The sequence below is a fragment of the Haliotis rufescens genome, unplaced genomic scaffold (genome assembly GCF_023055435.1).
Source record: "Haliotis rufescens isolate VD_foot unplaced genomic scaffold, xgHalRufe1.0.p SCAF_17, whole genome shotgun sequence".
In the NCBI taxonomy this organism is placed as follows: Eukaryota; Metazoa; Mollusca; class Gastropoda; order Lepetellida; family Haliotidae; genus Haliotis; species Haliotis rufescens.
Window position 1 is genome coordinate 9051440 of NW_025963857.1, and position 125321 is coordinate 9176760.

At 40.3% G+C, this 125321-nt stretch overlaps 3 protein-coding genes and 2 long non-coding RNA genes across 5 annotated transcripts in view; 2 read left to right on the forward strand and 3 right to left on the reverse strand.

The window, feature by feature from the left end:
• The window catches only part of LOC124132605 (GLIPR1-like protein 1), a 44454-nt gene extending 41022 nt beyond the window's left edge, over positions 1-3432 (reverse strand). The window contains exon 1 of the mRNA XM_046496640.2: positions 3155-3432. Coding sequence (XP_046352596.2) covers positions 3155-3334 — 180 coding nt within the window. The 5' untranslated portion in view covers positions 3335-3432. The remainder of the gene's footprint in view (positions 1-3154) is intronic.
• A 36639-nt stretch (positions 3433-40071) lies between these two features.
• On the forward strand, positions 40072-65617 carry LOC124132448 (glycine cleavage system H protein-like). The gene is made up of 6 exons (XM_046496395.2): positions 40072-40206; positions 51120-51199; positions 54329-54392; positions 56897-57028; positions 57693-57787; positions 60424-65617. Exons 1-5 carry the CDS (start codon positions 40080-40082, stop codon positions 57785-57787), a joined length of 498 nt encoding a protein of 165 aa, XP_046352351.1. The 5' UTR covers positions 40072-40079; the 3' UTR covers positions 60424-65617.
• A 6093-nt stretch (positions 65618-71710) lies between these two features.
• LOC124116924 (sodium- and chloride-dependent glycine transporter 2-like) lies at positions 71711-92230 on the forward strand. The gene is made up of 14 exons (XM_048397327.1): positions 71711-71753; positions 79908-80130; positions 80927-81058; positions 82112-82391; positions 82839-82971; positions 83715-83849; positions 84606-84709; positions 85482-85606; positions 86274-86386; positions 88304-88435; positions 89409-89508; positions 89990-90090; positions 90792-90959; positions 91067-92230. Exons 1-14 carry the CDS (start codon positions 71748-71750, stop codon positions 91127-91129), a joined length of 1815 nt encoding a protein of 604 aa, XP_048253284.1. The 5' UTR covers positions 71711-71747; the 3' UTR covers positions 91130-92230.
• Positions 92231-98397: 6167 nt separating this feature from the next.
• On the reverse strand, positions 98398-101219 carry LOC124122778. Its single transcript, XR_006859221.2, has 3 exons — positions 101133-101219; positions 100524-100624; positions 98398-98460 (listed from the first exon to the last, which is right to left on the reverse strand). It is a non-coding gene; the product is annotated as an uncharacterized LOC124122778 (long non-coding RNA).
• Positions 101220-106360: 5141 nt separating this feature from the next.
• LOC125381093 lies at positions 106361-108687 on the reverse strand. Its single transcript, XR_007221694.1, has 3 exons — positions 108585-108687; positions 107574-107708; positions 106361-106531 (listed from the first exon to the last, which is right to left on the reverse strand). It is a non-coding gene; the product is annotated as an uncharacterized LOC125381093 (long non-coding RNA).
• Positions 108688-125321: the final 16634 nt, after the last annotated feature.

Sequence of the window (125321 nt, forward strand, 5' to 3'; positions counted from 1 at the left end):
TACACACGACGACAGAAGACAATTATCACGCTAAGTAACATTTTTCAATAACTAATCACTTCGTTTTCTCCTCTGTTACTAATCTATGATAAAAAATGCTGATTGCGTTTTCATTGCCTCTCAGTATAGTTTCGTTATCTGTAGGGCACTGACAAAAATATATTCATGTGGAATATATCATGTTATGCACTTAACGTCACTACCGACATGTGCTGTTTGATCAATGACCAAGTGACACTGGCATTATTGATACATCTGTCCCTTCCAGCGAACTTTAAGTTGATCTAGACAACTACCATACCTATCAGTAGAAACACATCGGCTTTAATATGAAAGAATATAACCTTGCTTTTGTTCTTGCAGCGTTTCTTTAAATTCACCGTGTCTAGTACTCCCTGTGCCACATACGTTTTTTTATTTGTTGTTTAACGCCGCGCTCAGAAATATTCCAGATATATGACGGCGGTCTGTAAATAATCGAGTTTGAACCAGACAATCCATTGATTGACATCATGAGCATCGATCCACGCAAATGGTATACGATGACATGCTTGTCGTAAGAGTCGACTAACGGGATTGCGTAGTCAGGCTCGCTGTCTTGGTTGATGCATGTCATCGTACCCCAACTGTGTGGATCGATGCTCATGATGTCAGTCACTGGATTGTCTGGTCCAAACTCGATTATTTACAGACCGCCGTCATAATTATAGCTGGAATATTGCTGAGTGCGACGTTAAAAGCAAACAAACAAAAGACGTCCATTACGACAATCAAAGGTTCATTGGTACCAATTCTACCCCGGAATCCCACGGGCCACCATGAACAGATGTAGCTCTTTGTAAAGACATCATTACGGAAGTTATCTTCGTCTTGCGAGGTCAGAGTTACTAACATACCTATGTGTGAACTTGAAATTAGTTTTGGTACTTCAAAATGGTTGTACCGCATGCCGCATAAAGTGTTTTACGCTTGCCAGAAGAGTGTGTGCTCAAGGCATGTTAATGCTTCCAAATCTGTTCAATGTTTTGTGTTAAGCCTCTCTGATGATGACGTGAGTGAGTGTGTGAGTTGGGTTTAACGCCGCTTTTAACAGTTTTCCAGTTATATCCCAGCGTGTCAGCTTAATGTGGGAGGAAAGCCCGAAGTGATGCAGGTCTCAAACGTTTACCACTTCGGTGAAACCCACGAGCACGGGTACGGTGCTGACAAACTTAGAAACATAATCGGGGCGAACCGGGATTCAAACCCACAATCATAGATTTCTGGCGTGCCCAAGGGACGCAACTCTGCACAGCGAATCGCGGCGCCTAAGACGACTGGGCCACCCGTGCCCCCTCTGATGATGACGACACGCGTATTTGAGATATCGTAATTGACTTGCAAAAGTGTTCTGATGTCTAAACTTGCTTTTGCGTTATTCACTCTTTTTGAGTCAATGTTGGTAAAAACAAAACATTTTTTATTATGGGTATACACTTAAATTCTTAAATTTAATATTTAAGGTTACACACCTAAAGATTTATGTATCACCTCTTTTCAAAATGTACTCCAGATAATGTTTTTGTATTTACATATTGCAATAATATCTTTGCAATCAAAGTTATGGTGCTTGAACACATGCAACATAACACATTCAAGAATATTAATCTCAGGCTATTCTTTTAAGACTTTAAACAGTATTAATGCCTCCCCGATTCAGTTAAAAAAATTTGTTGTCATTCATTAGGACATAATTATATGATATGATCAGAATCGTGCAGTTGACTCTGCTGTTGGCACAGATTTCTTGTGATTGTATAAATGGCGTGTCTGAAAATTGTAGCCTTCAAAAAACCTCCCTATGATGTTAAACTGGAGACACGCCAAAGAAACCTGAAAACATTCTTGAAACATATTAGTACTAAATGTCTCTCAATAAAACAAAGAAAACAAAAACATAACGTTTCTTTTCACGTGAAAAAAAATGTTCGCAGGATTTCCTCAAAGGCACACGTGAGTCGAAATGATGACCTGAGATGGTTTTTCGTTACTAGAAATACCCTTCTGGAAGATTGACGTTTCGTAAGCAGACAAGCTAAGTGTTGTTTTAATGAAGTGATCCAGTCTTTTCAGGACAGACATTTTGGCTCACAATTATCGTTTACTTAAGGCAATGCGACCAGAGTATGCATTCATTGATATGTTACATCGGCATGTATATTGATGAGAGACATACTATTTCTTCCGTCACTGCGCCTCGACATACAGTTGCTACTTTATGAAAGGAGGGGCAAGACATTTGTTCTACCCAGAACTCATCAATTTTGAGCATACAGTGTACAATTATATTTGTTATAAAACCTACGGCAGGAATAACTGTTTTGTTTCAATATCGCCCTCGTTGTCTTTTCTGACATGTTGTAAATACTATTCAAAATAACATCTATTCCGTAACGAATATAGATATGAATATTTATAGGAATCGATACTTAACACGTGTTGCAAGAAAACCTTTTGATGGTGACCAACGACATCTTTCCTTTAAAGCGAAACTAATAAGAACATGTATGTCCGAGTTAGAATAGGTCTTCAGCAACCCATGTTTGCAATAAAAGGCGACTATGCTTGTCTTAAGAGTCGACTAACGGGATCACGTGGGCAGGTTCGCTGACTAGGTTGATGTGTGTCATCGTATCCCCATTGCGTGGATCGATGGTCATTATGTAATCACTGGATTGTCTTGTCAGACTCGATTAACTACAGACCGCAGTAATATGGCTGGAATATTGCTGAGTGCGGCGTTAAACAACAAACAAACAAATCATTCAGACGTAATGGTGATATCTGAGATTTAATGCAGTTGAGAACAGAAATAATGTGTTTCGGTGGCAGAATTTTATAATTAACATGTGGTTCCCGTGTACAATGTTATTTATGATGGACTATAACTACAAATTCACTAATAATACTGACTTAGCCATAACTATTCTAAGGATCGTAGAGTTAGTTTTGTGTTTATGTATTAATGCATGTGGCGATCTGTAGCGGACGAGATATACCATGAAAGAAGAAAGCAAATATGAAACTTTTGGTTCTTTTGATAAAACGCAAAGTAAACAGGTCTAGAATATGTACGGCTTAATATGAAATATGCGTAGTCGTGTCATGTACTTACCAGCTGGTTCATATTGGAAGCGCCCGCTTCCCGCCTATATTTATTGTGAGTCCTTAACAGATCAACTTTCTCCTCGAATGTGAAGCCAGCCCTGTCCTTGGCTATCACATCCCACCGCCAAGCATCCAGTTCATGTAGACAACACCCAAGGAACACAACCAGAAGAGTTAACGTAACCATCGTGCTTGCTGGACAACTCTACCTCTTCTGATCAATCTACAAACCTGGATTACACACTTTATATAGGACTCCATATGAGTCAAGGCGGCACCTCACCTATTGTGTCTACCTGATGATTGTGTCTACAGGCACATTGATTGGTTGAGATAGATGGCTTACAGCGGCAGTCATTTACATATGTTCGTATGTCGATAGCCCAGATTGTTTATTCTGTTTATGAACAGCTGGTGGAAGTGTGAGGACATGATTATTGTATTGTCGATGTGACATTCATGAAGCAGTCATACTCATGGCTCATGAACCAAACAACAGTTACCATGTGTGCTTTGAATAAGGCAGAAAGGTTTTCACATGTAACATGAATAAGCGCATTTTCAACATTTGTCATATTATTTCATAGCAGCAGCAGCTTCACAGGTCAATACTTATGTTATGCAGGAGTATGTTACTTTCTAAGGTATCACTTTAACTGACAAGAGTTATCACACGGTTGTTATTTACAATATGTCTACAGCTTGAAACTCTTCTTCAATTCAAAGGTTGGGGTGTCATAAAGTCGCGTTGTGCCCATGAACATTGTATGATAACATCAACAATTACTTTGGTGGGATAACATGATCACTACATAGGTGTCATGACATGGGAACAATGTTACTAAAACACATAAATGTGTTGATCTCATCTATCAATCTCATTCTTAACAGGTACCATATTTAATACTGCCTCTATTTATCCCCAAGTTCAGTCCTTGTAGTCGCTACCAAATAAAGTTGTTTTTTGTCTTTGAAAATGCTCATTTTGTTCTATTATTCATTAAATGAACATCATATTTGACTTTTGATTGCTTTTATTTCACTTTCCAGCTTTCCCTTACTCATCTCTTTTCTGATTACATAAAAATATTTGGTGGTTGATGCTTTTGACGAGGTGTATATCTGCAATATTGCTGAGTGCGGCGTGAAAACAACAAACAAAAACGAAAAGTAGAGTCAATTGAACAATTCGGACTATATCATACGCATGTGTTTATGAATCACTATTAAATAGTGATGATACCGGGTGTTCGCGAAAAGAGCGTATCCTGCCCCACCGTTGGCACCAGTCACAAACACATGCTAAGACAAGGCAGATTTTTGGGGTAGAGTCATGTATTTATTTTTCATTTTTTCGAAGCTGAGATTTTTCTTTGCTTCTTAAAACAGAGCTGAGTATTTTCTACATCACATTTCAAATTCAACATAAATAAAAAATGTTACAATTTTCTCAATCCACTTAAACAGTACATATGTAGGTGATTTGAAAACAGGACAATCACAATATCAGTATAAATAAGCATTTTTGTATATTAAAACATCATTTTTTACACCATTTGTAGCAAAAGGACAAATATTTCTTCGAATTTCTTCTCACAGCTGGGGGAATGTAGTTTTCAATTCCTGAGATTGTGGATGATGGACATAATGTAATGTAAACTGACCAAGCAACGTTAAATTTGGACACGTTGGGTCAAAACCACAAATAGTGTTACAAAATGATAGAAAACATTTAGCTGAGTAATTCACGTTCTAAAGTTCCCAGATCAGTTGAGCTTGAGTTTGAAGTGAAACTTAGACTGCACTTACAACATGACGATCTACGAAGATACAGGTATAATCGAATCGATGTTCTGGCCATTCACATCCAAACCTTTGGACAGTGGAAAATATCATGCTAAAATTAATGCTAAAACAGAACAAGCTGTTGGTATGATACACCAGGGAGCAACGCATGACCAGGTCACACGAAGTTTTGGCTGTCGATGAATAACAGGCGCAGGCGGCATAACAGGCGTTTTGGACCGACTGGGCGAAAGAGTGACAGGCCTTGGAGTAGCAGACCTCCTGTCACCACTACACAGGAAAAATCCCTACATACGTATCGTCCATCTGAGGAATCGTTTTAAGATGGTGACGTTATCAGCTGAGACAGTCATCCTGTCAGTCGCTGGACAGAATCCAGAAGACTGTGTGGGTACAATATCGGAGCTTGCAGACCACTACGAAACGTAACGCTGACACCGGAACACAGACATCGACGGGCTCGAACACTGTGACGCTGGTATAACAGAAACTGGCAAAGTGTCACGTTCACAGAAGAGAGCAGATTCCAGTTTTCGCGAGCCGACGAGGACGAACGTTACGTTGTTGTGTTGAAGACGTCGCTCCGTTTGATGGAGGCAGTATAGTCGTTCAATCAGCACTTTCAATCAGTCAACATACAGATGATCATGGGAGCATGCTCGGAATAACTATACATGGTTATTGAACGTACAGCAAACATGCACTATATTTAGAATAACTAAATATACATAGTTATTCAACATACATTCTGCACTCAATCACTTCAGCATAATCATCAAGGTGCCTTCAAACCTTTCGACCATTGCACACTGGATTTTATGGGGTTGTAGTAAGCTGTTACAGTAGAACATGGATATAACGAACTACAAGGGACCAGAGAAATCCGTTCTTTATATCCGTTGTTCGTTATATACGTTTTCGCTCGGAAACGTCCGCCATCTTGGATAAAACAAAATACAAGACACGTACTTGCAGCATTGATTTGTATTAACAGTGATCACTTCATAGCATTCAATTGATAACATTTTATAACATTCATTTAATAACATTAAATTCATAACATTTTTCGAACATTGTTATGAAATTCCTCTCACTTTTGCCCGCCATGCTAGCATATGCAAGTGAACTAACACTTGGACACAATCTCGTAAAATGTATATGTTAATGTTTGTTTTACAGACAAGATTACATGTACAGGTAAGATTAACACAATGCAAGTTGAGCAAGGCTGATCCGTCACCGCAGATTGTGTTGATTCGTGGCGATTGTGTTGATTCACCGCTGATTGCATACAGCCAATTGTCAGTGACACTTGACACTGAGTGAGATTTCTCAGTTCGCTATACACGTCACTAATTAGCGGTAAATGGGCTTGTCGGTGATCAGATATCAGTTCGCTGAAGAGAGTTCGTTATATACGTAAATTTTATATGATGTTATATTGGGGGTAAATCGGGTACTTCTTTCATAAAAGCAAACGTGAACTGTGCACCCATATCTGACAACGTCTCCTTTGTAACACCGACCCTGTTAAAAATCTCCAACAATGCCCCAGCAGCATACTCTGTTTCTTTCCTTGGAACTCTTCTGCCTCCAGGTCCCTTGTAGCAGAATCTATTACTACGAGGATGTATCTGTTACCCCTATCAGTTACCGGATATTAAAGACAAATCTATTTTACAGCTATTCTTTCAAATGGTGTAGCGATCAAGGGCATCTGACCTAACGGGACTCTTCCAACCTTGTCCTTCGGAATCGCCTGCTGCCACACGTCACATGATAAACAGTGACGCCTCACATCGCCCTGACCAACAGAACTGAGAAGTAACTCCAATGTTCTCTTCACGCCTATATGTGCAGCATCAATAATTCGTAACACACTCATAACTCAAAAAGGTACTACAGCCTGAATAATTGCAACACTAGTATGTCATTCCTTGCAAACTTGCGATAAAGCATACCATCATCTGCAAAATACTTTGACACACCTTCAGCTGTTTGTCTTTCTGCCCCTTCCTCAATCAACTTCCTGACTTTATCTAAACTACTGTCATTCCACTGCTTCTCCATAAACTCTAAGCTGCTAGAGCAATGTTTTCATAGGCCTCATTCCTTCTACTCTTTTCCTTCTAGTCTCAACAGGTGCTACAAACTCTCCTCCTTTTTAGAGGCCCCCCAGTTGGAGCCGGTTAGACACGTTAAGTTGCCTTACCGGCTCCAACTGGGGGGCCTCTAAAAACACCCTCCTCTCACTCTATATATCACTAATTAGATCCAACCTAGACTATATGGCAGTGCCATTTACGACACCCTAAACAACTCTCTCATTAAAAAACTAGACTCAATCCAGTATCAGGCCCTAAAACTAATCACACGAACTCAACATGGCACCTCCTCCACCTCACTCCAGGCCTTAACAGGAGAAATGTCAACCATCAGGTCCTGCCATGGCCCTTCAGGTCTCCAGATTTAAACCCAATCGAGGATTTATAGGATCAACTACTGCGAGCACATGTTCGAACCTCCGACAGCTGGCACAGGCACTGCAGGTGGAGGGGGTGAACATTCCCAAGGACGCAATTCGGGATCTGACTATTTCCATGGGATAACGGTACCAGTCAATACAATATTAAGAACAGATGTCCTTTATCTTAAAAATCTACTGGTTCATGTGTACCATTTGAACCTAGGTGAATGACAATGGTGTCTGCCAATGTTGAACAATCGCTTACCATCAGCTGATTATTTACATGATATGTAAACCATACATCTAAAATCAGTTTTGCATTTCTGTTTTTGCTACATCCATATATATATTTCTACATCCATACGGTATTCAAATGCCACGCATATATACATGTAACTATACAAAAAGTACATAAATGATCTAATGTTTAATCTACAAGAATATGAGCATAAACAATATTCAAATAAAATGTAACTTACGCAACGAGATTGGACAATAACACCAAAAACAAAACTGTCTAACCAAGGTTAGAATTCTCAGTGATTGTCCTTAATTGAGGGTGACAGTCACTTAAATACCCATTCACTCACACAGCTCAAACAAGAAAATACGTTAACTCATGACCCCAGGGAAGTAACATTACATCGTCAGAACTTACATACAGTCCAACCACACTATAATACATACAGTCAAACCCACTTATAAGAAATATATACGATGTGATCCTGACACTGGTGATTTTGGAAGGACAGCGTTACATTGACCAATCTATCTACCCTCTTGTACAGGACCCTGTTTTAAGTTATTAGTGTCCCTACTCACATCGCTATTCAATCTTGTATTCACCACGGGTATTATTCCCAATACACTGGTATTATTAAGCCTATATACAAGAGAAAGAGTGACCCGCTAGACCCTGCTTCTTATCGACCTGTAACAATACTGATTTGTCTTGGTAAGCTATTTACTGGTATTTTAAACACTAGATTAACTATATAAATGTGAATAACATATTATCGCCACCTCAAGCAGATTTCGTGAAGGATTTTCTACAATTGATAATATTTTTGTTTTGAATATGCTAAAAATAATAAGGAAAAATTATATTGCGCATTCATTGACTTTAAAAAGCTTTTGATAATGTTTGGAGGGTGGGTCTCTATGTCAAAATTGATAAATTCTGGAAATACCGGTAAATTTTTAACATTAGTTAAAAACATGTACAGTGACATTAAATCATGTGTTCAAATAGGCAAACACACTTCTAGTTTCTTCTCAAGTTACACTGTAGTTGGCCAAGGAGAAAATTCATCTCCCCTACTATTTTCGATATTCCATAACGACCTCGAGCGGTGAGTGATAGAAAACTGTTGTCAAGGTGTCAAATTAACGCTGTCAGAGGAAACATTTACTCTCTGTGTACAGTTCCTGTTACTGCTGTACGCGGATGACATAGTTCTAAGTGGTACCGATCATGGATCTCTGCAAACTTCTTTAAACTCTATCTTAATATACTGTCGAAAATGGAAACTAACGGTTAACATATCTAAAACTAAAGTTGTTGTTTTGGGCAGTGGTACTACCAAGAGAAAACTCGCCTCCTTCATTTTCGACAATGAAGAATTAGAAATGATAGACTTCTATGATTATTTAGGCATGGAATGTAATACAAATAGGAAATTTGAGCTACCACTCGATTGTATTATAAAAGCATTTGATGTTATGGTGTTTCCAATCTTACTGTATGGTCTGTGGCGAATCAGGCAGGACCCCCCTTAATATTAGAGTAGCTAAGAGAATTATAGGATTTTGTCATAGGCATAACGTACGATCTCCACAAGACAAGTTTTTGGCTCTAATATCTCAATTCTTTAAGATGGATGCTAACGTAAACTCCAATATTCACCCTTGGTTATATAATTTTGAATGTTTATTAAGCTCCTGTGGCCTGACCCAAGTTTATAATATGCCATGTAACTTCAACACCAAGTGGCTAGTCTCGTCTGTGCACTTGGAAATAATATTGACCGATCATTTTCTATAATCCTGCAGAAGTTCAATATTGTCGAGTTCAAAAGGTTTCTATCGTAAACATCTTTATTAAGAAATGCCATTATTTGAAAAATATCTCTATCTACCTTAACCTGTTTATTACCCGCTCTTAAGAGTTCACACTTATAATCACAATTTACCAGTTGAGACTGGCCGCTGGAATAATGTACCAAGAGAACAACGTCTATGGTCTATGTAAGATCCAGTTTTGGATGATAAAGAATATTACACCAGCTACAATATCCCATGATTACATCACTATTGATTTCCTTTCTTTGTTATGGACACCAGGTCCATTCTTGGCACTCTGGTTCCTTCTGCACTTCGATAAATTGACTAATGCTTTCTGTAAGTTGAATATTATTCAAAGCGGCGTTATACCGACTATCTCACTCACTACATAATTTGAGTGCGTACGGCATTGATCTAGGCTACATTCAGACTCACCAACTGAACGTCGACACAGACGTGCATAAAGCAGATTGAATATCTTCAGGAGGCGCAAAGTTGTTTCGCACAGTAGATCTTAATTAATGCTAGAAAAAAAACAAGTAAAGTGTAAAACTCGATTCAGTCAGGTTTCGTAATAGACAATTATTTGAAAAAATGAATTTTTAGCAAACGTAACTTTGCTGGCCCGTTGGCGAAATGTTTTAAAAGTGATTGAATTATGTTACAAATTAGTTCCACATTTGTGATTTTGCAAAACTGAAAAAAATGAGTTTTGAGCAAAGGAATCTATGTTGGCCCATAGGCAAAATGTTTTAATAACGCTAAAAAGTTACAGATTTGTTAAAATATGTGTCATGATAGTTGTAGACATACCTTTGTGTTTTTACATGCAAAAATATCAGTTTTGAGCAAAAACAAATTTGCTGGCCCATGGACCACATGGTTGAAATTCTTTTCTTTTTTTCTCGATTTTTTTGAAGTCACCTGACCGAGACCGGCCACACTGCGGAGAGGTTCTGGACAAATGGATTTCCAGAACTACAGCTGGATGTATACACCATATTCTAACTGGATGGACAGTAAATAAGAAATAAAGTAGAAATCAGGTTATATTTATCATCAAAACTGAGAGGTAGTACGTACCTAACGTAGTCCACAGACATTTATTGAATGTAATTCAATGATAAGCTCAATATGTCAAGCCTCTAACCGGTATTGGATAATTGAGTAAATATCATATGAGAATATCGGATAAGGTTTGTTCAGCTATCGACAGTTTAGTGGTATACGTTGTGACAAGTCAAGGTAAAACGTAAATATAGACAACAAGGTCAATATGATGGTCAGAATAAAAGTGGAAACCAAATGAGGAATTATTTTGTTCAATATAAAGTGGTAGTATGGGTTTAAACGCGTGGTTTTATTACCTTATCCTTGTATGTGATATTTAACCCCAATATTTATGAAAAACCATTAACCAAGAATCCGTATCAAGTAATATAATGATCCAAACATTTGTGAATGAGTATTGTTTAACACCGCAGTCGGCAATAATCAAGCATTATCTACGTGTTATGTAAGTCCACTGTACCATTCCCTATATATAATATACATTTGTTTAATATATAATATGCATATGTTTATAAATCAGTATCAATGTCTGATTATACTTGGCGAAAAGCGAAAAGGTGACCGTGTCCTGCCCCACAAGCGGCGCCAGTCACAGAGACAGTTTGGTTTCAAAGCTTCTGATATCTGATAAAACACGCATCAGACACAATATATTTCGTGATAATCTATATCTGTTTGAAGCTGACCCAGAAAGGGTTCTTGCAACGATTTGTGACTACGGCTGAGTCCACCACTTGCAGCCCAAACAACTATCAAAACAGAGGAAGCATTTGACATCACCACCACAAAAGAAGGCTAAGATTCTCCCATCAGCTGGAAAGGTTATGGCCTCTGTGTTCTTGGATGCCGAGGTGCCGTTTTGGTGGACTATCTTCTATGTGATAATCTACCTCTGTTTGGAGGTATACTTGGCTGCACCTGTGAGGCAATTACAGGAATAACTTAAGAAGATATTAATAAAAGTGGAAAGCAGACAAAAGGAGTTCTCTTCGACAGGTCAATGCGCCAGTGCACAAATTAGCCATTGTCAAGGCAACAATTCATGAGTATATCTATGACCTCCTTCATCACCCACTTTATTCTCCTGATCTGGCTTCGTCAAACTTCCATATTTTCCCCAACACGAAGAAAGCTCTAGCCGGAACCCATTTGAATTAAACGATGACGACATGGCAACTGCGGAGAACTTTTGGGAACAGCTAATGGAGAGACCTCTACGAAAATGGGATCAAATCCCATAAACATATTTGGCACATGTGTATTAATGTGGAGGGATAATGTTGAACAATGAATCATTTTAATGTATTTGGTCAAGTCTTTCTGTGGGAACCTCAGGAATATTAATCAGCCCTAGAAACGTACATCGCGTCCTCAACAAGAAGTTGCAACTTGACTCAAACAAGGAATACCTTGATAATGTCTTCGATGGTCCCAATGGTCAACCACAGTTCTTCTTGAAACATGTGATTTGGTTTTCGTGTACAAAATTGCAAACTCAAACCTTATCAATTAACTCAGAACACAAACTATTAAAATCCCTAAATGTGTTTTTCTTTATTATATACTGGTCAAAGTTTGTCGTTAGTTCGCTGTAGAGAGTTCGTTATATACGTAAATTTTATATGATATTATATTGGAGATAAATCGGGTGCTTCTGAACTGTGCAGAACTGTGACAACGTCTGACAACGTCTACTTTGTAACACCGACCCTGTTAAAAATCTCCAACAATGCCTCAGCAGCATACTCTGTCTCTTTCCTTGGAACTCTTCTGCCTCCGGGTAGCTTGTAGCATAATCTATTACTACGAGGATGTATCTGTTACCCCTATCAGTTACCGGATATCAAAGACAAATCAATTCTACAGCTATTCTTTCAAATGGTGTAGCGATCAAGGGCATCTGACCTAACGGGACTCTTCCAACCTTGCCCTTCGGAATCGCCTGCTGCCACACATAAACAACAACTTCCTCCACCACTGGCAATGGTCATCAGAAGTTCTAGCTCATTGGATGTTCCCTAAGATTTAATAGAGGGGTCTCCAAACACACCGCCCTGACAGTATCTCTATAGAGGGGAGAATCAGTCGTAACCCAAGCTCAACTCACAGTCTGCTCCTCCGTCACTAATGTCTTTGTCTACTGCCCTAGCAATAGAACTGACTAAATCTTCAATCATTACACTAGCTGCGCCTGCCTTGCTTTTGGCCTTCGACGTAACTGTACTGCATGACGTAGTTATGTAACCTATTTCCGCCACAGCTATAGCAATGACATTCCTCCATAGGTGAGGTGAAATTGGGTTTAACGTCGCGTCCAAGATTATTGCACTTATATAGCGACGTGCATGCATTTGTGTGGCTGCTTGTTCTAGTCAGGACTGATGCCGATTTATAGTGCTAGCCAACTGAGATACCATGCCGCAGTTTCACATAAATACCCCACTCAGACACAGTATACTGACTCCGAGCCGACCAGTTCTTGTGTTAGCAACTTAATGCCGAGCACCAGACAGGGTAACAACAAGTACCATCTAACGTCTTTTGGTATGACGTGGCCGGGGAACGAACCCCGGACCTTCCGCTCTCCGGACGGAGGCGGTCGCCATTCCTCCATAGGAATGAATCCCTTCAACTCCTTTTGTTCTACTATTTGTGATCTGTTTTGGGTACATGAGCCCTTATCCCTAAACTGGGGGCACGGGTGGCTCAGTTGTCTAAGGCGTCGCGATTCGCTGTGCAGAGTTGCGTCCCTTGGGCACGCCAGAAACCTATGAATGTGGGATCGAATCCCGGTTCGCCCTGACCCGTGAAGATTCCTGGGTAGAATAGGTCTTCAGAAACCCATGCTTGCCGTAAAGGCGACTATGCTTGTCGTAAAAGGCGACTAACGGGGTCGGGTGGTCAGGCTCGCTGACTTGGTTGATGCATGTCATCAGTCCCAATTGCGTGGATCGATGCTCATGATATTAATCACTGGATTGTCTGGTCCAGACTCGATTATTTATAGACCGCCGTCATATAGCTGGAATATTGCTGAGTGCGGCGTTAAACAACAAACCAACCAACCAACCAACCCGGTTCGCCCTGATTATGTTTTTAGGTTTGTCAGCACCAAACCCGTGATCGTGGGTTTCACCAGAGTGGTAACCGTCTGAGACCTGCATCACTTCGGGCTTTCCTCCCACATTAAGCTGACACGTCGTGATATAACTGGAATATTGTTAAAAACGGCGTTATATCCAACTCACTCACCCACTCACTTATCCCTAAACTTATCATTACCTGATGGGAAAAACTAATTCGATTTTTCTGAATAGGTACCACGAAATGCTCTGCCAACATAGCCATCTCTTCTGCAGTTTTTGGCTTCCTCTCCTTTAAGAAAATGCAAAGATTTGCTCCAAGAATATTTAAAATCTGTTCCCTCAACAATTATGAGTTCAATTTAAAGACTCGTCGGCAATATTTCAGCCATAATGTGACTTGAGCAAGTTATACAATACCCTCAACAATAAATCCCTAACCAGAGGCACAAGTCTTTTCTGTAACAGTTAAAGCAATCCAACTGGTAAAGTAATTTCCAATCTTAACTCTAAACTGAGTGAAAGTCTTACCAGTCTCTGTTTTTGAAGTTCTGAATTTCTGGTGAAATCCTTCCTCTGTCATTTCGCACCGTTTGAACATTTACCTTATTTGGGTCCAAATCCATGTTAAGCAGACTGCACCAGAAGCTAGCAATAACCACCCCAAATAGTGAATAATAGTAGCAATATTCCAGCAATATCATGGCGGGGCACACCAGAAATGGGCTTCACATATTGTACCCATGTGGGGAAACGAACCTGGCCATGGGTCATCGGCGTGGCGAGCGAACGCTTTAACCACTGGGCAAACCCACCGTCCCCACACCAAATAAACCACGGAAACCCCACATCAAAGGTATTTGGATCAAAGGGACTCATTACACCCCAGCAAATCAACAGATTAAATACAGTCACTTGAAGACACTATGTAACAGCTGGGAAACATCCTACAAGGTCACATACCATATCTATGCAATTCGAGACAATTTTGGATAATTAAACCAAAAGCAAATATATTACTCCTTAAACAAGAATTTATCTCACCGCTGCCACTTAACTGTCGCAACATGCAGAAAGCATAAACACGAGTATGGATTAAGAATAAATTTGTTAGATAAAGTTAAGATATACACTTATACATAACTTAGTTTTTATTCTCACAACCGTTCAACTAGGATCCACTGACTGCCATCACAACGGATGAGCTTCTTCGACCACACGTCCTTCTCATTACAACAAGCAGACGTCATTTTGCAACAAGACAACGCCCGACCTCACACGGCAACAGTCTTTTTCAGGAATCACAACCATCAGGTCCTGCCATGGCCCTTCAGGTCTCCAGATTTAAACCCAATCGAGGATTTATAGGATCAACTACTGCGAGCACATGTCCGAACCTCCGACAGTTGGCACAGGCACTGCAGGTGGAGGGGATGAACATTCCCAAGGACGCAATTCGGGATCTGACTATTTCCATGGGATAACGGTACCAGTCAATACAATATTAAAAAAACAGATGTCCTTTATCTTGAAAATCTACTGGTTCATGTGTACCATTTGAACCTAGGTGAATGACAATGGTGTCTGCCAATGTTGAACAATCGCTTACCATCAGCTGATTATTTACATGATATGTAAACCATACATCTAAAATCAGTTTTGCATTTCTGTTTTTGCTACATCCATATATATATTTCTACATCCATACGGTATTCAAATGCCACGCATATATACATGTAACTATACCAAAAGTACATAAATGATCTAATGTTTAATCTACAAGAATGTGAGCATAAACAATATTCAAATAAAATGTAACTTACGCAACGAGATTGGACAATAACACCAAATACAAAACTGTTTAACCAAGATTAGAGTTATTATTGATTGTCCTTAGTTTAAAGTGACAGTCACTTAAATACCCATTCACTCACGCAGCTCAAACAAGACGTTCACTCACGACCCCAGGGAAGTAACATAACATCGTCAGATAATACATACAGTCCAACCCACTTATAAGAAATATATACGATGTGACCCTGACACTGGTGATTTTGGAAGGACAGCGTTACATTGACCAATCTATCTACCCTCTTGTACAAGACCCTGTTTTAAGTTAGTAAGTGTCCCTACTCACGTCGCTATTCAATCTTGTATTCACCACGGGTATTATTCCCAATACACTGGTATTATTAAGCCTATATACAAGAGAAAGAGTGACCCGCTAGACCCTGCTTCTTATTGACCTGTCACAATACTGATTTGTCTTGGTAAGCTATTTACTGGTATTTTAAACACTAGATTAACTTACTATTTGAAAGTAAATAACATATCATCGCCAGCCCAAGCAGATTTCGTAAAGGATTTTCTACAATTGATAATATTTTTGTTTTGAATATGCTAAAAAATAATAAAGAATTTTTTTATTGCGCATTCATTGACTTTTCAAAAGCTTTTGATAATGTTTGGAGGGTGGGGCTCTATGTCAAAATTGATAAATTCTGGAAATACCGGTAAATTTTTAACATTAGTTAAAAACATGTACAGTGACATTAAATCATGTGTTCAAATAGGCAAACACACTTCTAGTTTCTTCTCAAGTTACACTGGAGTTGGCCAAGGAGAAAATGTATCTCCCCTACTATTTTCGATATTCCATAACGACCTCGAGCGGTGAGTGATAGAAAACTGTTGTCAAGGTGTCAAATTAACGCTGTCAGAGGAAACATTTACTCTCTGTGTACAGTTCCTGTTACTGCTGTACGCGGATGACATAGTTCTAAGTGGTACCGATCCTGGATCTCTACAAACTTCTTTGAACTAACTCTTAATATACTGTCGAAAATGGAAACTAACGGTTAACATATCTAAAACTAAAGTTGTTGTTTTGGGCAGTGGTACTACCAAGAGAAAACTCGCCCCCTTCATTTTCGACAATAAAGAATTAGAAATGTTTGACTTCTATGATTATTTAGGCATGGCATTTAATACAAATAGGAAATTTGGGCTACCACTCGATTGTATTATAAAAGCATTTGATGTTATGGTGTTTCCAAACTTACTGTATGATCTGTGGCGAATCAGGCAGGCCCCCCCTTAATATTAGAGTAGCTAAGAGAATTATAGGATTTTGTCATAGGCATAACGTACGATCTCCACAAAACAAGTTTTTGGCTCTAATATCTCAAATCTTTAAGATGGATGCTAACGTAAACTCCAATAAAAGCATTTGATGTTATGGTGTTTCCAATCTTACTGTGTGGTCTGTGGCGAATCAGGCAGGACCCCCCTTAATATTAGAGTAGCTAAGAGAATTATAGGATTTTGTCATAGGCATAACGTACGATCTCCACAAGACAAGTTTTCGGCTCTAATATCTCAATTCTTTAAGATGGATGCTAACGTATACTCCAATATTCACCCTTGGTTATATAATTTTGAATGTTTATTAAGCTCCTGTGGCCTGACCCAAGTTTATGATATGCCATGTAACTTCAACACCAAGTGGCTAGTCTCGTCTGTGCACGTGGAAATAATATTGACCGATCATTTTCTATAATCCTGGAGAAGTTCAATATTGTCGAGTTCAAAAGGTTTCTATCGTAAACATCTTTATTAAGAAATGCCATTATTTGAAAAATATCTCTATCTACCTTAATCTGTTTATTACCCGCTCTTAAGATTTCACACTTATAATCACAATTTACCAGTCGAGACTGGCCGCTGGAATAATGTACCCAGAGAACAACGTCTATGGTCTATGTAAGATCCAGTTTTGGATGATAAAGAATATTACACCAGCTACAATATCCCATGATTACATCACTATTGATTTCCTTTCTTTGTTATGGGCACCAGGTCCATTCTTGGCTCTCTGGTTCCTTCTGCACTTCGATAAATTGACTAATGTTGTTTGAATATTGTTCAAAGCGGCGTTATACCGACTATCTCACTCACTACATAACTTGAGTGCGTACGGCATTGTTGTAGGCTACATTCAAACTCACCAACTGAACGTCGACACAGACGTTAATAAAGCAGATTGAATATCTTCAGGCGCGCAAAGTTGTTTCGCACAGTCGCACACTCGTTGATAAAAGTGGCAAAAATCGTCGGCAAGCCTCGAACTTTTTCCACTTTTATCAACTCGTGTTGATATATTTGATATCAAAAGACACGTGGGTGAGATTCTCTATTTACACATTTGTGATTTTGCAAAACTTAAAAAATGAGTTTTGAGCAAAGGAATCTGTGTTTGCCCATAGGCAAAATGTTTTAATAACGCTAAAAGTTACAGATTTGTTAAAATATGTGTCATGATAGTTGCAGACATACCTTTGTGTTTCTACATGCAAAAAAATCAGTTTTGAGCAAAAACAAATTTGCTTGGCCAAGGACCACATGGTTGAAATTCTTTTCGTTTTTCCTCGATTTTTGTAAATTCCCCTGACCCAGACCGGCAACAGTGCGGAGAGGTGCTGAACAAATGGATTTCCAGAACTACAATTGGATGTATACTCCTTATTTTAACTGGATGGACAGTAAATTAGAAATAAAGTAGAAATCAGGTTATATTTATCATAAAAAATGAGAGGTAGTACGTACCTAACGTAGTCCACAGTGAGTGAGTTTAGATTTAAAGTCACATCGGCAATATTTCAGCCATATAGTGACTAAATCAAGTTATACAGTAATAATACATTCACATAGATATTAAAATCTGTCGACAAAGGACAGTAAAAGCACTAGTCTATCACAGATATAGATTTAAAACTAGCATGTTATCATAAAAATGTGACTACTCTGAACAATACATTATAAAAATGGGCTAGAGATCACCAGCAACCAAAGTTAGGACACCATACTAGGGACCATGGGGACTTACGGTACATCTAACGTAGTCCACAGACATTTATTCAATGTAATTCAATGATAAGCTCAATATGACAAGTCTCTAACCGGTATTGGATAATTGAGTTAATATCATATGAGAATATCGGATAAGGTTCAACTATCGTCAGTTTAGTGGTATACGTTGTGACAAGTCAAGGTAAAACGTAACTATAGACAACAAGGTCAATATGAGGGTCAGAATAAATGTGGAAACCAAATGAGGAATTATTTTGTTCAATATAAAGTGGTAGTTTGGGTTTAAACGCGTGGTTTTATTACCTTATCCTTGTATGTGATATTTGGCCCCAATATTTATGATAAACCATTAACCAAGAAGGAGAGTCCGTATCAAGTAATATTATAATCCAAACATTTGTGAATGAGTATTGTTTAACACCGCAGTCGGCAATAATCAAGCATTATCTACGTGTTATGTAAGTCCACTGTACCATTCCCTATATATAATATGCATATATTTAATATATAATATGCATATGTTTATAAATCAGTATCAATGTCTGATTATACTTGGCGAAAAGTGAAAAAGTGACCGTGTCCTGCCCCACAAGCGGCTCCAGTCACAGAGACAGTTTGGTTTCAAAGCTTCTGATATCTGATAAAACACGCATCAGACACAACATATCTCGTGATAATCTACCTCTGTTTGAAGCTGACCCAGAAAGGGTTCTTGCAACGATTTGTGACTATTGCTGAAACCTGAGTCCACCACTTGCAGCCCAAACAACTATCAAAACAGAGGAAGCATTTGACATCACCACCACAAAAGAAGGCTAAGATTCTCCCATCAGCTGGAAAGGTTATGGCCTTTGTGTTCTGGGATGCCGAGGTGCCATTATGGTGGACTTTCTTCTAAAAGGCTAGACAATATACACATCATATTTGGCTGCACTTTTGAGGGAATGACGGGATTAACGTAAGAAGAAATTAATATACGTGGAAAGCAGACAAAAGGTGTTCTCTTCGACAGGTCAATGCGCCAGTGTATAAATTAGCGATTGTCAAGGCAACAATTCATGAGTATATCTTTGACCTTCTTCATCACCAACTTTATTCTCCTGATCTGGCTCCGTGAAACTTCGATATGTTCCCCAACACGAAGAAAGCTCTAGTCGGAACCCATCTCGACTTAAACGATGACGACATGGCAACTGCGGAGAACTTTTGGGAACAGCTAATGGAGAGACCTCTACGAAAATGGGATCAAATCCCATCAACATATTTGGCACATGTGTATCAATGTGGAAGGGATTATGTTGAACAATGAATCATTTTAATGTATTTTGGTCAAGTCTTTCTGTGGGAACCTCAGGAAAATTAATCAGCCCTAGAAACTTAAATCGCGTCCTCAACAAGAAGTTGCAACTTGACTCAAACAAAGAATAACTTGATAATGTCTTCGATGGTCCAAATGGTCAATCACAGTTCTTCTTGAAACATTGTGTAGTAATTTGGTTTTCGTACACACAAATAACAATCTCAAAATGGATCAATTAACTCACAACACAAACTATTAAAATCCCTACATGTGTTTTTCTTTATTATATGCTACTCAAAGTTTGCCAAGGATCAAGTTTTGATTTTTCTATAAAAAATCCTCCAATATATATAAAGATTGAAATATCCCGGTACATAATGATTGGGCAACCCCTATAAGACCTCAATTTCATGATGAACGGACAAGGGCATGCAGTCATTGGCACGATGTGCACGAGGTGCTTGAAAACCTGTGTTTGGATTGTATCGTCGCACATCATTATCAGAGAGCACAAAAACATTTTCTACTAAGGATTGCAACAACTGAATGCACGTATGCCCTCTCAGCGTCAAAGACGTCGTTCGACGATGGAAGATTTAGGCAGATACATATGCATGCTTGAAATTAGGTCAACACAACGTCACGTTGCTAAGGTCTTTGCTGTGAGCCAAAGTGTGATCGGCAGGGCATGGAATCGATACCAGACGTTTGGATCAACTACCAAGCGACAAGCAGGTGATCGTCAGCATTCCACCACACAGCGGGATAACATGTCTGCCACCACACTCAGAAATGACCTGCTGAACGAAAGTGGCGTTAACGTTTCTCAGACTCAGACAGTACGTATTCGTCTCTGTGAGGCTGGTCTCCGATTACGGAGGGCATGCATTCGAATTCAACTCACCCACATCACAGGCAAGCACGTATCGATTTAGCTGAAGATCACGTCAATTTGACAGACCAGGACTGGGTTCCAGTTCTTTTGACTGATGACTCTAGATACTGTCTAGATTACAGGATTCCAACGTAGCCGAGCATGACCACTACAAATGGGAATCTATCGTAAATTGAAGTGGGATCAGTAGAGCTGGAAGATCCGATCCAATGCCTGAAGCGGGGCACGATGACAGTTGTACGATACTGAGATGACATTCTGGAGGTGTATGTGAAATCGTATGCTGGTTCATTTGGACCGGACTTCATCCTCATGAAGGAGGACGTACGATCTCATTGTGCCTTGATCGTTGATGCCCACTAAGAGCAGGAGACCATTGCCCGCATTGAATGACCAGCCCGGTCACCAGACCCAAACCCTATCGAACATATGTGGAACGAGCTTCAGACCGCCCTCGCACGACATCATGTCCTTCCGGCAACTCTACATTAACTCGGAAATGCTCTTACTGAAGCGTGGAACAATCTTCCCTTGGCAACACGTAACTGCCCGACGAAGGAGTGCAGTTGAAAAGACCGAGGGCTTCTGCAAATGATAAGGCCCTGAAAATAGCGTTACCGTTATTATCGAATAAAAAGAAACAACAATATCGGTTTTGAAACATTTACTGCAGCCAACACGAATGTCACTGACCCAGGTTTACAAATATGGAAACGTCATAGAACAAACCAGATGAACGTGACGTCACCTATCCCGTCACCTTACAACGGGCGTGATATTGGCCCGTCGTCAAGCAATATGAAGGCGTTATCAAGTTACAGTGGCCCGCACATTTCTGATAACATGCGGGCGTTTTAATGATAATTCTACCCATTTTAGCTATAATAGCTTTTAAAGTGGTGATCCTTAGCCAGCATTGAGTAGTAAATGTCATGCACAATGTTTCATTGATTGCAACATTAACATTACAAATAGCCGATTTAATAATGATGCTTCTGATTACTGTTTGGTGTCGTTCATTAAACATAAGAATAAGTTTATACACACAAGACAGAACCAGAAATAGAGATATAATACTAGAGGGATAATATCATATACGTGTCCTGTGGGTAGTGATAATTATGTGAGCAAATATATGAGCAATTATGTATAGTATGTGTGTATAGATCATATATACTGACTGACAATTGCTGGCCATACTGTCGAAATATTTACTGTGAATGGCCTTTGTGGTTACAGTGACCATACATTTTGAGACTCCAGTCTCTAAATGTCCGCCATCACAATATTGATGTTTTCAGGAAGGTTGTAGGAATATGGGAGAGCAACAATAAGCTGGCATGTTGTAGTACAAACGGATATATTGCTCAAAGGTGACCAATACCGCATACTCTAAATGCTCAGTTATATCGAATGCATGGAGATAGCAATCACGTTGGTTGAAAAAGGCATGCTACTGTGCAATAACCGGTTGACAGCAGGTTCTACCAAGCATCCCATGCAACCCCATCCGATTCACGGGACACAGATAACATTTCGGGCTGAAAGAGACATGCTATTGTACAATAACCGGTTGACTGCAGGTTCTACCAAGCATCCCATGCAACCTCATCCGATTCAGGGCACTCAGATAATATTTATTCACCGCTTCTTCGGGTGGGTGGTCACGCTTTGTCCATTAGTTGGTTTAATTAGAAACATCAATATTTTGACCTGTCGAATCCTGTTGATGATCATGTTTTCAATACCATATTGAAATATCTTTTGGAAAATCCAGCATTATCAAATCGATTGTTTAAGTGAATTATACAGTTCAAGGATATTGTAGGTGGATGTGTCCTTGATAATGAAATATTGAACAGGAATTCAGAGGACTGCACATGGCGGTTATGCATGGCAAGCCCCTTTAATGCAGGCGAGGGAATTTAGCCATGTGTCGTCCTCAAATAGACAACATGTTTGTATCTGTCTGGGTCTGATGATTCTGATCTTGTTGGTAACGTGTTTTGAACAATACAATCGTTACTGAATAGCTTTTAATGAACAGTTCAGTATGTTTATTCGTGTGGTTATATAAACATCCACTTTATGGTGTCCTTTATCAATAACTACATTTCGGCGTTATTAAAATGCAAGTTTCATGGGTATATACAACTTTGAAGATTGGATAGTTCGTTACATCGTTAATGCAAATATCGTATTCAAAATATCGAAAGCGGTGCTTAAATAGAGTTTATTTGCACATTTGTCCCGTCTATCAACTTCAAAGGCTGAAATGAAAATCCAGCGGAGGCGGAGCTTCCAAATACAGAGGCTCCATATATGGTTTTCTTGGGGGAAATTACCTCCACACTTACCCGCTTGATCGCACATGCTACCTCCAAAATTACACGCTTGATCGCACATGCTACCTCCAAAATTACACGCTTGATCGCACAACAAGCCCTCCCCTCTATTCGCACTCGAGCGTGCAAGACTCCGTTCACAGTCATAGTCGGCTGCACACGTTTTCGGCAAAGCAACCTTTTTCTTTACCCTTTTTAACTCTTAGACATTCTCCTATCCACAACAACAACAACAACAATAATAATAATAATAATAATAATAATAATCATCATCATCATCATCCATGTGTATGGCGCATATATCCCTGCGTAGTGCATGCTCAAAGCGCATAACAATAAGACGTCATTTATAGACAGAAAGTCGAAAGTGAAAGGTTTGAGTTGAGTATAAAATGATGAAGCATCGATCGTACTGACTTCGTTCCTTTCCATGGTATCCTCATCACAACTTGCGCTATGTCCGACTCTGACAGTGACAATAGTTTTTAAGTTATCACGGAATATGAATTTTTCTCGGAAGATGAATTGGTGATTTCGGAATAAGTACGAGTGAACTCCTACCTGTGACCAACACTAGTGACGACAATAATCAGGTTGGTCTCGAACTTGGACCAATGGATTACTGCAAAAACTAGTGAAACACTCGCGTATATTCTGTACCCGACTGGTGGTAATACCCAATCAGCTTGGAGGCATAGCCGGTCGTGCTAATTAAGCCACGCCTCTTCGTTTGCGCTTTTAAGATTCGTTTACAGGCCTCAAAATACGTATTAGTAATTAAACTTTGTCTTCACACTTTCTTTTTCCGCCATCGTATTGTGAGGTGAGGTGAGGTGAGGTGAGGTGAGGTGAGGTGAGGTGAGGTGAGGTGAGGTGAGGTGAGGTGAGGTGAAATGGAGTTTAGCGTCGCGTCCAAGATTATTGCACTTATATGACGACGTGCATGCACGTGTGTGTGGCTGCTTGTACTAGTCCGGACTAATTCACTAGCCAACTGAGATACCATGCCGCAGTTTGACATGGATACCCCAGTCAAACACAGCAAACAGACCCCGAGCCGACCAGTCTTTGTTTTAGCCCTTCATGCCGAGCATCAGGCGGGGTAACAACAAGTACCATCTTTTAACATCTTTTGGTATGACGTGGCCTGAAATCGGACCCCGGACCTTCTCCGGGCGAACGCTCTACCACTATTCAAGGGGGCCTGTCGCCATCGTATTGCACACGCCGGCTACATAATAATGTTAGGAAAATCTGTTACTATTTTTCATGATACTCACACTGTAAGGGAGGGGTGAGTTTTTTTACAGTATTTTCGTTGATTTTTTGGCTGGATATTTACGTTTCATTGTAAAATAAAATATCATGTTGCTTATTGATTGAAGTGTAAATATCATTGTTAATTTAGGAATATGAGACTCTATCAATAGACAAACGGATGTCTGCATAGTTAATGACATCGACAGCAGTTTGTAACGTTTAGTATATGTTGTTTTTTGCTTTAGAGTTGCAACAAATATACGGCTTTTGTTCAAGGAACAAATTTGCAATCATAGCAAACAATGAATTTGCAATATGTTCTTGTATGATTGTGTAACAGCTGCAACTGTAGAATCCTTATTTAATAATATACGATGACTGGGAGATGTTTATCGTACAATAAAACACTACAGGGAGAATAAATCATGAGGGGTGTTTTATTCTTATAAGAGTTTTATAGTACGATAAATAACGATGACGAGTCGTCTATTTATTTTGTGAGATATGAACATTGTGTATAGCCTCTTTAAAGATGATGATAAAATGTACAAGCTTTATAAATATTTATCCGTATTTAAATAATGATGACTCCCTCAATAGAATCCGACCTCAGCAATGTCGGGCAAGTCCATTTTTTGCACAGGTGGGCATTCCCGCACATTCCCAAAATCCTCACGTCGATTATCTGTATCTGCGTTGCCCAGCTACATATATTGGCAACAACTTAATACACACTCCCCTCTCTAAAAATAACGTCGCCCAATATACGCCGTCATCAAGTTGCGGGCGCATGTTCGAATCTCCTTGACGTCATGATAGAACATTGTTTTATCGTGAAATAAACCACACTTTGTTCTTCATTGTTCTTTGCGATTTATCGCGTAGCTATCTTAATGGTGTGTGAGGGGAATCCCTCAAACAGACCAATACCAGTTTAGAACGTGTACAATAATAATAACGCCATTCTCCATACTGTTACATGTAAGTTAGTTCAGAGGCGGTAGAAACTATTTTAAATAGGTGAGGTGAGGTGAAATTGGGTTTAACGTCGCGTCCAAGATTATTGCACTTATATAGCGACGTGCATGTACGTGTGTGTGTTTGTGTGGCTGCTTGTACTAGTCCGGACTGATGCCGATTTATAGTGCTAGCCCACTGAGATACCATGCCGCAGTTTAACATGAATACCCCACTCAGACACAGTATACTGACTCTGAGCCGACCAGTCCTTATTTTAGCCCCTTAATGCCGAGCGCCAGACAGGGTAACAACAAGTACCATCTTTTAACGTATTTTGGTATGACGCGGCCGGGGATCGAACCCCGGACCTTCCGCTCTCCGGGCGGACGCTCTACCACTAGACCACGGAGGCGGTCTATTGTAAATAGGTTTGTGGTAATGGTCAGTAGCAGGGAAGCAGCAAAGGGTTGCCTTGTTGGTTACAGAGATATCGAGTGTTGGAATTTATCCCATGTATATGCACCCCGGGTCAGTAATACAACTAAATGTTCATGTTAATTACACATGCCTACTTACAAGAAGACAATGAATATACTGTGTTTCTATAACGAATTTTCACTTTCAACTTTGGTTCTTTACGTATCATTATTGCAAATTTATCTATTGCAAATGTATCTCAGAGGGCCACGATCAGCTTTCTCCTGTCAGTGTTCTTTTCTGTCCAGGTCTAGACGTTGTGGAAGCTCTTGAAGCTCTTGAAGTTGGTTGGTTGTTTTTTTGCACTCAGCAATAGTCCAGCTATATGACAGCGATCTGTAAATGAGACAATCTAGTGATCAATATCATGAGCAATTGGGGTCGATGACATGCATCAACCAAGTCAGCGAGTTTGACCACCCGATTCCGTTAGTCGCCTCTTACGACAAGCATAGTCGCCTTTTACGCCAAGCATGGGTTGCTGACGACCTATTCTACCCTGGATCTTTACGGGTGACTCTTGAAGCACCTGTATCCAATTAGCTATTACCTGATAATAAGTGTATCTCCAACTCGATACACGAGGGGTAGATAAATTGCAGATCATTAACAGTTTTCAAGTATTAAGTACACTACTTCCCATACTTACAGGCAGCGTCTTCAGTATTTACCACAGAAGTATTTTGTACATCCTACTCTTGCTAAATTCAATATGCATATGGCGGTAAACAATGAAACTGTTATTAGAAATGTTGCAACTTTTATATACCATGCTATGAATGTTAGACTCCGAACACTAAGCCTATAAATGTTAATGATGGACCAAATATTGTACCATGGGCCGCTGGCCTACACGTGTACATGAATAAAGAATTGAATACAGGCAGCAATTGAAATATATACACAGACAGGCAACATGTTTCGCAGACATCAAAGTGACTATGTATTCTCTGTTGATTCAAAATGGACTATCGCGCTGTTATTAAATATCTGCATCTGAAAGGGCTAAGTCTGTCATCCATCCATGCGGACATGGTGTCAACTTAAGGGGATGATGATCCTTTGCCACTGTTGGTCAGCGGGGTTAAAGAGTGAGTGAGTGAGTGAGTGAGTTGGGTGTAACGCCGCTTTTAACAGTATTCCAGTTATATCGCTGCGTGTCAGCTTAATGTGGGAGGAAAGCCCCAAGTGATGCAGGTCTCGGACGTTTACCAATTCGGTGAAACCCACGAGCACGAGTATGGTGCTGACAAACCTAGAAACATAATCTGGGCGAACCGGGATTCGAACCCACAATCATAGGTTTCTGGCGTGCCCAAGGGACGCAACTCTGCACAGCGAATAGCGGCGCCTTAGACGACTGGGCCACTAGAAAGATCTGAGATCAGGAGACGCCATCCAGCCATGAACCGTGACAGGGAACGTATCTGCCTTATACAAGTATCCAAGTCCTTTGATTATTGTCTATGCTAATTATCCAGCTAGCTTCCATTATCCCCTTGTCTATTGCTATTACCTATCAGTGTTAATTACACCCTGCCACCTGTTTGTCCATTGTCCATTGCCTATTCCCAATCAGTGATATTCCAAGTCATAGATTCTTGTTGTCAATCAATATCACCTGTCAGCGCCAATTAACTCTTGGCTTCCCTTGTCATGTTTCCGCCTTAAATTATTTTACTACTTTTGTTGCTCACAGCATTTCACCTGACGAAGAAGTATACTACGAAACGTCCTGTGTCACATCTGTGTCATGCACAGTGAATACCTGTGTCATGAAGTGTGAAAATCTGTCTTATACAGTGTGAATATCTGTGTTATACACCCCATGTATATGTCTCATGCAGAGTGAATATCTGTCTCGTGCAGAGTGAATATCTGTCTCATTCAGAGTGAATATCTGTTTCATTCAGAATGAATATCTGTCTCGTGCAGAGTGAATATTTGTCTCAATCAAAGTGAATATGTGTTAATTCAGAGTGAATGTCTGTCTCATGCAAAGTGAATATCTGTCTCAATCAAAGTGAATATGTGTTAATTCAGAGTGAATATCTGTCTCATGCAAAGTGACTGTCTGTCTCATGCAGAGTGAATATCTGTCTCATGCAAAGTGAATATCTGTCTCATGCAGAGTGAATATCTGTCTCCTGCAGAGTGAATATCTGTCTCAATCAAAGTGAATATGTGTTAATTCAGAGTGAATATCTGTCTCATGCAAAGTGAATGTCTGTCTCATTCAGAGCAAATACCTGTCCCATGCAGAGCGAATACCTGTCTCACGCAGAGTGAATATCTGTCTCAAGTTTTGATTTAGCTTGACACATTATTAACACTCTTCCAAAAACAGGTAGATTTTTAGTAAATGTATTGTACTTAATAAAGTCGATATATTTAATTTAATATCATCGATACAAATATGAAATTGTTTAGCTCGATGGTCACATGTTGTCGTTGTACAAAGGCACTGACAACTGTTCATTGTCTTGTCACATAAAGCCACAAGGTTGCGCTGAACTCAGTATCTGCCCACACACCCACACACACCCACACACACCCACACACACCATGACACCACCGCCGCCGAATTTGTCGAATTCACGTACACAATGTGGGGCAAAACGCTCATTTCGACGACGATAAACACGTTGTCTTCCATCTCGCCGGTGAAGAAGAAATCGTGATTCATGCTAAACCACGCTCGTCTCCAGTTTCTCCAATTCTAAGGCTGTAAGGTTTGGCACCATCGCAAGCGTCGCTGTCGATGGTCCTGTTGCAAAACAGGGACGATAACTGGTCTTCTAGGTCGGATTCCAGCCTCACGAAGAAGGTTCCTGACAGTCTGGTCCGATATCCCCCTCAAACCAGGGATGCGTCTCCGTAGCTGTGGCATTGCTATGATGTAGGTGGAACAGCCGAATGTACTGTATCGGTCACAAAGGCGGCAAATGGTGCTGTGATGGACGTTGAAGTGGCGTGCAACAGAAGACTGCGATTCCCTTCTTTGAATACGTCAAATGGCGATGTTCCGATCGGCAGCGCTGAATCTCGGCATTTTCGAACTTAAAAAATGTTGACAATTGAAAGACAAATTATGGCTCATACTTGCCCTTTTTATAGCCACTACCACGAGTTACGAATGCCATAACTTGCACGTGCATTTTGCTTAACTGTTTCCCTCCATAACATTTTTTAACAAGTGGGATTGCACATCAACAATGGCTGCGTTTTGACGCATCGTTTGTCGAATAGCAGGCCACCGACATTTTTCAATAACATATATCCAATTTATATGCCGGATTTTTTGTGAAGTCAGGTTCAATTAACTACATTCTACCTGTGCGTTTCTTTTTTTTGAATGGACCGCCTCCGTGGTCTAGTGGTAGAGCGTCCGCCCGGAGAGCGGAAGGTCCGGGGTTCGATCCCCGGCCGCGTCATACAAAAAGACGTTAAAAGATTGTACTTGTTGTTACCCTGTCTGGCGCTCGGCATTAAGGGGCTAAAACAAGGACTGGTCGGCTCAGAGTCAGTATACTGTGTCTGAGTGGGGTATTCATGTTAAACTGCAGCATGGTATCTCAGTGAGCTAGCACTATAAATCGGCATCAGTCCGGACTAGTACAAGCAGCCACACACACATACACGTGCATGCACGTCGCTATATAAGTGCAATAATCTTGGACGCGACGTTAAACCCAATTTTACCTCACCTCACCTTTTTTTTTAAAACTCAATAGTGTATGTGTAACGAACCCCCCAGTGACGCTTACTTACAGTTAGTAATTATGCTGAGGTCGTTTTTCATCTGGACACTGAACATGTATTACATCTCCGAAGATTACAATTAGCTTTATATAGTCGAATAATCGCTATACCCGACTATTTAAAAGGGTTGAATATCTTAAATTATTTGAAAACATTGTTACAGAATTCAAACGTGAACATCGGTTGTTACCTGCTACATATAACTTACCCATCGGGTTGCCATGACACATGGACACATCAAATAGTGAGTGTGAGTGAGTGAGTTGGGTTTAACGCCGCTTTTAACATTATTCCAGTTATATCGCGGCGTGTCAGCTTAATGTGGGAGGAAAGCCCGAAGTGATGCAGGTCTCAGACGTTTACCACTAAGGTGAAACCCACGAGCACGGGTATGGTGCTGACAAACCTAGGAACAAAATCGGGGCGAACCGGGATTCGAACCCACAATCATAGGTTTCTTGCGTGCCCAAGGGACGCAACTCGGCACAGCGAATCGCGGCGCCTTAGACGACTGGGCCACCCGTGCCCCCCACATCAACTAGTGCATACGAACCTGGTATTTAGCCGAGGTGAGTTTGTCCGGCACTTCGTATTTCAACTATATCATTTATGTGAAATCAATACTCATGCAACACATGTTAGATGTAATGACTATTTTTCATCTCAAAACAGGTTCTTGTTTCAAGGATTAGTATCAAGTTAGAGAAAGGATCGATTTAGATGAATAAATAGAATAGCAATATAGTCGTATCCCTATAATGAACATTCACATCAAGCTCAAGTGGGTGTTACCACTTCACCAAAGCTCTAAACTATGGATGGAATACTACAAAATCAAAGGAATTCGACAGGTTTCCTTCCATCATTCCATAATAGGTATTCGTTTGTCAAATGTGATACGACTAAGGGGGTGTGATACGACTGAGGGTATGTGATACGACAGAGGGTATGTGATACCACGGAGTGTTTTTGATACGACTGAGGGTGTGTGGTACGACTGAGGGTGTGTGGTACGACTGAGGGTGCGTGATACGACTGAGGGTGTGTGGTACGACTGAGGGTGAGTGGTACGACTGAGGGTGTGTGGTACGACTGAGGGTGTGTGATACGACTGAGGGTGTGTGGTACGACTGAGGGTGAGTGGTACGACTGAGGGTGTGTGATACGACTGAGGGTGCGTGATACGACTGAGGGTGTGTGGTACGACTGAGGGTGCGTGATACGACTGAGGGTGTGTGGTACGACTGAGGGTGAGTGGTACGACTGAGGGTGTGTGATACGACTGAGGGTGTGTGGTACGACTGAGGGTGAGTGGTACGACTGAGGGTGTGTGGTACGACTGAGGGTGTGTGATACGACTGAGGGTGTGTGGTACGACTGAGGTTGTGTGATACGACTGAGGGTGTGTGGTACGGCTGCGGGTGTGTGATACGAGTGAGGGTATGTGATACCTGTGTGTGTGTGTGATACGACTGAGGGTGAGTGGTACGACTGAGGGTGTGTGATACGACTGAGGGTGTGTGGTACGACTGAGGGTGAGTGGTACGACTGATGGTGTGTGATACGACTGAGGGTGTGTGGTACGACTGAGGGTGAGTGGTACGACTGAGGGTGTGTGGTACGACTGAGGGTGTGTGATACGACTGAGGGTGTGTGGTACGACTGAGGTTGTGTGATACGACTGAGGGTGTGTGGTACGACTGAAGGTGTGTGATACGACTGAGGGTGTGTGATACGACTGAGGGTGTGTGGTACGACTGAGGGTGAGTGGTACGACTGAGGGTGTGTGGTACGACTGAGGGTGTGTGGTACGACTGAGGGTGTGTGGTACGACTGAGGGTGTGTGGTACGACTGAGGGTGAGTGGTACGACTGAGGGTGTGTGATACGACTGAGGGTGTGTGGTACGACTGCGGGTGTGTGATACGACTGAGGGTATGTGATACCTGTGAGTGTGTGTGATACGACTGAGGGTGTGTGGTACGACTGAGGGTGTGTGGTACGACTGAGGGTGTGTGGTACGACTGAGGGTGTGTGGTACGACTGAGGGTGTGTGGTACGACTGAGGGTGAGTGGTACGACTGAGGGTGTGTGATACGACTGAGGGTGTGTGGTACGACTGAGGGTGAGTGGTACGACTGAGGGTGTGTGATACGACTGAGGGTGTGTGGTACGACTGAGGGTGTGTGGTACGACTGAGGGTGTGTGGTACGACTGAGGGTGTGTGATACGACTGAGGGTATGTGATACCTGTGAGTGTGTGTGATACGACTGAGGGTGTGTGGTACGACTGAGGGTGTGTGGTACGACTGAGGGTGTGTGATACGACTGAGGGTGTGTGGTACGACTGAGGGTGTGTGGTACGACTGAGGGTGTGTGGATACGACTGAGGGGGTTTGATACGGCTGAGGGTGTGTGGTACGACTGAGGGTGTGTGGTACGACTGAGGGTGTGTGGTACGACTGAGGGTGTGTGAAACGACTGAGGGTGTGTGGTACGACTGAGGGTGTGTGGATACGACTGAGGGGGTTTGATACGACTGAGGGTGTGTGGTACGACTGAGGGTGTGTGATTCGACTGAGGGTGTGTGGTACGACTGAGGGTGTGTGGTACGACTGAGGGTATGTGATACGACTGAGGGTGTGTGGATACGACTGAGGGTGTGTGATACGACTGAGGGTATGTGGTACCACTGAGTGTTTGTGATACGACTGAGGGTGTGTGGTACGACTGCGGGTGTATGATACGACTGAGGGTATGTGATACCTGTGTGTGTGTGTGATACGACTGAGGGTGTGTGGTACGACTGCGGGTGTGTGGTACGACTGAGGGTGTGTGAAACGACTGAGGGTGTGTGATACCACTGAGGGTGTGTGTGATACGACTGAGGGGTGTGTGATACGACTGAGGGTGTGTGATACGACTGATGGAGTGTGATACGAGTGATGGAGCGTGATACGACTGATAGAGTGTGATACGAGTGAGGGTGTGTGATACCAGTGGGGCGTGTGATACGACTGATGGAGAGTGATACGACTGATGGAGTGTGATACGACTGATGGAGTGTGATACGAGTGAGGGTGTGTGATACCAGTGGGGTGTGTGATACGATTGATGGAGAGTGATACGACTGATTGAGTGTGATACGACTGATGGAGTGTGATACGAGTGAGGGTGTGTGATACCAGGGGGGCGTGTGATACGACTGATGGAGTGTGATACCAGTGGGGTGTGTGATACGACTGAGGATGAGTGATAGGACTGAGGGTGTGTGATACGACTGAGGGTGTGTGGTACGACTGCGGGTGTATGATACGACTGAGGGTATGTGATACCTGTGTGTGTGTGTGATACGACTGAGGGTGTGTGGCACGACTGAGGGTGTGTGGTACAACTGAGGGTGTGTGGTACGACTGCGGGTGTGTGGTACGACTGAGGGTGTGTGAAACGACTGAGGGTGTGTGGTACGACTGCGGGTGTGTGGTACGACTGCGGGTGTGTGAAACGACTGAGGGTGTGTGATACCACTGAGGGTGTGTGTGATACGACTGAGGGGTGTGTGATACGACTGAGGGTGTGTGATACGACTGATGGAGTGTGATACGAGTGATGGAGCGTGATACGACTGATAGAGTGTGATACGAGTGAGGGTGTGTGATACCAGTGGGGCGTGTGATACGACTGATGGAGAGTGATACGACTGATGGAGTGTGATACGACTGATGGAGTGTGATACGAGTGAGGGTGTGTGATACCAGTGGGGTGTGTGATACGACTGATTGAGAGTGATACGACTGATTGAGTGTGATACGACTGATGGAGTGTGATACGAGTGAGGGTGTGTGATACCAGGGGGGGCGTGTGATACGACTGATGGAGTGTGATACTAGTGGGGTGTGTGATACGACTGAGGATGAGTGATAGGACTGAGGGTGTGTGATACGAGTGAGGGTGTGTGATACGAGAGAGTGTGGCATATGACGGTTGGTGTGTGATGCGACCTTGATTGTGTATTATGAAAGCATGAAACCATATATGACGTCATCTGCTTCCATGAGAGTCTCAATGAATGAGTGAGTTTGAAGCCGCTTTTAGCAGCATTTACCTTATACGAGGGTTGGTAAAAACATTCCAAGCCTGACTAACTTTCACATATGGGCCATAACAAAGTAAACTAATAAATGAAGTATATTGCTTGTGCAGTTCATTGTAATTGTATTTGGTCCAAAATAATACAGAAATGGAAATGAACGAGTACCGTGCAGTCATAAAATGTTTGACTTGAGAGAAAATTACTCCCCAAGAAATGCAAGACCGAATGTCACAAGTGTATGGGGATAAGTACCCCACCTGTCCACTGTAAAAAGTTTGGCAGATGTGTTTAAGACTTGGAGAACAATCCTTGATTTTGTCTGGACGTGCCTCAACTTCCACCAATGAAAATTCAATCAAAGAGATATAAATACTTATCCTGTCAGATAGACGTCTTATCATTGCTGAACTTGTGAAGACACAGGTCAGCTTCCTCACCCTCCATACTCGCCAGACCTGGCACCAAGTGATTTCCACCTGTTTCCTAAACTGAAAGAACACATTCGTGGAAAGCGCTATGACGACAACGAGGGCCTCAAACAGCCCTGAATGTTTTTTTAATGGTGGCTCCAGAAAACCTCCTACTGGCTGGAACTTAAAAGGTTCACTATTAATATGAGAAGTGTCTTGAAATTCTGGGAGAATATGTTAAAAAAGTAAAATAAACAACACTTTCACAATTGTTGGCTTTGTTTGTTAGGCTTAAAACTTTTTGACAAGCCCTCGAATCATGACGTGACAGTTTTATGCGGGATGACGCCCATGAGATTTAAAGTTTTGGTTGAAACCAATTAAGAATCATGATCAGTGCGAATATCGGTTTCGAATCCACAATCACTGGCTTCTGTCTCGGATACTTGTTTGTCTGGTCGAGATTCGATTATATTATATCTAGGCCGCCATGGTATGATCTATCTATACGCACACACACCTCCCTCCGGAAAATCAGTAATGACACCAGGTGTTCGCGAAAAGGGTAAACATGTCCTGCCACCGCCAACACACTAATTGCACAAAAAAGTTGTTTGTTCCCTGACGCCGCCTAAGTTGAACATGTGTCGCTGTAAGGTCAGACCCTGCTTAGCCATGGGGTGTTATTCATGTCTTTTGTCAATCTCACTCACTGAAATAACGTGTGACTACCACACTAGAAAGAAGGATGAAATGTAATTAAAAAGGGATCGCCTGGATCATAACTATAACAGTAGTTGGGTGAGTGCCCGCTGAATTCGAAATTCTGGTCCGTGACCTTGCTGATGTTGCTCTGATCACGTGCTGAAGTCTGATGACAACCTCTATATGCTAGGCTCGAACGGGTGGGGGTGGTGATTGGCGGTGGATTTTTTTTTTTTTGGGGGGGGGGGGGGGGGGGGGGGGGGGAGCGAATCTGTGGAAGAATAAAACAACAATACAAATAAAAACTTAATTTGGCTTTATAGTTATTTATAGCTTTACAGCTTCTCTCCTCTGAAAGTGTCGCAATGTCTTTTTATATTTTTTCTGAAGCAAAGCCAGCAGAACAGGAGCCAGCAGAACGAGATTTTACGGCTCTTCGTGTGGTCTCGAGATCGCTGAACTTGAAATCTTCAATTTTCCTCAGCGTAGTCTTGAAAGGTCGGCGTAAAAACACCGGATCATGATATAAGTCATGTTATCTACAGCGTGAAGAACAAGATGATATTTGTATTTTCTGGACTATATGTTGTTTGTTTGTTTGTTTGTTCAAGTTTAAAAGGAAAACCTTCTTTAATGATCTGCTTATATATTACGTAATTGATTTCATCTATATTTAATATCTTGGTATATAAGTACAAGTTATTTATAGCTTTATAGCATCTCTCCTCTGAAAGTATCGCAATGTCTTTTTCATTTTTCTAAAGCAAAGCCAGCAGAACAGGAGCCAGCAGAACGAGATTTTACGGCTCTTCGTGTGGTCTCGAGATCGCTGAACTTGAAATCTTCAATTTTCCTCAGCGTAGTCTTGAAAGGTCGGCGTAAAAACACCTGATCATGATATAAGTCATGTTATCTACAGCGAGAAGAACAAGATGATATTTGTATTTTCTGGACTATATGTTGTTTATTTGTTTGTTGTTTAACGCCGCACTCAGCAATGTTCAAGCTATAATGACGGCGATCTGTAAATAATCGAGTCTGGACCAGACAATCTTGTGAGTTATGATCACATCATGAGCATCGATCCACTTAATGTGGGTTCGATGACATGCATCAACTAAGTCAGCGAGTCTGACCACCCGACCCCGTTAGTTGCCTCTTACGACAAGCATAGTCGCCTTTTACGGCAAGCATGGGTTGCTGAAGACCTATTCTAACCGGCATCTTCACGGGTATTGTACTACATGGTTTGTGTCACATACTAGTGGAGTTTCCAATAAGTTCTTATCTCCCCCTGATTGTTTATCCCCCTTGACGTTCACTTCCGGAGAATGGAAACAGTGAAATAATATATAGTTTCGGTGTGGTTTTACTTGTATAGAGACAATTAAGGATTGTAATTAACATGAGTAATCTGAAATGAGATCTATTACAATGTTCTTGTTAATCCTGAGGATGGACATCAATCCCCAGGAACTGATAGCAATTTTGTAATCATCAGATATCATTTTTTTAATCTAATAACATTTCATTTCGATTGCAACTCTGATGAGAGTACTATAAAAATGGAGGCCTAAACACCAGTAGCTGAGCAATCCAGGGATAAGGGAGTGAGTATTCTGTGTATGACTATCAGCAGATTAGTATGAAGTATGAAGTGACAAACAAATGACCAAATAATGTTGTTATCTCTGTGAGCCTGGGGATTCAATAATGTCCTATAAAGGATTTCCTATTTCTGATCTAACAACACAATCAGGAACGATGTTACAAATCCCACTATTTGAGAAAAAGGGGTTTTTAAGAAGAGAAGTTGAAGAAACAAGACGCATAGCAAATTTAAGAATTGAGGTTAAAATGACAATTAAGCGTGTGAAGAACTTCCGGATTGTACAAAGGGCCATTCCAAATACTTGGGCCAAGAAGGTCACACAAATTCAGCCTCCACTTGTTACCAAGGGTTAAAGATATACATGTATAAGGCATTCAGTATATTGATGCAACCCTCCCAGTGTATCCTTTCCACGTCACAGTCCTTGAGAGTCCATAGGAAACAATCACACCACTACATCTGGGAAAGAGCCATGTGCCTTTGTATTTGGTAGTAATATGTATGGTTTAGTGAATTTCTCCTGCCTGACGTGAAGAACAGAACTGAGGATCTTCTGTCGCCTCGTGTATAGTGGAAAGTCGCCACTTGTAAGGACGCTTAATTTCAAAAAGACAATCATTTCCAATCTGAACAACGCCATCAGGACTGGATCCGAGATTAGGATGACACTTCCGCACATAGAGACACATGTAAAAACATTTGCATGCGGTATTTGTGTTTACAGTAGATATGCATATTTTCGCCTTGCAACAGGCTCCTGATTACGTCCCCATTGTTGGCGATCATTATCAAAAGTTGAATGACCCAAAATGGCCTTAACTGCATTACCAGAGGCAGTTTTGTTTTACAAACAAGTCCAAAATTGGAAGAGGTTAATCGTCCTCCCCTCGCTGAGCTCAACAATTCATTGTTTGCTTGTCCACGTGTGTTCTTCTCGATAGTTACATAATCTTCTTCTGAGAGGCACAAATCACGGATATGCTGTGAAAAATGAATGGTATACTCCTCGCTGTTCAGAGAACGGGTGTTTGCATAGTTGAAAACGACTAAATTGAGGGAACGTACTGACAGCATACTATCGAGTCAGTAACCACCCTGAATGTGGAGTACTTTCACGACGTTTTGGAGCAAATCTATCCTCGTTAATTGGTTTAACAGTTGATTTAACACTTGCATCAGTAGCATCTTGCTTTGAAATTGTTGATATCTTTTTCTTTTCTATCCACTTGTGATTTGTGAATGACATCTTGTGATCAAGGTTATTACATTCCAACGGCCTACCGTGAGCTCACCACTAAACAATCTTAATTTAATGGTCATTGTCAATGTTGTTGGTTTGTTTTTCCAACACCCACAAAAGCAGTTCACCATGTAGACGAAACAAACAACCAGCTCCTTTCCTTGATGTTAGAGTCCAGAAGGTTGACAACAAACTAAAAGACCAGCGTGTATCGCAAACCCACCCCTACTGACCAGTACCTTCACCACTCCCCAAACCACCCCCTACAAGTCAACTTATTGGAGAGGACTACATTTAGGGACTGGATATTTATAATATTTTCATATTTTGCCGACCCCTCCATTTTATGTAACATTTTATCACCCCTTCACCATTAGCTGTGATAAATGTGGCGACCGCCTTTTTTTCTCCTCCCTTAATCTCTCCCCGACCTCTCCACGGTGCAGCCGACATCGCAAGCGCTGGGCAGCGTAATAAACTGTCTTCAGTCTTGCTTTTTATCAAAGGCAAATTAAAGAGAAGGCTAATTTTTTCTTACGGCTCAGTTACAAAATACTTATTTGCAGCTTGATTAGATTAGAAGCCACAGTTTATCAAATCCCTGATTACAATGTAATTATGCCTCGGTCGTATGAAGCCAATCACTCTCCAACCCAGAGTTCATTGTTGACGACCGAGTAACTCTTTCACATCGTCACAATTTACGCAGTCCATTCGTGTCTTTTTCATCTGTTTCATTTTGGACGACTCTACACATGTAGATAAACATATGTCATGAAATGTTTAACCTTCATTGAGAAACTATCCTATAACGTGGAAAAAAAACTATTTCCATTTGACAATATATCCTACAAGTCCTGTCACCGAAGCCCTACGGAGAGTTAGTGATACGGTCACTTTGATGTCCAGAGGTATATTGTCATGCACCTCACTGTCACAGTATATACAGTATATCTATATAATTATGGAAAACAATATAAAGAGCACAACGAAAAGATTACATAAGGCCCGCCTGATCTTATTTCAGAAAAAGTGTGTTTGTTTACAAATGAGACAAAAGTCCGGTCACGTGATACCCTATACCCGCGGTGCTGTCACTGGTGCGGAACGAATAAGCCGAGAAGAACTGAGTAAGCTCGGGGTATCGGCTATTGAACTTCAGAACGGTCGACGTCCTGTCCCTTTAACTCTGTCTTCTCATTTTTTTAAAATTTTGTGATGAACCAAATTGTCACAATGTGGACAAAAATCTGGACAAATATACTTTCATCAAAAAAAGAATTTATTTTTTAACAGTATTTTCAAGTTTCAGTGTAACGTGGAATACTTCCAGTTCACATAATTTACTTTTGAAAATATTGTTACCACACAATGCATTTCCTTTTTGGAGGGTCTATATCCGTGTTGTTCTTATAAGACACCATGACATTTTCACATATTTCTTGCCTTCCATTATTAACGCCATGTGCTAAATTGTTTTTATGAACTTTGATTATTGATAATAAAATTGTTAATTAACACCTAATTCAATTACCTGAATACTATCAACCAAAGAAATATTAGTCCAGGAGAGGGTATAAATCAACCCATTTATGAGTACCATAAGCCAAATTTTGAAAATGCATTTGTGTATGTACTGTAGTAAATGAACTTTGTTTTATAAATTCCACAAATTCAAAATCAAAACATGATGGGATAATCTAATCTGCTACATCTTCCTTGCACAGCAAACAAGCATACCGTGATCACTACCTGGAGCCTAGCCTACTGCCCTCGTCTGCATGGGTCGCTAAATAATTCTGCATAAATTGTAAGTTCTCATGCTTATGGGTACCATAACCCAAATTTTGGAAATGTTGTTGTGTAAGTAAATGCACTTTTTCGTAAAATCTGTGTATTTATGTTTTTTTATAATGGATGACCAGTCCCTTAACATATAGAAAGGAGTATTGCCCGTGTCGGCTTATGTGGGAGGAAAGCAGGTCTCATACTTCTACCGCTTTGGTGAAAGCTACGAGTAATATGAGATACAAAATGATACTGTCTGTTTGGACCTTACAAAACTTTCTACACCTTGAACTATATTATTAGTACTAAATATGATAAAGATAACAAATATTTATTGCTTTTTAACTTTCTATAATAGTATCTATAGATGATGTGTTAAAATGGGTTCATGCCATTGGGGTCATGTCATTATTTACTGTAATGTGATATTTGGGAAGCACATAGCTTAAAATACATGGCTTGTCGTGTTTCATATGGCGTAAGATTGGACATCATGCAGTGACTGTAAATTATCGAATATATTTTCCAAATTCGACCTACAATTGCGGTCCATGTTTATCGTTTTCCAATTAGGGAATGATTGATAGACACAGTACCTATATCCATGATGGGCATTCAATATAAAACTTATCGAAACGTGTTTGGGCAAACCGTTGGGACAAACCCAACGAGGGCCCCTTCACCGAATTTCATGCGCCTCGTGTCACGTGTTATTGAGATATCAAAATGGCCGCCTGTGTGTTGAAGAGACTGACCTCGCTGGGTTCTCGGGGAGTTTTGGTTGCCTTCCGAGGGGTATCTCCAATCAACATTCATGTCAGGTGTTTTTCTGCATCGGCGAAGTTACTGGCTGGTAATTTTCTTCACTGTCATTGTACTGATTTGACAATTCGTCTGTAAATGTGCGATCCGAACAAGCGCTACCATGTTCCCTTCCAAATAAGGCACTTTGTATGTCTACGTCCACGAAAGTAATGTTCCTTATTTGGAGACAACAGTTTGATAGATACAAAGCATACGCTAGCAGTTGCTTTCTTCTATCTGACCATATGGTAGTCGAGTTGAAACATTTTTGCAGCTTGTTTAATGAAATATTTGGAAAATGTCGAGCCTGGATTTTGACCTCGTTATAACGCAATAATGGGACGCATCTGTCAAAATATATAGGCATGGCTTTGAGCTTCTGAATAGGACAGGATGTTTTGACCCATTAACCCAGTAGTCATCACCGAAACGTTGAGCATGAGAACTTAAACCTTCTTTCAATTTATGCAGCATTATTTGGCGACCCATAAAGACGAGTGCAGTAGGCTAGGCTATATGTAGTGATCATGGTATGCTTGTTTGCTTGCTGTGCAAGGAAGATGTAGCAGGGAATTAGATTATCCCACCATCTTTTGACTTTGATTATGTGAAATTTATGAAAAGAAGTACACTACTAGATCTACATTTTCAAAATTTGGCTTATGGTACCCATAAATGGGTTGATTCATACCATTTCCTGGACTAATATTTTTTTGTTTGATAGAATTCAGGTAGATCTAATTGAATTTTTGGCTAAGAATTTTATTATCAGTAATCAATAATCAAAGTGTATAAAGACAATTTAGCACATGGAGTTAATAATGAGGCCTGTGATAAGTGAAAATGTCATGGTGTCTTATAAAAAAGAACATGGGTATAGACCCTCCAAAAAAGAATTGCAATATGTGGTTACAATATTTTCAAAAGTAAATAATGTAAATTAAAAAATATTCCATATTACACAGAAACATGAAAATACTGTCAAAATATAAATTCTTCTTGATGGAAGTATATTTGTCCAGATTTTTGTCCAAATTTTTTTTGTCACATAATGAAAAAATGAGTAGGCAGTGTTAAAGGGACAGGACGTCAACCATTCTGAAGTTCAATAGCCGATACCCCGAGCTTTCTTGGCTCTGCTTGCCTTCCGCTTCGGCACCAGTGACCACATTGAGAGTGTATGGTATCACGTGACCAGACTTTTTCCATGTTAGTAAGACCAATGAAGATTCCGGGGAAGAATAGGTCTTCAGCAACCCATGCTTGCTGTAAAAGGTGACTATGCTTGTCGTAAAAGGCGACTAACGGGATCGGGTGGTCAGGCTCGCTGACTTGGTTGATGCATGTCATTGATCCCAATTGCGTGGATCGATGCTCATGATATTAATCACTGGATTGTCTGGTCCAGACTCGATTATTTACAGACCGCCGTGATATAGCTGGAATATTGCTGAGTGCGGCGTTAAACAACAAACCAACCAACCAACCATGTTCGTAAACAAACACTCTTATTCTGAAATTAGAACAGACAGGCCTTATGCAAGCCATTCGGTGCGCTTTATATATTGTTTAGCAGATATACTATTGCAACGGCGACAGTGAGGTGTATGACAATAGAGCTTTAGACATCAAAGTGACTGTATTGCTAGCTCTCCATAGGGTTCCGATGAAAGGACTTGGAGGATAAATAGGCTAATGGAAATATTTTTTTACATTTTTGGATATTTTCTCATTGAAAGTTAAACATTTCATTTCATGTTTATCAAAATGTGTAGAGTCGTCCAAAACAGATGAAAGGACTCTGTAAGATGTGACGATGTGTCAGAGGCACTCAGCTGGCAACAAGGGGATCTGGGTAGGAGAGAGATTGGCTTTATACAACTGAGGCATACTTATATTGTAATCTTGGCTTTGATAAACACTTGCTTCTGATCTTATCAAGCTGGAAATTAGTATTTTGTAACTGAGCCGTAAGCAAAATATGAGCTTTGTTTTCTATTTGCCTCTGATAAAAAAACAAGACTGAAGCCAGTTTACTCTGCACAGTGCATACATTTGCTGACATCACTGTGTAGAGCTCTGTTGTTTTCAGAGTTCCAGATAAGTTTTGGAGCAATTGAGTTTTTACTGTAGGGTTCTATATTAATTGGGTTATTACATTTTTCATTGAGTAACCAATATGTTTTCACTCATCTATTCATCACTCTATTAGGTTTTTCCCAAAATTAGTGAACATTTTAAGATTTTAAAAAATGAAATAATGTTTTAGATGTATATAACTGTCCTAAATATATAGGCTTGACTCGGAAAGTAAATTAGCTCAGAAATTAGCTCCTTTGTACACCTTCTGTAAAAGCTTCGTTGTGTATAAATACCCACTAAATATGTGCGAGCTGTTTTAATACATTTCATATAGTTTTTCATAAAAATGCATGAGTTTCTGTATGCAAGTTAATTGAAAGTAATTGGGTTTTGAATATTTATTTTAATAAGATCGGGCATGTGATGTCATACTCGGAAAATATTTCATGCTTGATTTCAAAACACACCTAACCATTGACCGACTGTCCCTCTCATGTTGTTGCCACAGTTGTCAGAAATCTTGAAGCCAGTTTTTGAAATTCATGTTATTTTCATACTTATAGACTTTTACTCCCCACAATATTTGTTTTGATATTGATTAATTTATTGTATGCCTCTGTTTTTTCCCACCAAGACTTTGTCAATTGTTTGAGCTTGATGTTTTGAGCAGCTAGTATGACCTGCCATTACTTCTACAATATGTTGGGGGCACGGGTGGCCCAGTTGTCTAAGGCGCAGTGATTCGCTGTGCAGAGTTGCGTCCCTTGGGCAGGCCAGAAACCTATGATTGTGGGTTCGGATCCCAGTTCGCCCCGATTATGTTTCTAGGTTTGTCAGCACCATACCCGTGCTCGTGGGTTTCACCGAAGTGTTAAACGTCTGAGACCTGCATCACTTTGGGCTTTCCTCCCACATTAAGCTGACACGCCGTGATATAACTGGAATACTGTTAAAAGCGGCGTTAAACCGAACTCACTCACCCACTCTACAATAGAGTGCAATTGGCTACAAGGCACACTGATCAACCAATAAGATACCATGTCCACAGAATCTGGAGCATGTACACTTCTTCAGGACGAATAGGCTCCCATTCTGCAAGGTGTCACCCGAAACCTTCGTGGTTCCATGGGTAGGTGTTGTTTACCAGTCATGCAGACCAATGGTGACACAAACATTACTATAGGCTTTACCACTGTCATGCTAAAGATAGTGTCATAAATCAGCGTATGCAAAGTCTTCTATAACCAGGGTATTTTGGAAAAAGGGTTTTTAATATTAGCTTAAAATCAGAGCTCCAGATAAGCTGCGTATCTGCGTAAAATACGCATCAGAAATGCAGAAATACGCAGTAAAATAAAATCCAAACTACCAAGATTGCTGGAATTGGAAATGATTGTTTGGGGGATTCATTGTCGAATCCCGATCTCACAGGGAAATGGGTTTTCATCTTAGGGTTGTTTGAGTTATGAGTATGTTCGGTTGACCAATGATTTAGGAAATTAACTGAGGGTTTGGTCAAGAGGAGCTTGACAGTAAAACTGATTGGAATGGAAATTTGTGTTCATAAGGAGGTGAGCGATGGGACTCATTTCACATGATGTCAAGCATAATTTTGGTGGGAGGAGCTAAAATTATCATGGATAGTATTTTGTTAGTTGTCCGGGAGTGGTGCGGGGATTCGGAAGCTCATGGCTGAACAGAGAGGTTCTCTCTGTAGATTGGAATTCCGGGTCAGAAGAGTAGGAAAGTTAACAGTGGATCAGAAAAGCTATCAGGCTCTTCAATGCAACATTTAGGTATGTGTTGTATTTAAGTAATACAGGCACCAAGAAAATAACTGAGGACCTTGTGTACATTTACCATAACTTCTATCATCAATAAATGGACACAAGCACCCAAGCTGACTTGGGATTTGAGAGCTACATCATCCCCAGAACCAAGGAGTGGTTAACCAGAGTAAGTGACCAAAGGTAGAAGGGTAAAGTACCCGACACCTAAGGTTATATATGGTGGGGATGCTCTAAGATCACCGCACCATGCTCATCACAAGTTTGAACGGGGAGTTCTAGTTGCATCTGCAGCGGAGTTGATGGACACTTGATTGTTGTTAGCCTGACACGAGCCGAAGCTATTTGCCATTCACGGTAGGTGATGTCCTGTAAAGCGTGAATTGATTGTGAGGGATGTGTTTTGCCCTTGTATTTGTGAACTACGCTCACCAGCAGGACTATGGTTGACTGTTTGAAAGCCGTGGGGTGAGCAGTTTCCCATGAAGGGACTGTGTTATTTATTTCTTCGTTAGTACGGCTACTACCGTAACAGTGATATTGATTTTCTAGAGTGGGACAGTTACACTGAAGGAGGACCCTTGCTGCACGCTTGAGTGCACATTCTGCAGTATTATAAGACTGTTTGACTGGTGTTACTTTTGTGTGTATTATGAGAGTTTTGATTATATTACTCATATTTATTGCTTGTATCAATTATGTGGTCTGCAGCATGTCATCTGATGATGAGGGTACAGTAGTAAGGTATTCTACCCCTCTTAATCACACCTCTATTGATTTGAATGAATTGCCTCCAAATTTTGCGACCTTGGTAGATCCAGTGGTTAGATCTCCAATTAGAGAGAGAGGGTCGTCCTTTATTTCACCTACCTACGAGAGGGGGTTTGATTCTTTTAATGAGTCTATTGCTGATACAACTGTTAACTTCAAAATGCCGTTTGAGAATGAGGAAAGCGGGGCATCTAACATAAAGAAAGAGGGAAGGTCTAGTTTCTTTTCTACTGATCAGGATGACTCCATGTACAGTAAGCAGTACATTAAAACTGCGACTGAGTGTACTGATGACCAACACCCAGTGAAGAATGGGACACAAACATTCCATCTAACATCACAGAAGTGGTTGTGCATCAACACATGTTGATATGAGGGACATAAGTGACAATGATGTGGCCTATGGACAAAACTGGAGCCCTGCTCCAAGGAATATGAACATGGAGGAGCATAGGGTGTCACAACCACAATTATGGAACATTTGTGGACAATGAGGTAGGACACATTTTAGTATGTCTGAGAGTTTTGCTAGATCTATGCAATGTTTTCAATGCTATAGGATGGGCCACCTCAGCAGATTCTGCTTTTCTAATTAAGCCAAACGTGTGCAAGGGGTTAACAGGGGCAGTGCTACATGAGGATTTGAGCCTATGTTGAGCCTAAGTCTAGAGATGCCTGACAGTCTCTAGTGGTGAGGTAGATATGTCTCTACCTGAGTATATTGAGGACAGTTGAAAAACTAACAATGAATTCACTCAGGACGAAGGACAGAGGGTTGATTTGTCCTGGTAGCCTGGGTGAAGACCTATAAATCGGTCATGGGATGTAGATGGCCAATCATATTTGCACAGAAGAGTTTTGCCTGGTCAGAAGGCTGTTGTATACCTCCTGTTGAGGAGCGGGAATGTTTGAAGAGAGTACAGATGGAATATTAAAGAGTTTTTTGTGTGTTTTTCATGAGTTAAGATGGTGACACAGACACAACAATAGGAGTGAAAAGAGACATACGGTTATAAATTACTCGGATTGAAGTTGTAAGAAATCAGAAGCTGTTTAACAACAAGGCCTTTTAACTTAAAAATATTCAACTGACCCACAAGTACAGCATATTATTGACCCATCACTAGATCTGTATGAACATAAGCGCCGTGTTCTGGGGTTTACTTAATGTTGGTAGACATTATTTATGGGAAGTTAATATGTCGTATGGTACATTGATGACGATCAATTGGGATTGTTGGATATTGCTTTACAAATAGGAACAGTATGGTTTCATAGGGATAGAAAAAAACAAGATCAGATCAGAGTTTACTTGGATATTTGTGTTCTACAGGGCCCCGTTCCACAAAGCCATCTTACCGCTAAGGTGATCGTAACTCCCATACTTTAACACTCACTTACGATAGTCATAGCGCTAAGATCACTTCGTGGAACGGTGCCCAGGACCCTTAGGCTTTACACTTAAGGTGATGATGACACTACTGATGATGTAGAACTCGGTACCATTGACGACATGCTTTCTGGATATCTATCTCCGGGGTAATACCTTCAGATATATGGGACGACTTAACATACGAACAGACATGGTATCATACATTCACTACTGAATTGCCCAAGATCTTTAACTATCCGATTCTGCTTAGAGATACTTGTAAGAATTAGTCTTCAGGCGAATCATACGTCCTGTGATGAGATTATGAGGGTTATATTGAATTTTACTTATCGCATACATGACGACACTTTCAAAGACATGTTCGAAGGGTTTACTTTGATCAGAAACATTATTCTTCAAGGTCAAATTGTTGGTTCTCAGACTCGCTCCAAGAGAGCATTGCTACCTTTTATTGGAGAATTCTCACACAATAAATTTGGTACTGCCCATGACAGTGACATGAACATAATAAGACAATATATCAATATCTTATAAAAAAGAATGAGAGCTGGAGAAGCAGCTTTTAATGTGTCACAAGATTACATAGGTTTGTACATTCATATCTAAGGCTAAAGACAAAAGTGGAAGGTGTCCTAATGGATGAACCTGCTAGTTATGATATTCCAGCTTTTAAAGTGGCTAATCATACTTTTTCAAAAATAATGGGTGATGATAAAAAGATAAGCATTAGTCTTCGTAGAGCTGTAAAACTCGCAAAATAAAACAAGATAATCTACATTGACCCAACCGATCCTTTTTTTATGAATGATTGGACTCCAGTAGGAGAGACTCAATGGCTATCAATAACCTCATATGTGATTTAGGGATACTTCTTTGGACTTCTACTTTCAACTACATGGGTATTCTGTCAAGAAGGTTAAGTGTGCTAATTTTTACCATTAAAAACCTGGCAGATATCAAAGCAATGTTTGATATTAATATTCTATATCATGCAGGACTGAGGAGTGTTGGTTATCTTTGCCATGGCAGTGTACATTATTATGAAGAAAATGAGGAATTCTAAGACCTATTTGGAAATAGAACTGGCATCTTGAACTAAATTTACTCGCTTTACTTTGGCTACGATTCCAGTTAGTCCATTATATCTTAGAAGTTTAGGAACAAACATGATTCCACAACAATCTCTATTACAAGATGATTAGTGAGATTTGACATTATTCTGTCATGGGGCTCTTATAAACAAGCCGAGTTTGATAAATACAATCACTAATGAACATATAGAGTTACCCATGAAGGTATCTCTACCATGGGTTAAGGCAGGTAGACTGACCAGAATGATGGATTAGGACTACATAGCAAGTGTTTCTCTGATACATGGGAACGTACAATATCCCATAGTTGTTAACGAATCGGGTAGACCCTCTGCTCCACTACCTTGTACCACCGCTACTCAAACAACTGCTGTTAGGGATGTAAAGTTAATCTATCCATCGGTTCCGCAAAGACCAGAGAACACTGAAATGTCACAATTTTAGGAATTCAAGTGACCTCAGACATACTAGTGTCCTCTTGTATAAATGTTGATGTTATACTGTATTCAAGATGTTACCTTTACTACATGTTTTATGCTTTTGTGCTTACCTGTATACATTTTATACATAATATATATGAATGGGTATACCTACCATATGAGAAAAACATGTTGAATTTCATGAGAGAAAATCTATCTGTTATATGTTACCAGTATGTTGCATATGGTGCATTGCATTGCATTGCATCACAAGAGTTCATTGATGTTTGAAAACGTATACTGTATCAGAGCTCCAGATAAGCTTTTGGTGTTGTGGGTATTTTATCCATGCATTTTAAAATCATTGGGTATTAGTAATTCTATCTGGGTGTTTAAATTTCTGTTACCCACTAGTTTTTACACATGTGGGTATTTAAGTTAAATATTTAAAAACACTATTCATCTAGTCCCTGCAAACTGGTGTCGTGTGGGTTCGAGAGCTTTATAGGACTCAAAAATACCACGATACTTCCACAAGAAAGTGTGATGGCAAATGATCATGATGTAACTGTCATCGTGGAGTTTGGCAAGGTTGACGGAATGCCCCTTTATAATTTCAAAATAAGTTGCTGATTTGCTAATCGAATACGCAGGGTTACTTCACAATATTTTGATGACACGCACAAGTTTTATTTTTGTAGCGTATCTGTAATGTTCGTTGCGTATTTGATACGCTTGGATTTTATTTTACTGCGTATTTCTGCATTTCTGATACGTATTTTACGCAGATACGCAGCTTATCTGGAGCTCTGGTATGTCCAGTGACTTTACAATAATATGATGTTGTTTTGATGTAAAAAAACCCCAAACTATTGTGATTGTTGAGTCAGGTGAGATGTTGTTTGTTTACTGTGTATAGATGCTGAAGCTAAATTTCAACATTTACTTGAGAAATTATAAGAACAAGCTGTTGTAATCTTCAGTTAAAGAGGACTTCATGAAGTGTAATGCATGAATTTTGGACAATTAACCCTTTTGGACATCAGAGATCGGGCAGTCAAAGATTTCCTGTTTTGTTTTTTTTTAATTTTTAAGTTACATGTATTTGCATTTGTACGCAAGGTAATGGTGATTCATTTTTGTATTTATGCAAATACACAGCTTGGCTGGAGTTCTGTGCAGCAAGGCAGACATGTCAGTTTGATATAATTTTATGAGGAGGTTAGTTTTTATATGTACAACAGTGGGGAGTATATTATATAGTGACCCTGGAGTGCCAAAATATGAAATTAGTACTACGTTTATGTTACATGAACTAGGCCATGCATTGCACTAGAAGCTGCATATCAGCCCATCAGTCGGGGCATGCATGGCTACAGTATCATCATGTGTCGTTCATCATGTCACATGCACAAAAATTAGAACCAGTGTGAATTTTTTGGCAAGAAATATGTAATCATGGAAAACTGCAAATATCAATTTGTCACATCAGATTCACATTCAGAATCAGAAAATCAGTAAAATTTATGAGAATGTTCATGTTTTCAACAGAAATTACCTATATGCTTAAAAATGACAGGGATATGAATCATGATTTCCCGTGTGCAACAGGGCTCTTGCAAGGCAACTCAGGGGAGGCCTTTGGAATTTAACCGTGCCTACAGCATGTACAAGAAGAAATACTTTTAATCTTTCATTAAGCTCTTAGAATGTCATTTCACCATGAGCTAGGTAATTTACAAAGTTTTCTACCTTCCTTTTCATCAAGATTGATATTGCCCTTTTCAATCTGTGAATCCCAAACTTGTTTGTGTCCCATGTCCTTGTCTTGTTTAATGATACTACAGTAAATTTAGTACTGACTTCAAATTATCTGATAATAAACATCATCACATGCTACTTTGAAAACAATCGTTTCTTTGTGTGCTCTTCAGGTGCACAGAACCTTATTTTAACCTATCATTGAAACTACCTTTTGGGTCGGGGGCACGGGTGGCCCAGTCATCTGAGATGCCGAGATTCACTGTGCAGAGTTGTGTCCCTTGGGCAGGCAAGAAACCTGTGATTATGGGTTTGAATCCGTTAGCCCCGATTATGTTTCTAGGTTTGTCAGCACCATACCTGTGCCCATAGGTTTCATCCCACGTCATGATATAACTGGAATACTGTTAAAAGCAGTGTTAAACCACTCACTCACTCACTCACTCACTCACTCACTCACTCACTCACTCACTCACACTCACTCACTCACTCACTCACTCACCCCAGTGTTGATTGAGCAAGCTGCACAGTTTCTACTTAATGGGGCCGTCACACCATGACGTTCTGGTCAGCGTTCTATGACGTTTGAGGAAACGTTGGTAGTCGCCCATGGTCGATGGGATAGCGCCAGAAGAGCGTTGTGTGAACGCTAATGAACGTCGGTGATCGCCGGGAATCGGCGGAGAACGCTGGTCCGGAAAAAAAGTTTTGAACATGCACAAAAGTTCTCACTGAGACCAGCGTTCTTCAACGTTTAATTTTAAACGCTGAAGAACGTTTAAGAACGTTGCACGCGTTCGGCTATCGTTAGTCAGTCGTTACTCTAGCGTTACTTGGTTGTTACTAATCGTTTGCTTTGCATTGAACGACTCACTGGCGACCTGTCAACGACGGCTGAACGGTCCCCTAGCGCACGCAGCGTGTGACTAAAGTCAAACACGCCAGCAAGACGCTATTCTGTCGTTATTCACACGTTAGTCACACGCTCAACACGCGCGTCTAACGTTGACAAATCGTTCGTCGCGCGCCAGTGGCACGTTAGCACACGCTAATGGTTTTCAGGGGTATCTCACTTGGTCGCTGTTACACGCTTCTCGTGCGTTAGACACACGCTAGTCATGCGTTAGGCACACGTTAATCACAAGCCAGATGTGTCATCCTCATTCTAGAACGCTCAAAAATTGAACGATTGAAATGTTCAGAGAACGTTGACCAGAACGTCATGGTGTGACGGCCCCTTAAGGTATGCTCCATGTGCTACAGTGCTGCATTGTGATACACTGGTAACCAGTTGCTCCATGTGCTACAGTGCTGCATTGTGATACACTGGTAACCAGTTGCTCCATGTGCTACAGTGCTGCATTGTGATACACTGGTAACCAGTTGCTCCATGTGCTACAGTGCTGCATTGTGATACACTGGTAACCAGTTGCTCCATGTGCTACAGTGCTGCATTGTGATACACTGGTAACAAGTGGCTGTCTGGTGTCTCTTGATTATTCATTGGCTGTCATGATGCATGGAGAAGATTAGCGTAAAACAACATTCACTCAGAATAACTTCAAATTGTTTGTGTTCGTCTAGCTTTCTGGTTTAAATTATTGACAATATGTTGTATGATGTTAATTTGCTACAAATATATAATTGTTTGACTTCAGATCGCTATTACACAGACAGACATGAATGGGTTGAAGTGGAGAAGAACATAGGCACAGTAGGAATCTCAAACTATGCTCAGGTGAGACATGTCACTATATATAGGCACAGTTGGAATCTCAAACTATGCTCAGGTGAGACATGAATTATATAGGAACACATGGAATCCCAAACTATGTTCAGGTGAGACATGTCACTATATATAGGCACAGTTGGAATCTCAAACTATGCTCAGATGAGACATGTCACTATATATAGGCACAGTTGGAATCTCAAACTATGCTCAGGTGAGACATGAACGATATAGGAACACATGGAACCTCAAACTATGCTCAGGTGAGACATGAACGATATAGGAAGACATGGAATCTCAACCTATGCTCAGGTGAGACATGAACGATATAGGAACACATGGAATCTCAAACTGTGCTCAGGTGAGACATGAACGATATAGGAACACATGGAATCTCAAACTGTGCTCAGGTGAGACATGAACGATATAGGAAGACATGGAATCTCAAACTATGCTCAGGTGAGACATGAACAATATAGGAACACATGGAATCTCCAACTATGTTCAGGTGAGACATGAACGATATAGGAACACATGGAATCTCAAACTATGCTAAGGTGAGACATGAACGATATAGGAACACATGGAATCTCCAACTATGTTCAGGTGAAACATGAACGATATGGAAACACATGGAATCTCGAACTATGCTCAGGTGAGACATGAACGATATAGGCACAGTTGGAATCTCAAACTAAGCTCAGGTGAGACATGAATGATATAAGAACACATGGAATCTCAAACTATGCTCAGGTGAGACATGAATGATATAGGAACACATGGAATCTCAAACTATGCTCAGGTGAGACATGAACTATATAAGAACACATGGAATCTCAAACTATGCTCAGGTGAGACATGAACGATATAGGAACACATGGAATCTCAAACTATGCTAAGGTGAGACATGAACGATATAGGAACACATGGAATCTCAAACTATGTTCAGGTGAGACATGAACGATATGGAAACACATGGAATCTCGAACTATGCTCAGGTGAGACATGAACGATATAGGCACAGTTGGAATCTCGAACTATGTTCAGGTGAGACATGAACGATATAGGAACACATGGAATCTCAGACTATGCTCAGGTGAGAAATGAATGATATAGGAACACATGGAATCTCAAACTATGCTCAGGTGAGAAATGAATGATATAGGAACACATGAAATCTCAAACTATGCTCAGGTGAGATATGAATGATATAGGAACACATGGAATCTCCAACTATGTTCAGGTGAGACATGGAACGATATAGGAACACATGGAATCTCAAACTATGCTCAGGTGAGACATGAACGATATAGGAACACATGGAATCTCAAACTATGTTCAGGTGAGACATGAACGATATGGAAACACATGGAATCTCCAACTATGCTCAGGTGAGACATGAACGATATAGGCACAGTTGGAATCTCAAACTATGCTCAGGTGAGACATGAATGATAGAGGCACAGTTGGAATCTCGAACTATGCTCAGGTGAGACATGAACGATATAGGCACAGTTGGAATCTCAAACTATGCTCAGGTGAGACATGAATGATATAGGCACAGTTGGAATCTCAAACTATGCTCAGGTGAGACATGAACGATATAGGCACAGTTGGAATCTCAAACTATGCTCAGGTGAGACATGAATGATATAGGCACAGTTGGAATCTCGAACTATGCTCAGGTGAGACATGTTACAATCATTCCACCTTAGATGTGGGTTCATTTCCCTACTTTGTGAAAGCCATTGAAATCCATGGGAGTCTAGGGTTGAATAGGTATAGTCACATTCATTAGAATTCATTTTGAGACAGACCTTTTTGTTCACAATAAGGATACTTACAGGGATTCTGGGACCCGTGAAGATTCCCCGGGGTTGAATAGGTCTTCAGCAACCCATGCTTGCCGTAAAAGGTGACTGTGCTTGTCGTAAAAGGCGACTAACGGGATCGGGTGGTCAGGCTCGCTGACTTGGTTGATGCATGTCATCGATCCCAATTGCGTGGATCAATGCTCATGATATTAATCACTGGATTGTCTGGTCCAGACTCGATTATTTACAGACCGCCGTCATATAGCTGGAATATTGCTGAGTGCGGCGTTTAACAACAAACCAACAACAACAACAGGGATTCTGGATTCGAATACAGGTCCCCAGCAACTAGGGCTGTAACAATTCACCATCATTGATACTTAGGAGCACACGATACTTGAATTTGCTGTATATGCATGGCGATATGCAATGAAAAGAACAGGAACTAATAGTTATCTTCCATAATGGCAGAAGTAGCATAGCGCCACCTGTAAGCAGAACACAAGGACGTGGTAGCTGAGGATGTGCCATGTAATAACCATCCCTTCATTTAAAACTCTTTTTTTTCTCGTGATTTTCATTGTTAAAGTTTTTGAGATATCAATCCATAAATGTATGAAGAAAGAGGTTTTAGAGCTGTATTTCAGTGATTTCATCATTTCTTACTATTTGATGTGGTGTATCGTGATACCTGTTGTATTGTCAGACTATCGTGATACCTATAGAATCGTCATTCCATATCATGATACAAATGGTACTACCTATGCTACTACCTATGCTTGTCGGCTGGTTGGTTTGTTGTTTTACACCGCACTCAGCAATATTCCAGCTATATGACCGCAGTCTGTAAATAATCAAGTCTGGACCAGACAATCCAGTGATTGATATCATGAGCATTGATCCACGCAATTAGGATCGATGACATGCTTCAACCAAGTCACCGAGCCTGACCACCCAATCCCGTTAGTCGCCTCTAACGACAAGCATAGTCGCATTTTACAGCAAGCATGGTTTACTGAAGACCTATTCTACCCCAGATCTTCAAGGGTCCTATGCTTGTCATAAGAGGTGGATTTGGTGGTCAGTGTTTATAACTTGGTCATCGTATGATCCCAATTGAGTGGATCAGTGCTAATGACGTCAATCACTAGATTCAATTATTTACAGAATGCCTTTGTTTAGCTGGAAGGTTGCTGACTGCAGCATTAGACAAATCACTACAAGCTATATTTCATTGTACAGGGAGCATTATGACAAACATCTGAACCTCTGTCCTGAATGAGAGTAGTTGCTCACTGACTGTTTGACTGTTGTGTGTTTGCAGGAATTATTGGGGGAGGTGGTGTACGTGCAGTTACCCGAGATCGGTCAAGAGTTTACCAAGGATGGTAAGGATGTTCAGTTACACTTCACATCTCAAACATAGTGAAAGAACAAATAATAAGTTAATGAAAAGCAATTGGTACTATGCATGCTACTCCTGTACCCCGTCATCAGTTTGGTAGACAGGACAGAATCAGACACTGTTTGGCTGAGACAGAGGATGTGTCACACATCACAATACGCTAAAGTGGCATGCAGCAAACCCCAAGCCATAACCTGACAACAGTGCAACAGAATCCACATGCTTCAGGTGGCCCCGTTGTCCCAGATGCCATAATTGGCTGTGCAGAGTTATTTGCCTTGGGTGTGATAGAAACCTAAGATTGTGGGTTCAAATCCTGGTTATGCTCCTTGGTTTGTCAGCACCAAACCAGTGCTCATGGTTTTCACCTCTGATTTACCTCCCACATCCAGCTGACACCCCTTAACTGGAATAGTGTTAAAGGTGGCATTAAACCTAACTCACTCACTCGCCCATATGCTTTAGCCAAATGGTTGATTACCATATTAGCATCGTGAGTCAAATATTAGTCCACGCATTTTTAAACTCGCTTTATGGATCTGCTGAGTGCAAATTTTGTTGCAATGGTTAAAAAACATTATTCTGAATTTGCCCATTTGTTTGTCCCATCGGTAAGCACCGAAAAAATATCTCTTTAACAAGAATCCACTATTAACTATTTGCTGCCGTGTTTGATAAACATACAAATGTGGATTTTCATGTATAAAGGTAAAGGAAGAGATTTTATAGATGTCGACTTCTTTATTGTGAGGAACATGTTACTCCTTCATCCAGTGATACTTATTCCTTCTTTGTCCTGATTGAGGAGTAAGTATATCCTCCGAAATGTTGTGTTCCTCATACTAAAGAAGTTGACATCAATAAATTCTCTTCCTTATGGGTGTGGTGGGGTAGCCTAGTGGTTAAAGGGTTCGCTTGTCACTCCCAAGACCCCGGGTTTGATTCCCCACATGGGTAGAATATGTGGAACTCTTTTCTGGTGTGCCCCACGTGTGATGTTACTTGAATATTACCAAAAGGGGCTTGCTCGCTCACTCACTCACTCACTCACTCACTTACCAAAAGGGGCTTGCTCGCTCACTCTCACTCACTCACTCACTCACTCACTCACTCACTCACTCACTCACACACATGCATGCATGTCGCTATATAAGTGCAATAATCTTGGACGTGACGTTAAACCCTATTTCACCTCACTCACTCACTCACTCACTCACTCTGCCTTTCAAAGACTAGAAAGGTAAAGAAGCTTTTGTTATACCAGCCTTCTTGTAGCATGTGTAGTGGATGAGAAAAGTAAAAAAATCTGAATTGGTGGCATATTTTCTTTTGTAAATTTCAACTACCGACTTGTATTTTCTGGTAAAATATCTGTCAAGCAAGTGAAACGAGTATGGCCTTACCATGTATTTGTGATGGGTATGTGATACCCAAAGTCACATATTGCTTGCATTGTGAGACAATTATCATAATTCAGGAATAGATGAATTTGTATTCTATCACAAAGATGTGTTCTTTCTTTAACTACAGGGTGAAAGTTAAGTAATTTATGATATCAAAGTATTTGGATTAATATTAATTGAACCATTAGTTTTGCTCGCAGATAATTCATGTAACCGGGACCAAAGCACTTATTTGTATCCAGTAGTTGATTATATTAATAAAAAGTCTGTGTGACTTCTGTGGTGATAGGTATGATAAGATTATTAAGGGGTGCTATGTATGTGCCTTATCATGTTTATATCGAGGTGTCACTGAGTGCTGGCAGGTGATCAGCTGATATATGTTTCTATGGCCAGTGTAGTGGCGTGGTGTATAGACATAATTTCCCAAAAGTAAATATCAATTTAATTTTTGCATTGTTAACAATTTCTGTTTCAAGTGTGCCCTTGGAATTGAATACTTTTGATCACTTGTCAAAATTTGTGTACAAATTGTGAATCTAATTTCACCTTGAGCAGTTGTAATTAAGAATACAATATTTTCTTGAGTATAGTGCATACCCGAGTATAATGTGCAACCCCCTCTAGCGAATTCAGTATTTTGGAAAAAAAACACCAAAACTCATTATTGTTGTATAAAGCGCATCCCCTTCTACTCGGCTGTGTTGTTTTTTTAAAAAAAGTGTCCACTATACTCAAGAAAATATGATATGGATCATTCTGTTTCAATGAGATTGATAATGCTGTTCCATTTCTGAATCCCATGGTTTCTGTTGTGAATCATTCTGCTCATTAAGTGTCATGGTATGCCATTACCTTGTACTTGTTCAGTTTGCTTGTATGAAACTACATTTAGCACTGGCTTCAAATTCCTAAAAGAAACGTTGTCAAAAGATATTTTGTCTTAGAAACAAGAATGATGTATTAGTTTATCCTTGATTCACTTCAGTAAATTCCGACTGTTCATGACACTTCAGTACAAGCAATTTCGAACCCTGTTCAGTTTGTGTGACTATTTTATTAAGCTTGCAGTGGTTGTTGTCAGATGAAAGTGGCAGTCTGGAGAGTGTGAAGGCAGCCAGCGAGGTGTTCAGCCCGGTGACCGGCAAAGTGACGGCTGTCAATCATCTGGTTGAAGACAAGCCCCGTCTCATCAATGACTCCCCATATGATAAGGGTGAGTTTACTACCTGCAACCTGTGGGGATTCCGATTTCTGTTTGGTCCCCATCAACCTTTGCTGGTTGAAAGAATGCCTTTAAATGGATCAGGTGGTCAGGCTCAGTGACTTGGTTAATTCATGCCCTGATCACTTCAAGCTTTTCCCCTACATCAAGCTGACATGCTGTCATAAAGCTGAAATGTTGCTCAAAACCAGCTCACTCACTCACTCACTCACTCACTCACTCACTCACTCACTCACTCACTCACTCACTCGACCGCATCCGTGGTCTCGTTGTAGAGCGTCTGCCCGGAGAGCGGAAGGTCCGGGGTTCGATCCCCGGCCGCGTCATACCAAAAGACGTTAAAAGATGGTACTTGTTGTAACCCTGTCTGGCGCTCGGCATAAAGGGGCTAAAACAAGGACTTGTCGGGTCGGAGTCAGTATACTGTGTCTGAGTGGGGTATTCATGTTAAACTGCGGCATGGTATCTCAGTGAGCTAGCACTATAAATCGGCATCAGTCCGGACTAGTACAAGCAGCCACACACACACGTGCATGCACGTCGCTATATAAGTGCAATAATCTTGGACGCGACGTTAAACCCCATTTCACCTCACTCACTCACTCACTCACTCACTCACTCACTCACTCACCCTCTCTTTTCCTTCCATTGTCAGGCTGGCTGTACAAGATGGAGCTGACAGACCCCGATGAATTCAAGGCCATGATGGATGAGGCAGCATACAAGAAGTTCACGGAGTCTTCCAACTAAGTGGGGAAAAATAAAATTACATCTCACAAGGGCGGGGAACCACTGTTATGTTCTGTCATTCTCACTTTCCATTAACTGTCACACAACATGTGTCACATTGGTCACATTATAGGCAGGTTGATGGACTTTTCATGTTCTTGTCTGCACACGTTCTGATTTTTTAGAGGGGCGGTCGGGTAGCCTAGTGGTTAAAGCGTTCGCTCGTCACGCCGAAGACCCGGGTTCGATTCCCGACATGGGTACAATGTGTGAAGCCCATTTCTGGTGTCCCCCGCCGTGATATTGCTGGAATATTGCTAAAAGCGGCGTAAAACCATACACACTCACTCACTCTGATTTTTTAGTAGATAACAACAAGACCCCGAAGCAAATATCACAGTCCTTATGGAAGAACTAATAAATCCTTAGTGGGTTAGATGGGCCAGAGACTTATGATCATGGGTTTGAATCCTGGTTCACTCTTTTTATGTTTCTAGGTTTGTCAGAATCCAATCTCATTAAAATCAGACCTTAGTCCTCGCTCCCGCTAAACAAAGATCTGAAGGCATCCCATTAGGGGTCACGTCAGAACGTCCTTTCATCCGACCAATCAGAGCGTCGCTTACCAGATCATGAAAGTGACAGTCAGAATGTGATTTCTAATCATACAACCTCGAAAACTTTAACACAGGGTATTCCGAAGGATAGTTATGGGTTAAACTACTGAATCCATACAATCTAGTCCATCTATAAGCCATTCCAGAATGCTCTTTTGTTTAAATTTCAAATTTGTAATCGAGAATTTGTCAAGATATGTTTCGAAGCGTAGTCGCCAATTTGAAATTAGTGCCGTAAAGCACGAGAAAGCTGCCTTATGATTGGTCATTCCATTGGTCGGTCAAAGTTCGTGCAAAGTCGGTCTGATGTGACCCGTAATGGGATGTCCTCAGATCTTTGTTTTGCCGTAGCGAGAACTAAAATCTGATTTAAATGAGATTGGTCAGAATCATACCTGTGGTTGTGGGTTTCACCAAAGTGGTAAACGTCTGTGACCTGCATCACTTTGGGCTTTCCTCCCACATCAGGCTGATTCAACTGAAATACTGCTCAAGCCCTAAACCAAACACGCACACCTAAACTCTCACTCACTTATTTAGTTATTGTTCCATTCGGCTAACACTTTAAATTTTCCAATCCTGATAATTTTGTAGCGTAAATTATCAAATTGTTCAAGGTTTGTTTGTTTGTTGTTTAACGTCTCAATCAGCAATATTCCAGCTTTATGACGATGGTCTGTAGATATTGTGTCTGGACCAGAAAATCTAGTGATTGAGATCAGAGCATCAATCCACGCAATTGGGATACGGTGACATGCATCAACCAAGTCAGCGAGCCTGACCACCCAATCACGTTAGTCGCCTCTTACGACAAGCATAGTCGCCTTTTACGGCAAATATGGGTTGCTGAAGACCTATTCTATCCCGAACTTTCATGGGTAATATTCATCAAGGGGTCATTGTGACAATAATTAACATCTACTGAACTTTTAGTTGTTGTTATTTTTCCTCTTGCTATTGTATGTTCACCAAGATCTGTACAACAAGAAATATGAGTGGTCTGGTATCATTTTTAACAAAACAATATGTGAAAACTTAATTTGTGCTGAAACATATTAGCAAGATTTTGCATTCATAGCACAATGACTTGTCACTTCTAGTGACTAGAAGGGGGCACGGGTGACCCAGTCGTCTAAGGTGCCGCGATTCGCTGTGCAGAGTTGCGTCCCTTGGGCACGCCAGAAACCTATGATTGTGGGTTCGAATCCCGGTTCGCCCCAATTATGTTTCTAGGTTTGTCAGCACCATACCCGTGCTCGTGGGTTTCACCGAAGTGGTATAACTGGAATACTGTTAAAAGCGGCGTTAAACCCAACTCACTCACTCACTCACTCACTCACTCACTCTAGTGACTAGAGAAAAACTCTGTGGCACATGTTGTGTGTACACCATGTTATCTGAAGGGATGAACCGTTGATATTGCTTGGGGTGGCTTGGATGTTTTAAAGAACAATTTGTTCCAGAAATTACAGGAAAAATATGGAGAAATAAACTATGTCGGTACGCAGTTATCGAAAAGTGACAGCTGTCAGAATATCTGTCCCTTAACTAAAAGCCCAGGCACGCCCCATAAGAATATTACATAGGTGGTCCCTAGATGATGTCTTCACATGGTAGAAGTGTACTCATACAATATTATTGACTGATGGTGATTGTAACAGTATTAGGAGCCATCTGCAAGTAAGATAGAATGGCGTTTTATAAAAAAATAGTGTGTTTACATTAACCTGAGATTTCTCTTTCCTTCTGATGTCATTGTATCAGTATTGAGTCAGAATAATACATTACTGCCTCATTACAAAATCAGTATTTTATTCTGAACTATTTGATGATTACTCAGGAATGAATTTGAAAACATTCAAGGGCATTCCTATTTTACTTTTGAGCAAAACGAGTGAACAGCAAGGTATCACTGTTAGTAGAGTAAGTAAAAAAGTGATGTTTATAGATGGCATATCTTCCAGACAGAAGAGTATTGGTTGACTATCACACTTGTTTTGATGGTAGCTGGCCTTATAATCATGGTAATTGTTGTTTCAGGGGTTTGTAGATTGGTGTGGCACACAGACCGGTGAACTTTCCTGTCAAGAGGGTTCCTTGCTTAACGAATGCATTGTGTTATCAACTTCTATTAATGTGATTGTGTAATGGAATCAAAAATAGAACCACAAGGCTCTGTAGTTCATCTGCTTTTTTGTCAAATATTTGCAGCATCAGATTATGAAGAGGTAATAAGACGTTAAACAAGGATGTGCAGTAATAAGGGACGCAAGTTTCTACATAAAGACAGGACAGATATTTCATTATGATACATGCTGTATACATTATATGAGAGATTTTTGTATCGGAGGTACACATAATTATGTTATATTATTATATTGATATGACCCTTTCTTAATCAAAAATACATGTATTAAGGAGATATACATTCAATGTAGAGCTAGGTTTCCTGTAGATTTAACCACACTAAATTTAATTTGGAATTTGAAAGCATGTAGCACAGCAACTTTGTATGCTCACATGAGGTGGGCACCCCGAAAGAAAACTAAGTAAGCCTTGCAAACGTTTCAATCTACACTGCATGTTGCCATTATGATGTCATATCGTTCATTGTGATGCAATATATATGACGTCACTGTCACATATGGAAAAGAGCCAAATTGCAAGCTCTGTGTTGTCTTCAAAACTTGAAATACATTCACTTTGAAGATTTCTGTCGTGTTTTCTGCACGAAATGTATTTCCTAACATCCTTTGAATATTGTAGAAACCGCAACTTTGCCTTTTTGTAGCCTATGATTGTACATATAATTATTTATATGTGTCTACCGACAATGACTGTAAAATAAGTATTATTCTAACATCAGCTTCTGTGGTGATGCTGCTGTCAAATCGGCTGTTTCAATCAGAGGAGGTTTATTGTGATTTGATACCTCAGATTGACCAATAAAAATCGAGTATTTTCCAAATTTCTTAGTAGAATTGTGTATAGTATTTCAAAACTTTAATTACAACGACATGAACATTGTTGTGTCTTGGTCAAAAAAATAATAATGAACATAGTACATGTACAAAGACAAAATACTAAGTGATTTTCTTTTTTACAAAAGTGTCGTTTTATGTTTTCTTGGCACATGATCTCCTTTTATCATTCATTGGTGATATAACATGTTAGAACTGTTGTTGTTTGCCGCCACAGTAGCCCATCCCCGGTGAGAGAACATCAGGATTGACTTTACTTTGCTCAATTAACCATTAGCACTTGTAAAAGCTTGTTTCTTTTGAAATATATGTCATGGAGAACCTAATTTGTTAACAAATATTTTTTGATCATTTTCTATTCCATTGGTGAAGATAAAGCACTGTTTATGCTCTAAAGCCTTGTGCTAAATGTTTTGAATGTTTCTTATTAGAATATTATGTAATATTATTTTGGTGGAAAAAAAACAGAGTTAAAGGATAAATTTTGTGGTTTATGCTGACAGCCTGAAATGTTTATATACGTCAGATATATTTTTCCAGAATTTAATTGCCCATAATTAAGGGTGCATATAATAACACACGAGTGCGTATTATATGCAAATAAATAAGTCTTGTGTACGTTGATCAATCCGAAGGGGTGCTAATTGGGATTGTTCACTAGCCAATATATTAGCAAATATTGCTGTGGGCGCTTATTAGAGCGGGGCGCTTATTATGTCGAATACGGTATATTTACTTGTCCTAATTTCATTGATTTCCTTAATGCCCTGCCATTTGACAATGAGAATGTTTCAGTATCAGCACAACCATTGTCTGTTCTGCCTGGACACTGACACGAGCACTACATCCAGACCGACCCCTCTGCATACATTGTATAACAAGAGCATCAAAACCTGTTCCATATTCATAAGAAATCTCTGCTAAACACATCTTCCATTATACAATTCCGACTATATCACAATCATGTATTTATGAATCACTATCAGACAGTGATGATACCAGGTGTTTGCGAAAAGGTGAAAGTATCAAGCCCTACCAGAGGTACATGTCACAAACACATGCAAAGGCAAGCCAATTGAAAGTCCTAATCTTGAGAATCTTGTGCTAATATTGGACATACTGAATGCCACACTAATTTTGTTCCTTTTCCATGAATAATATTAAATGACATTATGGACATTAATGAACGCACAAGTTGTTGAACTAAACAAAATATTAGCTTTGTTATGTCATTATGTCATTATATCTATCCGATGACCCCTGCCGTGCTATTGCTGGAATATTGCCAAAAGGGGCTTAAGACCATTCTCACCCACTCACTCATAATGTCAAACAATACTAAGTTCTTACACCTGTTAGACACCTGTTACAGTTTTACATTTGGTGCATTGAACAGTCTTTTATGAGGTTTTTGGTGTGTGTATCAGTCCTCAAGGATACGATAAGCATAATTTATTCTGTTTCTCTAGTTGATTTGTTGACACTCAAGCAAAAAATATGGACAAGCTTTAAGTATTCAAGGCTGATAAAGCAATTAAGTCTGTAGTGTAAATTTGATTTGCCTCAATTTCATATAAAAATAAATATACATCTTGATATTTGTCTTCAGATGTTTTTTGAATGGTGTAAGAGAAACCTTGTTAAAAGCCTTTTTGTTGTATTCACAAGTCGAGGACCTTAAGTACAAACATTAGCATGATCAAGTTGAGCTTCTCTACCTCGTTGACTTTCCTGAAGTTACTTACTTGGATGATGGCATGTTACTGTAAGGGTACGCTATTTTTCATGGCGTTATCATTTGCAGAATCCCGAGGTCTTCCATTAACTGCCTGATGAAGGAGGGCAGTTGATAGTAGCGAGGGCTTCTGCTTATGATTATGCCCTGAAAAATAGTGTTACCGTTGTAATAGCTAAAATGGATAGAATTTGCTATCAAATAAAAATAAACAACAATATCGGTTTTGAAACATTAACTGCAATCAACACACAACAAATGTCACTGACCCACTTTTACAAATATGGAAATGTCATAGAACAATTTGTTTGATAGGCATTACTAAGAAGTTGATGGGTGACAAGGTAGCCACAATTTTATGGATAACAACTTCTTTAATACTTTAAAAAGGGGGCACGTTTCGGTATAGATCATTATACCTTTGTCAGTCTTGGCAACAGTATAAGGATCTATACTGAAACATCATCTGGTTTGTTCTATGACAAGGTAGACACAATTTTATGGATAACAACTTCTTTAATACTGTAAAAAGGGGAGACGTTACGGTATAGATCATTATACCTTTGTCAGTCTTGGCAACAGTATAAGGATCTATACCGAAACATCATCTGGTTTTTTCTATGACAAGGTAGACACAATTTTATGGATAACAACTTCTTTAATACTGTAAAAAGGGGAGACGTTACGGTATAGATCATTATACCTTTGTCAGTCTTGGCAACAGTATAAGGATCTATACCGAAACATCATCTGGTTTGTTCTGTGACAAGGTAGACACAATTTTATGGATAACAACTTCTTTAATACTGTAAAAAGGGGAGACGTTACCGTTGACAATGAGGGTGGCCTGCTCATTTCTGATAACATGGGCGGTATAATGATAATTCTGTCCATTTTAGCTATAATGTAGCTTCATGTACACTTATATCATGTCTTGAATGACATTCAACAACAGGGTGTGTTAATGGTGTAAGATCTATACTGGTATGTCAGTTTTGAAGGTCCATACAGATTTGAAAAAATGAAAGTATTCCATATCTTGTCATGTATGACATTGTTTAGTCCGCATGTGATGTTGGGGTGAGTAGTTATGTTTCATATGGGCAGCAATGTTTTTGTGGCATGTGAGGCAACCTTGCCCAATTGAAATGAATAATGCTCATTTCAGGGCCATCATTATGATCATGGTTGATATATTCATGAATTCTTGTTTATTATAACACAATGTGGAGTGTAACAGATGGTGGAATTCACACAAAGTATCAATGGTTTGTATTGTTATGTATGTGGTATGACCAGCTTTTTGCTGAATTGTAATTAAATCCTCAGGAAAAACTAAACCAAAATAATGCTGGCAAACATTTGCATAATTATTAGTTTCTGGTATCAGCAGCAACACAATTGTTGAAATAATAAGCACCTATTACATGTCAGTGTTCCTGAACAATATTTCAACTGGCGGTCTTAGTCTTTTTGGTCCTTTATTCTGTAGGAAATGGGGTGATAGGGTAGCCTTTTGGTTAAAGCGTTTGCTCATCACATCAAAGATCTTGGTTTCGATTCCCCACAATGTTTGAAACCCATTTCTGGTGTTCCCTGCCGTGATATTGCTGGAATATTGCTAAGAGTGGTGTAAAACCATCCTCACTCACTTGTAAATGATTTGGCTGATCAGGTTTAGAATGTCAACACAACCATAAAAAAATATATCTATACATACAGAAATTCAGTATATGTTTCGGATACTGATTTGCACAAAGAAGATAATGTGGATTGGTTTGAGATGTACAGTGTACACTATCAGTTAGGTACACTCTGTTATATATGCATAGATCTAGATGAAGGAAATGTGTCTTTATACAGGTCGAATCTCACTGTTGATGTTAGTTGACAAGCCATTATGTATAATAATTTTGTGTTTAAGGAGCTTACAATTGTTGATGTTTAAGAGCTAATTTATAATATTAGTGCCAAATTAATTACCTCGGGTTTTTTAGACAAATCAAACAGTACAAATAAGAACTGTCTGGTCTTGAGATTCTGTAAATGAAGGAAGTAAACATATTGTACACGTATTGGTATTGCCAGATGAATGCATTTGAGGAAAGGAATCACATGTTTTGCAGGATCTTGTCACACTATTTATAACACTTTATATTTGAGTTGAAGTTGATGTGTTATGTGGTATGGAATTTGAAATGTATAGTTCATATGGTATTCACCACAATGTAGTTATATGAAAGATACGAAAGCTTGAGTTATGTTCAGGGAAATCCATTGACTGGATGGTATTTTGTTCTCTATTGTTAAGTGGATGTTTTTTATTTGACTGATTTCATATCCCTTTTCATGAAACCATTGACTAGATGATTCTATTATGAGTGAGTGTTACAACTACCTGTGACGTGAGTTAATACTAGTCTTCATGAGAAGAGATTTTGTTAAGGGTGAACTTCAAAATGTGTCATAGTCAGTTAGATATGTACATCAGGATAAATAAAGTGTCATTTACACAGTACTTTGTATGTTGTTTTGTATGAGACACTGGACAATGGTTGAAGACATGGAAAAAGCCCTGTGTTAAGTAATGTGTGTTTCAGTGTGTGAGTTTGATGGACATAAATGTTAAGTAATGTTGTGTGTGTCAGTGTGTGAGGTAGATGGACACAAATTGTTAAATAATGTTGTGTGTGTCAGGTTGATGAAGAAAATGTTGAGTGATGCGTGTGTCAGGTTGATGGACAAACATGTTAAGTAATGTTGTGTGTGTCGTATTGGACAAAAATGTTAAGTAATGGTGTGTGTGTGTTAGGTTGATGGACAAAAATGTTGAGTAGTGTAATGTGTGTCAGGTTGATCGAGATAAATGGTAAGTAATGTTGTGTGTGTCAGGTTGATCAACATAAATGGTAAGTAATGTGTGTGTCGAGTTGATGGACAAAAATGTTAAGTAAAGGTGTCTGTGTCAGGGTGATTGACAAAATATTGAGTTGTGTAATGTTTGTCAGGTTGATGAGAAAAAATGTTCAGTAATGTGTGTGTCAGGTTGACGGACCTTAATGTTAAGTGTTAGTGTGTCGGGGTGAAAGACAAAAATGTCAATTAATGTTGTCTGTGTCGAGCTGATGGACAGAAATGTTAAGTTATGGTGTGTGTGTCGGATCGATGGACAAAAATGTTCAGTAATGTGTGTGTCAGGTTGATAGACTTAAATGTTAAGTAATGTGTGTGTCAGGTTGATGGACTTTAATGTTAAGTGTTAGTGTGTGTCGGGGTGAAAGACAAAAATGTCAATTAATGTTGTCTGTGTCGAGCTGATGGACAGAAATGTTAAGTTATGGTGTGTGTGTCGGATCGATGGACAAAAATGTAAAGTGATGTGTGTGTCGGAATGATGGACAAATATGTTAAGAAGTGTTGTGTGTGTCGGGTTGATTGACAAAAATGTTGAGTAATGATTTATCATTATTATTATTAACTTGCTATTTATATAGCGCTAGTTTCCAGACTGCCTGCTCAAAAGCGCTCTTGAAGCTCGCCCAGTTGGTATGGCCGTATATATTTTGCTGAACAAGTGTGTCTTCAGATGCTTTTTGAAACTGTTAAGTTCACTGAGGATTCTGAGTTCTTTGGGCAGATCGTTCCAAAGAAGAGGACCAGCCCTTGCAAAGCAGCGATCCCCGTAGGAGATTGTTCTTGATGGTGGCACCCCAAGCAACGATTGATCACAAGGTCGCAGGGTTCTTGTTGGCTGGTAATGTATGATGAGATCCTCCAGGTAGCTTGGAGCAAGACCATGCTGTGCCTTGAACACAAGAACGAGACCCTTGAACCGTATTCTCTGTTCTACTTTAAGCCAGTGTAGACCTTTGAGAATCGGTGTGATGTGCTCACAGCGTTTGGCTCTTGTGATCAATCTGGCAGCAGAGTTTTGTACCCGCTGAAGCTTTTGGATCAGGTGTTTTGGTAATCCTACCAGGAGGGCATTGCAGTAGTCAAGGTGTGATAGCACGCACGCTTGTACAATAGTAGTGGCTGTCTTGGTGTTATGATATGTGTGTCAGATTGATGGACAAAACTGTTAAGTAATGTGTGTGTGTCAGGTTGGTAGACTATTATCATAAGTAGTGTTGTGTGTGTCGGGATGATGGACAAACATGTTTAGTAATTGTGTGTGTGTCGGGCTGATGGACAAACATGTTTAGTAATTGTGTGTGTGTCGGGCTGGTGGACAAACATGTTTAGTAATTGTGTGTGTGTCGGGCTGGTGGACAAACATGTTTAGTAATTGTGTGTGTGTCAGGCTGATGGACAAACATGTTAAGTAATGTTGTGTGTGTCGGGCTGATGGACAAACATGTTTAGTAATTGTGTGTGTGTCGGGCTGGTGGACAAACATGTTTAGTAATTGTGTGTGTGTCGGGCTGGTGGACAAACATGTTAAGTAATGTTGTGTGTGTCGGGTTGATTGACAAACATGTTAAGTAATGTTGTGTGTGTCGGGTTGATGGACAAACATGTTAAGTAATTGTGTGTGTGTCGGGCTGATGGACAAACATGTTAAGTAATGTTGTGTGTGTCGGGCTGATGGACAAACATGTTTAGTAATTGTGTGTGTGTCGGGCTGGTGGACAAACATGTTTAGTAATTGTGTGTGTGTCAGGCTGATGGACAAACATGTTGAGTAATTGTGTGTGTGTCGGGTTGATGGACAAACATGTTAAGTAATTGTGTGTGTGTCGGGCTGATGGACAAACATGTTAAGTAATTGTGTGTGTGTCGGGCTGGTGGACAAACATGTTTAGTAATTGTGTGTGTGTCGGGCTGGTGGACAAACATGTTTAGTAATTGTGTGTGTGTCGGGCTGGTGGACAAACATGTTAAGTAATTGTGTGTGTGTCGGGCTGATGGACAAACATGTTAAGTAATGTTGTGTGTGTCGGGTTGATTGACAAAAGTGTTTAGTAATTGTGTGTGTGTCAGGCTGGTGGACAAACATGTTTAGTAATTGTGTGTGTGTCGGGTTGATGGACAAACATGTTTAGTAATTGTGTGTGTGTCGGGCTGATGGACAAACATGTTTAGTAATTGTGTGTGTGTCGGGCTGGTGGACAAACATGTTAAGTAATTGTGTGTGTGTCGGATTGATTGACAAAAGTGTTTAGTAATTGTGTGTGTGTCAGGCTGATGGACAAACATGTTGAGTAATTGTGTGTGTGTCGGGTTGATGGACAAACATGTTTAGTAATTGTGTGTGTGTCAGGCTGATGGACAAACATGTTTAGTAATTGTGTGTGTGTCGGGCTGGTGGACAAACATGTTAAGTAATGTTGTGTGTGTCAGGCTGGTGGACAAACATGTTAAGTAATTGTGTGTGTGTCGAGCTGATGGACAAACATGTTAAGTAATTGTGTGTGTGTCGGGTTGATGGACAAACATGTTAAGTAATTGTGTGTGTGTCGGGCTGATGGACAAACATGTTAAGTAATTGTGTGTGTGTCGGGCTGGTGGACAAACATGTTAAGTAATTGTGTGTGTGTCGGGTTGATTGACAAACATGTTAAGTAATGTTGTGTGTGTCGGGCTGGTGGACAAACATGTTTAGTAATTGTGTGTGTGTCGAGCTGATGGACAAACATGTTTAGTAATTGTGTGTGTGTCGGGCTGGTGGACAAACATGTTAAGTAATGTTGTGTGTGTCGGGCTGGTGGACAAACATGTTTAGTAATTGTGTGTGTGTCGGGCTGGTGGACAAACATGTTAAGTAATGTTGTGTGTGTCGGGTTGATTGACAAACATGTTAAGTAATGTTGTGTGTGTCGGGCTGGTGGACAAACATGTTTAGTAATTGTGTGTGTGTCGAGCTGATGGACAAACATGTTTTGTAATTGTGTGTGTGTCGGGCTGGTGGACAAACATGTTAAGTAATGTTGTGTGTGTCGGGCTGGTGGACAAACATGTTTAGTAATTGTGTGTGTGTCGAGCTGATGGACAAACATGTTTAGTAATTGTGTGTGTGTCGGGCTGGTGGACAAACATGTTAAGTAATTGTGTGTGTGTCGGGCTGGTGGACAAACATGTTAAGTAATGTTGTGTGTGTCGGGCTGATGGACAAACATGTTAAGTAATGTTGTGTGTGTCGGGTTGATTGACAAACATGTTAAGTAATGTTGTGTGTGTCGGGCTGGTGGACAAACATGTTTAGTAATTGTGTGTGTGTCGGGCTGATGGACAAACATGTTAAGTAATGTTGTGTGTGTCGGGTTGATTGACAAACATGTTAAGTAATGTTGTGTGTGTCGGGCTGGTGGACAAACATGTTTAGTAATTGTGTGTGTGTCGAGCTGATGGACAAACATGTTTAGTAATTGTGTGTGTGTCGGGCTGGTGGACAAACATGTTAAGTAATGGTGTGTGTGTCGGGCTGGTGGACAAACATGTTAAGTAATGTTGTGTGTGTCGGGCTGATGGACAAACATGTTAAGTAATGTTGTGTGTGTCGGGTTGATTGACAAACATGTTAAGTAATGTTGTGTGTGTCGGGCTGGTGGACAAACATGTTTAGTAATTGTGTGTGTGTCGGGCTGATGGACAAACATGTTAAGTAATGTTGTGTGTGTCGGGTTGATTGACAAACATGTTAAGTAATGTTGTGTGTGTCGGGCTGGTGGACAAACATGTTTAGTAATTGTGTGTGTGTCGGGCTGGTGGACAAACATGTTTAGTAATTGTGTGTGTGTCAGGCTGATGGACAAACATGTTTAGTAATTGTGTGTGTGTCGGGCTGGTGGACAAACATGTTAAGTAATGGTGTGTGTGTCGGGCTGGTGGACAAACATGTTAAGTAATGTTGTGTGTGTCGGGTTGATTGACAAAAGTGTCCAAATTTGCAAAGAAATTATTCTTTATATCCCGTTTTGTTCAGCAACTCGCTTGTTGGTATAATTCAATTAATAATACTGTATTGGAACCATTTTTTTGTTTTGAAGACACGTTATATCCACGGGGTCTGCGATTCATCATTTGCCAATCTCTTTTCCCGTCATGTAAAAGGCAAGATTTAGTTCCAATCTTTCACTGTATTTTCGGGATATCGTATTTTTGGGTACCTTATTTAATATATCATAAGGGGACACGGGTGGCATAGTCGTCTAAGGCTGTGCAGAGTTGCGTCCCTTGGGCACGCCAGAAACCTATGATTGTGGGTTCGAATCCCGGTTCGCCCCAATTATGTTTCTAGGTTTGTCAGCACCATACCCGTGCTCGTGGGTTTCACCGAAGTGGTAAACGTCTGAGACCTGCATCACTTCGGGCTTTCCTCCCACATCAAGCTGACACGCCGTGATATAACTGGAATACTGTTAAAAGCGGCGTTAAACCCAACTTACTCACTTACTTAAACCAGTCAGGTATTGAAAGGTCAACCCCACTGAGCTATCTGCATCAACTGTAAAGGGCTAGTGGCAAGACATGACACTACTTTCCAACACTCACATGTCAAAAGGTTGATAAACGCCTTCTTTGCTGGAATCACAAAAGAGGTATGGCACGCTCTTGAAAGAGAACGGCAGTACCGCCAACGTGACGGTGTAGATAACAACCTTGTTGCACCAGTTATCATACCTTTGTGTGATAGTAGAGATTCCGATACGTCATCAGCTAAGTCAGATGCTGGCTCAAGAAATAAACTGTATAACAACAATTACTTCTTGATTACCAACCTTTAAATAATCACCCCGTTTCATTGCATTGAACTATTCCACCATTTTCCCAAGCAAATATAATGCAGTACACAGCTTCATTGCCACCCCATCTTGGCATATCTCACTAAAGTACAATAACAGCAATATGTTGAGACCAACCCCACAACTCAGGTGATATTTGCACTTGTGACAATGCAGGACCGGTGTGTTGTCATGACATCGACCGGGACAGATGTTTTGTATTTACCTCAGGCTATAGGCCACATATACTACTCAAAAGAAGTTAAGGATCACCTGATTCTTTCATATTACTACAGTTACTACATCATGGCATGCCAGATTAACTGTAGTAATATGAAAGAATCAAGTGGTCCTTAACTTCTTTTGAGTAGTATATATTTTTTGTCTATCACCATTTTACCTGTAAAGTACCCTTTCAGGCTAATCACAGTGTCAGTAAGGATAGGCTAGATTAGGTAGATTTGCGTAAGTTTGATGTTTGCTTTGTTCATAGACCTACGATTCGTATTTATTAAATAAAGACAGAAGAGCATTTTTCCTAGCAATCCCAGCAGTAATTTAAATGAAGACTCGAACGGCCACAAACGCCAATACAGCTGATACCGAATAAATTGACACCTTTTTCTGTCAATTTGTAAACTAACTGAGCGATTTAGGCATTTTAAACATTTACTGAAATATATTTGTACAGCCCCAAATGCATACCTTGTAGATTGACTCTGATCTAGATAATGGGTCATTAGTCCATGTTATGAATTTGAAATACATTATTATTTTTCCTCAAGCTATGTTGTGAATCCATAATTGACTGTTCAATCACGTGTGTGTCGCGCGGTTACGGTCGTGCTTTCTGCCGCTATAGCTGCAGCAGTAATCATTGCAGGCGTGTTTCACAACACATCTAGACGTTCCACATGCGTCATCATGAGGGTAAGGAACATTTGATTTATCTTGATTCACATTCGGCTTCATTCCAAAAAGAACTTCAAATGCATCATTATACTGTTTTAAATCGTTTGCGCACGTTGCATATTTGAGATACTATCGGCACCTTTATGTTTGGAATACATAGAGAAACAAACCGATTCAATGAGTCGTGTTTCATTATATTTCCTTGTATGCCCATATGCAGGTATCAATGCTCAAATAAACCACATGAAATACATTGGAAATATATGGACACATAACTACTTTCATCTCTGCCGGTGCTCGGTATCCCTGCAGCGTCTATAGACAAAGTCACATCGTTAAGTTGAATAAAGGATGCGCAGGACATTAGCGAGGGATATTTAATTGCACGTGGCCATGGGGAAGATTACACCTTAGCTTGTTTGTAACCTTATCATAGAGAACATTTGACGAAGAAAGTATTACGACAGTAACGTTGTGCGTTAAATGCAATTAAACACGAACTTCCTTTTTTTACTGCTTACTTTTATGAGGTGAGGTGAAATTGGGTTTAACGTCGTGTCCAAGATTATTGCACTTATATAGCGACGTGCATGCACGTATGTGTGTGGCTGCTTGTACTAGTCCGGACTAATGCCGATTTATAGTGCCAGCTCACTGAGATACCATGCCGCCCCACTCAGACACAGTATACTGACTCCGACCCGACAAGTTCTTGTTTTAGCACCTTTATGCCGAGCGCCAGACAGGGTAACAACAAGTACCATCTTTTAACGTCTTTTGGTATGACGCAGCCGGGGATCGAAGCCCGGACCTTCCGCTCTCCGGGCGGCCGCTCTACCACTAGACCACGAACGCGGTCTTACTTATATGAACAACAATAATAATGCATTCCATTTTAGTTGACCACAATGAAATGTTGCAATGTTGCAGAAAAGGTTTTACAGCAAGTACTGTTTCTCGCGTGTATGTTAATAATGCAGCAACACTTTGATTCTCTGAGCAGGCATGGATTAAGCAGGGCCATCTTTTGCATAGACATTCTTTGCAAACATTTTCACGAGTTTAGTGTGTGTGTGTGTGTGAAGAATGGTTGGGGACAATTTATTTTTTTCGATAAAATCCTAAGCCCCGCCCCACACTTCACTTCGCCTCCGTATTTATGTACATTGTACTTACATAAACATTACGCTTATATATATTTTATGTACTCAGAAGAAGATGCGACTATCACATTCTTCTTAAATAACAGACGGTGGGAAAAAACAAAGTAATAAAGTACTTATCCGTCAATTTTCGGTAAGGTGACCAAACCATACATCTCAAGAAACTCGGTGGTATGCCATACTTGTAAAGGCAATTTCTCTGGCTGGTCTGTGAGTTAGAGGGTCGTCGGTTATCTGAAGTTTGATTATAAAGTAGTGATGTCACGATACGACTTACTTATCGCGATACTTTCGTCAGGGAATATTAAAAAGTCTTCGAACTTCCTGAATATCTGGTCTCATGTTTCAAATAAGAATGTCTCTCTTTCATCAGTAATTCATCCAGATAAAACTGGTTGGGACATACGTATAGTCTGTTTTTAAATACAATAACAAGTCCCCTGTTCGTGGTATGCATGAGATGCGCACGCGAAATTAATATATTAATAAATTAGATATGAAGGAATAGGCCCATGTGTGAAGTGATACAGGTTTAAAATATGAATCTATACAGGTACGTGTGTATCGCGTATCGTATCGTTTGAGAATATTTTCGATTCATCAATGTATTGCTGAATCGGGACAGCCCTAGAATTAAGTATATGTGATTTAAATATAGATATCGCAAAAACATTATTGTAAAATTCGATCCTAATTTATCAAGCTCTCTAATCCTCGTATCGTCACGAGTGACATCAAGAGTGAGTGAGTGATCGACTATTGTTTAACGCCGCTCTGAACAGTATTTCAGTTATGTCACGGCGTGTGAGCTTCATGTGGGAGGAAAGACGGTCTAAAACCAGAAATATAATCAGGACCGACCGGGAACTCGCACGCCTAGTGGACGCCACTCTGCACAGCGAATTCATCGATTTCAGCAAGTTTAGTTTTTAATAACAATAAAAACGAGCCCAGCATGTTGGACATAATCTCAATGTTGAAGTTGTTTTATTCATGGTTCTGTACTGCTGAACGGTAATGAAATGAGTGTCAACCAAGCGAAGTGCCATTTCAAATCGGCCCAGGTTTTGAAGGAGAGACTATCCGAACGACCACTGCATCGTGTTTATGTGCAGATTCATTCGCTTGGGTGACAAGGCTGGCCTGAAAAGTGAAACAGAATGTGACTGGACATAATGTATTATATATTTATATCAATGTACCAATGGTGCACCGTTTTAAGAATATGTATATGTATGCAAATGTCTGTAGTCCATCATTTGTTGTCAGCAGCTTGATCTAGACATCAGTAAGAAACTTATACGATTTATTTGCAAATCTTGCCCTGAAACATCTACCACAAATCATGAAAAAGTCATCATAGAAAAAGAAAATATAGTACCAATTCAGATATTTGACGTTCCTTTCCTCATACAGCTTTTCAGGGGTAATTTCTTGTTCAACTGTACATTTATCTCAACTGTAGCAACAGTAGTCAGATACAGATAACATATATGATTCATACATAATTTCTAGACATTTCACAGTAGTCTGTATTTACAACGACTAAGGCAACTTACTTATCAGCTTTCTTTTCTGACAATGCCATCTTTATGACAAAGCCAGTACAAAAAAAATCGCTTTTAATAATTTTGGTGAAACTAAGTTGTGCCACCAAAGTTGTGTTAAATTATTATTATTTATTTGAAACTCCTGTGATATTCTCCCTTTGTTTTCTTACCACAGCTGTTTCATTATTCCTAATCGATCGGAAATTCACGCTGGCAATTATATGGTTCTTATTCTCTTTCCAATTAACTCGCGAATATCATAATTCATCCGTGGAATTTCATTCGATGTATCTGTGACATTGCTATTAGGTATGCCGATGTCGCACACATTCATTTAACACAGGAACAGTTTACCTTAAATACATTAACATATGGTGACAAATGCCAATGCATTCAGGTCGATATTAGTACTTGCATTATCTATTTGTTCAGTAGCCACTAATGAATACGGGGTGGTCGGGTAGCCTTGTGGTTAAATCGTTCGCTTGTCACGCCGAAGACCCGGGTTCGATTCCCGACATGGGTACAATGGAATATTGCTGAAAGCGGCGTAAAACCTCACTCGCTCGCTCGCTCGCTCACTCACTCATGAACTCACTCATGAACTCATGAATAATAACGCACTTACTGTTTGCCATTCCCATTAGCAGGCACAGTCGCACTGGTATTACCATATACTGGGACGTGACTGCCACAAACTGGTATTTCTATCACATCGGACATTCTTGACATGTTTAATTGTGACACCAATATTAAGCCAATCAATGTGCTGGTATTCGGGCGAATTCCTTTACTGCTCAGGACCAGACACTTCCAACTCGAAACCGCCATTTGATTTTCCGCGTGATGAAATGTCATTGGATGTCCAGCTTTGGCACAAACACAGTATCTTAAGCGACATGACGGAGTGGCTCGATAATTTTATTACCGTCCTCTCCATGCTTGTGGTTTTGATAAGGAGGTCCATCCATGGTACGACAAAGAATATCTAGAGGGCGTCATGAAAAATAATAATAATGAAATTCTTTGGGATAGGCATGTGATTGACAATATTCAGGAAATACAGGGCAAATGTGCGGAATTCGCTTTCGAAATGTCATTCCAAGAACCAAGTTGTCCGACACCCCATTGTTCTCGATGCCTTATGTTTGGTACCTCCCAATCTGTTGGCTGACATTTAGAGAGTACCTGGGTTTGTTGCCAGGAATACAGCCCTTCTGACAATCTGGGTAATACAGAAGGCTGTAGTGAGCCTAACCAGCCAGGCTGTACCAGGATCAACCAAACCCTCTTTGCTGCATTTTTTAAATATTTAAGACTGATTAATAATAATAATAATAATAAGAAGAAGAAGAAGAAGAAGAAGAAGAAGAAGAGGCTGTCTGAACGACCACTGCATCGAGTTTATGTGCAGTGTGTTGAGATGGGGCTGTGAGTGTGGACAGGGCATTGTGTTTGAAAGGTGGACTTTAGCGGCTTGCTAAGTGGAGACAGTGACACGGACCGGAGTTAGCTCCTGGTCGCTAAGAGCTGCAATGATTCCTAGCGACAACATAAGTCTATTTAAAGTAAAGACTGCTATCGATAAGGCCCATAGAGGAAAAGCAACAGGTATTGACAACATCCTCGTCGAGGTTCTGAGCGGACGCTATTGCTAAAACGTCCCATCACATGTTTTATAGTTGTTTTAATACAGGAAAGGTTCGAAAAATATGGTCGAAACGCGTCGTTAGTCCCATTTCAGCCCTGAACCCTATAAATCCCTCCTTATGCAGGGGTATCACACTGACTACATCCATTTATAGGCTGCATTGTAGTATCCTAAACAGAAGAGTACAACTGTGAACAGAAGCTAACTACGTACTCCCTGATGGACAAAACGGATTAAGACAAAAGAGATCTACTATCGACCACGTCCAGACGCTAACAATATTTATAGAAAATAGAAAAGTATAAAAGAAATCAACATTTGTTTCATTCATAGACTTTTAGAAAGAGTACGATTGTTTAAATAGAGATATTTTATGGGATAACATTTCTCATCATGGTACCGGAGGCAAAATGTTAACTGCTTTGCAATCATCATACAAGGACGTAAAATGCAGTGTTCGGGTGAATGGTTTCTTTACTTCCTGGTTCACGGCAAACCATGGTTTAAACAAGGGCGTTTGTTATCTCACTTTATTTTTAACTTCTTCATAAATTATTTGTTACATCTTCTCAACAGTCTTAACATTGGTGTAAATGTAGACAATAGTAATAGTGCAGCATTAGCATATGCGGATGATTTAGCGTTACCAACCGAGAATGAAGCTGATCTCAGTTTAGTGTTAGATATTCTTTAAACAGGGTGCTGCTCAAATAAGAATGAGATCAATAACGAAAATTCTAATATTGCCCATTTTAGAATACGATACGAAAGTATGTCATATATTTCAAACGTCTGGAACTCTAGAGATAAGTTGTATGACGGACAAACATTCCTAATACCTTTTTCACCACGTTTGAAATATGTGTAAATAATCATTTGCACCACATTGAAACCCTATGGTAACAGTTAAGGCATGGTCTTCTTTATTTCCATTAATGTCCAACCTGTATATGACTGATCACATTAAATGCATTCATTCCATTGTTTCTCTGCACCGTTTGAAATACATGGAAGTGATTCATTAACGTGCATACGTTCCTAACATTTGGTAAATCATTTTCTAAAGATGATGTCGCCAATGGGCATATAATCAGCAATTCCACACCTTATTCCAAACATGAGGGCATACATGAAAATACAAAATTCCACGGAGTGTAAGGCACCGCAATTCGCTGTGCAGAGTTAGATGCCTTGGACACGCCAGAAAGCTGTGATCGTGGGTTCGAATCAAGGGTCGTCCCGATTATGTTTCTAGGTTTGTCAGCACCATGGCAGTGCTTATGGGTTTCACCAAAGTGGTAAACGTCTCAGACCTGCAGCACTTCGGGTTTTCCTACCACATCAAACTTACACGCCGTGATATAATTGGAATACTGTTCAAAATGGCTTTAAACCCACTCACTCACTTCAATCTGCTTTGGCAGGACATATATTTATTGATATCCGTCACGCTAATCTTCGCGTTCCCTCGCAAAAATGTCTTTGCGCAGATCAAACAAAGGCGCTCTTAACAAGGTACTTGCAAGTCACGACGATAGGGTGAGTGTTAACTCTTTGCTTCAAGTGTTTAATTATCAGGCTAAAGTTCCATTCTGGATAAGTCTTTGGTTGTTCTTGAAGTTTCAAGACCATGCAGGAATAGTCTGTAGCTTTTCTTTTCTAGATTACACTTGACTCCAAAACATCTAAATATAGTTACTTCCACACCACTGCTTACATTAGATATATACGATTTCCTCCGAACTATACGCTGTTCACATTTGCTTAATGTAATACCTCCCAACTGCCAGTGCCCGTAATCTGGGAATCATCTTTGATTCAACAATGGCCATGGACACTCATATTTTACTAACCAGCAGAGCATGCTACCATAGCATCTATAACATCAGTAAAGTCCGCAATCTACTTGATACTCCAACAGTTAAATTGTTGATGCAATGTCTTGTGACCTCCAAACTAGATTACTGCAATACATTGTATGCTAATCTTCCAATGTAAGCCATATCAAAGATACAACGCATTCAGAACTCTGCAGCTAGATGCATCTCTAAAGTTCCAAGATCCAATCACATCAGTCCTGTCCTCAAAGCACTACATTGGCTTCCAGTCTCCTTTCGTATAAACTATAAGATATGTATCATCACTCACGACTGCCTCACCAATAGCGACTATCCAGACTATCTCAAAGATCTTATATCCCTGTACTCTCCAGAGCGTGCTCTCCGATCCTCTGGTGGAACTCTACTGTATCAGCCTCTGTCTACTTCTGCTATGTCTGACCGTGCCTTCTCCTTTTGCAGTCCACAGTTATGGAACTCTTTGCCTTTGAATCTGAGAAACTCTGCTTCTAAGGAAACGTTTAATTCTCTCCTCAAAACCCACTTCTTCACCTAAGCTTTTCAATAGATCTCCTGATTGTTGGCATATGTACATAGACATTACTTTTTAACTTTGTCACAGCGCCAGTGAGCAACTGTCGATGGATATTAGGCGCTTTACAAATCAATTATTATTATTATTATTATTATTATTATTATTATTATTATTATTATTATACCTTTCCACACTTGGTTGGCAAAACGTAACGTCATTAATATGTTTATGAACTTAATCACAAATTGTGTTTGAACGAGTACTTCTATGTTAATGTTACAGCACTATCGACATTCATTTAAGTCTTTCTTTTCATTCAGCTTTCGGCTGTACATGGGGCTGGAAGAGCCCCTCACGAAGATCGTCATTAGTACCACCGAAAACCAATTTTGAAAATGCATACCATTCATTACTCTTTCGTAGAAGAGAAAGTAAAGAGCATACGTTCTGGTAAAGGCTATGTTATCGAGCAACTCTATTTTCCTTTTACATCATTGCTGCAAAAAGGAATAACGCAGAAAACCATGAACATGGTTTTCGCTCAATCATTTTAAGATATTTCCTTCAGCTCGTTCTTGTCCGAGTTGATTCTAATAACCTACATCTTGACTTGTCATACATGTAGGTACAGGCTAAAAAAAACTATCCAAAGTATATGAACAATCTGACACCTTAGTATCGTTTAAAGCTGAATATGTTATACATAGCCGTGTTTGAGCATTCAACATAATGAAAATGTATTTGGGATTGACTGTTTATTTCATAATTTTATTATAAATTAGTTTATATTGCAAATGGCAGATGGTTACTTGCTGTATTGCACACTGCTGTTCTTATGGGCATTTAAGTATTAGAAGCAAACCAAACGAAGTTTAATGTATATAATCGAATTGGTTCTGAGAATGATGCAATGCGGTGTTATAATATCCTCACAATGCGACCATTGATATATTATCAGTACATTTTGAATACGTCATCCGAAATGTTTATTCGACCACACTTTGAATATGCAGGTGACATATTACATAAATTGAACAATTGTTATAAGTACAACTTGCAGTAGCAGATGTTGTTAATGGTTTCAGAACCCGTGAAGATCCGGTGTAGAATGGGTCTTCAACAACCCATGCTTGTCGTGAGAGGCGACTAACGGGATCGGGTGGTCAGGCTCACTGACTTGGTAGATGCATGTCATCGATCCCAGTTGCGTGGATCGATGCTCATGATATTGATCACTAGATTGTCTGGTCCAGACTCGATTATTTACAGACCGCCGTCATCTGTCTGGAATATTGCTGAGAGCGGCGTTAAACAACAAACAAACAAACAAATAATGGTTTCAGAATACTATACATATGTCGACAGGCTAAACTAAGGGCCTACTTTACCAATTATGTGCCATGCAGCATAAAATCTTTTATTTGTCTACTGCCAGGGAACATCTGAACAACCGCCATCACAAGAACACATGGCGGAGAGTGAAATATTCCTTGACGATGTCACTCGCAATGTGTCGCGAGAGAACAGAAAAAGAAGTTCCGATACAACCAGAGAGGAATGGACGAGAAAAAGAGAGTACATCCTGTCGCTCCTTGGGTTCTCTGTTGGCCTTGGGTCTCTGTGGCGATTCCCCTACCTTTGTAACAGGAATGGCGGTGGTCAGTATGAAACGTGTATTCGCTCACTGCATGCGAATAAAAATAATACTTTGCTTCACTTGTTCACGGGCCTGATATATGTATGTGCTTGCCAAGGGTGGTTCGGGTCCGCCTTCCCTCCTTCCAGAGATCATGACTGGTGTGAACCGAAACTGATAATTTCCATCTTTAAACAAAGTTTTGTTATCATTTAAACATATAAATGTATTCGACCAAAATGTCCCTAAACGTCGAGTTACACCTGAACTTTGAAGTTGATGTTGAAGATGTCCAAATACAAAGAGTGAGTTGTCTGCACGTGCAGTTATTCAGACCATGAACCAAATGTAATTCAACGATAGAGACACAAACTCTCAGCCATTGAAATACTAACGTTTTCCAATTATACCATGCCAGTGTTAGATAACGGTAACAGACAGTATGCTCCTGTCTATTGTGTCTACATTACAATCGAGCATTTACAAGAAAGTTGTGACAAGAGTACTGCTGTGCGATGTCAGACAACAAACCTTCTCTTGTTTATGTAATTTGTGTGAGTGGCGCTTGCTACCGGTAGGGCAGGACACGCTACCCTTTTCGCGAACACCTGGTGTCATCAGTGATTGTCAGTGATCCATTCATATATTTTTCGCCGATATTTTGCCTTTTACTTCAAATGGAATCTGTTTCGGCAGATAATAGAGACTGGTTATTGTCTGGCGCTGATCTTTTATATTTACTATGGTGACCAAGGGTGGAGAATGATCACCTGTGTCTTGTCATTTGTTCTACTTGTGGCTCATTTCGTTGTTGACAGGTGCGTTTCTCATTCCTTACTTTATTGGAATCATCACGTGCTCTGTCCCGCTGTTTTTCCTGGAGATCACCATCAGCCAGTTCTCAAGCAGGAGTGCAGCACACGTATGGGTCCTCTGTCCTCTGTTTAAAGGTCAGTTGCTTCATCGCTGCATCGTTAATTTCATGTCATGTAAGCTAAATCTTTATCGGACATTGGAGCGTCACTTTACATCCTTCGCAGGAGTCCTTTGTTTTTTCTATTTCTAACATAAACAGTACATCGATGTTCTATTTCCAGCACGCTCAATGTTGCATTCACGAAGTCTTGTGTTATTTAACATGCTAAGCGTATGGGTTAATAAGCCTGTTATACAGAGACGAATGTGACGTGTTGTAGATAATTAGTGCATTAGTCACTACTAAAACAGAACAGGCTTAAATAGTCGGACATAACTTGTTTGATTTCAATTGGCAAAACCTAATTCAATGCCCTGCCTCGTCACAACAGTCAATAAGAACACATGTACATCTACGTAAGTGCGGAGGCTGACTTCCTCTACTAGCTATATTCCGGCGGTATATAAATATTCTGGGAGGGTAAGCCAGTGGTTGATAGCAAGATCAACACTTGTAAGGATACGATGACTCACAATCAACCAAGTCACAGAACCCGACCATCACATCCCCATTTGAATCAGCTCTTACAACAAGCGCGGGGTAATGGTAACCTACCGTTACTGTAATCAAGACAGGGCACTGTACAATGTCATTCAGGCGTGTAAATTAAGGTACAGTGAAAATATTCCGAAAAAAACCTCTGAAAAGATACAATTGCTTCATCTTCCAGGATAACCAATGACAACGGACAAGATAGCATCCTCATTCTGTAATGATATTAATAAATACTCTGTTATGACATATACGCCATCGTGGCATCGTTTCAGAAGTGACGTCACCATCTCCATCTGTCCTATCACTAACCGAGCACAAAATTTCCCTCGCTCATGGGAGTAATTGATTGGATGACTTAGTATCGTGCTATTCGAATCGGGCTCAAACCGAAGCTATGAGAACAAATGGTATTTATCATAATAGAATTTAGATATCATACCCTGTATAATCGAGGATGAGCATGGACTAGTTAGGCGTATCTTAAAGTGTGTATATGTAAGATAATGTAAGACAATAAACATGTTTTCTTCAGGTATCGGTATCTCTCAGGTATTCGCCTGTTCGTTCGGAAGTGTGCTGTACAATGTAATAATTACCTGGTCCATGTATTACATCTACACGTCCTTCTGGTCCGTGTTGCCATGGACAACGTGCGACAACTGGTGGAACACTCCCTTGTGCGTCAATAGGCTTGGGAACGTTTCATCCATCAACGAGACCCACGCCAACACAAATGTAGTGGATGACCGCCTTTTCAACTCAGCATGGAGAAAGTCGAATGTAACATTGACAGCATCAGAAGAATTTTGGCAGTAAGCGAATGATTGTAGCATATATAGTATACTTCCAGACTACTATTTAAACGCCTGGAATAAATGTGGAATATATGTGCTCTTTCCGAGAACACCTGGTGTCATCACTGAGTACTACTGTGTGGCGTCAGGCAACACACATATATACATTTTTATGTCAATTGTGTGAGTGGCGGGTGCTAGCGGTAGGGCAGGTCATGCTTACCCCTTTCGCGAACACCTGGTGTCATCACTGATTTTCAGTAATCCAAAATATCATTTTCACCGCTATTTTGCCTTTTTGCTTCCAATGATATCTGTTTCGTCTGATGGTCGAGCCGGGTTTATTCTCTCGTGTTGACGTTTTATATTAAATATGAAACAACATCACCAACAGTCATTGACACACTGTGAATAAGCCAAACAGATGAAACCGTTGCTTATTGTGAGTTCCATTTACTGTGGCAGATATGGCACACTGAGGGTGTCCAGTGGAATCAACAACTTCGGGTCAGTCCAGGTTCATCTCCTTCTCTGTAACCTTGCTTCCTGGGTTGTAGTGTTCCTTTGTCTCATGAAAGGCATCAGGTCTGTAGGAAAGGTAAGAACCGCCATTCGCAAAACCACCCATCACACTGATTTCATGATCTGATCCTATTATGTATGAGGGTTGATATACATTTAATAATCCCATGGGGATAGTATAATACCAACCCAATAGATCCCCAATATGGAAAATGAGTCCCGTCCGGGATTCGAACCCACACAGCCAGAGTGAGGCACCTAGACGCCAGCACACTAAGTCAGCGATCTAACCCACTCAGCCACCGAGGCTTCCAAAAAAATGAAAGTCCGACAATCACAATCTAAATACCAAACATATTTTTCGAGACCCACTTCGATCCACATCTAATCTTTCAGATCATACAGCTTGTCCAGTGAACAATGTATATTTATATTTAAAAGACAAATTAATATTTACCAGCATATTTGACAACAAATTACACACAGTCCCCTACGTTAAATATCTAATGGTCGACCCCGAACCTTTCCACGTCGTAACGTAATTTTCGACTAAGATGGATCGACTGGTCAGGCTTTTTTACCTATTATGTCTCACCGTGCCCCAATGGCGTGGACCTTTGCTCAGGCTTTCAATCACTGGCTTTCCTTTTCCAGACTTGATCATTTGCATGCTGACATAATTTTTACATTGCCGGAATATGTCTGACATTAATGCACCCATTCGCTCGCTGTAACCACAGATTTAGTGTTGGCAAATTGTAATAATGGTTTCTGGGTTGAGTGTTGTCCTCACTTGTTACTGCAGGTTTGTATTTGCAGGTGGTATATGTGACTGCATTGGTGCCGTATATCCTGCTGACGGTGCTGCTGATAAGGTCGTGCATGATGCCGGGAGCAGGAGATGGGATTGTGTACCTCTTACGTCCAGACTTCTCACGACTAGCGTCTGTTCAGGTTAGAGTTCATAAAACGTTCGTCAAAATAATGTCTGTTGAGATAACCTTTGCTTTGATCAGATTTCGCGATACTTCTCTGCCTTGGTGCTTCTTGGTGTCATCCCCTGCCATGTTCCTTTGAATACCAATCCTTTGTAGCCGTCGCACATTACCTTAACTCATATGTGTATTCATATTTACCTTTGCTAACCTTGATAACCACACTTGATATTGATAAGCTCCCATTATCCTGTACATCAGCTTTCCAGTCTGTACACTGGTTCCATAATCCGTCAAAACATAGACTGTGTAGTTAGCCGTGTGACTATCGTTACACAAATGTCAATGGGTATCCGTTTAAAGTCACTGTATCGAATATGAACTCATTTACGTCTTGATATAAACGTTTCGCACATCATTTATTATTTATTTTACCCACATTCGTATTCATATATGTTGATCATGCAAACGGTTTTGACAAGTTTTCTTTGAATGAAATACACCCATCCTAACTTTTTTTAAAGTTATATAATATGACGGGGTGAAAGAGCAAAGAGAGAAACCTACATCTATTATCTCTCTGCTGTGAATCTTCAAATGATTTATATGTATAAATATTATTTTTTCACGTCTCACAGCTGTTATAAGGCATCATTAATAACCTAATATATCTACATGATTATTTTTGCTATACAATGCATAATAAATTAAAAATACAAATACCTTTATTGTGCGTTATGCTCTTATAACACATTAACGACCTTTCATTGTATAGGTGTGGTTAGAAGCGCTGCTCCAAGGCTTCTATTCAACGAGCGTTACGTACGGCGCACTCATCACCATGAGCAGCTACAACAACTTCAACAATAGACCATTGAAGTAAATAATAAAACTTAACTTCTGAAATCACTTACAAACAGCGTGGTCTTTAATATTGATGACGATGATGATAGTTCAAGATAGATTTCCACGCATTTAAAATTTGTTTATTGTATTGTAATTACTTCTGTCTGCTACCATACTATTCATGTTTGTGATAGAGATACTTGCGTTTGGGAATGGAATTGAAGTGATCGACATTCCAACTGCTGTAAATAAGTTCAAATTTATAATGAGTCTCAGTTTAGGGAAGATCCCATAATTAAGAGTATGCAGATGCCGTGATGGAGACCAGTAAATAAAAGCGACAAAAGAAAAAATCAGAGTCCATTGCACGATTCCGACTATATCATAGCATGTGTTTATGAATCACAATCAAATAGTGATAATACTAGGCGCTGCCGAAAGTATGAGCGTATCCTGTCCCACCGGTGGCGCCCGTCACAAACACACGCAAAGGCAAATCAACAGCACAACCGAAAACACACGGGAACAGGATGACATAAGTCAAAACGGGGAGCTGCATGAGACATTTCCTTCACATGTCTGCCATAAAAAAACATTTGGAAGTTTTACTGAGGTCTTGAATGCTAAAACGCATGTTAAAAATAATGATCTACCTTTAAGTCATGTGGCAAATGCTACATGTTGTAACAATTGTTTGTTCTTAAACACAACCACTACCTTAATAATAAAATTCTCGACTTGGTGACACTATTTTCATTCTTTACGAGTTGGGCAGGTGTTAATATTTTGATATCTTGTATTTCAGAGACGTGGTGTTAGTGATAGTCATTGGTGAAGCAAGTAGTATATTCTGTGGTCTGGTGGTCTTCTCAACTCTGGGCTTCATGGCACACCAGGCGCAGATACCGATATCAGAAGTTGTATCCTCGGGTAAATATATCTGTTCCATACTAACTGGCCTATACTTAGACGATTTCATTGACAAATGTGTAAAGACTGTTACAATGCTGTGCATGAACTGTTAAAGAAATCGAGTTTGACAGACATAACAGCCTTGGTGGTTTAGATGACACCTTCTCGTAACATTGAATTAGTGCAAACTTTTGAACGTTACACCAAATTTGGTCATTATGATGTGTTTGGTTAATACCTCTCAGGATAATTCCCGGTACGCGTGGTCAAGGTCTTTGGTGCCGAAATTACATGATCAGAGATGTTCGCCTTGATAATTATTCTTGGTTTCTGAACACTATACCCGTTTTCAAAGGTTTCACCAAAGTCGCTGAAGTCAAGGAACTTCGTAATTCCGAGCTGTCCTCCACACCAAGCTGACGTGCGTGATATAACTGAAATACTGTTCAAAGCGGCGTTAAAACAGACTCACTCACAATGAAGATGCGGCACTGGGGTCGTAGTTTAAGAGTTTGCTTATTGTGTCGTGGGCCCAATTTCGATTTCCTCCCAGGGTACAATGAAGGAAGCCCTTTTGCAGTGTTCTCCGCCGTGATATTGCTGGGACATTGCTTAAAGAAGCGTAAAAATAACTCGCCCACTCACACTCACGACAGCATACAACCAATAGACATATCTGTTGCAGGTTCTGGTCTCGGTTTCATCATCTACCCAGAGGCCATCGCCCAGCTTCCTGTGTCTCAGCTGTGGGCAGTCCTGTTCTTCATCATGCTCTTTATGATGGGAATAGATTCTATGGTATACAATATTAATAACGTTGTGGTATTATTAGATGACTCTCTCGTGACACGTTAACCTGCTGTTCAAGGGCGTTTTAATGCCAGATGTAAACTGCACTACCACCTAACAGGTACTCTTTGTGAGATATGTACAGTGCTTGCACAACGCAGGTGCCATGTGAATGCTAATCATAAGGTACTGAGTGAGTTAGTATAGTTTTACGCCGCTTTTAGCAATATTTTCCTGCCGTCATGATTTTGGTTTGGTTTGTTGTTAAACGCCGCACTCAGCAATATTCCAGCTATATGACGGCGGTCTGTAAATAATCGATTCCGGACCAGACAATCCAGAGATTGACATCATGAACATCGATCCACGCAATTGGAATCGATGACATGCATCAACCATGTCAACGAGCCTGACCACCCGATCCCGTTAGTCGCCTTTTACGTCAAGCATAGTCGCCTTTTATGGCAAGCATGGGTTGCTGAAGACCTATTCTATCCCGGATCTTCACGGGTCCTGCCGTCATAAGGTGCACTACAAATAGGAATGGGCTTCATACATTATACCCTTGAAGAGAATCAAACCTTGTTTCTTTATTTAAGGACGATAGGATAATCCCGTGGTTAAAGCGGTAGCTCTGCATGACAGCCCCGTGAAGATCCGGGTTAAAATTGGTCTTGAGAAACCCATGATTGTCGTATGAGTTGTCTAACAGAACGTAGTGGCCAGGCTCGCTCGGGTTATGCATGTCCCCGTATCCCAATTGCGTAGATCGAATCTAAGGGTGTCAGTCACTTGATTGTCTGGTCCAGACTCGGTTATTTACAGACCGCCGTCAAATAGCTGGATTATAGCCGAGTGCGGCCTTAAACAACAAACAATAAACTTCTTGCAAGTAACTATGCGTGTCGTAAGCAGCGACTTGGTTGAATGCACGGCATCGCACCCGGCGGCGTGAGACGTTGCTCACAAGAACGATCACTCACTTGGCTGGGGGAACTCGATTATTTACAGAAGGAATATTGCGGAGTGTGGCGCGACATCTCATTCATCACTCACTGAAGAGCTGTAACGATATACTGTAATCATACAAAGACGAGACACGTGTTCCACCATATAAAAAGATGAATAGAGATATTTTAGCAAACGGTTGTCAAGTATATTTGTGAATGTTAGATTATTACGTACATGACCATGTCCATCGTCACTACTTCACTGACGTCCCCCCATGACCCGTAAATACATAAGGCCGATTTGCAGTGTAGTTGATATGAATAAATAATGCGACTAAACCCTTGTCATATTCACAAGATATCTCTGGAAACACGATTGTACGATTCCGGCTATATCATAAGCATGTGTTTACGAATCACTATCAAATAGTGATGATACTAGGTGTTCGCAAAAATGGAGCCCCCTGGTGGCAACTGTCACATATAAATGCAAATGCAAGTAAATAGTTAATCTGGGAACAATAAGGTACAGGTCAAAATAGGGAACTGCACCGGACGTCATGTTGGTCTCTGATGCGTTAAATCTGGAGTTTCCTTAACCAAGGAATCAAGTCAGTACCGAGTCCAGGGTGTGGGAAGCCAGCGAGTGCTCAGACCAATGAGGGATCAGATTACGTCGCAGAAGCAACAATAGATCTCGTGTTGTACACATATGCTTATTATTCAAGCGGTCTCATTTCATTCGTTGACTAAAACAGACAAACGTCCCTCGTACACAACAACACGGCTGTATGTATTATTGCAATGGAGGAACGTGTAGCTTTTAGCAATATTCAAGCAATATCACGGCGAGGTAACACCAGAGATGGGCTTCACATAAATGTATAAACAACTTGATGTACACTATTTACATCACGTACTCATTACGACGTTGCTACTTTGTGACGCTCCTAAAGTTAACTTCGTACTTTCACAGTTTGGTCTTACGGAAACAACCATAGCTGGAATCATAGAGGCGTGTCCAAAATACCTTCAACAACGGAGAATGTGTGTGACTGCTGGGGTGTGTCTAGTTAGCTTCGTTGTGTCCATTCCCTTTGTAACCGAGGTACGTATATATGTCATGAAGAAACTTGTTTGTTTGATTGAGGTCTGATCACAGAACAAATTTGACCTTCATTTATGATTATCACACATGCTGTTATTATTATGGCTGATAACTAGCCTATTGATACGTGTCTATGGCGTTGCAGGTATTATTAACATGTTAAGATTGAAGAAAGAGGAGGATTTGTATGACTGCAGAACTAAGTTGGCACTGCATTTACCTACATCCTACGGAAAAACAACTTGGTCATGTTGACACATTCCGTGAACAGCTTCTTAAAACCGCTACGATCAGCCTGATACAGCGTAGCTTCATCTCAAGGGCATGACTTTGTCCCAAACAAGGTTTAATACGCATTCATGTGAAGTCTTTGAAAGATTTGTTCATTTCTTAAAGTATGCAGATTTAGTGGACCAAGACATGACAATATCATACTCTATCCTTCGACACAGTCATGAAAACTGCATTAGTTGTTTATTGTTTGTCATATAATATTGAAAGCAGTGACAGCCAACAGGTTTCGTCTGATCGATATCGAATTATCCGGGTTTGAATTGTTCATGGTGTTATCAAAGGGACAAAACCATTTTGATAATCACTACTAAAAGCAGAGTCCACTGTACGCTTCCCCCTGTATCATAGTATGTAGTTATGAATCGCTAACAAATAGTGATTTTGTGGAGAGTCACTTTAGCCTAGTGGTTAAAGCGTTCGCTCATCACGCCGAAGACCCGGGTTCGATTCCCGACATGGGTATAATGTGTGAAGCCCATTTCTGGTGTCCCCCGCCGTGATATTGCTGGAATATTGCTAAACGCGGCGTAAAACCATACTCAGTCAGTCTAGTTCTTGTGGGTAAAACAGTGGAAGGAAGATTGGACAATAGAACATAAACATATTCAAAGCATGATACATTGTTATGATACCTAAAGAGCACAATGTCTAGTGATTGTGGATGTTATCCTTTATGCAGGGTGGGATCTACCTCTTCCAACTGTTAGACTGGTACGCCTCCGCCTTCAGCACACTGCTCATTGGCTGTCTCGAGTGTGTCGTCATCAACTGGATATACGGTAAAACCATGTGGTATTAATACTTTCTTGCATGCAAATTGTGCGAGTGACGGGTACTACCGGTGGAGCAGGCCATGCTCACCCTGTTTGCTATTACCCGGTGTCCTCAATGAAAGTTACTGATCCATTCAAATAATTTTCACCACTATTTTACATTTTACGTCCAATGAAATCGATGCCTAATGTGGACTTACTGTCTCTTGCGTTGACACTGTATAGGGTATATAATATTGACACGGTATTGTAGAAGGTGTAGAGGTAGTACTAGGTTTCACACAAGCTGTAAGCGCCTAGGATCTGCATCGTTTCCTGGGTTTCCCTAACAACAAGCTGCAGCACCATAAAATAACTGGAGTATTGTTAAAAGTGGCGTTTACGCCACCCAACTCACTCATTGTGACTTTACAACCAAGCTGATTTATCGGTTTCACAAAGATGCCAAAAAGTCTCACAGTGTTAACGTCGCTTTTATGTCTTGTAGGTTCAAAGAGACTCAGCAATGATATTGAGATGATGACAGGAAGGCGATTTCCAGTGTTGCTCAAAATTCTGTCATCCTATTTAACGCCTTTCATTCTCTTTGTAAGTACACACCAAAGATTTTACCAGATAAGAATTTATTTATGTCCTATTAAATGCTAGAGCGACTGAATGAATGACTGTATATGGGGGAAGCGAGTGCTTAAACTAGCGATGCATTACAATAAAGCGATGTCGAGCCATGAAGATCCGGTTAGAATAGGTCTTCAGCAATCCATGCATGTCGTAAGAGGCGACTAATCGGATTGGGTCGTCATGATGCCCGCCATCGTATCCCAATTGCTCATGATGTCAATCCATGGATTGGCTGGTCCAATCCCTTACATAGTTGGAATATTGCTGAGTGCAAACAAGACAATAATACAGTAATAACAGCAATAGTTAACACGGATACAATACTAGCCTTGTCGATAGTCATAAGATGTGGACCAAACACTAAAACTGTCATTACAAGTGACGCGGGTATTCGGAACTTTCTATGTTAGAAAGCTAGGAAAATGTTGTACATTTACTGCAGGAACCTATATTGCATGATGGTACAGGTACTCATCATGGTGTCGCAATACTGTTACACAATCATCTGGAGAGTAACCCAATATTGGTCACAGTGTGTGTATGAAAGAACAATCAAACATCAACAGTAAATGAAACCATTGCAAGCATGCGTTGTGTTCCTCATAATAAAGAAGTTAACATCCATAAGTTCTCTTCCTTATGTACAGAGCGGCTTCATTTATTTTCAGGCTTCCCTGATATGTTCCCTGTTTCTGTATGACCCGCCAAGCTATGGCGAGTACATCTACCCTGAATATGCAAAGGTGATTGGTATCATGGTTGCAGTGGTGATGTCTTTGCCCATACCTATCACCTTTGTGTACCAAGTTGTAAAGGGAAAGGGGAGCCTTTGCGAGGTACGTGCATGTGTGAAACTTTGATAATGTGCATACAATAAATAAGTTTTGCGCCATGAATACCCAACAACGATCCAGAACTAATCAACACTTTCCTTTTTTGGCAGCGTTTGAGGCTTGCAAGCAGACCTTCACCTGAGTGGGGACCATCACGGGCCGACGATAGATAGATAGATAGATAGATAGATAGATATTCAGTCTTTATTTCCTCCATTTTATTCAGTGGTAAGACAACATTTATAGGATAACATATGTATAATATTGCTTGAGGCGTAAATAAATCGAGAATTATCATTTTGCTATTACAAGTGTACGCTTGCTGACAATATATACATTGTTTAGTTTACATGTTAACAGCCATGGAGGACTTCATTCAACTTTTTAACTGCACCATCAATATTTATCATCCTTTCTGGTTGTCACATTCACCGCCTTCAAATTGTTGGTATACCTCAAAGTAGAAACGACATAACGATATCACCGTCAGTTCAGATTCTAACAAATATATTATCATCAAGCAAATCATTTTATCGAAGATGATGTTTCCTTCTACTAAATTCTTTTGACAGGACATAAAAACGTCTTTTACAATATCATTCGCAACTGTTCCACATTGCAACTAAGCGAACAAGCCTAAGTTAACTAAGTTTAAGTAGTAAAACATTTTAATTCATAGCAAGTTTCCAGATCGTATTTTTACATGTCTAGACAGAGATACTCTGGTCTGAAGCGCATTGTTTAATAATTGCTTTTCGTGAAGGTGAATCTTTTCTTTCATCAGCAGCGACAACAATCGTTTCTTGATGAAGCTTGAACACATTTTATAATTTTTAAATCATATTTGGAGACAAGACGTAGCATGCTAAATATAGGGGATTTGATATCCCACTTGTTCTTATTAGCTTGTGTTGCTTAATAGCTAAACTGTGGAAGTCGGCCTAGACACATGTCTTGAAAATATTCATTAGATTTGCATTACATACTTCACAAAGGAGCAAGAGAGTTTGTTGATAAATGTATCCTTGTGTGGATATTAAATCGATTGTGACTCTAAAACTATTTCATTAGGCATGCGCTAATTAAAACCCTGGACTTTCTTACAAAACTAGCCTTGAGTGGTTTCAAGCATGTCATATTCCTTCAAGGGACGGTTGGGTAGCCTAGTGGTTAAAGCGTTGGCTCGTCATTCGGAAGACCCGAGTTCGATTCCCCACATGGGTAAAATGTGTGAAACCCATTTTCCGGTGTCCCCCTCCTTGATATTGCTGGAATATTGTTAAAAACGACGTAAGACCATACTCACTCATTCACTCACTCACTCACTCACTCACTCGCTCACTCACTCATATTCCTTCAAGGATAGTTTTCCCCATACATTACATCTATTTTAAGCCTCAGTTTAATATCACTCATTGCCAGATGATAACGTCCACCCCAGTATCGTGGTTTACATTTATAAATATTTTCAATTTTTCACATACTAAGCTCGCTCGTTCTTCAGAAGTTTTAACACTAGATATGAACACTCCAGCACAGACAATTGCCTTTTGTACAGATAAATATATGTTACTTATGTACAAATGTTGAGGCGACACTGATTTGTGATCACATCAAAAAGTAAGGACATCACGTTTGATTACCAAGTATTTTAGCTGCCACTTGTTAGCATAGTTTTCTGCAACGTTCAGGCGAATTTGAAGACCTGTTGGGTTACAGCTGATTAAGCTCGTGTTATCTGATGACAGTCCTCCTCGGCATCGTCCCCATGAGAGACATAGTCCAAAGCCGGAATTAGTTAGTTCATGGAGTAAATCCTTGAAATAAAGAGTAATTATAAAGAGCCATGATGATATGATACGACCCTGACCTACCGATATACCGGCAGATATACACAAAGAAAAGAGTTAAGCACACCCTAATCTATTTCATTATTGTTTGGTCCCAATATTTGTAACAGTCATGAAAGATATTATTACGGGAAGAAGTATGTTTTCTCGAGATGATGTAATGACTCATGCGTGACGAAAGCGCATGAGCCAGGCATGGTTTGCCCGTGCAGCATGCTACCCTCGAGTATTTCTAAAAGCAGTATATCCAAACGTTATAATTGCTTTCTTAAACAGCTTTTCCATGACATTTTGTAACCATGACACGAAGGCGAATATCAAACGCCACAAGATGGCAAATAATCGGCATGCATAACGCCGGAATGTCTTGTAATGCCATAGGTCGGAATATGGGGTATCACCACGCTGTCGTAAGCCGTTTAGTCCAGAAACATGCTCAGACCGGTGATGTACAGGACCGTCCCAGATCCGAAAGATCTCCTGTGACGAAACGTCGCTAAGACAGGGATCTCTTCGTCTCATACGCTGAGAACCCTTTTTAACAAGTTCTCGTTTGAAACAGCTGTTGTTGCCCAATCGTCGTTTCAGCACCAGAACCGTCAGGAACCGACTGAAAGCAGCAGGACTGAGGGCAAGATGGGTCACAAGGCGTCCCTTGTTGAGAGATCACCACAAAGCTGCTCGTTTGGCATGGTGTATTGCGCGACAGAACTGAAATCTGAGACGGATCCATTGGTCAGACGAAAGTAGCTTTCTGCTCCACGTCACTGATGGAAGAACGAGCATTTGGAGGCACCGGAACACGGCCTACACCCCCAGGAACATTAAACCGACTGTTGCCTCCTGCAGGGGCTCGGTAATGGTTTGGGGGTGTCGTAATTCCCATGATTGCAGGTTGGATTTGGTCACCATAAGGGGCAACTTAACAGGGGCTCAGTACATCCGGGACGTTTTGAGGCGAGTCGTCGTTCCTCATTTTGACAACCACTCTCTTGCTACTCGAACTCAGTACATGGGTGACAATGCCAGTCCTCATCGTTCGCATGCAGTCGTGGATTACATAAGGGCCAATGCAATAACGACTATACCCTAGCCAGCAATGAGCCCAGATTTTTACCCACTTGAACATGTTTGGGATATTCTGGGGCGGCGCATATAGGCACGAGATCCTACTGTGCAAGATTTACGCCAATTGGAAGCAGCACTGCATCAGGAGTGGTTGTTGTTGACCCATCAACAGATCCAACTGGAGGCATGATACGTAGGGTGGAATGCGTCATCCGGGCACGTGGCGGTTATACCTGCTACTGATCTGTTTCACGTGTCATGTCAAGTAGAGACTTTAGGAACCTTTTCACATGAAACATCAAACGTAACTCGTTTACTTAATCCTGCAGCTCCATACTTTTTTTAGGTATTGTCTAATGTCAAAAACAGTACCTGTGTTACCATGATGTTTTTGTCAGTAAATTTCAATCACAACTCACTAATATGTTCTTTGTTTGTTGTAAAATGTTCTATCCGATGACATTGGTATCGCCCAGCTCGTGTGGTCAGTCATCCCATGCCATGATTTTTGCCATTCGTTATGGTTCAGAAATAAGTGTGTGCTTAACTTTTTTCTTTGTGTATAGTTCCACATTTTCTAAGGTAGATCATACTTTGGCAGTATTATTAAAAAATGCATGTCATTTTACTAGAACCAGAGAGAGTGGCTATTACGAGTTATGTCCCTCCTATTGACCAATCAGATTTCATCTCTCATATCACTTGCATTTGCTTCAAACAAAATGGCGGCGACCAGTGAAGAAGATCTGATCGATAATCATGATCTATACTATAATAAAACATGTCTTAATTCGTTAAGTGCATCAACTCACAAAAGCACCTGAATTAAAATCATGAAGAGAGAGATTAGAGGGTGCAATGGTCTGGAGAGAGATCTGTGAAGACTTGAAGATGGGACTGGTTATCATTCAACAAAACATTACTGCACAGAGGCATCGGGATGAAGTTTGGCGACCCGTTGTCCTGCCATTTATCCAACAACAGCCACGCGGAATAATCTTCCGGTATGACGACTTTCCCCCGCACGTTCTCCTGACATAAACCCCATTAAACATTCGTGGGATCATCTTGACAGGCAAGGCGACCCGTACCACCAGTCAACCGTCAAGACCTGGAGCGATGTTTTATCGAGACATAGCAACGGAATAACACTAACGTCACCAGGCGTTTTGACGTGATCGGTCCGGAGACGTGTTTGTGCACGAGGTGGACATACTCAATATGAAACCAGTGACTTATGACTATGCAATGACTTACATGTGTGTTCCTACTCATGTGTTTTGACAATGAAAATGTTAATAATCTCATTTTGACCCCATGTATCTTTGTGTCATTGTTACTTGTAAAGTTTCATCTTTCATGGAGTTCACATGATCCTAATACGCCACTCTTATGAAATATATACTTTGTTTTACCTTCCAACATAAATTCGCTTTGCTTCAATCGTCTCTCAAAGAGTTGGTGGACTTTTTTGGACGTCAGTTTATGTTCAATCAAAATATTATTATGTTCAGCACATGAACAAAAAACCTATTATAAAACGGCAGGTACATATTGCAGTTTGCATTGGATCTAGAGATATGAGGCATGCCTTGTAATCATGTTTGGGTTTCAACAGGTTTTACTTCTTTTTAAACTGTGTACACATTCATCAATATTAGTTTGTAAAATCGTGCACGTGGCACTTCTCTTCAAGTCGCTTCATGGCGCTCCTTGTCAATATTAATGTTGTAATGTATCGTGGGTCGGTGGGCCGATACATGAATAAAATCTCTGCTGAAGTTCTTCAGGGCAGACAAGACATTTAAGTAGATATATACCTTTCTCTGATATACCTGTAGATATACTTGTCAACCATACTCTGTGTATCACTTGCTCGATAACGGTTTTGGCACCTACACCGAAACGTCGCTCTGAATTGTAATAAAGAAGTTGTTCATCCATAAATCCTATCCTTAGTTAGTACCCCAACTTCTAAATGCCTGTCAAAGAAGTAATTATTTACAGTTAATTATAACTGTGTGAAGAAGGTGCTAAGTAAATTGATAGATCGCTGGGCCTGGCAGTCGATTCTTGACACGACGTCGTTCATTCGTTTCCGTCAATAGAATGGATCGCTGTATGGCTGAAATACTGCTTGTGCCATTTAACTCACTCACTCATTCACCAGAATGCGATTATATACTACCATTAAAGTTTCCGTACTATTATAAATGTTAATGGATGTATTGGATCATAAGTTGAAGTTATGCTATTTCATGTGAGTCCCGCTTAAAAAACTATGACGTAACTATATTGTTACAATTGTAGATTAACGAATTAACAGCTTACTGACGCACTTTCTGTAATGCAAATGTTATGTTCATTCATTAATGTTAAGCACGTGCATTATGAATGTACTGGCTACAACGATCAAACCGTACAAATCATACGTACAGTGCAAACATCCGGTGCAATTAAAATGCAGCAAGGATATAGAAGCACGAAGTCAAATATTCTCGTGTATTACGAATGTTTGTGTTGTGCATCATGTTTGTGTTGTATATACTTTCATTTATTTATTGTTCATTTATTTCAGCTTTCAGGTTTTTCTGGCTCGTACATTATTTGTAATGATTTTTCAGTTACTTGTGCATTATCCTTGACAGGAACGAGGACGAGTTTGTGTCATTCCTTGAATAAAATCTCGTAAAATGTACGGCAATCATGGTCATGTGCTTATGGACATCAAAATCGTTGTCCTGTCAGAGGCTTTCCGATCAGTTGAAATGCCGTATAGCCTGTGAATGTCGCACATAAATTACGTCTGGACTCTTTTGATATGGTGTGACAAAGAAACATAAACCATTCATAAAACATAAACCATTAACAACATCAGAAAGGAGGTAGTGCCTGCATATTATTTCATAAACCATGAATATAAAAAAAAACATTAAACAGCATCGGAAGGAGATCATACCTGCATATTATTTTTAAAACCATTCATAAAAAACAAACCATTAAACAACGTCGGAAGGAGATAGTACCTGCATATTATTTCAAAACCATTCATAAAAAATTAAACAACATCCAAAACCATTCATAAAAAAAAAAAAACCCAATACGTTTCACTTGAGAAAATTCGTGGAAGGTTTTCAGAATTCTATTCTATGGGATTACTAAGGGGGACACAAAATACGATACAACGTGATCTTCAGTAATATTAATATTGACAAGACGCGCCATAGAGCGAATTAAATGAAAACAAATACCTTGATATAATAATGAATGAGTACACAGGTCAAAAAGAGGCAGTAATTATTGAAACCCATACATAATTAAATGATATGCTGCACACACAACTGCTACACTCTAACGGCTTGAAATATCAACATGTCCAAATATGTTACATTGTTTGTTAAGAAACTGAAAATAACGTTTCTGTTGAATTTTCATGCGTTTTTTTAACACGACGGAAAATGGTATAGTAATGTATGGTGCAGGTCAACCATTTTCACACACTACACAAATGCGAATATAAGGTAATACCTTGGAAATATGTCCTGATACATTAATACCAACACTATTTCTTCTAAAAGTATTACCCCTATAGTTACAATGTTAAACATAATTATAAACTGCCGGGCATAGAAAGTATATGTTAATGTTTGATGGTGGATAAAAGGAAAAATACAAGAAATGGTTATTCGATGGTGATGTATTTGATACGGTTATCATAGATGTGGATTTAACCTTACGTTTAATAAGTTTCGGCGGCTGTTTTCAGCCATGTAAAGTTTTGATAACGTTTGTAGTTTTTTGGTTAATTTTAATTTTCAAGTGTAAATTCTTTACACGGTAGTTTATACGCCCTTCACATGTTGAAACTTGAGGATATAAAGTTAAACACATATGGCCATATTAAATGTTTGTAAATTGTCAGCTGAAACATTACACGGTAATAAACAAAACTTAATTTATATCCATGTCATCCCGAATAGCGTTGAAGTGTCATCATGGTGATCTTGTCCGCATGAGAATGCTCTGTGGGTAGCTTTCAGAGTTCTGAAGGTATATCTCCCTGTCTTCCACTCGCGATGGTCCCCACTCAGGTGAAGGTCTGGTTGCAAGACTCAAGCGCTGCAAAAGAAATGTTTCGCAGAAAAATTGATTAGTTCTGGACCATTGTTTGTATTAATGCGAGTCTAACATGTGCTTGGGTTGGTGTCCTAAATCGGCTTCTTCAAAGTACGACATCACTTCTGTAAGCCGATTTAATATAAGTATGTTCACACTTCAAAGTCAGGTTTAATCGCGTTAATGTCATAACACATTCTAGGTTAGGGGTCGGTACTTGCGCTGATTTGGCGACGCTTTAATTTCATGATTTACAGAATATCACAGACGAAAGGATTCAAGTACAATGGATGAAAACGTACCTCGAAAAAGCTCCCCTTCCCCATGACAACTTGGTACACAAAGGTGATAGGTATGGGCAAAGACATCACCACTGCAACCATGATGCCTATCACCTTTGCATATTCAGGGTAGATGTACTCGCCGTAGCTTGGTGGATCATACAGAAACAGGGAGCATATCAGGGAAGCCTGAAAGTAAATGAAGCTACTCTGTACGTAAGGGAGAGAATTTATGGATGTTAATTTCTTTATTATGAGGAACACAACGTTTTGGAGTATATACTTACTCCTTCATCGAGTGAATAGCGAGACAAAACCCTTTCCATATCCAATAGAAATATCTGCATAAAGCAGAGTCGATTCTGAGTATATCATAAGCATGTGTTAATGAATCACTATCAAATAGTAGTGCTATCAGGTGTTCGCGAAAAGGTGAACGTATCCGGCTCCACCGATGGCACACGTTACAAACACATGCAAAGGCAAGTCAATTGTTCACTGGAATAAACACGGGAACATATGTTAAAAGTCAAAATAGGGAATTGCATTGGACATAATCTTTTGTCACTGATGCGTCAAATTTGGATAATATCCTCCCCATGTCTGCCATAAACATTTTTGAAAGCATTACAGAGGCCTTGCATGCTGTAACCTTGATCAAACAACTTCTGAGCAAGAGTTGTATGAAGTTCTTTGAAATCTTGTAGAAAGAGCATGTGAAATGTAGACACCAAAGGCTGGAGCTGCTGGAATATTGCTTGACATGAAGGGAAAGTTGACTATTGGAAAGTTGAAGTCATCCCTCTTGTCATACAGTCTTAATGCATAGATCTAAATATGAAACAGAAGAGGCGGTCTCACTGGTCTCCATTTTATTCTCGTTCAGGTGGGTGAATCAGTGGAAGGGAATTGGCAATATGATTATTATTGAAAGATGTCAGATCATCGATATACCTGAAGCTTAAGTTAAACTTCTTTGCCGAATTACCTTCTTTTGACTTTGCCCATCCGGACAGAAACTCTGATTCATATGCATGACGTGAGGTGAGGTGAGGTGAGGTGAGGTGAAATTGGGTTTAACGTCGCGTCCAAGATTATTGCACTTATATAGCGACGTGCATGTACATGTATGTGTTTGTGTGGCTGTTTGTTCTAGTCCGGACCGATGCCGATTTATATAGTGCTAGCTTACTGAGATACCATGCCGCAGTTTAACATGACTACCCCACTCAGACACAGTATACTGATTCCGATCCGACCAGTCCTTGTTTTAGCCCCTTAATGCCGAGCGCCAGACAGGGTAACAGCAAGTACCATCTTTTAACGTCTCTTGGTATGACGCGGCCGGGGATCGAACCCCGGACCTCCCGCTCTCCGGGCGGACGCTCTACCACTACTTCTTACCTAAATGTCTTACCCCAAAATTTTACGTAGATGTTATCAATGGGGACTCCGGCATTTCACATATTGTTTTCTCAGTAAACTTCAGACGGCATTTGCTTTCATTTTTCACAAATTGTCCCGAACCTCTGAATATAGATACATAACCGTATCTATGTTCACCACGTTTTGTTAACAAAAGCCCTATGGATCAAGGAATGAAGTTTTTCCTTAAGTTTGTCATATGGGACAGCGATGCACAAAGTTGAAAAGAAAACAAATGTTTTGACAAAATTGAACTTGGTCCTTGTTTGAGATTGCAAAAAGTCAAGCAAATCCTTTTGTTTTTCAGAATCCACATGATATTAATCCAGTTGTCTCAAATACTTTCTGTGAATATATAGAAAGTCCCTCCTTGATTTTATTAAGGATTATGGTTAATCTTCGAGACAGGGATTTGGTGGTACATTTGCTGGATCCAGCAATTTATCTCTCTTTGCACGTATGTTAATGGAGCTTTGGAACAAATGCTATGTGGCAGAGAACATGGAAGATGGAAGCCAAGAGATAATTGGCGCTGCTAGGTGATTAGCCATGGACAAATGGAAGCCAAAGCGTAACTGTAAATGAGCGCTGATAGTTGACAGCGATGGACAACATTTTGTACAAGTAATTGCGTATGGTTTTGTTTGTTCTTTCACAAGGAGAACTAAGATTGCGCGAGATTGGCGTTTTGACTTGGCATCGCATTTTGCACAGTATCGCTAGTTTGATCACTCGTTTCGCCCAATCAACAGACATTCATTCACTCGAACAACGGATAACATATTACATCAATTCTTGATCTTGTAAACCCTTTGGTGCGTACTTACAAAGAGAATGAAAGGCGTTAAATAGGATGACAGGATTTTGAGCAACACTGGAAATCGCCTTCCTGTCATCATCTCAATATCATTGCTGAGTCTCTTTGAACCTACAACACATAAAAGCGACGTTAACACTGTGCGACTGTAGGTCTAGGTGTTACACCGATAAAGCAGCATTGATTGTTTTGTCACTATAAGTTACCCGGGTGGCGTTAACACCGATGGTGAGGCAGCTTGATGTTGGGGAAAACCAGGAGATGATGCAGGTCCTGGGCCTTTACAACTAGCGTAAAACCTACGACTGCTAGTACGGTGTTGATTACTCAATAATAATCGAATCTGTTTTGAACCCGTCATCAGAAGATTCAGAAATGCCCAACTATCATCAAGTATCTACTTCACAAGTAACCTGTAACTCTACCTCTACACAATCTGACAATTGTGTGGATATACTATCAAATTGTGCAGATTGGTGTAAAATCCAACATTGTGATGACACCAGGTGTTAGCGAACAGGATACACATGCTCAGCTTCACCCATAGCTCAATCAATTTGCATACAAAATACATACATAGTATTAATGACATTTGCCATCTTGTGCCACATGGTTTTACCGTATATCCAGTTGATGACGACACACTCGAGACAGCCAATGAGCAGTGTGCTGAAAGAGGAGGCGTACCACTCTATCAGTTGGAAGAGGTAAATTCCACCCTGCACAGAAGATAACATCAGGTTTCGCAGCCTTCGTTCCAGAATAACCAGGTGAGGTGAAATTGGGTTTAACGTCGCGTCCAAGATTATTGCACTTATATAGCGACGTGCATGCACGTGTATGTGTGTGTGTGGCTGCTTGTACTAGTCCGGACTGATGCCGATTTATAGTGCTAGCTCACTGAGATACCATGCCGCAGTTTAACATGAATACCCAACTCAGACACAGTATACTGACTCCGAGCCGACCAGTCCTTGTTTTAGCCCCTTAATGCCGAGCGCCAGACAGGGTAACAACAAGTACAATCTTTTAACGTCTTTTTGTATGACGCGGCCCAGGATCGAACCCTGGACCTTCCGCTCTCCGGGCGGACGCTCTACCACAAGACCACGGAGGCGGTCCCAGAATAACCAGAGATTGTTCTCTTTAGTATCATAATAATGTATCATGCTTTGATTTTCTTGTGTTCTGTGTTAACGCAGAAATTGCCACCACGATAGGTGTTCAATACCGGTCAAATAGCCATTTGTCCTTAAAGTGATTTCCCACCTGAGCTACAAATAAAGGTGGTCTGTAAAACCGCCTCATCTGACTCATATTTAGATCTATAAAACAAGGTACAGAGTAACAAAATACTTTCCACAAGAATCACTATTTGATAGTGATTCATAAACACATGTTTATAAAATAGTCAGAATCATACAATGAACTCTGCTCTTAGTAGTGTTTTTATATGATGATGGGATTATGTTTTTTATTTACATGTCACAAATCCAACCTGGTTAATTTGATATCGATATATGTCCCCTGTCACATCTGCCTTGTCGTATTACTCATACTCAGAGCCATCATATGACATCAACATTTAATGACAAACAATAAATATCCAATGTAGTTTTCATGACAGTGTCGAAGGATAAGGTATGATATGGTCCCGTTTTAGTATACTAAATCTGCTTACTTTTAGAAATGAGCAAAGCTTTCAAAATTCGTTATAGACCTTCATGTTTACGCTTTCCATGTTTTGAACAAAAAACAAGACAAATTTTGAGGCTGGTTAATGGTTTTAGGGAAGCTATTTACTTAATACTTTAACATGACCAAGTTGTGTTTCGTAGGGTGTAGGCAAATGCAGTGGCAACTTAGTCCTACCGTTATACCTGGCTCCTTTGTCATTCATCTTAACATAGTAATCATACTTGCAACGCCGTAGACATATAAATAACGTAGTTATCAGTCATAATAACATGTGCGATAATCATTATGATAATGTCTTAGGTTTCTGTGTCACGTGTTGCTCTGTGCAATGAATAAACACCTCAACCAAGTCTCAGACTACCTTACACCCGAAATCGTTAACGTTATTACAGGAATAATGTTTTGTAGGGAAGGTCAAATTTGTTCTCAGATCAGATCTCAATCAAATAAACAGGTTTTGCTAAGAGATATACGTACCTCGGTTACAAAGGGAATGGACACAACGAAGCCAACTAGACACACCCCAGCAGTGACACACATTCTCCGTTGTTGAAGGTACTTTGGACACGCCTCAGTGATTCCAGCTATGGTTGTTTCCGTAAGACCAAACTGCGAAAATACGAAGTGGTAATGAGTATATGGTGGTGATGATGTATATCAAGTTGTTAAGTGATTGACGTGAAGCTCCTGGTGTCCATTTGCCGTGATATTGATGGAATGTTGCTGAAGTTAATGCAAAACCATAAGCCTCAGACTCTGGTCTCTATTAATCAAATAATGAATTGGAGCAATGTGTGAAACTCGAGATATATTGTTGATTCTGTGGTGTAATCTGAACACTGGAACCTGTTCTGTCCTGAGTTGTTGGTTAACCTACAACTACACTGCACATAGGCTACGGGGTAGAACACTGGAACCTGTTCTGTACTAAGTTATTGGTTAACCTATCAACTACGTATACACTGCACATAGGCTACGGATTGGGGGAACAGTGGAACCTTTTGGACTGAGTTGTTGGTTAACCTATCAACTACACTGAACACAGGCTACGGATGGGGGATCACCAAACACAATTGGACACCTTGATTGCCTTATTGTTAGTGTTACCATAGCCAGCTCCGTGTTAACACCCAGTACAATCACGACACCTTAATTATACTTAATTGGCTTCTCCCCTGTTTGGCTTCGTCATTCAATTTTCATCTTTGTACATTAATTCCACCTTGTGTAAACATATGCTCTTACTCAGTAATCTACGGACGAAGGGGCAAGAAGTAGCTCTAAAACGTCGTTCTGAACCAGCCAATCCCATTCTTATCCGTAACGTCTCAGGCGGTCGCCAACCTGGTCAACGAGCCTGACCATCCGAACCATTTCAATTGCTCTTTACGAAATGCATAGATACTGGCATAAAGTTCATTGTTTGTTGCTTAACGCGGCACACAGCAATATTCTAGCTAAATGACAGCGGTCTGAAAACAATCAAGTGATTGATATTATGAGCAACGATCCATGCCATACGATGACACACAATTGACCAAGTCACCGAGCCTGACCTTCCGGTCCTATGAGTACATCAAGAATAGGTGACTGAAGACCGACTCTAACCCTGATTTTCACGGGGCTGACACCAAGAGCTCTCACTTTAATGACGGGGTTACCTTACCGTCCTTAAACGAAAGAACCAAAGTGATTATGTATGAATGGTCTTCGTGCCCATCGCCATGTCTGGAATATTGCTAAGTGTGACGGAAAACCACAGTCACTCTTTAGACATTCATCGCAGTAGATCATGTTACAAAATACTCACTCACTACTGTTCACTCACATGGCACCTGCGTTTTGCGAACACTTTACATATTCACAAAATTTATATTTTAGTTGGTAGTGCAGTTTCCTTCCAGCATTACAACGCCCTTGAACAGCAGGTTAACGTGTCATGAAAGAGTCATCCGATAATATCACAACGTTATTAATATTGTATACCATAGAATCTATTCCCATCATAAAGAGCATGATAAAGAAGAGGACTGCCCACAGCTGAGACACGGGAAGCTGTGCGATGGCCTCTGGGTAGATGATGAATCCGAGACCAGAACCTGTGACAGATACATGTATGTCTATAAGTTGTATGCTGTCGTGAGTGTGAGTGAGTGAGTTTTGTTTTACGCTTATTTTAGCAATGTCCCAGCAAAATCGTGGTGGGAAAGCCAGAAATGGGCTTCACACATTCTTAAGTGAGAAATCGATCGTGGGCTACCTGCATAACGAGCGAAAGCTTGAACCACCACCCCAGCACCGCATCTTTAGTGTGAAAAGTCTGTTTTAACGCCGCTTTGAACAGTATTTCAGTTATACGACGAGTCAGCTTGGTGTTGAGGAAAGATCGGGATGACGAAGTTCCTGGATTTTAACCACTTCGCGGAAACTTTAGGAAAAGGTATGGTGTTGCCAAACCAGGAATTATGAGGGCGAATTTCGAAATGTCGGCTCCTAAGACCAGTTGACCCCAAGTACCTGGTCATTGTCCCGTGAGAATTATATACCAAATCATTAGGATATAATACCCATACACACAAATGGACTGTAATTGCTAAATAGAAATTATTACAAACATGATATTTGTGAAATATCTCCCACAGTTATCGTTTTGGGTTGTATATTTATGGATACAATCCACCGACGTCTTTTTCATCATATTTGTTAATATATATTTCCATGGCCATTTTCTTTGTTGCTTCTATGTGGTGTCAGGCAACACATACTTCATTTTCATGCAAATTGTGCGAGTGGCGGGTGCTTCGGTTACGACAGGACGTGCTTATCCTTTTCGCTAACAACTAGTGTCATGGTTGATTTTCAGAGATCCATTCATATAATATGCGCCACAATTTTGCCTTTTACGCAAAGTAGAATGTGTTTTTTTTCCGATAATCGAGATTGACTTTTTCTGGAGTTGACGTTTCCTATTTCTACATTAGATTTGAATAATGTTTAGATCATGCCACACTGTGGTTTCCAGGTTAGCGTGTTGGTACTTCTCCAAACATAACCTATATCAGGCTTCCCATCATAATAGATATAACAACCGACTGGAACTTCTACAGCTGTCTCCTCAATGCTTAAAGTGCAATTCCCTCGAACATAATTGGGTGTAACTTTCAAAGGTACGTCATTAATTCAATGTTGCGAGTGGGTGTCAGCTGTCACCTAAGCTGTTATTTCTTTCACAGCTCCTGCACATCTCTGTGACAGGTGGTACATATGTATCAGTGAGTATATGAAGGGAACAGAGATATTTACCCGAGGATACAACTTCTGATATCGGTATCTGCGCCTGGTGTGCCATGAATCCCAGAGTGGAGAAGACCACCAGACCACAGAATACACTACTTGCTTGACCAATGACGGTAACTAACACAACGTCACTGAAATACAAGGCGTCCAACTATTAACATCTGACGAAATATGAAATACTTTTAGGTTGCGAATAGTTTCAACAAGTCGAGAATTATATTATTAAGGCAATGGTTGGTTTAAGAACAAACATCGTTGCACAACGATTTAGCATTTGCCACATGATTTTCTACATGGTACATCATTATTTTAAACATTCCTTACAACATTCAAAACCTCAGTATAGCTTCTAAATGTTTTTCTTATGGCCGACATGTGGTGGACACAAATGATGTCTGGTGTGTTTTCCCGTTTTGACTTTTGCCATCGTTTCCCGTATGTTTTCGGGTGGGTGATTGACTTGCCCGTCCATGTGTTTGTGACGGCGCCACCGGTGGAACAGGATACGCTCATCATTTCGCAAACACCTAGTATCAAACTTTTTGATAGTGATTCATAAACACATCCTTATAATATATTCGAAGCCGCACGGGAGTCGTTTTGTCGCTTTTATTTACTGGTCTCCATCACGGCATCTGCAGCCCCTCCATATGGGATCTTTCGTAATATTTCACCCATGCTTAGATTCATAATGAATTCGGACTTATTTACATCAGTTGGAATATCAATCACTCCTCTTCTATTTTCACACGCCAGAATCTCTTTCACAAACATGAATAGGAGGTAAGAGGCCGGAGTACTTTCAAGAATGTACAATGCGTGGAAATGAATTGTTATTACTTGAACTTTCATCATCGTCATCATTATTAAAGACCACGCTGTTTGTAACTACGTTCAGAAGTTAAATATGACTATTTACTTCAATGGTCTGTTGTAGAAGTTGTTGTAGCTGCTCATGGTGATGAGTCCGCCGTACGTAACGCTCGTTGAAATAAAACCTTGGAGCAGCGCTTCCAACCACACCTATGCAAAGAAGGTCGTTAATGTTGTCTTTTAAGAACTGTGAGAGATGGCATAATAATGGTATTTGTATTTTAAAATAAATTATTCATCGTATAGCAAAGAGAAGCATGTAGATATATTAGGTTATTAATGCTGTTTTGTAAGAGCTGTGAGACGTGTTGTAATAATAATATTTAAATATATAAAATCATTTGAAGATTTACAGCAAAGAGCTATAGATATATGTCTCTCTCTTTGCTCTGTCTCCCCGTCAGATTATATAACTTATATAAACCCCCTCTCATTGCAACAGCTGGTTTGACGGCCGTATCACCGCGGAAGCTAATATTCATAGAATATCACTTTTACTGTCATTGTCGGTAGGCATATCAAAATAATTATATCTACAATTACAGGTTACACAATGCACAGATGCGGTTACTACAATATTTCAAAGGATGGCAATACATTTCTCGCAGAAAACACGATAGAAATCTACAAAGGGAATGTATTTACGTTTTGGAGACAACAGAGAGCTTGGAATTTTGGCGCTTTTCTATATACGACTGTAACGTCATATCTTTAGCGTCACAATGAGCGATATAACGTCATAATGGCGACGTGCGATGTAGAGCGAAAGCCTTGCAAAGCTTGCTTTGTTTTCTCTAGGAATGCCCACTTCATGTTAGGTAACCAAGTTGCCGTGCTTATATGCTTCCAATGCCTTTCATATGTTCGAGTGAAGTATTACGGTGTAAACAAACTCCTTGAGTATATATTGAACATATTTTGTTCGGTTTGTTTGTTTTGGACTCATGCAGCTTCACTCAGTATATTTGCTAACACCAAAGAGTTCGCGTTTTATTTAGTCATGGTAGAATGCAGATAAACATACTGGCAATAAGGCAATGGGCAACGGCTACAAAGTATCGGTGTTCAGAGGAACATTGCAGGGGATGACACAAGGGAGCACCAAGACAGAGAAGTATTGCGAAATCCGACCAAAGCAAAGATGGGTTGCTTAAACAGACATTCTTTTGGCACGTGTTTCATGTAGTCTAACCTGAACAGAAGCTAGTCGTGAGAAGTCTGGACGTAAGAAGTACAGTATTCCCTCCCCTGCTCCCGGCATCATGCACGACCTTATGAGCAGCACCGTCAGCAGGACATACGGCACCAATGCAGTCACATATACCACCTGCAAATACCAACCTGTAGTATCAAGTGAGGACAACATTCAACCAAGAATTGTTACAATAAGACACCACTAAAACAGTGTTACAGCAAGTGAATGAGTGTGTGAATGTTGCTCAATGCATCAGCCAGGAATGTTCCAACTATATAAAATTCATTATAAATCATTGTAAATAATCGAGACTGGACCAGTGATTAAAAAGCATGAGCACAGATCCACGCCATCGGGGCACGGTTAGACGTAATGCGTCAAAGAACCTGACCACTCGAATCATTTTAGCCGACGTAACAAGAATCATAGTTCGTTGGTTGGTTTGTTGTTTTACGCCGCACTCAGCAATATTCCAGCTATATGGCGGCGCTCTGTAAATAATCGAGTATGGACCAGACAAGCCAGTGATTGATATCATGAGCATAGATGACACGCTTCAACCAAGTCAGCTAGCCTGACCACCAGATCCCGTTCGCCTTTTACGGCAAGCATGGGTTGCTGAAGACCTATTCAACCCCGGATCTTCATGACAAGAAGCATAGGTAAGCGTAGACCACTATTTATTTGGGAGAAGGTGGTGTAATCTGTTCTCAAATATGATGGTACACATTATTTTGCCTTTTAACCCATATAGTAAAATGTTCAGAGGACATGCAGGATGTTTCGAAAAAAATATGTGTTGTAAATCTAAATGGGTCCCCAAAACACTTGACTTCTCCTTCCAGAGAACAATATTGTATATCTTAAAAATCCTAAACATCCCTTAAAATTATATCATGGTTGACACCATATGGGGTCAATTCTATCCAGGATTCCCCATGGGGCCTACATGAAGAGATGATATAATGGAATCAGCGTGGTGGTTGCTTTACGAATGGCGCTTCTCACCTTTCCTACAGACCTGATGCCTTTCGTGACACAGAGGAACACTACAACCCAGGAAGCAAGGTTACAGAGAAGGAGATGAACCTGGACTGATCCGAAGTTGTTGATTCCACTTGACACCCTCAGTGTTCCATATCTGCCACAGTAAATGGACCTCACAATAAGCAACGGTTTCATATGTTTGGCTTATTCACAGTGTGTCAATGAGTGTTAGTGACGTTGTTGGATAGATAATACAAAACGTCAACGCTAGAGAATAACCGCACACAGGTTCCATTGGAAGTAAAAGACAAAATAGCAGTGAAAATAATATGAACGGATCACTGATAATCAGTGACGACACCGGGTGTTCGCGGAAAGGTTAAGCATGTCCTTACTCATTTATTCTACATTTATTCCAGTTGCTTAACTATAAATAGTAGTCTGGAAGTAGACTATGCATGCTACAATCATTCGCTTACTGCCAAAATTCTTCTGATGCTGTCAATGTTACATTCGACTTTCTCCATGCTGAGTAGACAAGGCGGTCATCTACTACATTTGAGTTAGCGTGGGTCTCGCTGATGGATGAAACGTTCCCAAGCCTATTGACGCACAAGGGAGTGTTCCACCAGTTGTCGCACGTTGTCCATGGCAACACGGACCAGAAGGACGTGTAGATGTAATAGATGGACCAGGTAATTATGACATTGTACAGCACACTTCCGAACGAACAGGCGAATACCTGAGAGATACCGATACCTGAAACAAAACGTGTTTATTGCAGTCTGCATGATAATATTATTTCATTGGCTGACATATACACACTTTACGATACGTCTAATTACCCAATGTTCATCCTCGATTACCCAGGGTACTATATCACCATTCTATAATCATAAATACCCTGGACTATTCGCTTTCACAGCTTCGGTTTGAGCCCGAATCGAAAGGTTTGAGAGTACGTCATCCAATCAAACTCGTCCCATCAGCGAGTGCAACTCTGTGCTAGGATAGTCATAGGACAGATTGAGATGGTGACGTCAGACTATTTATCATAACAGAATGATCACGCTTATATTAATACCACTTAATATTCGAAGTTTCAGGAGTTGTTTCAGTATAAATTCACAGTAACGAAATATAAACGCCCGAATGACAGCATACAGTAACACTGCCTTGTCTTGATTCCGTTGAGAGTAGGGGCGGTCGGGTAGCTTTGTGGTTAAAGCGTTCGCTCGTCACGCCAAAGACCCGGGTTCTATTCCAGACATGGGTACAATGTGTGAAGCCCATTTCCGGTGTCCCCCGCCGTGACATTGCTGGAATATTGCTAAAAGCGGCGTAAAACCATACTCACTCACTCACTCCGGTGAGAGTAGGTTACCATAACCCCGTTGTCGCAAGCGCTGATTTAAATGAGGATGGGTTGGTCGGATTCTGTGACTTGGTTGATCTCACAATGAAGTACCTGGTAACCTGGGTGGAGGAAGTCACTCTCCGTACTAAGGTACATCTGCATGTGTTTTTATTGTTTAGTTTGAACAAAAGTAACGTAACCAGGTAATTATGACATTGTACAGCACACTTCCGAATGAAAATGCTGATACCCGAGAAATTCCGATACCTTGGACAAAGCCTGTTGATCACAGGCTAAATGATAATATAATTTCATTGTCTAATATTTACACACTTTACATTAATGGTGCGTATATGTTTTAAATAGTAATACAAATGCAAACTGCGCAGGTGTATAGTAACGCTCCAAAGTCCGATAAGGATTTAGGTTACATGATATGTGACGATGCAACGATGGAACATCTAACCTTTAAACAGAGGACAGAGAACCCATACGTGTGCTGCACTCCTGCTTGAGAACTGGCTGATGGTGATCTCCAGGAAAAACAGCGGGACAGAGCACGTGATGATTCCAATAAAGTAAGGAATGAGAAACGCACCTGTCAACAACGACATGAGCCACAAGTAGAACAAATGACGACAAGACACAAGACACATCATTCTCATCCCATGGTCACCACCAGAGAATAACCAATCTCGATTATCTGTCGAAACAGTTTCCATTAATGTAAAATCAGTGATGACACCAGATGTTCGCGAAAAGGGTAAGCATGTCCTGCCCTACCGGTTGCACCAGCCACTCACACACTTTTCATAAAAAAGAGAAAGTTTGCTGCCTGACGCCGCACAGCATACTCCTGTCACCACTTTCTTGTAAATGCTCGATTGTACCTCAAAAGTGAAAGGTAGACATGAAAGACTGGAGCCGCTGGACTATTGCCCGACATGAAAGGAACGTTGACTATTATCAAACACATAAATGGGTTTGTATTACAGTGAAATGTTCGGAGTATTATGTCTGTGCCAACAAAATGCATCTTCCTAACACCAGCCCTTTTATAACGAGCACATTTCAAGTAGTAATTACAAGGTTCTTTGCCTCAAACGAACACCACATTTATTGATTTGAATTAATTGGATACAAATATTTTGTTCGTATTTTACATTCAGTCGTACTGTATTTTAGCGTTATCCAACACTGGTATGGTATGGTATAATTGGAAAACGTTAGCATTTCAATGGCTGAGAGGTTGTGTGTCTGTGGATGAATTACATGTTGTTAATTGTCTAAATAACTGCAAATCTTTACAACTCGCTTACTGATCGTACATCTCAAAGTTATATCATTCACAACGTATAGCTCAACATCAATGTTCACGGTATGCATAATGTCTGTAGCGTTATCTAACACTGGCATGGTATTATATTTGGAACACGATAACATTTTAATAGCTCATGGTCCCTAAGATTTATAAAGTTTCAAATTGAGCGAATACACGTTTCATATTGACCACCGCCATTCTTGTTACAAAGGTAGGGGAATCGCCACAGAGACCCAAGGCCCACAGTGAACCCAAGGAGCGACAGGATGTACTCTCTTTTTCTCGTCCATTCCTCTCTGGCTGCTACTGAACTGTTTCTATTCTCTTTGCGACAGACATCGTCCAGAAATATTTCACTCTCCGCCATGTTTAGATCCACAATGAGCACTTGTGATGGCGGTTGTTCAGATGTTCCCTGGCAGTAGACAAATAAAAGATTGGCACTGACTGGGACTGATTAAAGAACAGGCACAGCTTGTTCATTGGTTAGTATAGCTTGCTGACGTGCGCATAGTAATCTGAAACCATTTACAACATCTTGTCTACAAGTTGTACTTTTTATAATTGTTAAATTTATGTAACATCTCACCCGCATATTCAAAGTGGTCAAATAACATTTCGTTTAACGTATTCAAAATGTACTGATAATTTAATCGGTATATCATTTTGAGTAAATTATAACAGCACATTGCATCATTCTCAGAAACATTTCGGTTGTATACTTTGTTTGGTTTGCTTTTTAAGAATGGTGTCTTCCAGCGGCTTTAAGATATACTGAACTGACATTGGTTGCACTTGCTGTGTGGTAACTTCTGTATTCTTTCAAGCAATTGACTGATTAATATTATATCATCTGTGCCGAAAAGTCACATTCAAAGAATATGGAAGTTGAAATCCAATAGTTAACTCTGTACATTAGTATATTGGAACTACAGCTGAGATGACACTTACAGATATACAAAATCAACCATTGGTTTGGCTATGTATCTATTTAAAGCATGTGTGTGCATATATCATTCCAAGCAAAGGACACATAGACACTTCCATGCCAATGTAAATTCAGTCGAAAGGAAAATAACTTTTCAAAACAATGGAATTTATCAATGGAATTTTAAACTGCCGGGCAGAAGAAAGTATACACCAATGTTTGATGATTGCTAAAACAAACGAGAAGGGATTATTCGATGGTGATGTATTTGACATGGGCATCATAGTTGCGTTTTGGACCTTCAATTTGCAGTGGTTCGGCGACTTTTTTCAGCCTTGTAACGTTTTCAGAACGTTTGTAATTGTTTGTCAAATCCAATTTTCAAGTGTACACTTTCTTTTTCTCGACGGTATATATTCATATATACACTGGAAAGATAAGGTTGAAAACTCTTTCAGTTTCAGGCAGAACACCATTCACAGATACTTATATTTTGTGCCTGTCAATCTGACATTTATGCATCGTCTTAACAACAACTGTTACATTTTATTAGTTCAGTTAATTACCCTATCCCAAAACGTACCGTATGATTTATGTGCAGCGAATGTTAGGATAACAGAACTACTGAATGATCTCTCTCATCGTTCCTCAAATGGTGATGAATTGTTTAATTGAAATGGTTTAGAAGAAGCTGACAAGGTTTCTGTTTGCTATTAGTTCAAGGATAGCACTTTGATGAAGAAATGGAGGCCACCACATTTTTTTTATTTTGGAATTGATTGTAGCATCCTTGGTAATAACACACCATATGGATTGAATAATGTCGTCATTATTATAAGCAATTACGTGTGCAAAGGTTACGTGTGCGTAGTAATACACCGACTTCTATGCTTAAACATTCAGAGTGATAAAACACGCTCCATAAAACTGTATGACAAGAGGGTGGACTTCATCTTTCCAATTGTCAACTTTCCCTTCATGTCGAGCAATAATCCTGCAGCTCCAGCCCTTGGCGTCTACATTTCACAACTTTTGAGGAACAAACGAGCAGGCTCTTTCTACCTAGATTTCGAAGAGCGTTATACAACTCCTGTTGTTGTTTGATCAAGATTACAACATCCAGGGTATCAGTAAAGCTTTAAAAAAGTTTTATGAATACACGTAGAGGCCATTTCCAAATTTGACACATCAGTAACAGAAATAGTGTCCGATACAATTGCCTATTTTGACTTGTACACCATATTCCCGTTTTTTCAGGTCACCTGCCTTTGCATAGGTTTGTGTGGCGTGCCAACGGTGAGACAGGATACGCTCACCTTTTCGCGAACACCTGGTATCATCACTACATGTGTATTTCATAGTGGCTCATAAATTTCTGTGTTTGTGATGAGTGTCACCGGTGGGTCAGTTTAGGTTTACCTGGTGTCATCACTCTTTGAGAGTGATTCATAAACACATACTCATGGCGGTCGGAATCGTACAATCGCCTCTGTTTTTGGCAGAGATTTCTTATAAATGTGGAAAGGTTTTGTCGCTTATTCAAAGTACACTGCGTCAAAACGACTCAGGCGACGGGAGACTTTACCAAATAGCTGTCATCAAAGAGTGGCGATAAACTGCCAGTCATCCTTGATGATTTGGCTGAGCTATTTATAGGTTACTATAGATGTGTGGAATAGGTGCTATATATATTGGTGATTCTTGGTGATCATATAATGGTGATCGGCGTTCCATCGTTTCCGTCACTAGAATGGGTCGTTGTGTTGCTGAAAAAATGCTCAGGTTACGAGTATGTAACTCACTAACTAGAATGTTATTATATACTTATATATACTGTTTATGTTTTATTGGATCATAATTTATTTAAAGTTAGACTATTCCCCTTGAATCCCACTTTAAAGCTATGGCATAAGTATATTGTCTCAACTGTAGATTATAAGTTTGTTTGTTGTTAACGCCGCACTCAGCAATATTCCAGATATATGACGACGGTCTGTAAATAACGTGAAGCCCACTCCTGGTGTCCATTTGCCGTGATTGATGGAACGTTGCTGAAGGCAATGCAAAACCATAATCCATATAAGATGGACAAGGTTCATCGTCTCTCTTTCACGATTTTGTATCCTCCATTATCCGTGAATACACACGGTCGCGTTGTTGTACTAGTGACTTTTGTCTGTTTTAGTCAAATAATGAATTGAAGCAATGTGTGAAACTCGTGATATATTGTTAATCTGTGGTGTAATCTGAACACTGGAACCTGTACTGTCCTGAGTTGTTGGTTAACCTATTAACTACAGTGCACATAGGCTACGGATGGGGGAACACTGGAACCTGTTCTGTCCTGAGTTGTTGGTTAACCTATCAACTACACTGCACATAGGCTACGGATGGGGGGAGCAATGGAACCTGTTCTGTCCTGAGTTGGTTAACCTATCAACTACACTGCACATAGGCTACGGATGGGGGGAACCCTGGAATCGGTTGTCCTGAGTTGTTGGTTAACCTATCAACTACAGTGCACATAGGCTACGGATGGGGGGAACACTGGAATCTGTACTGTCCTGAGTTGTTGGTTAACCTATCAACTACACTGCACATAGGCTACGGATGGGGGGAGCAATGGAACCTGTTCTGTCCTGAGTTGGTTAACCTATCAACTACACTGCGCATAGGCTACGGATGGGGGGAACCCTGGAATCGGTTGTCCTGAGTTGTTGGTTAACCTATCAACTACAGTGCACATAGGCTACGGATGGGGGGAACCCTGGAACCTGTTCTGTCCTGAGTTGTTGGTTAACCTATTAACTACAGTGCACATAGGCTACGGATGGGGGGAACCCTGGAATCGGTTGTCCTGAGTTGTTGGTTAACCTATTAACTACACTGCACATAGGCTACGGATGGGGGGAACCCTGGAATCGGTTGTCCTGAGTTGTTGGTTAACCTATTAACTACAGTGCACATAGGCTACGGATGGGGGGGAACACTGGAATCTGTACTGTCCTGAGTTGTTGCTTAACCTATCAACTACACTGCGCATAGGCTACGGATGGTGGAACACTGGAACCTGTTCTGTCCTGAGTTGTTGGTTAACCTATTAACTACAGTGCACATAGGCTACGGATGGGGGGGAACACTGGAATCTGTACTGTCCTGAGTTGTTGCTTAACCTATCAACTACACTGCGCATAGGCTACGGATGGTGGAACACTGGAACCTGTTCTGTCCTAAGTTGTTGGTTAACCTATCAAATACACTGCGCATACTGTAGTGGATGTACTGAATATCACGTTATTAATATTGTATACCAGAGAATCTATTCCCATCACAAAGAGCATGTTGAAGAAGAGGACTGCCCACAGCTGAGACACAGGAAGCTGGGCGATAGCCTCTCGGTAGATGATGAACCCGAGATCAGAACCTGTATCAAATATGTCTATTAGTTGTATGCTGTCGTGATTGTGAGTTAGTGAGTTTAGTTTGAAGCTTTCTTTTAGCATTGTTGAAGCACAATCATGGCAAAAACTAGAAATGGACTTCACACATTTTACGCATGTGAGGAATCGAACGCGGCCTCCTGCATAACGAACGAAAGCCTAAACCACGAACTTTAGCGTGAAGAGTCTGTTTTAATGCCGCGATGAACAGTATTTTAGTTATTACACGTGTTAGCTTGGTGTTGAGGTCAGCTCGGTACGAGGAAGTTCCTCTGTTTTAGCCACTTCTGTGAAACCTTAGAAATGGGTATGGTATTGATAAACCAAGACCTTTCAGAGCAGTATACGGAATTGTCCTGAGAGAGGGATAAATCAAATTAATTATGAGGAAATGATACTCATGCACACACACAGGACTGTAATTGCAAAATGGAAATTATAACAAACATAATATTTGTGAAATATCTCCCACAGTTGTCGTTTGGGGATATATTTTTGGACACCATCCACCGACGTCTTTTTCATCAGTTTCCATATTAATTATTTGGGGTATACGGGTAGGACAAGGCGCGTTTACCCTTTTCGCGAACAACTGGTGTCATCACTGATTTTCAGAGATCCATTTATATACTTTTCGGCACAAGTTTGCCTTAATAGGTATAATTAGGTATATAATAATATTCCCAACTTAATCTTATATACCTGTATATAAGATTAAGTTGGGAATATTTTATTATAATATAAGCTGTAGTTTTGATAAAATGGATTTAAAATAATGTAACGAATTTTCAACGAATTGGGACAACTATGTACACGATAACACTAGTTCGGACTGATGCCGATTTATAGTGCTAGCAGCCTGAGATACCATGCCGCAGTTTAACAAGAATACCCCACTCAGACACAGTATACTGACTCCGAGCCGACCAGTCCTTGTTTTAGCCCCTTAATTCCAAGTGCCAGACAGGGTAACAACAAGTACCATCTTTTGGTATGACGCGGCCGAAGATCGAACCCCGGACGTTCCGCTCTCCGGGTGGACGCTTTACCTCCAGAACACGGACGCGGTCGCCTGCTGCAAGAAGGTAATACAGGCGATGTTAAAGAAATTGTGTACACACAGCAGCATCACAGTAACAAACTGATATTGGCAAGAACTTACGACATTGTCAGAATGGATAATGCGGACGGGTGTTCCAATAAGAAAAGCGAAGATTCAGCTTGTTCCCGGTAGATGGGCATATCCGTGTATATCGCAATACATGTAGAAATTGACGCCATATTCACGTCAAGATTGGAGCTGCTGCCTCTTGTGGCTTCGAGTTTTTTTTAACACGATGAGCGCATGTTACCATTACTGATTAACTCACATTAGACTAATACGAGTGAACATGACGTTTGCTGTTTTCAGAGAACATATGCTTGGACCAAATTGAATTTCTTGGTGTATACATTTCACAACTGTTGAGGTACAATCGAGCATGATCTTTCTACCAATATTTCAAAGAGTGTCATACGACTCTTGATCAAACAACGTTTGATCACGATTACAACATTCAAGGCCTCAGTAAAGCTTTCAAAACAGTTTATGGTAGACATGTGGAGGACAAATCAAAATTTGACGCATCAGTGCCAAAAATGATGTCCAATGCAATTACTTTTTTTTACTTGTACCATATGTTCCCGTGCTTTTTCAGGTGTACAATTGACTTGCTATAGCTTGTGTTTGTGGCTATATATATATTATCAACTGGCATGTCTGGGGCAGCTCAATATAGTTTTAATCTTGACCTTTTTCACCTGAAGTGTTGTTTCTGTTGGTCTGATGTGTCAATGATTCATTTATAGAACCTTTCGGTTAGTGAGAGCGTATGGATTTACGCCGCTTTTAGCAATATTCTATCTTTGTTTCACAAGATCGAAACAAGGTGCCATATGTCACATATATCTATTTCATTTGATCAATGTGGAAGTAATGAAACGTGAGAAATAATGGCATTACCACTGCCGTATAATGCAAAAGGAACGATACCACATTCACAATGTCATTTCGCTCATCACTGTACCTCGTTTCGAAAGCGTCGTCATATAGTTCGGACATTGCTGAGTGCGGCGTTAAACGACAAACAACAAAAAACTATTTCCGTTAATCTACAATGGACATACATCTAAATTTGCTGCGTGTTCAAGAGATTCCATACACCGATTTGTAACAATAAATGTTGTTTTGGTTGACATTTAGAGTTCTTGACGCATGTTAGACATTGAATGAGTGTATACATATATGGCATACACATGTAAACAAGAATAAATTACCCCAATAAATCATCACGGCGCTTTTAGGTTTGATTGAGCTCTGTCCTTAGTGTTGCTATAAAGATATTTGTTTTGTCCTCTCACCTTTTTGAATCCTGGTCTTTTAAGACTTTTCATATAGAGGACTACACGTATGCTTTAGCAACCATAAATCTGGTTCCATTGCATCATGACGATGTTAACTCGCATACTTCAATATAGTGTTCCACCGGAGCAACCTTCACAAACACAAGACGTATAGTAATTGTGTCATACAATAAAACAAGAGATCACTTATTATAATTAAATTGTTTTTAATTTCAATTTCACCTTCAAAGATGTGCGCTTTCAGTTAACTTCAGTGTTGGCTATCATGAAGCTATGTGAAGAATATTAATATAAAATGTAGATTTTCAGATATATACTTAGTAAAATTAAAACCTTCACATTTGTAAAGGTTATCCCATATATGATATACCACGGACAAATGTATCAGAGAAGGTAATTTTTAATCATTAATGTCCAAAGAAGGATTTTAATTAACAGTGGTAACCATAATTTGTTCCAAGCACCTACGGTATTCGGTAATAACATCAACAGTTTAAATCATAAGTCCCAAGCACGAGAATCTGATGGCACACAAGTTCAGTAGCGTGTATGGCCACCATGTGCTTTGACAACTGCCACACAACGCCTCCGCATGGACCTTGTGATGCTTGTGAACACATGATTGGGAAGATGACGCCATTGTTGCAGCACAATGGTGCCAAGATCTTGCAAATTCTGTTGTTGGTTCTGGAGAGTGCGCAGACTTCTGCCAAGAGCATCCCAGACATGTTCGATGGGATTGAGGTCGGGATACCTTGACGGCCAGTCCATGACGTTGACTCCCGCATTCTGAAGGAAATTCCTTGTCAGGGTCTTGCATTGTCGTGTTGGAAGATCAAACCGGGTCCATGTGCTGCCATAAAAGGCAGAAATTCTGGTGCCAGTACCTGGTCGTGGTAAGCAGCAGCGTTGAGGTAGCCACGGATGACAAGAAGCCTGGAACGTGCATTGCCACAGAAAGCACCCCACACTATGACACTTCCGCTTCGAAATCTGTCAACGTCCTGTACACAACACTGGGCGAAGATTAAATCGGGATTCATCACTGAAGACGACTTGATTCCAATTCCTCTGAGTCCATCGTAAGTTTCGCTGTGCCCACAATTGACGTTGACGTCTGTGTAATTGAGTCAGAATCGGCCCGCAGTGTGGCCGTGGTGCTTGAAGGTGAGCAGTTCTCAGACGGTTTCGAACAGTTTGCGCACTCAGTCTACCCCTAAACAGTTCATTTCTGGTTGATGTAGCCGTCAAAAATCGGTTACGGAGGTGACGTAAGACAATGACGATCCTCTGCATGTGACGTCACACGTGGTCGACCTGGCCGAGGGCGATCAGCGGTGGTACCCGTTTGCTGTAGACGCGTCTGTAAATCAGTCCGTCGACTACAACCCATCATCCATGACAAATGAATTAAGTAAAGACTTAAAGTTTTGTTTTCTTGTGTTTTTCTTGTTTTGTTAATAACTGCTAACAAGTATGGCTGAAAATACGTGCGGTATTATTGCCACGTGACCAGTTGCACGCGAAAAAACACTTTTGCCACTATAGTGCGGTGCACATGATTTTGATCGATTCACCTGCACCAAAACGGTTGTTATCTGAAGACAACACGTGGCCATTACTGTTTAAATACACAATAAGGGCCCACAATGATAACTGGTCAAAATGTTAAAATTTTAGGATTTGGTTCAGTATATAAATAAATTCATTATAAATAGGGAATCAAACAAAGATATTCCCACACAACAAGGTGGTGAGGTGAAATGGGGTTTAACGTCGCGTCCAAGATTATTGCACTTATATAGCGACGTGTGTATGTACGTGTGTGTGTTTGTGTGACTGCTTGTACTAGTCCGGACTGATGCCCATTTATAGTGCTAGCTCACTGAGATACCATGCCGCAGTTTAACATGAATACCCCACTCAGACACAATATACTGACTCCGAGCCGACCAGTCCTTGTTTTAGCCCCTTTAATGCCGAGCGCCAGACAGGGTAACAACAAGTACCATCTTTTTACGTCTTTTGGTATGACGCGGTCGGGGATCAAACTTGGGGATCCGGGCGGACGTTCTACCACTACACCACGGAGGCGGTCGCACACAACAAACGCACCTTTACCATGTCGAGGGATCTGCAAGCTGGGCCACATCCGATGTCCACACAGTGTGGAGTAGTTTCAGGTCAAGCATATCCACATTTTCTAAGCATTTCAATGTTACATGTAACACACACATTGGCGAAAATGTTTAAAGCCTCCACAATATATGTACGTACGTAGGTATGTCCAGTTATGCAGTTCATTAAATACAATTAATACCATCAGCCATTACCCTTTTATGTTCTCTTCACTGCAACAAACGAACTTCACATATTCGTGTTCTTTTGACGGATTTACTTTTCATTTCAGTCCCCAGCATTGGTTTGTGTAAATTTTAACCTTCTTCTGTGGAGATGTTTTTTTTCAAATAATTGAGTTCATTGTTTACTATTGCAAGAAATAACTTCATTATCTCAAAATATGCAATATTGAAATGCATGTCTTATCAGCAACAATCGTTTATTTAATTTGTTTAAAAATATTAAGGCATATTACATTTCTATCAACAAAGAACTCGTTTTTCATTAGCTTTCATATTTGCTGTAATTGCGTGTTGGCATTATTTTCAAAGAAAGCCTGCAATGATGCATGCCTTAACGTTTATCACGTTGATAAAACCCACGAGAATGGGGATTGTGCTGACAAACTCACTGAAACATAATTCGAACATAGGCTTCTTCCATAACCAAGGGACGAAACTCCTCACAGCGAATTGGATTGTTGGGTCACCCGTTTCCCTTTCGTACTTCAATACAGCAGTTAAAATATCTGTATCTCTACAGCGAGGACGTGTATTATTAACCTTAGTATATGTGTCAAGAGATGCAAATATATTTGTCAACTAAAGGGTGACTTCGTGTCATCGTATCCTGATGGCATAACACTATGCCATCTGTGGTCCAGACTCAGGACTCTCTTATGATAGTGATCGTCATCTAGCCACTCCAGCACCTTCTGCAACAGCCCCGGCACCTCTTGGTCCGACACCTACATCAACAGGCGGTTGGAGAACTCAAAGTCGGCACACCATGGCCAGCATAATATACTACAGAAAAATACTCCAGTCCTGTGGGAAAAGGCGAAGCTAAATATTCGTGGAAGAAACGCTTAATATTGGACTTATACGTGATACGTGACGAAGATATTCCCAGTTTGAACAAACTAATCGACAAGGACTCTCTCTCTCTCTCTCTCTCTCTCTCTCTCTCTCTCTCTCTCTCTCTCTCTCTCTCTCCACCACTGTTCAGAAGTTACATCACCATGTCAGCTTTGTCGGGAGATTGTCGCAACGATCTTGGTAAGGTGGAAGGGCATTTTCTTATTCGATGAGTTACAGGTTTCACCTGACCTTGATATCGAAATGTTCACTGATACCGCTGCTACAGTGGGACATGGGACATTACCAAGGGACACAGCTTGCAGAGAAATGGCCTAAGGACGTGTTGTGCAATATGGCTGGTTAACTGTCAATGGCGTTCATGGAACTGTACCCAGTGGCTGGCACTGGCGCCCAATGCTCAGCCTCACTCACCTCAGCCCCACACAAGCGGCCCCTCCCATTAGTCACGCCACGCTATTTCTTTCGTAAAATATAACCTTAAAATACAGTATAAGTCAAATCTCAAATAATACATTCAGGTACTACTACCTTCCTCGGATTCCCACAATGGAACGTATTGGCTTATTTCTTAGTGTATTTATCGATTCATCTTCCTGTAAAATTGCTGGAACATTATGTAAATAAATGAGCATGATTATGTTACTGTATTATCTAATGGTTAATGTACAGCTGTTATGTTCCTAATTTTCTTTCATTAACTCCTTTATTCTGAATCATCTACAAATACATGTACTCACAATTTGGAATTACCAATTATATTCTTATCCAGGCTCATTAAAGAATACAGAGATGCAATTTATTCTGAGACTGAAAACAAAAACACATACTTTTGAATGCCTCGAAAATCAAATTGCCTTGTTAGGCCCTTCGTGACTTGAACCTGGTAGTTATTCAAGCAAGTGTGTACTGGTATGCAAAATGATGGTAAACGGACAGATCAATGAATGACTAATTTAACAAATGTTGCATTTAGTTATGAACATACTGTCTCCTTCTTATATTGTTTTATAGATTGTTTTATCATAAATTGTTATGAAATAATATGCATGCACATACTCTTCACTAATGAAGGAAATCTGGAATGTTAATCGTACAATGCACGTGCACTTACTTTCAACTGACTCGTCTTTGTCACAACATATTGAATGCTTCCAGACGTAATTTATGTGCGACGTTCCCAGGCTATACAGCATTTCCACTGATTGAAAAGCCGATTACGTACATTTCACGAGATTTTATTCGAGGAAACATCCATAATATTAAATAAACGACACCCCCGGGCAAAAGAAAGGACGTGTATACACACATGTTTGATGGTGGCTAAGATTGAAACAAACAAGAGAAGGTTTTCGTTTGTGAAGTATTTGATACGGTATCAAAGTTGTGTTTTGGACTTGTGTTTTCGATTTTTTTCGGCCTTTCAACGTTCGCAATTTATTGGTTAATGCCAATTTTCAAGTAATGATTTCTTTTGCCCATCAGTTTACACGCCCTTTACATTTTGAAACTTCAGGATATAAATCTAAACAGAAATGGTAATATGATGCAAATGCATTTGATTGTATGACATTGTTGAACAGCTATACAATTATCTTTCAAATTTATATTTTTAAATTGTCGCAGAACATGTCACACGGTAATATAAAGAATTAACGTTACTTCATGTCATCCAGGTTGGCATTGAAAGTAATCATCATGGCGATCTTGTTGTCTAAGAAATTATCCGCATGAGAATATTCTGTGGATGGCTTTCAGAGTTCTGAAGGTATATGTCCCTGTCTTCCACTCGCGATGGTTCCCACTCAGGTGAAGGTCTGCTTGCAAGACTCAAGCGCTGCAAAAGAAATGTTTCACAGGACAATTGATAAGTTCTGGACCATTGTTGGTATTCACGTTAGTCTAATATGTCCCAAGTTTGGTGTTAACGTTAAAAGGTTCCAAACCTGTCTCTTCACCGTACAGCATCACTATAGCCGATTAATTGAATATGAGTTTTTTCAATGTTAAGTCAGGGTTTCTCACGTCAATGTCAGGACACATTCTGGGTTAGGGGACGACACTAAACACTGATTTAGTAACGCTTTAATTTTATGATTTACAGTGTATCTCAGACGTAAGGATTCAAGTACAATGCGTAAAACGTACCTCGCAAAGGCTCCCCTTTCCCTTTACAACTTGGTACACAAAGGTGATAGGTATGGACAAAGACATCACCACTGCAACCATGATACCTATCATCTTTGCATATTCAGGGTAGATGTACTCGCCATAGCTTGGTGGATCATATTGAAACAGGGAGCATATCAGGGAAGCCTGAAAATATATGAAACTTCTCTGTACATGCTTGCAGTGGTTTTGTTCACAGTTGATGTTTGATTGTTCTTGTAAACAGAGAGTGAGTGAGGGGGTGAGAGAGAGATTGACAGATAGACACACACGCACGCACAAATAAACACACACTCCTCAAGTCTTGCCGAGACCATGAAATCAATATATTAAAGACAAAACTCTGATTATCAAGATTTTTTCTTGAAACATCTGATGTATAAATAATATCTCGACCTGTTTCTGAAATGAGTATATGCTCACGAGACAACATTTTCCTCTCCACAGCGAGAGTTTGACAACTGGGGCCAATATTGGGATATACCTGGATCTTATTGCAATAGTTTTCACACTTCCGAATACAAGCGTCACTTATTATAGGTTTGACAGTGTTTTGTCAATGAGTTTTTTTACTTCAATATTTGTGCGACCTACTACTTGAAAACTGCTACATATATTCTTTCAAACTTTGTGAACACTATCTATACCAATCGAAGAGATGCAGTACAAAGTTTGATTTAAATACTGTAAAAATACAGCTATTTTTCACCAAGAATTGTTTTACTTAAACATTTGTGCGACCTATAACTTGAAAAATCACTACATAAATTCTTTTCAAATTTAGGGGACAGTTTCCAAACTAGCAGAAGAGATGCAGTGGAAAGTTTGATTTGGTATGCATATTTTCTGATGAAATGTGATTTTTTTAACGTATTTTGTAAACTTTACTTCAACATTTGTGCGACCTATAACTTAAAAACTACTTTATGGAATCATTTTTAATTGGGGGTACAGTTTCTTTACCAACAGGATTTCGATAAATGGCTTTTCTGTGAAACTATTGCATTTTTCATGTCTTGAACTGAGAAAAATGTTGAAGTCGAGGTCGGGGTTATTAGTGAGCCCTGCGCAACTTTTGCCTTGTTTATTTGTTTGTTTATTTCTTGTCTTAAGCAATACTCCGCAAAATTCCAGCTATCTGCCGGATTAGACAAGACAATCCAGTGACTGACATCATGAGCAATCGGGATTCGATAACATCCGCCCTGACCGCCCAATTCTGGTATGGATACCAATTCTAACCCTTGTCATGAGGGATTGGTGTTTTGATTTGACATCACTGTATTGCCATGTATCGCCAGTTAGATCACTCGCTTCGCTCCTGCTACAGTGATTCAGTCACTGCAACAATAATTAGGATATTACATCAAACTTTGGTGTGTACTTACAAAGAGAATGAAAGGCGTTAAATAGGATGACAGGATTTTGAGCAACACTGGAAATCGTCTTCCTGTCATCATCTCAATATCATTGCTGAGTCTCTTTGAACCTACAAAACATAAAAGCGACGTTAACACTGTGCGACTGTAGGACTATGTGTAAAACCGGTAAACTGGTTGTAGTTTGGTTGTAGCTTGGTTGTACTCTCACAATGAGTGAGTGGGATGGCGTTAACGCCACTATTAACGATACTCCAGTTATGTGATGGTTAGGGCGGTAGCCTAGTGGTTAAAGCGGTAGATCGTCAAGCCAAAAAGTCGGGTTCGATTCCCCACATGTGTACAATGTGTGAAGCTCATTTCCAGGTGTCCTCCGCCGTGATATTGCTGTAATATTGCTAAAAGCGGCCTAAAACTATACACACTCACTCACTCTCGATGTGATGGTTATAAGGCAGATGTTGGGGAAAACCAGCAGTTAATGCAGGTCCGAAGGGTTTACAACTTGCGTGAAACCTACGTGTATGATGTTGCTAACTAAGT

Coding starts and splice junctions, on each gene's coding strand:
- LOC124132448 (XM_046496395.2), top strand. CDS start 40,080: ATGGCCGCCTGTGTGTTGAAGAGACTGACCTCGCTGGGTTCTCGGGGA. Junction 40,207..51,119: donor ATCGGCGAAGTTACTGGCTG/GTAATTTTCTTC, acceptor GTTTGACTTCAG/ATCGCTATTACACAGACAGA. Junction 57,029..57,692: donor TGACTCCCCATATGATAAGG/GTGAGTTTACTA, acceptor TTCCATTGTCAG/GCTGGCTGTACAAGATGGAG.
- LOC124116924 (XM_048397327.1), top strand. Junction 82,392..82,838: donor GCATCAGAAGAATTTTGGCA/GTAAGCGAATGA, acceptor TTACTGTGGCAG/ATATGGCACACTGAGGGTGT. Junction 89,509..89,989: donor CGTCATCAACTGGATATACG/GTAAAACCATGT, acceptor TATGTCTTGTAG/GTTCAAAGAGACTCAGCAAT.